This window comes from Phascolarctos cinereus, unplaced genomic scaffold (assembly GCF_003287225.1).
Source record: "Phascolarctos cinereus isolate Bilbo 61053 unplaced genomic scaffold, phaCin_HiC Scaffold_5;HRSCAF=322, whole genome shotgun sequence".
Taxonomy (NCBI): Eukaryota; Metazoa; Chordata; class Mammalia; order Diprotodontia; family Phascolarctidae; genus Phascolarctos; species Phascolarctos cinereus.
Window position 1 is genome coordinate 19,222,640 of NW_027555958.1, and position 110,481 is coordinate 19,333,120.

Sequence of the window (110,481 nt, forward strand, 5' to 3'; positions counted from 1 at the left end):
CCCACGATTGCCGAGTCAGAGTTAGAGGCTAGTCTGACTCCCAAGCCAGTCCTCACCCTCACCCCCCAGGACGGTACCATCAGTCTCTCGCCCCCATTAGTACGACCTCTCCACACTCTGATCAGTCTCTCTGTCAAGTGTACCACAAGGGGGTCCAGCACAAAGTTGAGCACACGTGATGTGGAAAACTCTTTGTACCAAGAAGCATCACAAGAAGAATCGAATAGAGGAAGTCAGCTTTCTCGGGAGCGGGTCAGCTCACGTCTGGAAGGCAAGCACTGTGCCCTCACCCCGAGTCCTACGTTCACGAAAGACCTGGGGTTGTGGGAGGGCAAGCCACACCCCTGAAGTATGTGTGTGCATAAGAAAGTAACCGAGCCACGTGCTTATAGGTATTTCGAGTTTATTGCAAGAAAAAAAAAAGTATAGAAATTCCTAAAACCAGCAGTGAGGTATGAAGGAAGAGCCGACCCAGAGCCCATCAAAATGGGTGGGCGAGGGGTCGTCCCCTCAAAGGACGCCAGGCTGGATCTGCAGGCACCACTGCTCCGGAGCCCGCCACAGCCAGCACACAGAACGGGCCTGGACTCATCGAGGTAGCTGCATCTTTTGGACCCGCCAGATGACTACCCAGGCTTCTGCCCTTTTCTGTGGACAGATCAAGCACAGTAAGTCAAGATGTGCAAACTAGGAAGAATTCCAGGCACCCAGTGTGACAAGATGCCCCGCGCGCACGGCATCGACATCTCGGAGGATTATTTTGACCTTAGATAAAAACGACCTCTCGACTGCTTGGTCAATGACCAGCCCCCAAATGCGTTATTGCTCCAAACAGGACGAGGGAGGAGATGGGGCCGTGAGGCGGTGCGAGTTAGAGGGTCCCTTGGGGCGGAGCCGGTGTCTCGGTCCTAGGGACTCCAGGACGTCACTCCTTGAGACAGTCTTCAGTCACTCCCTGCGCGGCCAGCTCGGCCAGCACATTGTCCAGGTAGTTGGGGTCAGGGTAGCCATGGCCGGTCACATTGTGACCCATCTCTGTCTTGTGGTGGATCTCATTCCACACCACCGTGTCCGCTTCACCCGTGGTGTTCGAGGTTCCAATCGTGAAGATCAGGCGCCTCTTCCAGGCCACCTTCAGGAGTTCCAAAACCTGGGCGGGAAGGAGGGGAAGGTGAACCAGCTGCCACAGAGCAAGCTGAGCCCTCTCTAGAGGCAGAAAAGGTCCCGGCCTTCAGAGTTTACTGGCAAGGACACTGCCCTTCAGGTGTGACTGCCTGAAGCCTCACAGAATCTTAGCTCCCAAGGGGTCTTTCAACATCCTAGCAAACTGCATAAGCCTCAGATTAAGGCAGGTGCTATCAGTATTCCTGTCTTACAGAGGAGGAAACTGAGGCGCAGAAACACTAAATGATTTGCCCAAGGTCGCAGAGCTAGTAAGTATCTGAAGTAGAATCTACAGTGGAGTATTAGCACCCACACATGTTTCTGCATGGGAAAGCTCAGTTTTCATTGGCAAAGAGCTGGTAAAATTTTCAATTAAGAGGAAAAAGAAGAAAGGGCCTCAGGGGGCTCTCATCAGGTAGCCGTAAGGCACTCCAGGTGGGAGGCTCAGGGAAATCTGAAGAGGGGCGCTGACTTCAGTTGCCCTTGGGGAAGCCAGGTACTGCAAGGGGCCAATGGCTGGGGAAATCACTGCAAGGCCACAGCGTGGCTTTTATCTAAAGCTTGTTATCTCCCCCAATGCCTGGTTCTACACACAGTAGGCGCTTTGTACATATTTGGTGAATGAGAGGCTCCGAATTTTCTCTGCAGCCTTCTTCCCTTCTGTCACCAATTCTCTCAAGCACAAGTTTTGTTTAAAGAGACACAGGATGAAACACTCTCTCTTTTCAAATGTGACTAACCATTCAAATGGGATTGAACCTGATAATTATGTGAAGTGTTTTACAAACCTTAAAACACGATATGGTGACCATCACTGTTACTGTTGTTCAGAAGTCATGCACCTGGCTCAATGACTGACCCTAAAACATCACCTCCAAAATGCCTGCTCTGAAGTGACACAAGGTCACAACTGTGCAGCTAGGTCTTCCAGGGGGCAAGGGGTGGGGGGTCAGGGCACAGGACATCCATGGCCCAGTGCAGAATGATCCATGCTAACCACCTGAATAGACCAATCTAGACTGCTTGTGACTAAAACCTGAGGAAGCCAAAAAACCAAAACCATCTTAAACCTTTGGAGGGAAAGAATAGAAATGAAATCTGTGGCAGAAAAGATTCACTGACATGGGCAGTGCAGGGCAGGGCCGGGGGTGGCCCTTGGCCCACGGTGGCCTTGCAGGCTCTGAGATGCCAGCAGGCTCTGCTGCTCCTTTCTGCACCTGGTTTCAGCCTGAGAGAACCCGGCACAAACAGAGCTCTGGGCCTCCCTGGATTCTCTTCAGCAATAGGGCTTCCTCTGATTAAGGGGAGAGTCCCCAGGCTGGAGCGAGAAGGCAGCACAAGGCAGCAGCCTCCTTCTCCTACCAGGCAGATAATGCAGGTAAATTCTTTACTCCACCGGAATCACAGTCAAGGAATCGGAATGGGACAAGAGACACTAGCTAGTGCAAGCTCCTCGTGTTACTGACGGGGAGCCCGAGGGCCAGTGAGGTCAAAATGAGACAACAGGTGAGCACCAAAGCCAGTGTCTGCATTTGAGGGGCTCGATCCCTGGATCTGTGGTATTTGCATCCCACCATTCCTGTTCCACATCTTCAGAAATTACAACTAAAAATTACAAACTAAGTCAAGAACAGAACGCCTTTCTTTACCTTTCTACCCTGGGCATTGTCAGGGAGATAGCAGTGACGGGGAAACCCCCTGGCTGTGAATGGCTTTCCTGGGTTCGGATGCTCAGGACCCTGCAACAGGAAAACACAGACATGGAGACTGCGCCCCTCAGATGTCAAGGCAAATGAAGCAGGTGCAGTTGTAGTATTTGAATCCCATATCCGAGGGTGCCCCTGACCGTACCCCCCCCCGGGCTCTGGGCACTGTGGCTTTGGTTTCCAGGCCGGGGCTGCCTGACCTCTCTACCACTTCACCTTTCACCTGCCAGCACAGGATCAAAGAACCCCCCCCCCCCAATTCTACACACCCTTTCTGACACTTCTGTGACTGCTCATGCCAATTCCTTTTCAATTCCACAAACGTTAACCACCAACTGTACGCAAAGGACTCTAGCTCCAAAAGCGCTCTAAGACACAGTCCCTCCTGCCACAGGGACTCGCGGCCTCCGAAGCCTCAGTGCCTCTACTACTTAAAAGGAGACTCCAGACCCTTTACCCCAGAGCCAGCCTTGTTCTCAACCCGCCTTCTCCAGGCGTCCGGGCCTGTCCCACAGCTAAGTGCTTCTCCCAGCCAACGACTCGCCCCATTTCCTGGTTTCCCTTCAAGCACCTTCGGGGAGGATTTGCTGAATTCAGCCAGAAACCTTCTCTCTGGTCTAGGGCAATATGCACGGCGAAGTCAGGGTGACGTGAGTCTGAGCACGTCAGAACAAAATGGAACCAGAGGCACGTGGGGGGACACACTCTGGCTGGTCAGTCCCAGGTGCCCTGCCTGGAAGCCCGAGGGGCAGGTGAAGGGGCAGGACGTTTCAACAAAAACCACCAGAGCAGGGGACTCTCTCCCATGCTGGCTGCCTCCCCCCCTCCCCCGCCTCACTTCCGAGCAAGCAGTGAAGGCCCCGCCCAGCCGGTGCACGAGGGGGCCAGAAGGAGCAGCAGCACAGCGTGTGAGGACCCCAGGGACACACAAAGCCCGAGCCACGCTACCTGAATTCCTCGAGGGATGTTATAAATGATCTCTATCGTCCCGCAGTCTTCGTGGCCAGGGAGGGAGGCCTTGAACACAGCAAACTCCATCTTTCCTTTGGGCTGAGTTCCAGTTTTCTCCCCATAGATAGTTTTACAGGAAGGGCACTGAAGGCTTCCGTCCTATGGCAAATCAGTCAGACAGGGCTGTCATTACTCACTGAATCACAGAGGTAAAGAGCGTGAATTTGGCCCACACGGCACCCTTGGAGGCATGGGAACAACCATCCCATTTCACAGGGGAGAAGACAGAGGCTACTTGCCCACGACCTCACCCAGCCAGGAAGTGTCAAGGAGGGATTCGAACCCAGGTCTTTATGGTCACCTCGGGTCTCTCGCCCGGGTGTACCTGGGAATGAAGCCAATTGCCTTAACTTGCAATCCTGAGACCTTTCTAGTACAAATAAGAGAGACAACAGCCCCCTCAACCTTCAGGGGTAGGGGGTGGGGAGGCCTCAGGCGGAGCACAGTCAGCAGGACGAGCCGGCAGTGCCCGTGCCCACCTTGTTCCCAGTCCGGTACATGGCCAGCACGCAGAGCAGATGAAAGGCATGGCCGCATTTGGTGAGCCGCCCCACCACGTCGGGACCGATTTTCTTGCTCTCTATCACATCACTGTAGCCAGAGGAGGCGGACAACTTCTCCATGCAGATGATACAATCCTGCAGACGGACCGAGAAAGGAGAGGAGAGGAAAGGCAATGAGGGAGGTCTACCCAAAGAGCACTGAACTTTTAGGGGAAAGAAGCAAGTACCGGGAAAAAGGAAACCAGTGCGAATTCAGTTAGAGGCAGAAAAATCAAACTCCCGGGTCATATGCTGATGTCAACATGCCTCTTTGCTGCCTCAGATTCTAGATGGTGCTGATAAGCAGCACTTAGCACGGTACCTGGCATGCACTGGGCTATTCAGCCCTGTCTGACTCTGTGACCATTTGTTTTCTTGGCAGAAATACTGCAGCGGTTGGCCATTTCCTTCTCCAGCTCATTTGACAGATGAGAAAACTGAGGCAAATGGGCTTAAGTGACTTGCCCAGGGTCACACAGCTAGTAGGTGTCTGAGGCCACATTTGAACTCGGGATGATGAGTCTTCCCGCCTCCAGGCCCAGCGCTCGTGCACTCTGGCGCCCCCTGGCTGCCAACACACCTGCCTGGCATCAGCAGGTGCTCAATAAATGTCTGACTGATAGACTGTTCACAAGGATGGCGACTCTGACCTGCAGCTGGTGCTCCCTTCACGTTGCCTCCCAGGAAGGCTTCCAGCCAGGGGCGGCACAAGTGAGCAGGGAAGCCTCTGCTCCCACAGTCCTGGCAGGGCACCTAGCCCACAGTAAGCACCCAAACGCTCGCTGACCTGCCTTGCTAGCTGGGCTGTCCCAAGGACAGCCAGCATGTTCCTCCTTCCGTTCGGGTGCACAGCTGCCGTCTAGGCAACGGAAGGCAGTGACAGCAGGCGGGAAGAAAGCATTCCAGCCACGTGGTCGCAGAGCCCACGTCTTCCTCTAGGGGAACACCCCGTTTGGAAGCGGCGCGTGCTCAGCCAGAGAGGAGGGGTGAGCGCGTGACTGCAAAGCCGCTGCAAACACACATGCCCTCCTAACGCCGATTGTGTGGCTCACCTCATCAGGGGGGGTCTTCAGCTCTTCAGAGTAGCTTTTAAGCACCTGCTCAGGCTCCTGCGATGTTGTATCTGAAAAACAAAAGGCCCGAGAGAGGAAGAGCACAGTGTTCTCTGAGGTACACGGACAAGGGGAAACACTGAGGCCAGAGGGAGAAAGAGCAAGTGAGAGAGGTCCAAGCTGCCAGGGGAAAAAAATGAGTGAAGAGGCTAAGACTGGAGAAGGTTAATGGACTAGAGAGAGGAGGCACATCCCGAGAGGCCGCACAGCTGTTCTTTCCATGCACAAGGCCTTGTCCACGACCATTTTCTGGTCAAACCCTCAGTGAGCGAGAAGGGAAGGCAGCAAGAGCTGAGAGCAGCCCCACGCCCGTGCCACCCGCTCAGCTGCACCCTACACCTGGCCTCTGCCGGGGGCATCAGAGGACACCACAATCCTGACTCTAGAACTTGAGCACAGGCTGATGTCACTGCTCGCATGTGCTGAAGCCCCTGATTCCAACTGCTGTGACTTGAGACTCAAAAGTGAGGGCCTCTGAGGGAACTGAGTGCCCCCTGGGACCCTTCCTGGACCAGGATGCCATCGCGGCCGGCTCTAATACAGCTGCCACTCCCATCGCTGAAGCTGCCCTTCAAACATGGCAAGTGCCCGTGCTTCTGCATGGACTAGAGGACCTGCGCACAACGTGCCATTTATTTTGAAGTCAAGTAACTTTTATCCATTCCTGCTGGTCCAGTCCCCTGGGGTCAAGCAGAGCAAACCTAATCCCTCTTCCATTAGGCAGTCATTCAGTGACACAGATCCAGAGCTTCTCCCTCCCTCTGTCAGCCTCTCCTCCCTGGGCTAAAATTCCTAGTGGCTTTGAGGGATTGTTCCAACATGAGACCGAGTCTCTTCCCCATCCTAGTTACTGCTCTGCTATAGCTGTGCAACAAGTAATGGATGGCCTTCCTAAAATGCAGCGTCCAGAACAAAGCAGGGGCAGGTGATTGTAAACAAAGGCTATACGGGAGAGAGCCAGAGTAGGGGGCTCAGACTGAACTGAGAGCCTGCTCCTGCCTCTCTAGCCCGTGCTTCAGATCCACCCAAATGGGGCCACGGCCAGCCCTATCTCTCGGGGTTCTCATGATGTGTAACTAAAAGGATGGACAGAAGAGAGCTCTGTAAAGTGAGGTATAAGTCAGGGGCCTTCATTACTGGGATGAACAAGAAACTCTGAAGCCTTCAGAATGCTGATCAATGAAATGCTCAAAGACAATTCCATCGCACGAGCCAGCTAACATGCTACTGCCTCCCCTCAGTGAGGGGCTGGGCTCAGCATGCAGGACAAGACAGCTATTTTTGGTCATGGCCAGTCTGGGAATTGGTCTGGCAAACTTTGCACATTTGTCACAAGGGTTTTTAATTTCTTCAGCTGGGGAGTGAGAAAATAAGTGTGTGTTAATTGAAAATAAAATTGTAAAAAGTTAAAAGAAACTGACCAGAAAATAAATGAGTGGACTGGAAAGTGGGTCATTAGGGTAGAAAGAGTAAGGCCCGATGGCCCCTCTGTACAGAAGCTGAGGCCCTAGAGGGAAGCAGGAGAGCCTGAGGGCCTAAAGACAGAGCAAAGCGCAGAAATGAGCCCCCCCGCCCCAGAAGATAATCCCAGAGCTGGGAATGGAGGAATGAAAGCCAAAAGACCTAAGAGGCTTATATTTTAATGAAACTTAATTGCAACTGAATACAAGAATGGACTGGTGCACAGGTGTTCATAAAATGGCTAGAGGGAGTGAACGCCAGGACCATCGATTTAGAGTTAGAGGGGACTTGGGGTCCTCTAATCCAAACCCCTCACTTACCCAATGAGGAAAGTGGGGCCCTAAGAGGTGAATAATTCCCCTCATTTTGAATTCAGAACCTCTAACTCTCCAGCTAGCCATCCACACTGACCTTGGCAGCTGAGACCCCTCCCTCAATGCAGGGCAGCTCCTGGGGAGAAGCCACTGGTGGAGGTGGGTAGGAAGAATTAAAAACACAAATCCTGAGACTCCCTCACAGGCAAAAAGCAATCTCCTAAGGTACACTTTTCTCTATCCCGGGGCAGGTGGATTTCCTGCCCTAGGGAAGATGTATTTTGAAAAACAAAGTCTTCCAGGTTCTTTAATCCCTAGAGGGAATCAGAACAAGTCTTCCACCATGATCACTCAGCAGACTTCCTAGGCTTGAGCCAACAGGGAAGGAAACCTTCCTGGAATCAATTACCAAATGACAACATTGGCTCTGCCCCATCGACAATGGTGCCTCAAAAAGTCACCAGTATTTATACTCCTTATTACGAGACTTGTGTTCATCCTGGGCAGGGAGGAAACAAGGTTTCAAGGAGTACCAGTGGAATGGAAGCTCCTGGAAGCTGGATCTCTTAATTTCGGTCTCTGCATCCCTGGTGTCTAGAGCAGGCCCTAAAGAAATAACTATTGGGAAAAGAAAACGAAACTGAATTCTGTGGAATTATGACCATGTTCGGCCCAAGAGAGCTCTAGGAATGTTCTTCCCTCCCTCCCCACTTAGCAAAGAGAGGTAATCAAGGGTGGAAAACTGCACATTGTGGGTTCTATTAATGTGTTGGCTACTTTTAAGGTTTTTTTCTTATTCATTGTTATAAGAGATAATTCTCTGTGACAGGGAGGGATATATGACAGGAGTAGATGATGGAAAGACGAAAGATCTATAAAAATGGCAGGCTTTTTGTTTGTTTGTTTCTGAGCTCAGGTTCCTAAAAATGGCAGTTTTAAAAATACTGGGAGATCTGCTCCTAGATTCACGGGGGACTCCGGGGCCTTTACCTCATTAGGTAAGGGTAGATGCTGAGGCAGGCTCACCAGGCTCCCTGCTATAGAATAAAGCCAACAATGACTTGGCCACCTGGGAGACAACTTAACTCCATTCATCTGATGGCATCGTGGGCTTGGCCCAGCCTCCTCTTAGAGGCAGGACACTGAGACCTAGGTATGCTATGTGACTTGTCCAAGGTGTCTCAGATCCCTCTGACTACAAAGCTTGCACTTTGCCCACTGTCCCTCATCTGGTTCTTTACTATAATCTAGTTGATTATAAATGGATGATGCTGAGCAGTCTAATCAGCCTTAATTTGGGGGCACTCCAATTGCCCCGAAGCCAATATCTCCGACAGATGACCGATGTAGTAAAGCAAGCCAGGAGAACGAAGCTCCAGAGCCCCACACGCAGCCTAGGGGCTGCCACTCTTCTCCTGAATTCTACACTGCCTCACAACTGTCCCTGGCATTTCTAAGAACGGCTGTCCTACATGCAAGGCTCGAGTTGAGACTGCCAATGCTACTCTCCTTCCCCGGCTGCTCTTTTCAGGACAAGTGAAGGGAAGAGGGGGTGGGCTGGGAGACAAGTTTGGCCAAGGGCCTCCTGTAAGATCCACTCCACGCTGGGCCAGATCAAACCTCCCAGCAAGGTCTATAAAATGGTGGAAAGCACAAGGTCGGACAGATGCTCTGTGGGGGTAGGAGTCTTCGTCCTCAGCCAAAAAGCTGATGAGGAAACCGAGGCCCAGAGAGGTGAGTAGCTCAAGGATACGTTGTTAGGGGTAAGAGGTGTATTCTGAACCCCAGGATTTTAATGAATGAAACCGGGAAACTGGAGGGAAGTGCCCACATGCACGCGGAGTGGTTTCTGAGGCTCCTTCCAGCTGATGGCCATTCCAATGGCCAGGCTGTGCCTCCGGTAGACAGCACTCTTTCCCCATTCAAAGCTCTGAAGTGCACAGTTTTTCTCTGATGGAGAGGTGGGATAATTGTATCAATTGCTCCACTACAGCAAGCATTTTACACATTCTCTGCACTTATTTATGGGCTCCCATGAGTTCTCTCTGCCTTCTGCATTTTCTGTGGGGTGAAACAAAGGCTGTCCCATACGCAGTATGCATTTGCTACCTACCTTATGTGCTTGTACAGGAAAAGGCTGGAAGCCCTGTTGCTGCCTACGTTAATGGCAATCTAAACACGAACGATACATAAGATACACTATTTTCCTTGAGTATCTTCTAGGTAGTAGCAGACATACAGATATTTTAGGACCACCACCAAGACTGAACCTCAGTCTGTGTGAATCAGAGCTTGCAGGGTTTAGTAAAAAAGCATTTATTAAGCACTTTTCAGGCACTGTGCTAAGCTCTGGGGACACAAGGAAGGGCACATGCCATCATCTGTGCGCCCTCAGGGAGCTCATCCTAACAGGGGCGACAATATGCAAAATCTGGACGCCTCGGATACATAACTGTGTGTAAAAAGGAGGTGCCCGAGAGGGACGGTACTCGCAGCTGGTGGACCAAAAGACAGGGCACAAGGTGGGAGCTGGGCTCAGTCCTTTGATCAGATTAATTCTGAAAGACCAGCAGGACGCCCCAGTGTCCCAGAGGTCTTGGGCCAGGACTAGCCTGTGCTCAGAGGTCACCTGGCCCCATACTCCAAACATCTGTCTCCCCAGCTCATCTCAGACCCATCCAGACTGCTCTAAGTCCTCTGGGTCCCAGGACAGAGCGAGGTCTCCTGGGAGACAGGCGAGGCTCACTAGCCAAGAGAATTCAGGCGGCAGAAGGTCAAGTTCCTCACTGCCTTCTGGCTGAGGCTCCCTGGAAGGTCAGTCAGCTGCCACCTAGGGCACAACTCTTCTACGGCGAACCCAAACACAACGGGAAACTGTTGGCATGCTATGCCACCGGGATCCGTGTCCAAAGGGCAATGCCAAGTCAGCAAGTCACACTTATAGCTGACTGCTTAACAAAATTTGGTTTTTTTCCTATGGAAAAATGACAGTGCAAATGGGGTCTAAGACTTTATAGCTCGATGCTATGGCTAGTATATTAGACTTCGGGTCACAAAGACCTGGGTTCAAATCCTGCCTGACAGCTCCTAGCTGTGTGACCCCGGGCAAGTCACTTCACCTCTGTGCCTGTTTCATCTCTAAATGAGAACTCTATTTATAGCACCTTAAAAACTTTGCAGGGTATTATGCGCCAGTTACTATTCTTACAATTATCATCACCACAATCAATTTTACCTTCCAAGTTTTTTTCTTCAAAGGACAGTGGCAGACCCACTTAAGATCTTAAGTCTAGGGCTAGGAGGGACCTCAGAGCACCTAGCCCAGCCCCTGCATACTACACAGGCAGAAACCCAGGCCCAGAGACAGGACGCCTGGCTGAGGTCACAGAGGCCTTGGACGGCGGGGCTGGCACTGGCTGACTCTCGACTGTTTCTTTCCAGCGAGCCACGGGGTACTTGAGAATGGCTCTCAGATTTAAGGCGAGACATCTCTAGGGAAGTTTGGGTGAATGCCTCATTCCACGGGTACTGCCCTCAAGTGCAACATAAATATGAGTGACGATTGTTCACGTCAACAACGCAGGACGGACGTGCGTGTGCCCCGTGCCATCTCTCGTGCTGTGCAGGAGGTTTACCAAAGGGGTGAACAGGAAAGGAGTTTTAGCTCAGGTGTCCTTGTTCACATTCCCCATAGAAACTTCCGCCTTAATCAAAGACACGTGACATAAAGCAAGAGGGGCACACCTATCTTTGAACAGGGCAAGATCACCCAGCTCAAGGGATCTGTCTCACTGCCTAAACGGTCACTACGGCCCATGAAAACAGCAAGGCCTCACTATCCAGACCTCCCCTAGAAAAAGCTCTGAAACTAGGGCGTCACAGTACAATACGGCAGCTGACATCAGTGCCCTAACTGCTGACAACACAGAGGAGAGAGCGCCGGCCTCTCACTGCTAAACCCAAAGAAGCGGAGAAAGGGAGGGCACAAGAGGCTGCGTGGAAGTGAGAGAAGAACACTGCGTAAGCAACGACAGGAGGAGACCAGAGAGCATCGTGAACAGCAACTACCTTTCACGGACATTTTCCTCAGTCTCTTGACTGAGCTGTGATTTTTAGTGGGCATACAGGAGGCAGGAGGGCTGGCAGGCTGTGGTGCACGGGTAAGACACACAGGGAGTCCGATGGCTGACATCAGAATACTCGTCATGCCTATACGGGGTGGGGGTGGGGGGTGAAGGCAAACATGCAGACAGGGAGGAATGGGGGAGAAACAATAAAAGGAATCAATTAAGCAAGTCAAAAGTAAAACAAGTCCAAAAACCCCAAATCCAATCCAAGTCAAAGCCAGTGACATCTGGGAACCAAAACCCAAACTACCCAATGGGTCTGGGGCAGAGATGCCCAGCAGAGCCCACAAGCATTCCAGGTGAACAGAGCTCAAGTCTGGGGAGAGTGGAGGCGTCTCCAGGTTCCCGGGGGACACCATCTAACAGCTACCAGATCATTTGAGGCCCATCCCCATCTAGAGCTCACTGTGTGCAGCTGAGGCCACAGCCCTGAGGCAGAAGCACCCGTGTCCCTGCCCAGCCCGGGCCTGGGCTACGTGTCTTCAGAGAAGTTTCTGCAGCCGACTGGTGGCATGCTTCACTGAAGACGGGACAATCAGACAGACAACAGAAAGGAGACATGTTAGAAGCAGGAACTACAGTGACCCTGGCTGGGGCCGGACAGGGCTAACTGGAGAAGTCAGGACTGTCTTACCTGAGGCTTCCCAACACCCCCAACCACATTCTGCTCTTCCACAGCACCCCTGGCACTGCTAGTGCAAACTCAAACTAGGTATGGTGACTTTCTACAAGGAGATCGAAGCTCCCAGAGCCTGGCACAAACATGAGGCATCACAACATAAGGGAAGTCTGTGCAGAGTAGCTGCGCCTCCCCATGCCTCCAAGTACTTCACAGCCTCCGATAACACTGAACGATCGTGTCTGTGAAGGGGAGGGCGCCCAAAGAGGCCTGTGGATTAACGGGCATTCTCCCCTTCCTCTCACTCCTGGGTGACCAGAGAGCTGCTCGTGGATTAAGCTCACGTTAAAGCACTGATTTTTCCAGGCCCAGCCTTCTGGTGATTCTGGGTTAAATGTGTAGAAATGGAATTTTGCGCCTGCGCCAGCCATCCTTTCCCTCTTTCAAAAAGAAAATGGAGGCAGCCATGAGTTGGTGTGACCAAAGGGACCAAAGACCAGGGTCTCTCCACATCCGCTGATTCAAGCAGGGCTTCTTTGCTTTAACGTAATGACAGCTAATGAATGAAGAAAGCTCTCATTGAGGCAGATGGAGGAGCACAGGAAAGAGTCAAAGAGACTAAAATGACGCCACAGTACAGGGGATAAAGGACCAAGAGTTTTCAAGTACCCAGAGTCACAAGAACCAAATTTGGGGATTACTGAATAAGTGGATACCCCAACCCCCATTTGTGGATTAATTAATTCTTTCCCTCAACCCCAGGCCTCTTCCAAGCTTCTCTATTTCTACCACCTTCCCATGCAGCTCTGAAAACCTGAGTTGCCCCCACCCTTGATTCTACTTCAGCTGCATGTTATAAATCTGGCCCCCTTCTCTTCACCCACAGAGCCTCCACTCATCTTGGATTATGGAAAAAGCCAAAGAACCCAACTGGTCACCCAGCCTCCAGTCTCTCCCCACTCCCACAGCTGCCAAAAGCATCTTCCCATGGTCAGACTGCGCCACGCCCCTGCTCAAACAATTCAAGTCTAGGACTCAGTTAAGTGTGCCTGTTTCCTGGATCACCTTTTCAATGAAAATTCTCAACAATCCCTGATATAGTAAAACTGGTCACAAACTTTTATTTTTTTCTTAAAACATACAACTCAGACACAGGCATCCTCCACAAGGCCTCTCCCAAACTCAGAAAGTTTACTGTAGAGTAAGGACAATGGGCTGCTAGGTGGCGCCACGGTGCGCAGCGTGCTGGGCCTGGAGTCAGAAAAATTCTTCCCAAGTTCAAATCAGGCCTCAGACACTTACTAGCTGTGTGACCTTGGGCAAGTCACTTAGCCCTGTTTGCCTCAGTTTCCTCATCTGTCAAATGAGCTGGAGAAGGAAATGGTAAATCACTCTAGTACCTTTGCCAAGAAAACCCCAAATGGGGTCATGGAGAGTCGGACATGACTGAAAAATGACTAACAAGGACTCTCTACCGGTCCAAGCCCCAATAAAGTGTGTACTGCCTGCCTGTAAACCTTGAGCAGCTATCTACATGTGGGCTCTTCTTCTCTCAGAGGGGTGCCCCTGCCCCCAGCGACCTCTCCTCTGATCTAAGGATGGTCTGGTCCTACAATTCACCACTGACTGCCTCGTGTGAGCTTCGTGTCTTGTTTCCTCGTCCCAATCTACTGAACACCCACTACGGAATGACCCCCAAGGCACGGGCGGACGGTCAGGAAGGTCTAAATGCCCAATGGGCAGAGACTGTGGTCTGTAACTGACACAGCAGGCCAGTAAAGGGTGCAGAGCAAACACTCAGGAAAGCCTTGGTGAATGAGGGAAAAGCATGTTTCTGGGGAGACTCAGGAGCAAAGAACGCGAAGGAAACAGTCTTATTTTTAGGACATGATCGAAAGATGACAATGTCAGCCTCGAGGGTTGAGCCTTCCAGCTGGCTCACCTGTTCCACATTAGGCACTAACGAATGTGTACAGATGAAGGATGAGGGAGGACTCCAAAGACCTGTGTGTGGTTGTACTGGGAAGAACCCTTAGCGAGGGCTATCACAGGGATGGTGGGGCTGGATCTCCTTCCTGACCCCTCTCTTTGACTGCTTGGTCCCTCAATCCTGGGGCTTGGCATGGGGTGTCACTGCCTACAGCCTCTGCTTAGAAGACCTCTTTATAAAGCCTAGTGCGCTGGCAAGACATTATGATGGTGCAAATCTCCAAGGAATCTGGGAAGGGGAAAGAGCCCACACGTCTGGAAAGCATCAGAAGCGAGATTTGAATCTGGCTCTCCAGCCAGACAAGGAAGTGTCTAAGGGGTGGGTCATTAGGAGCAGTGGATAGTTAAGAATCTTTGCCCAAGGTCAAGTCTCATACTTTCTTTACCAAATCATTTGTGCTGAAATGGCATTCAATGAGGGTCTTTTGGTGATTTCACTGGTGATGGAACTCCCAGAGAGGCAACTTCCTCTACCAATGCAGAAAGGCATGGCAGCCTTAGAGAGCTGTGTCTGGGGCACACTGGTTGGTTAAGAGACTTGCCCAGAGTCACAAGCCAGGGGGGAAATTTAACTCGAACCCAGCTCCCAGCTCTCTATACAACAGCACACCACCCTCTCATTTCTCCCTTGACATTGGCAGTATCTTCCTTAAAAAGGAACTGGGGGGGGGGGGATTCCAAGACCATGTTGCCCCTTGTTAAATCCCTTAATCAGCTTTGCCAGCCCCCTACTTCAGCCAGACTGGCCTATTTGCTGTCCTCTGACTCTACCCCTCGCCTTTTCCTACCTCTGCATCTTTGTTCCCATCATTTCTTCCACTGCACAGAACATACCCCCCCACCAGTTGTGCGTCTTTCTAGGCCAGCTCAAATCTCAGCTCCACAAGAAGCCTCAGGTGGCCAGCAGCCATCTCACTGATGGGGTGTGGGCCCTGGAAACAACCTCCCCCACTTTGAACTTCCCCTGAACTTTCCCACCTGGCCCCAGCGTTTGCTTGAGGCTCAGCCCAGTATAATTCTTTCAACAGTCCAAGCCAACAGTCCACTGTGGCTTTGACCCGCCCCAGTCTCCAATTGTTACCTCTAACCTAGCCCAGCCCTTCCTAGTCTTACCTCCGATTGCCCCAGGCCACTTCCCACCCTTAATCCCACCTAGACCCCCTTCTCTGTTACTTTGGGGTCACCCTAGCCTACTGACCACTCCTCGATCCCATTGAAATCTTCCCACAAAAACTTTTTCCCTTATAAAAGAGGTCAATGTCATCTACTGCAGGCTTCTATTTGGAGAAACAATAAACCTTGTCTTTGACTGAAAGAAGGCTTGAGTCGAATTCTTTTGAGGAAGGACCCACACCTTTTTGACCTTGAATTTCAGAGTTTCCAGCACCCCTAGACTGCAACATCACCAGGTGTTCGGAGGAGATGTACTGCCGGCCTCACCTCCCTCCACTAGATGGTAAATTCCTAGGGGGCAGAGGTGACCTCAGACCTCTCAATCCCACCCAGAGCTTTCCTGCACACAGGAGGTATTTTGCAAAGATGTACAGAAAACAACAGAGGCTACAAAGACAGACTAATTAGAGGCTAGGAGGAGAGGCATGCTAGAGGGATTCCCTACCCTAGCAATCACAGGGAAATCTCTTCTTTTTCCTGTAGCTTGAGAAATGGGCCCAGGTTTGTGAATCACAAAACAGTGCCAATGACAGAGAACACTGGGTTCTTCTGGGCTGAGGACAAGGCTTCAGGGGGTTTAGATCAGACCTCCCTCAGCCTCCTCCTGATAGACATCACCTGGGAACATCACATGACTAGAAAGTGGAACCCTAGAAAAGAAACCCCGGGCCTCAGAGGCTCCCCCGGGCTACCTGCCATGATGTGCCCCTGAGTCCTTGGGATGCCCGCATGGCATCATTTGAGAACACACTGCCTGCTAATTACAAGACCCTTGTTAGGCTCCATGATGCCTGGATGCACTGACATATAATATGCAATTCATCTGGAAGTCCTTATGATGGAAAGAAGGGAAAATGTTCATGGAGAACACGGCCCCACTCAGACCTGGGCTTTTGTGTGGTGTTACAGCAATGTCACGTCATCTCACCACTGCCCTGACCCAATAGAGCAGACCTGAGTCACATGAAGATGCGGGGATTTATCCCACTTTATCCTACAGTAGCAGCACAGGTGGCCCGAGGTAAGGGGGAAGGGGGGACCCCTAGCTCCCAGTATGAAAGCCCTTCTGGCCACAATAAGACCAGTCCAAGACTTGAGGTCAACTCCAACTGCTCAATTTTCCAAAAAGGAATCTTTTGAATTATGAATTACCAAATCCCTCAGGAAGGAAGAAAAAAGCCAACCCTTGATCTGACTGGTGGAAGATCACCCAGGAACATGAACATGCAGGCTGAGGGGCCCCCAGAGGCCATACCATAATGAAAAATAGTTCAAATGCTCTTAGAAGGCTTTTGGATTTCGTCAGAAATTCCAAAGGTCAAGGCAAGGCCCACCCAGCCCTCCCCCCAAAAGAACCCTGCACACCCTAAAACCCTACCTGTGAGGGCCTGCTGGACCTTGCTCGGCTTCGGCATCTGCACAGGAACGCTGGGGACGCTAGCAGGGGCACTCACAGATGTAGTGTTGGGAACACTGGTGGGGACAGTCACAGGAAGGCCTGGGAAGGAGCTACTGGAAAAGGAAAAAAATAAAGAAAGATTTAGAGTGTGTCTTCAGTAATGCCGAAAGAAAGCAAGTCAGCCCCTGCTCCCATACGTCCCCTGTCTACTGGAAGGTTCCGGTACGTCTGGGCCACGTGGCTCATGCTTCAGCAGAGACCACTCTGACTTTCTGTGCCCACTGAGAAGCTCCAAGAGATAAGCTGAAAATAAATGGAAATCTGTCCTCATCAGAGACCTTTGGGACAAAAACAAAGTGCTGCCTTCCTCAACCAAAGGCAACCATGACCTGTATTACCTGCTTATGCGCTGGAGCTGACAAGGGAGAAGGTTGGGTCCATCAACAATGATGACTGATGGAGACAGGACCAGAATGAAGCATGGGAAGAATCTGCCGTGGCCATCTGGAGGTGCTCCAACAGCTGGGACTAAGTTTACTAAACATCTGACCCTCCATTAGCACCAAGCAGGGTCAGACACCACCTCGGACCAATCTACGATGGGATTGCAGTCTACGCTGGGAAGCCTTGGCATAGGTGCTAAAAAATCAATTTGACCGAGTAAATATTGATTAAGCACCTTTGTCTGGCGCTGGGTGGGGGTGGGGAACAGGAGAGAGAAAAGGTACCTATCCTCAGGACTTAGGCAACCAGGAGAAGAAATCAAGGAGCTATAACAGAAAACAACACCGAAAGGGGAAGTAAGAGGGGAGGCAGCTGAATTCAGGTTTAAAGGATGGGTGATGCCTTGGAATCCTTCAGTCGAGGCTGCTTCCTGCAAGATGCCACGGACCTCCAGGATCCTGGCTCAGGGTACAGATGGAGCAGCTCAGCCGAGCATGCTGGGAAGGGGCTGCATGAGAGCGGAGGTCAAGCTGGAGAGCTCAGCAATTCTGTTGCTATGGAAACATGAACAGGATACCTTTTCCTGGGTTGGGAGTTTTTCCCCTTTATTTTGGATTGCAGTATCTGTGACCCGCGAAGAATAATTTCTATTAATATTGACTCTGAAGTCATTTACTGATCTGAGATTGTGTTTGTTCATAATAAAAGTGAAGTGAATCTGAAAAAAATAAAGGATGGGTGATGAACAGCTAAATAGGGTGGTGAGAGACTGCAGGCCTGGGGAATGGAAAGACAGTCACTAGAGGTGGGGGTGGGCGTGGGTACCTGCAGCACAAGGGGGAAGTCCTAAGGGATGGCTGCAAAAGCAGGATTGTTCTGGGGCAACAGGAACCACTGAAGGGTTTGAGCAGATTTGTGCATCAGTGAAGAAGCAAAGAGTGGTACAGAGAGAAGAATGTTGGATCTGGAGTCAAGCGCCTGAGTTCAAATGCTCGCTCTGTCACTTTAGGCAAGTCCCTTCTCTATGTGGCTTTCATTTTGCCACGGGTAACATGAGAGAGTTGGACCTGAGGCCCCTGAGGGTCCCTGCCAACTCTAGAACTGTGATTCTCTAAGATGAAGCTCAAAATCTGCAGGGAGAAGAGGGCAGGAGGAAAAACTCACTAGAAAGCTACAGCCAAAGTCCAGGCAGCTCCTGATGAGAGACTGAGACGAGGGAGGAGAGGGACAGAGGGAGAACAATATGGGGGTCTGGTAACCGAACAGATAAGAAAGGTGAAGAGAGAGGGAAAGTCAAAGATCTTGCCAAATTCTTGAGAACTGCTTTATACTGCCATGGGGACTGCTATCACCCAGGGGTCCCAGGAGGTCTCCACTAAAATCTCAAGAGTTGCTTTTAGACCCTTGTTGCCCAAAGGGCCACAGCTGGGTACCAGGTCAGTGCACCTGGGGCAAAGTTAATTAAACTGGCCTGCTCCTTTGCTTCTGGGCTCACAACAGTCTGTGTGGCTCACAGTCCCACACTGTTACCGTGAATCTGGCACACTCATTCGCAGAGATGGAAGTCGGTCCAGTCTAGGCCCAGACTAAAGGTCTGTTCCCTGGTACCCATCGGCTCCCCTCCTTCTGCTGGAAGCCACTCTTCCCTCTTGGAACTGATGTGGCCGGCAGAGCTCTGGGTCTACCTTTCCCTAGGGCAGGTGCTTCTGTTCAATCCTGTCCAGGGATTTCTTTCCACTGGCGAAGCTTCCTCTCCAGGTGCCACTCAGGAACGAAGCCTTCTTTTGGAGGTGGAACGTTGGCTGTGCCAGCGCCCTGTGCTCCCAGCCTGGGTTCTGCTCTGGGCCTTCTCACTGATTGTAAGAGGCTGTGAGGGGAGAGCATTACAGGGATGGGGGATGGGGCACTGAGACAGGAACACACAGGACAAACAGCAAGGCTGGTTTGGCTGGCCACAGGAGAGTCATGTGTCCTGAGTTTGGAAAGGTAAATTGGAGCCAGGCTGTGAAAGGCTTTAGGAGGGAGCCACTGGGCTTTACTAAGCAGGGATGGAATAGTGAGCCCTATGCTTTAGAAAAAGTCATGGTAGCAGCTGTGAAGGACAGGCTGGAGAGAGAAGAGACTCAAAGCTAGGAGACCGATGAGGAGTCACTGCAGTGATGAACACAGCACTTCTGGAGTGCTTGCTCACCTCTGGGGTGCACAAACAGAAAAGATGCTCTCTGCTCTCCACAAGCTCAGCTTCTAATGGGGGAGACAACACACATCCCAGGGGCTTCTGCCACGAGTCAGATGGAAAGGTCTCCTGGTCTGCAGTGGACAGTGAATGGCAAAATGGATGCCTCTTCTTTGATGTTATTTCCACTGATAAACTCCTATCAATTCCTGGCATTTTACAGTGCCCAGGACTTTCTCTTCTGGGTCTTCAGTAACTGTGGCTGGAGCCCTGCATTGTTATGCCCAAGGCTCCTGGGGTCAGAGTTCTGGGCTGTCTCCATCAGGGTCTGAGGGGAGAGGCGGTGCTTTGAGTTACCTCCTACCACTTCCAACACAAGGTACCCTGCTTCAGCTAAGCTGGCTTGTCTGCCCCTTGGGTGGAAGATGGCAGAGACAGCATGCTGCTTTTCCACCAGCCTCTCCAAATAACCAAGGAGGGTCAGAGGTAGGACCGGTGGTGTAAGAGGTGCTACCACTCCAGGCGCCCTCTGCCTATCACCTGTGGGTGACAGCTGGTCAGCAAGAAGGCGGGTTCCTTCTCCACAATGATTTCCTGCCTCAATGATGGCTGCAGGGGCTGGAAGTAGGGCTGATGGTCTGGGGCACACTGCTATTCCCAAGGCTCTTGGGTTCGGGGGTTCTGGGCTGTCTCCAGCAAGGTCCAATGGGAGGGTGGTGGTGAAGGACTTGTCTGGCATGTGCTGTCTCCCATCTCCTTCTCAGGGGGCCCACAGGCTTGCCCTCAGCCACTCTAAACAAAAGCGATGGCTCTGAGAAGGACAATGAGAGACACTGTGGAGGAAGAAATAACAAGACCTGAAAAGTGGGGTGAAGGAGAGTGAAAAGCTGGGTATGACACCTGAGTTGCCAGGCTAGCTAACTGGAAGGATGGTGGGGAAGTTTGAGGGAGGGTCTGATAACAAGCTCCATTTGGGACAGGCTCTCCCTGAGATGCCTCCAGGCTCTAAGTCTGGCTAGCCCAGGTCTGCCGGAGTGAATCCCATCTCCACTCATTAAGTAATGCAAATCAAACCCCACTCCCGCAGTGGGGAGAGCCCTTTCACCAGACAAAACTACAAATTAACCCAGAATGAAAACCCTCCAGCAGGGCCTCACCCTTTGTTTCAGCAGCTGTGACCTTGTATACACAGAGAGGGGACTCCCCCCATACAACTTCTGTCCATTACTACCGATCAAAACAGAAGCGTGGGGCATCCTTGTCAGGAGCCTCCCTTCTGCCGAGCCCAGAATTCTTAGGGAGGGACCCAGTAAGCTCCACTTGGTTTGGCTCTGTTTCTCACCACTCCCCCATCTCCCTCTAGAGAACCAGTTTCTCTTGAAAATATCTCCTGAGGGGTGGGGAGGTGTGGATCTGTCTTGCAAGACGGAGCAGAGTTTTAAAAGACTTTTTTTATCCTTGTTTCTTAAAAACAACAGAGACATCAGAGCTTAGCATCGCTATTGATAGAAAATACACACACACATGGATATAACAACTGTCTATAGAACCAGGCCTCAAGCTATCTCACGCAGCAGCAGTCATCAAACATTTGGTGTAGGTTAACAAAGTGAGAAGCAGACCGTAGGAACAGAGTAAAACAAGGGCGAATCAGAAACAATGGAACTCAATAACCCAGAAAACACAAATTACTGAGGAAAGGACTCCTCACTTGATAAAAATGGCTGAAAAACTGGAAAGCACGGGCTTTGCCCAACCCCTTATACCACATTCCACAACATATTATCTAAATGGATACGTGACTTTAATATTAAAGACTGTACCACAAAGAAATCAGGAGAGAAACAGATCATCTAACTTTCATGGCTATAGGAGACTGATTCTTAATCAAATACGGGACAGAGGCACTTACAAAGATAAATAGATTTGATTACAGGAAACTAAAACAAAATTAAGGTACCAAGGATAAGGTTTCAAATGGGGGAAAAAATGTTTGCATTAAATTTCTCTGATAACAGTTTGGTATCCAAGATATATACATATACATACATACATACACACACACACACACACATATGTGTGTTTATATATAATAGACAGATAGATAACAGATACACGTGAGAACAAAAGCCATTCCCCTACAGATAAGTGGTCAAAGGATATAAAGAGTTCTCAAAAAAAGAACTGTTCAGCCACTGTTGTTTAGTTGTTTTTCGATCATGTATGACTCTTTTTGACCCCATTTGGGGTTTTTTTGGCAGACAGTGGACTAGTTTGCCATTTCTTTCTCCAGCTCATCTGACAGATGAGGAAACTGAGGCAAACAGGGTGAAGTGGCTTGCTCAGGATCACACAGATGATAAGTATCTGAGGTCAGACTGAATTCATCAAGATGAGTCTTACTGACTGCAGGCCCTGCACTCCATCCACTGCCCCCCAGCTGCAAACAATTAATAACCACACAAAAGAATGCTCCAAATCACTAACAAGGAAAACACACATCTCACCAAACCTAAGGTTTCACCTCATATCCTGCAAATCAGCAAAAACGATAAAAGACAAGAACGGTCAACGTTGAAGGACAGTAATGCATTGTTGGTGGAGCTGTGAACTGATATAATCATTTTGGAAAGTAATTTGGAATTATGCAAATACAGTGACTAAAACGCCCATATGGATTCCTCTGCTAAGCATACACTCCAAGGAAGTCATTGACAACATGCACATAGCAGCACTTTTTGTGTTACCAAAGAAGTGGACACAGAGGAGGTACCCATCATATGGGGAATGCCTAAACAAATTACGGCACATGAATGCAATGAAATACTATTGCGGTATAAGAAAAGGCAAAAACAAGTCATACGGAGAACCACAGAAATATTAACATGAACAGATGCAGAGAGAATTAAGCAGAGCCCGGAAAGCAATATATAACTACGACAACGTTAAAGGAAAATGTAACCACAAAACAATCAGAAGTGCGTGTTGCAAAGTTACAAAGATCACGTATGGCGTGAATGAAGAGATGAGAGAAGATACCCCCACCCCACTCCCTGGCAGAGGTAGGAGGGCCATGAATGAGATACACTGAGATGTAATGATCAGCTTTGCTGAGTTTTCTCACTCTTTTTCTGTATTTAAAAATACTACTTGCTATATGGAATGGCTTTTTGGGAAGGCAAGAGGAAAACTGGGAGGGGAAGGAATTCTGGTAATGTAAAACAACGGTGGATGGATCCCTGCTTGGGGCATGTGGACTTAGAAAACCACAAATTAACATTATTTATGTTGTGCTGCATTTTTATTAATTTTGTTAAACATTTCCCAACTACATTTTACTCTGGTTTGGTTGGAATGTTGTGGGGCAGAAAGACACCAATAAAAATTTATTTAAAAAAGACAAAAAGAAGTTAACGGTGTTCTTACTACTGGCTCTGGATGAGCTATGCCCTGCATCGCTCAGGTCAGATGGTCACTTCGCCCTCTCCCCCTCTACCGTCTTGTGCTGAGACAGGTGTGGAACGGGCAAAGTAAAACCTGCCACTGTGACCAAAACCACCTCAGTATGGAGTTGCTAAGTAGACAGAGCTTTGACAAAGTGTATGATCAGCCTTCTGTATTTCTTTTATATGGAATTCTTTTAAGGAGAAACAGAAACTACTTTTAGTAGATGACTAATGACTGTTTCTGTCAAATGTTCCAATAACCCCTTTGTTCCTGCTGCCCTTGGATTCCCACATGCCAGCTTGGTCTCTGCCTCCCGGGCTCCGCTAAGAGCCAGGCCTGAGCTCCAGCAGTCTACATCCGAGAGCAGATCTTTTCCTTCTTATATGCGGCCATCTGGGAAGCCCCTCTGCTGCCGCCATCACTACCATTGCTTCAGGGGGCTGGACGCCAACTCAGAAACCCCACGGGCAGGATAAGGGCATCTCACAAAACAGACCACTGTGTTCTTCACCTCAACACATGCAGCCTGGTTGTTTGGGACTGCAAATGTCCTTTAACAGAGTGGTGTGTGGTCTCTCCCAGTTCTCTGCTCTGTCTGCTGGCTTTCCAGCTGCCCACTTAGACTCTGAGGTCTAATCTAGTCCAAGCTTCTTCACTTTATAGAAAGAACACTGATGCCCAAGAGGGACGTGTCCGAGGTCACACAAGCCACGGGACTGGTATCCACGCCCCTTGACTCCAGTTTGCAGGCCGGGGGCTCTTTCCATGGTACCTATCTGCTGATAAACAGACAAGACAAGCTGATGACCTACCTGGCCCACAAGCCTTTGGGAGCTCTCAAGTTAAGTCACTTCCCAAATTACTTTCTAGTTGCTTACTTGTGCAAGTTTTGCAAGGACTAAACATAGGCTGTTAGAACCAAATTCCCTTCATCCCGAGGCTGGCTCTGCTCACAGCCCAAAGACGCATGTGTGAGCCAAGTTCAGCGTTGGAAAAAGTGGCCCCAAGTTTAAACACTCAGCCCCAATCACAGCCTCTCAAGAGAACTGGCTGCCCCCCTATTGGGGAGCTCATGGTAATAGTTTAAAAAAAAACAAAAAGAAAGAAAGGAAAAGGAACATCCCAGCTGTCGGCTGCCAAACAAAGAGAAAAACAAACCCGTGGGGGGCCTACGATGGCGAGGTGCACCAGGTGAAGAACCAGGCATTCATAGCTTGGCTCTACCTCTGCTCAGAACTGAGGTCATCAGCAGCTCAGGGTTACCTAATCCAGCGGGGGATCTCTTAACACCCTGAAATCTGGCTCCCTCAATCGTTAAATGCCACTTCCCAGGTACAGAGCCAGCATGAGACTCCGAGGCGCCCTCCTTTCCTACTTACTCCCTTGTGCACCCCAAGTCCGTTAAGCTAAAAGGATCTGTTACTTAGAGAAAGAAAAACAACAAACTATTCTAAACCCAAAGAATGCAGAGAATTCAAGAGGGGAGAATGGGAAAGCGGGCAAGCTCTCAGAGGAAATGAGGAGGGGACCAAAGGGCCCAAGGAAAGGGCCCTTCCTCAGACCCATGAGTGGTTCTTGAGAACCAAGTTACTGATGGTTTTTATTCCTTCTAAGAAGGAGGCATTACCTTACACGGCAGTTCAGAGTTTGGGGTCCTGTGGACCTCTGAGGTTTGTGGAATTAGAGAAGGTAAGAGCCTCTGACAACCTCTAACCTCTAAAGAGCCCTGGTTCAAACCTAGTCCTATGGGGAGTGGGGGGGATAATGAGGGGGCCAGGGGCCGGCTGCCTGCACCCCAAAAGTAACCTCCCCATGTTTACGATTCTGGATCCTCCAGCTCTCGGCAGTCATCTGGATGCAAAATATGACCAAATGTACTTTCTGAAGCACTATTCTTTTGAACCTGCCCAAGAAACTAAATTCAGCGAGGAGTTGAATAATTTACCAAGAAAAATGTGTTTGTTCATTGGGGATGAGGCAGGAGTAGAAGCTTGCATTTCTGGACCCCACCCCCCAAAGAAGCCTGGAAATGATTCCATCCACACCTCTGACCTCTCCCCCTGCTTCAATAAATGTTTACAGACTGAAGGCTGACTTTATAAAAGACACTCCTGGTGACTGAGGGGAATCCAGGCATCTTGGGGGAAGGAGAGAGGGTGAACAAGGGAGGCACACGCAGAGAGGCTGGAGAATCACTTCAGACTTGGGGGTGGGCAGAACACACACTGAGACACAATCAAAGGAGATGGGCACATTTCTACAGGAGCCTTTGAGTGAACCGAGGGAAAGCCTGAGACTTTGCAAAGGGAGTTCAGGAAATATCCGGGGCTATTTGCCAAACAACCCGAGACCTCTCGCTGGTTTTAACTACAGACATCTTAAAAGATGAAGAATGCAGATTCTCCAATCCTCCAATGTCTTCATAAAAAGGAAGAGGGCTCACTTGGCTACAGAAGCATTGACCCACTCTTTGCCCTCAAACCCGGGGCCTGCAGGTTCAGGTGTCCCTTCAAACAGCCCAGCCTCCAGGCCCAATCTCACCTCCCACAACTCATACCTCCATTCTCCTCAGCCACCTACAAGGAGAGTCAGACCTCTGCTCTCAACAGCACCCATAACTGGGCTTCCTTCCTGCTTCTCAAGTCCCCTTCTGGTTTCTTGTCCTTTCATCCCTCCCTAAGCCTGTTCTTCATCTTCCCTGTGACCTCTAGCCCCTCAATTGCTCTGTGTCCTCACCCCGACCCCTCTGCCATTCATGACGTGCCAATCATCAACTCGATTGTGAGGATTCAGAGCACCGTGGCAGTGAAGGCCACAACAAATTCATGCTCTCTAGTGGCACTGCTGAAGAACTCCGACTCTTCCTTGATTTGGATACTATAAGATTATATCATCCTTCACGGAGGAGCTGGTCCAAAATCCCCTTCTCAAGTCTACAAGGCCTGCCCCACCCCCTCTCAGCAGATGCCTTCCAATCCTGCCCTGATCTGCCTATACCCATCCTCTCCTCCACAAGGAGGACCCCCCTACTTCCACCCCATCTCCTCCAGGAGCTCACCCCACTGCTAACTTCTTCACTCACTCGTCTCCAATCTCTCCTTAATCTTCCCTCACATTATACATACGTGCTCAAGTCTACCCCATCCTTTAAAAAAAAGTGATTAAAAGCTCAACACTGACTGTCCACAGAACCAACTACACTTGCTCAGAACTGTTTACTCTTAAACTAACCTGCCAACAAAGAGTTGTCACTCCCTCCGGGTGCACAACGAAATTCCTCGTTCATTTGGTTCCCTTCTCCTCCTAGAGCGTCCAGGTCAGGGTTTGTCTCTAATGTTACCAAGCCCTGTCAGGGTGGTGCATTCGGGGCCCACTGTAACACCCCCTCCCCCAAACTCTGGGCTACTAGACGGCTCCCTCTCTCACTCTGGACTCAAACACAGTCGAGAGGGAATACGCCGTGGGACATTGTCAGAAATGACCAAAACGAGAGAATAGGCGCGGTTCCCGCGTCGTTCTGGGTCTCAGCAACTCCCGGTATCATGTTTCATTAAGGTGTTTGCAGGCTTCTTTGCACATCCCATAGAACACTAAGATGTCACCACACGTCCATTCAACCATTCCTCTACTGGTGGACATTACGGGGTGACGTGTGTGTGGTGCGTGCACCTGTGCGGGGAATGTGAGCAGGTGTAATGTGTGTGGGGGGAGTAAATGTGAGCACATGTGTATGAGTGTGAATGTGTAGTGTGTGTGTGTGTGTGTGTATGTGTGTGTTTTCAACTGCTGTTATGAGAATCCTTATAGACAGCTTTTTGTTTCTCATAACCCCTTCAGGGTATATTCTCCAAAATTATAGCAACAATAACAACAATAATAACGGCATTTACACGCAGCTCTTTAAAGTCTGCAAAACACTTTAACATGTTAATTCCTGTCACAGTACCACCCCTAGGACGTAGGTGCTTTTATTATCCCCATTTCAGAAGATAGGACAACTGAGATCCAGAGGCTAAGCGACTTGTTCAGGTAATACAGCTAATCCATGTCTGAGTCATTAATGAAAGGACACGATTTGGGGGTCACTTTTACCCTGTGCTTCTGGGCTGATCTCCAAAAGGATTCCGCAAGCTTTCAATTTCTCCAGTAAACAAGGAGAGGCCTAGCCCCTTCCCGCTCTGCCTGGCCCTGGTTTGCTTAGCTGGGCCCGTGTGACAGATGGAAGGTGGCACCGGCCCAGGCCGCTTGCATGGGGCACTCTTCCTAGGAGTGACCGCAAACAATCCACGTTTCCTCTTTTCAGAACTGCTGGCTCCCAGCTCCCACCATTTATCACTGTAGATTTAGAATGGCCTGGGCACTCAGTCACAGTTTCTTACATATCTGAGATGTCATGTTTGTATCTGCCACATTTGCCCTAAATTGTTTTTCAATTTATTATTCTTCTTTTCATATTGTTTTCTGTTGCACAGAAATGTTTTATTTTCATAGGGTCAAACACATCTATCGTCTCTAATAACTCTATTTATTGAATAAAAAAATTAATCCCCCTTCCACAAATGAGATATTTTACTGTTTTCTCCCATCTTTTTAATAATTATTTTAGTTGTTCAGCTGGAATTCACTAAGGTGTCTGGTGTGAGTCGTGTTTACAAATCTCCTTTTTAATTCTATCTTTGTCACACACAATGGATGAATCCCAGCTGGTGCATCCAGAACATTTCTGAATCTAGTTCTCTCTCTTTCCCTGTCCTCTCTCTCTTTCTCTCCCTCCCTTCTGTCTCTCTTTCCCTCCCCTTCTCTCTCCCCCCTTTATTTCTCTCTGTCTTTCTCTCCCTCCCTTCCATCTCTCTTTCCCTCCCCTTCTCTCTATCTTTATTTCTGTCTCTTTCTCTCCCTGTCTTCCCTCTTTCTCTCCTTTCCTTCTCTTTCCCTCCCCTTCTCTCTCTCTTTCTTTCCTCCCCTTCTGTCTCTGCCCCATCTTCATTTCTGTCTCTCCCTCCCTCCCTTCTCTCTCTCTTTCCCTCCCCTTCTCTCTTTGTCTCCCCACCTTTATTCTTCTCTCCCTCCCTTCTTTCCCTCCCCTCCTCTCTCTCCCCCCACCTTTATTTCTCTGTCTCTTTCTCTCCCTCCCTTCAGTCTCTTTCCCTACCTTCATTTCTGTCTCTCCCTCCCTCCTTTCTCTCTTTCCCTCCCCTTCTCTTTGTCTCCCCACCTTTATTTTTCTCTCCCTCCCTTCTTTCCCTCCCTCCTCTCTCTCCCCCCACCTTTATTTCTCTGTCTCTTTCTCTCCCTCCCTTCTCTCTGTCTCTTCCCTCCCCTTCTCTCTTTGTCTCCCCACCTTTATTTTTCTCTCCCTCCCTTCTCTCTCTTTCCCTTCCCTTCTCTGTCCCCTCACCTTTATTTCTCTGTCTCTTTCCCTCCCTTCTCTGTCTCTTTCCCTCCCCTTCTCTCTCTTTCCCTCTCCCTCCCACTTTCTCTCTCTCTCTCTCTGTATGTACCAGGTCAATCACAAGAGCACAGATTCAGAACTGGCTAAATGGGATCTGAGAAATCCGAGTCCAACACTTTCATTTTACAGATGAGAAAAATGAGTCCAAAAAAGTGAAAACATGGCTTTGTATGAGGTTTTAAGGTCCAAGGGTGCAAGAAGACCTCCAGCACTTTTCTCTTTGGTATGACTCACGACAATCTAAAGAATAGATTTTTATTGATAACTTGTTTTTATATTGCCTAGATTTCCCGTGTCCCTTCTCCTCCCTGGGAGCCATTCCTTATAACAAGGGACTTTTTTTTTAAAGAGGAAGAAAAGGTAAAAAAAATTCAGTAAAACTGATCAACACCCCCAAAACATCTAACACTCAGAGAAGGAGGGAGGGGTGACTTCTCATATCTCTCTCTTGGGGGCCCTCTGATACTCTCGTGCCTGCATGTCAACAACAACAACAATAATAATAGCTAACATTTATATGACGCCTATTGTATGCCAGGCACTGCACAAAGAGCTCTACTATTATTATCTCATTTGGTCTCCACAATAACCTCGTCAAGTTAGGGCTGTTACTATTCCTATCTTACAGATGAGGAAACTGAGGCAGAGAGAGGTCTAGTGACTTGCCCAAGTCATAGCTGGTAAACAGCTGAGGCTGGATGTGAACTCAGGTCTTCCAGATGCCGGGCACCATATTTCAAGCTTATTGATTTTGTCTGTTTCTCTAAAGAAGCTCTTTAACTCAGTTTCCCCCAAAATAATAACATTAGGAATAGTAACATTTGCTGGGTAACCTGTTCCACAGGTAAAAGGAGATGACGTGTGCTCTACAGCTCTGTGCCCAGAAGGAGGAGGGGCAGTTCGGGTGGGAAGCTTGGGCTGGCCTTTTAAGGAATGCCACCCCCATCACAGGCCAAGCCCACTGGCCTCCTCATGAAGTCATTCATGCCCTCTTCTTCTTCAGGGACCAAGGTAAGGTCCTTACCACGCTAGTGGTGGTTCTGGAAAGCTACCTGAGCAGCCCTCTCCCATCTCAGGGCCTTTGCACCAGCCATCCCGCACGCCAGGAATGCATTCCCTCAAGTCTGACTTTGAGAACACTCCTCTTCCTTCAAGACCCAGCTCTAGCAATACCTTCAGTAAGAAGCCTTTTTTCATCTCAGATGCTAGACTAGCATCTGAGATGAAAAAAGACTTCACACAGGTGGGGAATCTGCAACCTCGGGGCCACTCGTGGCCCTTTAGGTCCTCAAGCATGGCCCGTTGATGGCATCCAAACTTCACAGAACAAATCCCCTTAATAAAAGGATTTGTTCCATAAAATTTGGACTCAGTCAAAAGGCCACACCCAAGGACCTAGAAGGCCACATGTGGCCTCAAGGTTGTAGGTTCCCTCCCCCATCTTTGTGCTAGTGGCTTGCCCTCTCAAATTACCGTGTGTGTGTGTGTGTGTGTGTGTGTGTGTGTGTGTGTGTGTGTGGGCATGGACATAAATACACATAATATATATGCTGGCTCTTTCCCTCACTTACATATAGCTTCTTGTGAGGAGGAATTGATCTTATTTTTTGTTTATCTCCTCAGCCACTAGCACACAGCCTGGCACACAGCAAGTGCTTAATAAATGCTTATTGACTGAAATTAAGCAAGCATCCTATCTAATTTGCCAAAGTGTTAACTGCCATAGGGAGGCACAGGCTGACAGTTTTATTGCAAATGAATCACAGAAATACTCCAGCTTGAAAAACAACTCTAACAAACTTTCCTCCCACACAAGTGAATTGTAATCCACTCAGTTCCTAACACATTCGGTAGTCACATCCTTTTCTGAATGTCCCAAACAGACACATCCAGCGGCCAGGCTCACCTTCTGACTTAGCTAGCAGGCAAGCAACACCACACCCACTTGCCTGGCCACAGTAGGCCTCCTCTTGCTGCCAACATTTCAGGATCTACTGGCACTGACCTCTAGCCCCTCTGAGAACACAGCCACAGGCCCAGCTGTCAGAGCTCTGGGCGGAGAGCTTTCGTCCATGTGACTCTTCTGTCTGGGAGGGCCAGGCAAGACGACCTGAAATAATCTGGTCCGCCTCTGGCCCCAGCAAGGAGAAACTGGCAGAGAAGAGTCAGCAGGAACACTGAAGGGAGGCCCGGGCCCCAGCCACAAGAATCGTTTCTCAGGTGAGGTCCTGCTTTTCTGCAACCTGCACATGCCCACAAGCGGGAGATCATGGCGAGTTTTACTGAGCTTCCCAGCCAATGAAATCAGCCTGCTTCTGCTCATGACAAGAAAGGTCCAGTTATTTAAGGGCATGAAAGGCTTAGATACAGCAGCCCTAACCTCACTCTAACCTTACTAGACAATTCAATTCAAATTCCTTCTTAGTCAACTACACTGTCTAGCTGGAGTAACTGATTTAGTTAAGAGGGAAAATGGGCAGGAATTCCAATTTGGTTCCAAAGAGGAAACCGCACCTGTGGTCTCCGAGGTCTTGGAAGGCCAGGCCCGCCTGCGCCTGACCCCAACTCTCTGGCCTTGTACTCCCCCACTGCCTTTGGGAGTGGTCCCCATCCACACTGCCCCTGGCCCCACCTCCACCACACATGCACCTGACAAGACAGACCGTCCCTACGGTGGTCTGTCTTGGTTTCCCTCAGAGACTAACGGGTCCTGCGAGGCCAGGGCAATGGAAGGATAAGTACTGGATTAACCCTGTCACAGGGGTCTGAACATCAAGTAACAGGTCTGTATAGAGCTTCACCCGCCAGCAAGGCCTGCGAGCGGCCAGCCTTCTCAGCACGCGCTGAAGGAAGCATTCAGAGCCTCCCGTGGCCTGGAGAAACCATGCAATGTGGACAGGGCAAGAGCCGTGAAGTCTCTCAAGGCAACTTTACAGGGCTCAAGTGAGAACTGAGAGCCACCAAGAACTCTCTGATCCTGTACATCACACCTTGAGCCAGGGGCTCCTCTCTTCAGAGGCAGACACACGCAGGCATGACGGCTGCCCAATGTTACTTCTTTGCTGCAGGCCACTGTTTGCTAACCTCTGCTCTGCCATTCAGAGCCAGGGCCACCCAAGGGAGATGGGTTAAGGTATACTCCAGCTCTGTATTACAGTATTCAGAAGGTCTCAGCAGAGAATTACAAATGGTTTCACAGGGATTGACACTCGTCCACCCAAAGGTTACGCAGGCATCCAAGGCGAGCCCCTCACCAGCATGGTGGGGAGCAGTCTAACAACCCTTCGGGCCGGTCTCAGCCTCCCAACGGACAGACCCCCTTTGTGTGTGTGGCTGGGGGGGAGGTGCTGCTGGGTGGCACAGTGGGTAGAGTACTAGAACTGGAGTCAGGAAGATCTGAGTTCAAATCCAACCTCAGACACTTACTAGCTGTGTTGACTAGGAAAAGCTTTCTCACACTTTCCTCATCTGAAAAAGAAGGTATAGTAATAGCACCTCTGTATCACATATGAAGAGCTGTGTGACTCTGGAGAAGGAACAGAAATGCTGAGGGGTTTGGACAAATGCTGATGCTGGCTCCTCCAATACCCCGTGACCTTCTTTCCCCTTTCTGCAGGTCCCCTTAAATGCCTTCTTCATCTTTTCTACCCAACATCCCCCAAAGTCCTGTCTGACCCTTGCACTAACCATGCTTTGGAGAGTTTTTTACACTGTGGTATTATTTATTACCTTATTCGGTCTCCTAATGGCTCTGTGAGATGGGAAAGACAGGCATGATCACTGTCTTATTCATGTGGAAATAGATTGAGTTGTGAAATGATTCCATGAATTCCATGAATTCCAGAATTCCATGGCTAGGAAGGCCTGGACCAGGGCAAGAACTCAGGGGTCTAACTGTGCTACAGAGTGTTCTTTTCTTTGAACAATATTGCTGAAGGACACCATCACCTCACACCTGGATTACAATCGCCAGGTCTTCCGTGCTGGTCTATCCTACTTCCCATCTCATCTCCCCTCCATCTATTCTGCACGGGAGCCAGAGGAAGCTTCCCCAAACAGTCATCAGATGGCTTCCCAGCTCAAGAGCCTGCCTCGGCTCAGGTCACAAGCCCACCTTCCTCTGCTCATCTTTCGGGGTCCTCTGAACCTGGCCCCATGGAAAGACAGCACAGGAATGCACCATCGGCAGAGCCAAGAATTGGTTTAACCATTCCAGAACCACAAAGGTAATGTTACCAAGCCAGTCCTCCTCCGCGGACCCCAAAGCCTTGCCAACTGCCCCACCCCTGCACCCTCAGGAGGTCAGAATCTTTCCATCTTCTTGACAACTGAACTCTTCTATGGATTAGAGTGCGGGCTCTTTGAAAGCAGGAGCGGTCTGGCTTTTCCTATTTGTACCACCAGGGCTGTGCAGAGTGCTTAGCCCAGAGTGAGCGTTAGTGAATGCTTTTTATTCATTCAGTCAGTCATACTCTGACACAGCGATCCCACCACTGGATAAGTACTCCAAGTTGCCCAAAAACAGAAAAGGCATATATACACCCAAACGCTCCTTAGAAATTCTCATGGTAGCAAATAAATTGGAAAGAAAGTAGGTGACCAATGACTTGCAAACAAACTGTGGTCTATGAACATAATGGACGAGGACTGCTGCAAATGAGGAATTCAGAGAAGCACAGGAAGACTTGTATGAACTGATGCAGAGCAAAGAAAGCAGGGCCAGGAGAACAGGGCAAAGGCTACAGTCCTGTAAAGGAAGGTATCAGAAGATGGCCAAACTCAGATGACAGGCAATGGTCAGTACTGGCTCCAGAGAATGGATAAGAAACACCATCCTGTTCTCCAGAGAGGTAGGAAACTATAGGCATCGCTGCTATCAGCTGGTTGGCTTATTTTTCTTCATGACATAAAAGGGGTCCTTTTGTTTGTTTTAAGAGGGAAAACTGGGAAATAGCAATGAACAAAAATCTGGCTCCATGCTCCTTTCTCAACCTTATCTACCCTAAAACCAACCACTTCTACCAGCTGTACAAGTCGCTTCATTGGCTCCTGGCACCATGTTTATTCCTACCTCCTTGGCCTTTGTTTTGCTATTTTCATTAGGTAGAATGTCAGCCACTCTCCCCTCTTCATTCCTCTAAATCAGGAGTTCTTAACCTGGGCTCTGTGAATTTATTTTTAAAAATATTTTGATGCTCTATTTCAAAAAATTGGCTTCCTCTGTAATCCTCTGTATTTTACAAACATGACCCTGTGAAGTTCACCCAGAGGCTTCACTAGCCTGCTGCCAAAGGGTCCATGCCACAAAGACGGTGCTGCCGACCCTCTCCCAGGTCCCTCCAATCCCACGCCTTCTCAGGGAGAAGCCTCTTCTCTCACCGCCCCTTCTCCCTCCCCCTCTAACTGCACTGAGGCAGTACCATGGGGTTTGGCAGGTCATCGTACTCTGAAGACAGACCGCACTTCTCCGACCCTCCCCCCACACAATCTAGCCTATAATAAATCCAGAATGCAGCCCAATAATATTTCCCAGTGAATGCCACAGACTCTCGAAATGGGAAGTCAGAATTCATCTAATGTTGTCCTGAAAATCCTTTCTACAACATTCTTGAGAAATAGTCATTCAACCTTGGAAGGTCTCTAAAGTGAGAGAGAACCTACAATCCACTTCAGGTAAGCCATTAGCCTTTGCACACCTGTAACTCTATATAATTTTTAAGTAAATAATAACAACAACAATAATGATGATGATAATCAATAGCTAATATTTACCAGCACTTTAAGGTTACATATCTCATCTGATCTTCATAACAACCCTGAGAAGCAGGGACTATTTTTTTTTTCTGGTGAGGCAATTGGGGTTAAGTGACTTGCCCAGAGTCACACATCTAGTGAGTGTCATGTGCCCGAGGCCGGATTTGAACTCAGGTCCTCCTGACTCCAGGGCTGGTGCTCTATCCAGTAGGTGTTATTCTTATCCCCATCTTACAAAAGAGGAAACTGAGGCAGCCAGAGGTTAAGTGACCTAGGTGCCCAGGGTCACTGGGCTAAGAAGAATCTGAGAAAGGATTCAAGCACTGCTAATCCCTGACTCCAAGTCCAGGGCACTACCCATTGTGCCTCACCACCAAAACCTCCCTCCTTGCACTGCCTCCCCACTGCCTTCTGGACCCTCTTCCACATGACAGCCCTTTAAGCACAGGAAGTCAGCTGTCACATGCACCTCAAAGTCATCTTCTCTTGAGGCTAATGCGCCCCGCTTCCTTCGACTGACCCCTCTGACCTGGCATGACCCCAAGACCGTTCATGGTGCTGGCCAGTCTCTTCTTGATACTGTCCAGCCTGTCACACTCAGTACCCAGAACAGAACAGAAACCCTCCAAATGGGGTCTGATCAGCTCAGGGGACCCAGAGCAGGCCTCTGACCTTGCTGGGCCTGAACACAACGCTTCTCTGAAGGCACCTTAGGAAGTGCACAGGAGCCTTCTTCGACTGACATACCCTTAGCTCCTATGGTGTTTGCTAACTCTCCAGGGCCTACACTTGGGCCAAGATGCAAACTTGTCTCCCACCTATCCCTTCTATCTCCCCAGCCAGCCCAAGGGTAGGAGGGAAGCAGACTTGAGAATCTTCTGCGTGGGCTGGGCCCAGAAAAAGCTCTCCTTCTACACAAGTGTAGCTAGGTATGGCAAAAGCCTGGCTTCCGCTCTCTCTCCCAAGATCCCAAACAACTGGTCAGACTCCAACCTGGCAAGCACTTACCACGCACCTGCCAGGTGTGAGCAGGCATCGTGCCAGGCACTTAAGAAAGGCAGAATTCCCCTTGCCCCCCCGGGTCAGGACAAGGGACTGAACAGCGGAGCCAGCAGCCTGGGTGGCCAGGGCAGGACCATCAGGGTCCAGGGACCCCTCATTTTACAGAAAGGGGACACGAGCGGCAGAGAAAGGCTCCTCGGGTGCAGATGCTAGCGGCAAATGCAGCGCCCATTACCTAAAGTGTTCTGGCACAGGGCTAAGCCTCCCAAGACAGCTGATGGGCGATAGAGAATGGACAAGTGATAAAATGAAATACCTGATTTGAGCTGGAGCAGGTCCCGGGGGTGGGCGCTGAGGTGCTAGGTGCGGAAGGCTGGATGGGTAGACGGGGACCACTCCCATGACCGGGGCCACCATGCTCCAGGGGTTGGAAGCGTTGAGCCTCGGAGCAGACCTGGCCCCAGACAAGGAAGGCTTGCTGTAGGGCGCGTAGGCTGTGTAGACCCCTGCAGGGGCAGTCCGGTGGGCCGGCTGGGGCGCTACGTGCGTAGGGAGGCTCGTCACAGAGTGTCGGTAGCGGCTGCTGACGGGGCCAGACCCACTGTTTGCGAGGCACTGATGGCACGAGCAACCCGTCCCCACGTGGCCGGGCACGGCGATGACGGCCGTCACAGGGTACGTGGGGCCCTGGCGCCGCTGCACGCGGCGGCGATAACGTGACACCTTGTTGACCTGAGTGTAGGTGCCGCAGTCCACTTCGTAGCTGTAGCCCAGAGGGGACAGGTCGATGAGCTGGGCCCCCCTGGCCAGCTGCTGCTCCAGGTACTCGCAGACGTTCATCTCATAGGCCGCCCAAGCCCCGTCGTCATTCAGCCACTCCCAGACGATGCCCCTCCCCGCGGCAGACTGCTGAGGGTACAGATGGCGTCGCACTGAACGCATGGTCCCTGTTTCAGAAGAAATTGTACACAGGGGTGACGAGACGGTTTCAGGGGTCAGCCACGGCTGGCAATAACGGCTGGCGTTACAGACCGCCGTTCTTTTTTTAATAAGTCACACTTAAGGATGAAGTGAAAAAAGGAGATCCATCACTGGATGTTCTACACGATTCCCCACCGCGTGTCGTGGAGGAGCTCCTCAAACAGGGGCAGGGGGGGTGCCTAGGCTAGACACAGGCATCTCCCCCCGCCCCCCGGCAAAGGAAACAGGCTTAGCCCAGGCATGGTCCTTCTGAGATGGGCAGGAAGGAATTCCTATGCACATACCTTGGGGGTTATTCTGGGAGCAAAGGTAAGGCTAGAGAGATAAAGGGGAGGAAACGGATGGTACTTATGGGGGCAATCTAGACCAGGATGAGAGGTGGGCAGGGCAAAATACAAATTACTATTTTTTCTTCTGGATTTTGGTGGCCTTGAATCTTACTTACTGACATCACTGTCTCAAACTGGGAAAACAGTTCTTCCCATCTCTGGAAGGAGTAAAACTCCAATTCAGAAATGAAGATACCAAGTGGGGCCCAGGAAGGTGAAGTCACCTTGGTCCTAGGTGGCAGAGCCAGGCTTCAAACCCAGGTCCTGGGACCCCAAAGCTGAGGCTCCACCAACCATCCCACAGTGCCTTAAACACCCTCAGTACACCTCTGGGCCTTCATTTGTGAAACAAAGAGGTAGGAGAGATGATCTTTAATGGTTTTTTCAGTTCTGACACTGAACATCCATGATTCTTTAAAGTCAACTTCCAAGATCTCCAAGGACTTCACAAAAGTCCCTCTCTACCCAGCTGAAGGCTGCCTCTCAAGAACAGCTCGTGTCACTCAGAAAACCCCTACTGTCTTACATCAATCGCTACTTGAAAACAGGTAAAGGCAGCCAGACAGGCCAGACTTAGGCCTTACTAGCCCTTCTCACCTGACCTATCCCGACAGAGCTTCACCTCTCTGTCAACACTGCTTTCCACTCTAGCCATTCAGAATGATGCCAGGTCTTCTGAAAATGAGGGTGTTGGCAAGAGAGAGATGCAATAGAATAAAAAAAGCCCTGGAAAGAAGCTGTCCATTAACACTTTTCATCCCCCTGCCATAGCTGGAGGGCCTCAGAATACTGCCTCCCAATTCACCATTCTTTCCCCACTGTGATCATTCAGATTCAACATCAAAGGGAATCTTAGAGCCATAGAAGGCTGCATTAGAGGCTGCGCCCTTGATCCATTAGGTAAGAGAATGAAGGCTGGCAAATTTACTGAACTTAGCTGAGTAACCATCCCCAAAGGGAAAGAAATATCCACTATCCCTTGAGACACCCCCAAATTTAAAACACGATCCAAAGGAACTACCACAGCCCATTTCTAGGGCCTCATTCTTGGGACTCTCTGTCATGTTCTAGGTATGATATAAAGTATTCATTTTTGAAATGTTTTTCATTTCATCTGAACTAGTCAGGGAGAGGGCATATGGCTGTACAGCCCTGTCTACAGTGGCTCTGGGTAAGTGTCTATTAAATCCATAGATAAAGGGTAGCTTTGACATAGCTCAGAGACAGTCTCTCCTCTAGGAAGAAGAAAGTGAAAACAACTGGGGAAGTACTGTATCAGGCACCTCACACAAGCCAGAATGGCAAGCCCAGGACAAGCCCCGTGCAGGGTCATTAGGGTAAAAAAAAGGGAGTCATGAACAACGTGGGGTGCTTTCTGGAGTGCCAGGGTGGCTGTGAGAACATGGATAGAGGCCCATAAAAGTGAAGGGGGGACAGGGAAAACCTAAGCATTGGCTCACAAGGGCTTCAGACCCTAGAACACAGGCCACACAGTAAGGCTGCAGGGCAGGTCTACCACCCAGCCAGAGCCAAAGTCTCTCTCGTCCCTGGGAGGGAGTCAATGCTGTGGAGGGCAAGACCACATGCATCAGAGACCTTTGGAAGAAACTCTGTGTGGGGGGGACTAAGCTGGGAACAGGCAAGTCTGGCAAGAATCCTCAAGGCTTGTTCACGTACACCACCAACCAAAATGTGAGCTCCCTCAAAAGGGGGAGAGTCAGGGGGAAAAGAAACCTGCTGGACCCCGAAAGGGCTGCAAGGATCGATAATCTGTCAACCAATCAAGGGAGGGAGGACCAGATAACTCGGCAGACCCCCCCCCCCCCCCCCCCCCCGCTAGCTCCTTCCAGTTCATTTGGCCATGGCCTTGGAGCGCCAGCTCCGTCTGCAGCTGTCACTGGTCTTTAGAGATGGGGCTTGCACAGCTGAAAACACGGTTTCCTGTTATTCACAGTGTTTCCTTTCGAGAGACCCGAATGGAGTCAGGGCAGAGCAGATGCTGCCCTCTGGGGAGAATTCTCTTATGTTCTAATCCCAGCAAGAAGGGATTGGAGGTTTCTCTGCAGCCTCTGTTCAGCAGCAACAGGCCTGACCTAGCCCCACATGAGGAAGTTCCAAGGGGAAGGCTCAGAAATGTAGCCTGTGCCTCAAATTCCTCATCTGTCGAAGAGGGATAACATTACCACCACCCACCTCCAAGAGCTCCTAACCTTTAGCACCAGACAAACTTTAGCTTTCACCTCCCCACAGATTATGAAGTCCAATAAAGACAGGGGCTTTCCTGCATCCTCCACTGTACACAGCAAAATAATATGCACACAGTAGGTGCTCAATAAAGAATTCTGTTAAGTGAATAAACACAGGATCAGTCATCCAGTGAGGGAAAGGGAAAGACTGAGGAACTGGGAGAAAAGGATAAACAGAGGAAGAGCCCAGTGTCTGCCAGGGGTGGATGTAATTTCCAGGCTCCACTAGAGTCCACTCGTGGCTGATTCTTGGCTCACACGTGGTGCGTGAAAGTGTCTCTAACTACACTGGACAGCAGAATGAACCAGATGGCCCAACGAATTAGAATGCCTGGTGACAAGCTCTAGGCTCTGACTGAAAAATGCTCTCAGAAAAAAAAAATTTTTTTTTTTAAAATGCTCTCAGAAGTCTTTGGTCTTGAGGCTGAATTCCTGCAATTTTGGTTCTGAGAGTTCTGCCTGCCTAAAAATATCCAGGTCTTGAATAAAAACAAAATTTGAAACCACTAAAAACTGCCCACCGAGCTGGGGCCCCAGCAGGCGGACAGTTCAGTAAAACCAACTATCTTCTGAGGCCACCACTGAGAGGGCGTTGGCGGGGGGGGGGTGGAGAGAAAGGAAAAAGAAGGAAAGAAGAAGGGGGAAGAAGGAGAGGGAGAAAGAGGAAGGGGGGAGAGGGAGAGAGGAAGGGAAGAAGAAGAGGGAAAGAGGAAGGGGGAGAGGGAGAGAGGAAGGGAAGAAGAAGGAGAGGGAAAGAGGAAGGGGAGAGGGGGGGAGAGAGGGAGGGAAGAAGAAGGAGAGGCAAAGAGGAAGGGGGGAGAGGGAGAGAGGAAGGGAAGAAGAAGGAGAGGGAGAAAGAGGAGAGGGAGAGAGGAAGGGAAGAAGAAGGAGAGGGAAAGAGTGGGGAGGGAGAGAAAGCAAGTGTTGGGGGAAGGAAAGAGCGGGAAAATGTGAACACAGCTTACTCGATCTTGCCCTATACTAGTGTTTGATACAGGGAAGCCAGAAAGACAAGCTGCGCCACCCAAGTGTATTTTCCAAAGGATGCTCACTCTTCTCTCGGTCTTCCGGTCAGAAATCAGCCTGCAGCCTCTTGACTCGGCTAAAAGAACAAGCGTTCCCTAGGCGTCCCCTATGGGCCATTCAGGCCTGGCTGCCTGACTTCTTAGGGCCCTGTCAGACATCCTAAGCCTTTTGAACCATTTAGACAAAGCTCTTTCACTATGTTACTCAATGTCAAGCCATTGGACAGTTAGTTGTGTCTCTGTCATTCCAAAGCCTTGAAAATCCGAGCATTTTAGGAATGAGGGATGTTCCTGGCTTCTTTCCAACTCCCCCAGCCCATGGAACCAAGAGCAAATGTCATCTCACCTGTGTCTTGACGAAACTGGGTCCAGCTGGGGAGATCGATGATGTAGGGTGCCAGTGTGGGGTCAGCTTGGCCCAAGGGAATGCTATTGGCCAAGCTGCCCAATCCATATCGCTGGCCCTTCTGAGTCATGAACTGCTGTTCGATATAGCTACACACAGTGGCACTGTAGGGGTGCCAGGTGCCAACCTCATCCTGCCACTCCCACACAGCCACCACTATGGGGCTGGGGTACGAAGCCATCTTCTCAGGTGCCCGGCGTCACAGAAAGGCTTCAAGCTACAGCAGCTGGGGGGCTTCTCTGAAGCGCATTGCTCATCACTGCCTTCAGACCTGAAAAGTGGAATAACATAGCTCTTATCAACAAGAATGACCACATCTGGTGTGAAATGGCTGCCTCGGAGGGGTACGATGGAAGCTATCAGCAAAAAGGAGGTAGCAACTATATTCCTGGTGCCTGGGAATCATCCCTCAAGAAGCAAAGGAGTTACTTTGGAAAGACAATGAGAAAGATGAGTAGAGTAAGGACTCCTTGTTCAACAAGAGCTGTGGGAAAACTAGAAAGTAATTTAGAATAAAATAGTTAGAAACCTCTTAGGCTATCTAAATATAAAAGGTCACTGCATAAAGAAGAGAATGGAAGGATGCATCTTTCACAACTGGAACTGATCGTAGACATTTTTGATGACATAAAATAAAAAAGCTGTTACATGAACAAAAATCGATGTACTGAGAAAAAATAAAGATCTCTGATAAAGATCTGAAATCCAAGATACAGAGAATTAGAACAAAAGAACAAGAGGCAGGCCACACTAGATGGACAGAGGGCAGGAACAGCTTTCCAAAGGAGACGGACCAACTCAACAGCCATTTACAGAAAACTCCAAGTCACTAAGAAGAGAAATGCCAATAAAACAACTGAGGCTCCACCTGCTGCCCATTGTTAGATGCCCAGAGAGGACAGAAGACAAAGAAAGGAAGTGTCAGAGGGGCTCTGGGAGGCCAGGCGCACCGGGGACTGCTGGGAGATCTGTGCACTGGTCGTAAAGCTCTATGAAGACAATCACTAGCCCATACCTGCCCTTTGACCTAGCGATACATCGGCTGGGCACGTATCCTAAGGAGATCGAAGACGGAAGAAGAGGGAAGTGCACAAACACTGCTGAGTAACAAGCTCAGTGACCGAGCCTGGCTTCGGAAGACTGCGGGGAAAACACGCCTCCCGCCTCCCTCCTCCCAGTGAAGAAGGAGTCAAGGGACATCATCAGACAGAACTAAAGCACTGCTGGCCTTGTTTCGCTCAGCCTCCCAGCCTCTCTACAAGCCATCCTCCACACTGCGGTCAAAGTGATTTTCCTAAAGCACAGATATGACTGTCACTCTCCTTCTCAATAAACTCCAGTGGCTCCCTATTACCCCCTAGAATCAAAGAGAAACACTTCTGCTGGGCACTCACAGCCCTTCATACTCTGATCCCAACCTATCTTTCCCAAGGTATTATATGTATTTCCCTTCCTGCACTTTGTGAGTTGGCCAAACCTGTCTTCCGGCTGTTCCCCATTCAGGACAGTCTTCCATCTCCCATCTCTACGTCTTCACCTCCATGATCTCCAGGCCCCCTCCTCACCTCATCACTTAGAGTCTTTTGTCTGCTTCCAAACTCAGCTGGAGCATTTGGGTCTAGTGCCCAGCCCCTCCAAATCGTCTTATTTACTTTGCACATATTCTGCGCCTCCCCCGTAGATTGGAAGTTCCTCAAAGGCAGGGAGTTTCATTTTTGTCCAGTGCCTGGAAGGCGGCTGCCACTTAAACGCTTGTGAATTGATTGATTGGTTGTCAAGGAGAGTTCTCTGTGCTGGGGGTGGGGTTACTGGAGGAATCATGGAATTGGCAGCAATGTAAGAAAATAAATACTTGTTAAACAAAAGAAAATTTAAGTTTAAAAAAGGAACTGACCAAAAAAAGTTTAAAAGAAAAGTGGCGTGTGTAGTGAGAGAAACGCTGACTGGGGAGAAGGCTAGGCTCGATGGCACCTTGGGAACACGGAGGCCAGGAATGCTCAGTGACTCGGCCCAAGGCACAGGACCTGAGGAGCCCTGAGGAGGCAGGATTCAAAGACAAACTGAACAGTCAGTGATGGAGTTCCAACTCTCAGACTTACTAGACAACGAGTAACTGGGAAAGTCACTTGGCCTCTCTAAACTTCTGCTTCCTTATGCGTAAAATAGCACCGATGACCCCCCCTCTGAAAGGCAGACGCTAGACTCGGGAATGATGCCGCCTACGTCTATGGTGTCTCGCCACCAGAGTCGTTCACCCTGCCTCGGTTCTGCGCTTTCTAAGCAAACAGCTGAACAACCTAGACCATTCTTGGCATTAGCTTCTAAGTGCCCCTAAAACGGGCCTGATACTACAGAGCATCTCCTCACAGGGCAAGTGAGGCTGAGGCTGAGCTAAGAACCTGGAAAGGGAAGGAAAGGAAACTTGCAGAGATTCAATAAAGTCTTCACGGTTTCAAAGTAGAAGGCAAGGGCTCTTCGGGACAGCCATGCTCTAGGGAGAAGCCAGAGCTCAGAGTTGGGTGACCGCATTCAAAGGGCATCGCTGGCTCCAGCCTGAACACCAGCCTGAAGCAGACCTACCCCTCCTCGGGCCTCCTGGATCCCTCCGACAAAAGCAGGCACTGGGCCCCAAGAGTGACCCGGCCTGGGGGTAGCACCTCCACTCTATGCAAAGACAAATCCTAGGGTTAGTTTCAATTCCAGTGACTGTGAGCAGCTTGAGCTTCAGAACAGCCTTCTTAGGAGACAGAAGGAATGTCCCTTATTAACCAAGGCCTAGCAGAGCCCTCTGAAGATAGGGATGTGTCGCAGCTGTTGGTGGAACTGAATCATCCTGGATATTCTGAATTTCCCATTTTACTGGAATGGCAGACTGGAGTACGCTTTATAGCCGCACAACGCTTCCACACATACACAATTTCAAGGAGCTTCTGTTCTGGTGGGTCAAGCTGCCTAGAGACAAAGGACCTAACAGTTCCCAGATTCCTTTGATACCCCGAGAGTCTCTAAGGCATCTCCTTCCAATTGGCACAGGACCACCTAGTGCTTGGGGAGCTATATCTTTCACAGGAGGAAATGCCAGACCAGGTCCAGGAAGCTTGTCAGTGCCCTTGAAATGGGCACTGTGAGATAGGTAGGTAGGCAGGCCGGGCATCATTCCCATTTTACAGATGAGGAAAAGGAGGCTGCCTAAGCGTGAAGGTAGATCATGGCAGGATGGGGTCTTGTAGTCCTCCCACTACGCCAAAATGCATCTCTGCCTGCTCTTGGAAAGCTTTAAGAAAAGAGGCAAGAAAAACTCATGTGACAGAGCCAAAGGAAGCTAGTAAAGGTGAGTTAGAGGCGTTGGAGTTTCCACGGCTGGCTCCTGAAGCTCTTGGGGCTCACTGACCACGCTCTCCCAGTAGGCTCCTCAGTATTCAAGTCAGAGAGAGAATGGCAGGTTGGGATGATCAGGCCGGTGCTCCGGTCTGATTTACCAAGCACCTACTAAGAGCCAGGCACCATTCTAGGCAGTGGGGCTACAAAGACAAAAAACCAAACAGTGCTGGCCCTCAAGGAGCTTCTGTTCTGGTGGGTCAAGCTGCCTAGAGACAAAGGCCCTAACCGTTCCCAGATTCCTTTGATACCCCGAGAGTCTCTAAGGCATCTCCTTCCAATTGGCACAGAACCACCTAGTGCTTGGGGAGCTGTATCTTTCACAGGAGGAAATGCCAGACCCGGTCCAGGAAGCTTGTCAGTGCCATTGAAATGGGCCTGGCACGACAGGGCATCCATTCACAGGGGACAGGTCCAGCCTACACCCTGAGGGCAAGCTGAGAACTTGGAAAGGGAAGGAAACTCAATAAAGTCTTCACGGTTCTCAAAATGATCACCAGTCTTTTGAAAGCTGATGTGGTGGCGGAAGGAGGTGGGGTGCCGGAAGGGGGGGTGGTGCCAGAGACAGGGGGTAAGAGACAACTGAAGAGAACCAGAGGCATTCACTCAAGGTTAGGGTTAGAGTTGGAGTCAATGGGGGTTAAGGTTTAAAACGAATTTAGGGTTAGAATCAGAGGCATGAATTTTAGGTTAGGGTTAGAGTTGGAGGACCAGGCAGGAGAGGAAGGAGCAGAGAATGGGGCAGGTGATGGGCTGGGAGAACAGCTGAGAAAGAAGTGGAAGGGGCGGGGTGGGAAAACTGGACCAGGACGGCGGGGAGACAGGGCCATGATGGGGCAGGAGAAAAGGTGGGGAGAACAGGTGAAGAGAGTGGGAGAAAGAGGCAACACAGAGAACAGTGGAAAACTGGAGAATGGGTTGGGAGAATGGCAGAGAATGAAGAACAGCAGAGAAGGAGCAGGAGAACAGGGATCGGATGAGAAAGAGAGACAGAGGAAGGAGAGGGGCAAGCAGGTAGAGAGGGGAGAGTGTGGGGAGAGAGACACATAGAAAGAGAGGGAGGGAGAGAGAAGGAGGGGTGAGGGGGGAGACACATACACACACACACACACACACACACACACACACACACACACACACACACACACACGGCATGTCAGAAGATCAGACCCCCTGCTCAGGCTCCATTTGAATGGAATAATTATTCTCATTCCGGGATTCTATGAATATTAATGCCACAATCACTCTCCCATTAACTTCACTTATCATTAAATATCATTTCAAAAGCCCAATGAGTTTCAGACCCTAGTAATGGGGACTGTTGTTTTTAAAGAGAGAAAACCACTTTGAGAAAAAGGGACAGAGAGGGGGGCCAAGGTCTCCTTGTTTCCACCGCTAGCAGGCCGATTTCTTTTTTCCCAGCTTCTCACAAACAGCACGACAGAGCACACCGATGGGTACAGGAATGCCTCCATCCCACCTGAAAGGTATTGTCATTAGAAAGAAAATGTGGCAAAGCCCTTCTTGTCCTAGAAACCTTAAGGAAACCTTAAGGATCTCACAGACCCGTATACAGGTATACAGACCTCAGACCTGGGCACCTTTGAGAATACCCACATGCAGCCCAGGTTGGTCTTCCAAACCCCTACAGAAGGTCGATCTACCAAGAAGCATTTGGGGCAACAACAGTGACAAAGCTGTCGTCTGACACCAACCTCCAGGAGCCCCACAGAAGGACTCAGCAGCCTCTGTCACGTCCAACTCTTTGTAACCCGGGGGATCACAGCAGCCAATGCTGTTCTTCGTGTGTTCTCGGCAAAGACACTGGACTGGTTTGCCATTTCCTTCTCCAATGGATGAAGGCAAACAGAAGTTACGTAACTTGCCCAGTCACACAGCTAGGAAGTGTGTCAGGCTGGATTTGAACTCAGGTCTTCCTGACTCCAGACCCGGATCTATCCACTGAGCCACCCTACAGCAACCTTGACTACTGCACAATTTAGTTTTTCATTGACCTTCCATACATGGTTGCAACTCAAACTAAGCCCACTGTTCTGTCTTTCAAAGACGTGGAGAATACTTGGAGGTCAGCTTTCATCTTGCTCAGACCACTGGACATGAAGGCATGAGGCCAGAGCTCTAATCCTGGCTTTACCAGCTACCTGTGTAACCTTCCACTAAGTCACTAAACTTCTCTGGGCCTCAGTTTCCTCATCCGTAAGATGAAGGAGTTGACCTAGACGATCTCTAAGGTCCTTCCACCTTTGCTATTCTAAGATTCTATGGTTAGATACTTTAAATATTTAAGAACACATCATGTTTCCAGGAGAAAATCTCTCTTTAAAAATATGCCAACAATCACCAGTTGGGATGTATGTGTTAGCCCCACAGTAATGGCACTGGAAACAGATTTGCCAGAATTTACTCAGAACCTTCATTCACACAGCAGCTCCAGAAGGCATGCCAATGACTTAAATCAGATAGCTGAACATTGCTGAGAAGATGGGCCAGCTGCCTATGCCAAGCAAATGATCCTGGAAAACAGGAGGAAAGGGCTTAATCTTGGTGTCAAGCAACAGGATCTAGAAAAGAATCTAGCTAGTGCCACCCTGGCATTCTTGAAGAGTGAAACTAACAGGCTTGTCTGTTTTCCATGGCTCCTTCCCCTGAGAGGGGAGGGCTCAGCATGGGCTGTATCTTCCGGACACTTGGCTGTCAGAATTACATGTTGTGATTTGTGACTGGGATCTCAGCAGACCAAGTGAGTTCTCAGGAGATCAGGCAAAGAGAAACAGACTGTCAGAGCTTCAAGTAACCTTCAAGATGATCTCGGGGCAGGAGTTCTTAAAACCCTTTTGTGTCATGGACCCCTCTGGCAGGCCAATAAAGCCTACGGACCTCTTCTCAGAATAAGGTTTTTAAATGCATGAAAGAAAACCTGAGATTTCAAAGGAAACCAATAATATTGAAATAAAGATGTAATTATTTTCCCATTCAAGACCACTGATCCCCTAAAATCTATCCACAGATCCCTGGGTCTGTGATTTCTAGGAAAGAACCCCTCATCTAGTGCCATCCCTTCACAAAAAAGGAAACTGAGGCCCAGGGGAATTGACTTTTTCAAGGTCACACAGCTGGTTAGTAGCAGAGTTGAACTGGAACCCCCAGTCCTGTGTTCTTGACCTAAGCGACCTCGAGTCTTCTCTGTTTCACTCTAAGGATCAGTAAGCACCCTGCGCATCAGTCACTAGGGCCATAAGTGACACAAGGCCCCAAATGGCACCAGGAGCCCAATCTTCCCCTTACTCAGAATAATACCTCAGGGATGTGTGATTTGGGTGCAGGTGCCAATGCTAGGCCACAACCTCTCTATGACTTAGCAGACAGTCTCCAAGTGTTGCCAGGACAGAAAAATTCAACCTTCTTGGGTCAATCTGGCAATAAGGATCTCCCAACATAGCTAGGCTGGTCCCTGAACAACAGATGTACAGTCTAGGCAGATACACTCAAAAGCTCGTCTTCTGTTAGCAGAGTCTTTGAGAGCCCAGGGTGGCCTCTGGGCCATTAGGAGGCATCAGAGAGGATTTTAATGGAGAAGAAAAGAACTTTCATCTAAACCACGGACAGCCTAGGGTCCTCTGATTCACAGCCTGGTGCCTCAATCAAGGTCTCACCATCAGGACAACCACCAGGCTTCAGCCTTGCTCTTACATACTGTGCCACCTTAGGAATCAGGGCAGGACCCAGTAAGATTAAAGGCAACTCAACTTGATACAACATGTCACCAGGATGATTATATAAGGAAACCCAACAATGTAGCCTCTGGGCCTCACCAAGTGGCTTCAGGAGACTTCTTCTCTAATGCCCAGCATTTAGAGATACTTTGATTGTTCTAGACTGCACCAAAGCTACCAGAAGACAAAAAAAATTCATTTAAAAATCAAAATAACAAGTTTCCCTTCTAGACTTTCATGACAAGTGACCCTCATTTGAGGGAGCCCATCTCCGAGTGGGGAGAGCTGTAAAGGTAATCCTCAAAGACCAGTTCAACAACACAGCCACCTGGCAGAAAGCCACCCCCCAGCCCCCCCACATGCCCCCAATTTCCTTTGTCAAAGCCACTTTGGGAAGGCAAAATCAAAAGCTAAAGCGTCCTATCTGTTCTAAATCGTCGGTTCTCTCTGAAGAACTGGCACCAGCAATGCCGGAGACACGGAAGGGAAATTCTCGGTTTGATTTGCATTTTGATATAAAACATGAGCAACAGAAACCAGGCCAATCTCAAAGGCTTGCTGACTCAGCCCCACAAATTCCAAGGCCCATCTGTGTCTGTCTGCCAACCAACAAGGGAGATCAGATTTTAATTGAAAAACAGCAGTGATGGAAACGCAAAGCACAGCTGCTGAATGGCCTCCCTGCAGCTGTGGTACTAGTAACACGGGCAGATTCGTTTCCAAAGTCCAGCGGTTCACATACAAGGCACAGTGACCCTTCCCCTCTTCTCAGCAACAAACTGAGGGAATACTACAAATTCCCATCCTAGCCCTTGGATCTGAGCACCCACAACAAATCTCCTTTCCTCACAAGTCAGATGGGAAAAAGGGGGAATCACGAGCACAGCACTCAGCAAAGCAAAGAAAGGTGCTCAGGTCCTCGATTTTAAGCCACCAGGAATTCTAGAGTTGGGTGGCAAGCAGTGGCATTAGTATGGACTCACCCTGTTATTTTTCCTTAAAGAAAGAGTACAGGAGACCTGGACCTTGCCAATGCTTCCTGCATGAGTTGATCAGACAGTGCAGGTCTGATGGGAAGGACTGTTCCTCTTCGCCCCCCAAAAAATGTATGCCTGTAAGGGTGGTGGTGGGAAAATCTAATGGACTCTCTGAGGGCTTTATGTGTATTTGTTCTTGGGCTCTATAAGTCCTTTTGAGCTTGTACAACTTCTGTGTGAAATAGCAGTTGCCCCACACCCAACATGCTTTTAGGGAAGGGAAGGAAAAGCGCATTTATTTATTCATTGCTAACAATGTGCCAGGCACCGTGCTTTACAAATATTATCTCATTTAAACCTCATAATAATCCTGGGAGGTAGGTGCTATTATTATCCCTCTTTTATAGCAGAAGGCAGAGGTTAATCGACTTGCCCAGGGTCGAATAGCTAGTGTCTGAAGCTAGATGTGAACTTGGGTCTCACTCCAGGTCCAGTGCTCTCTACACTACTACACTAGGACACTGAGTGCCTAAGCAGGAGCTGGGGAGCCAGTGACATATTTGGAGAACCTCAGGTGTAGGCTATCTCTAAACTTCATTCTGGAGACCTCTCCTGGTTAAAAATTTTAAGATGAAGGTAACGAGCCAAAGAGGGAATACTCACCGTGTTGAGGTCAACTCGGTCTGGGAGAGTCTGGAGCCCTCAGTATGTTCCTGGCTAGACCCCCAAATTACTCTGCAGTTATTCCTTAAATATATTTCATTGCTTTGCCTCACTAGAATGTAAATTTCTTGAGGGCAAGGGCTGTTTCATTGTTTTCTTTGTATTCCCAGTGCCTAGGACAGCAGCACATCCTGGGTGCTTAATAAGTATCTGTTGTATTGGAAAATGTGCAAAATCAGCCTTCCCCCGAGCCGAGCATTTGCTCTCTGAGCTTAAGGAAGTCGAATCTACGATTCTGCAATGGAAGTTAGCCTACTCCCACCAAAAAAGGAGGAGTAAAAAGGGGAAACTTTAAAACCAGAAACTGAAATTTCCAGAAGCCTTAGCAAGTCCAGAGCTTTTCGACCCCAAATCAGAATCCCTCCCCAGGGAAAAGAAATTGGGGAGGAGACAAAACGGAGATGACTCACGAGCCTCCCGCATCCCAAAACTGCCGGGCAGTGACCCAGGAACTCTGACCCCAATCAGCCCAAGGAGGTGACCGTCAATCTCCCTCACCGGTCAGCAGCCCGATCTCGGGGATCCCTAGTCCCCCTGGATGGCGACTGGACAAGCCCCAATCCCTGTCCCAGCCCACGGCCCCAGGCACTCCCCAACCTCAGGACACCCCCCCGCTGCCCCGCCCCCTCCCCAGTCCCCTTCCTCACGTACCCCTCCCCACCCTGTTCCCTTCCCCCACTGCCCCGCCCCTTCGCAGTCCTCTTCAAGTCACCCCTCCATCGCTGTCCCTTCGCCCACCCGCCCCCTCTCAACCTTCCCCCTGGCTGCCCCTCCCCCAGTCTTCTCCCCCGTGTTCCTGCTCACGCCCCCCGCCCCTCGCTGCCCCGTCCTCACTCGATACTCTCCCTCACACCCCCTTCCCCTCATTGCCCCTTCCCCACACGGTCTCCCCTTCCCTGCCCCGTCCTCCTTCCCCACTTCTGTCCCTTGTTGCCCCCTCCCCACCCCGCCCCCGGCCCCGGGACAGGGCCTTTTCCTCCCGCGCCGGGCGCTTTCTTACCGGGGCTCAAAGCTGCTTTGAGGCCACTGGGCTTCAGGAGGCCTGGCCAGCAGCACAGGCCGGTCCGGTCCAGGCTGGGCTCAGCTCCGAGGCAGGGCCGAGGGACCGGACCGACACAGAGAGGGAGGGGAAGCAGCCACACTGAAACTCCAGCGTCGCTTCTCCGCAGGGTCCTCAATGCGCATGCCCCGGCGCGCGGCCCTCTGGGAATTGTAGTCCCGAGGGCGGGGCCGGCGGCCACCCTCACCTGTTTGGACCCTTCCGGGGGCAGAGCGGAGCCCCGAGCGCGCGTGTGCACTCCGGGCTCGTGTTCGGGAAGGCGGAGCTGACTCAGAAGAAGGAGGGCCCCGGAGGGCGGGGCCGAGAAACAAACCAGAAGCAGGTCTGGGAGGACGCGTGGTGCCTGGAGGCAGGAGCGTGGGCTTCCCGGCACCTCTTGCTGGCTCGGCTGTGCAGTTTACACTCGCTGCTTCCACTTCCTTTCTGCCAGCTTTGTCAACTCTCTGCAGCCTGGCTTCTGACCTCATGGTGTCCCCGAAACTGCCCTATCCAGAGTGCCCAGTGATCTCTCAATGCCCCTGTCCAGCGGCCTTTTCCCAGAGCTGTGCAGCCTTGGACGCTGTCCATCACTCTCTGCTCTTGATTCTCTCTTCCCGCTAGGCTTTCTGCACTGCCCCTTCCCTCTGGTTCTCCTCCTACTTCTCTGACCGCTCCTTCTCCGTCTCCTTTGCTGCATCCTCCTCCAGGTCGTGCCCCCTAATCACAGGTTCCCCCCGGAATCCTTCTTCTGTTCTCCCTCTCTGCTACATCACTTGGTGATGTCATCAGTACCCAGAGATTTAATTACCATCTCTATGCTGATGATTCTCAAATCTACTATCTGTCCTAACCTCCTGATCTGCAAGCTTACAGCTTCCTACTGGACATCTTCAAATCAGATGACCCATTAATATCTTAAACTCAACATGTCCAAAACCAAACTTTGTCTTTTCCTCCAAACCTATCCTACACGCTTCTGCCAGACAAATCTTTCCTAACCACAAATCTGGTTGTATCACTCCTATGATCAAAATCTTTCAGTAGCTCCCTATTACCTCTAGGGCACTGACAGCCTGGAACTTGAGACAGGTTCACAATCTGGCACCATCTTACCTTCTCTGCACATCATTTGCCTAAACACAGAGCTAAGCTCCAGCCAAACTGGTTTATTCCCAAATGCCCTTGTTCTCTACCTCTGTGTCTTGTTTCGTGGTATTCTCTATGCCTGGAATAGCACCCCAACTCTCCCTCTTAACTGGTGGACTCTGCTCTATTCTTTACTAAAAAGAATAAATGTTATCTGCATTTTTTGTTTTTATATCACCTACATTCCCCAATTCATCCCTCTTCCCTTCTCCAAGAATGTGATGTCTTAAAAATAATGAATAGAAAAGAAAAAAATCTGTAAAACTGACCAAAATATAAAAAAAAAAATCTGCCCCCTTGCACCCCACCTCTATAAAGAAGAGAAGGGAAGCCTCTCCTCCTAGCTCTTCTTTGGGAATAGAATCAATCATGATATCATAGCATTCAATTTTGGTTATGTTGTAATTCTTTTCCTTCACATTTCCATGACTATGGTATATGGTTTTTTTTTTCCTGGTTCTGCTTACATCACTCAGTATCAGTTCATAGAAGCCTTCTCATACTTCCCCATATTCATAGTTTCTCACAGCACAATAATATTCCATTACATTCCGGTACACCAACTTATTTAGCCATTTCCCAATCAATAGACATCTTCTTGCCTCACCCCAGGTTTTTTTTTTTTCTATGACAAGAAGTGCTATTACAAAGGTGTTGGGGGCATATAGGGCCTTTCTTTGTGTCTAAAGCTACTTTTGTCCTGGGCAGCTAGGTGGTGAAGAGGATAGAGCTCTGGGCCTGGAGTGGCCTCAGACACTTACTAGCTGTGTGACCCTGGGCAAGTCACTTAACCCTCTATGCCTCAATTTCATCTGGAAAATGAACTGGAGAAGGAAATGGCAAACTACTCCAGTATCTTTGCCAAGAAAACCCCAAGTGGGGTCGTGAAGAGTTGGATGTGATTGAAAAATGGCTGAACAACAGATATCACACAGGACTTTGTTTTGTTCCTCTCTGATGCTTCACTTCAACAAAAGTTTATTAAGCTCTATGAGAGGCAGTGTGGTCTAGTGGATAGATCCACCTTGGGTGTATACCAGTTGCGTGGTTCTTTGTGTTCTAAACTCTCTAAGACTGTTAATTGTAGAAAAGACATCAACCCGCATGGGTAGAGGCAGTTTACTCAAATGGGAGTTCCCTATGCCAATGAAATCATAGGTTTGGTCCCTGTCTTCCTATGTGGCAGGAACTGTGATAAGCCATGGAGATACAAAGAGAAAAATGAACAACCCCCTGCCCTCACAGAACTTATGTTCCCCTGGGGATAGGATACAACATGGCGCATATACATGTATGCAAAGTATGTACAAAATAATGGCGAGAGAGAGAGAGAGAGAGAGAGAGAGAGAGAGAGAGAGAGAGAGAAGAGAGAGAGAGAGAGAGAAAGAGTCCTAGGAATCCCAGGAGCATGGGGTCAGAAAGAGCCTTATGGAGGACATAGCAGTCAACTTTGAAGAAAGCTAGGGGTTTTACGGGGTAGAAATGAGAAGTGTTCTAGAGAAAGGCAATCGTCTGTTCCTAAAAGGAGGGGGATGACTGAGTAAACCAATCAAACCACCCTACCTCACTTATAGTAAGTGATAAAAAACTGAGGCAATTCTCCAAGCAATATAACAGTTTATTAATAGGGGACAGACCCTATTAATAAATGGAATCTCTGGCCTGCCTCCATTTGTGCCAAAGACCCCAAGCAGTGACAACAGGGTTTATAAACCTAGATGTATCTTCCTTCTGATTGGCATGATAGTACATCATTTGAACCTTCCTGGGTAAAGGCAAGCTAATATTGTTTGGTGGACATTTTAATGAGGTGGTGGGTTAATAGTTCTCAGCTCCTCCCTATTACTTCATTGCTTTTGTGGTGGGTGGGATGGAGGGGTAAGGGGGTGGTAGGGGGAAGAGGACCAGTCCTCAAGTGATAAAATTAGTTTGCAGCTGGGGAAAGTGGGCAGGACTGGATGTGGCAGATTATGTCCCTCTTTGATACTTAAGGAATGCTAGCTGCTTTATGAGACCCAGCTGTCCCTAGCAATCTTGGCTAGGAAAAAAAAAACAAATCAGGATCTCCCCAGCTTGGTCTCCCTCTAGTAGACCAGATCACCCCCATCTTTGATGGAGGAAAGGCAAGGACAAGGGACATATGCCCTGGAGAGAGCCTAGCTCTAGCAGGCTTCTGTTTATGGGTAAATAGAATCCAGGATCCTGGTTGGGAGGGGCCCAGCCCAAGCTAGTTCAGAGCAGATGCCTTGAGGGCTGGGATTGATCACGTTGCTTTAATTGTGACCTTCTGAAGTGGGGTCTGACAAAATAAGAAAAAAGATGGATCAGAAAGTGATATTGATTATTAAATAATTAAATAATACAGCATAATATTAATTTTCCTCAACTCTGCACCTCAGCCAGTTGAGAACACGTCTCAATCAACCAACCAGTTAGACTAAGTGATGAAAGAGTCCTTGATTAACTTGAGTAATATGCACAGAAAGTGTTCTTACTGGCTGAAGAAACTCTGCCATATCCTGTGAGGCATACGTAAAACCGGTTCAGAACCTGGGGACACAGATAAAATATTTTTTGAATCCCTATTATGTACCAAGCACTGGAGAGAGAGAGAGAGAGAGAAGAGAGAGAGAGAGAGAGAGAGAGAGAGAGAGAGAGAGAGAGGCTACCCTCAAGGAGTTTCTGTTCCAGTAAAATCATGCATAACCTATGTAGAGGTAAGGTAGAAAAGTCTGGAGGGTTAGGAAATGAGCCAGGAGAGAAGTGAGCATGGATGGCCCATGCACTAACTTAAGTGGTGGTTGTAATCAAGAACTCACTAATAGGAGAAGGGGGCTACCAGGGCAGAGGCATCTCCAGGATGAGTAGCCTGCCGGGGTTGAGATAGAAAAGTCCAGAGAATCAGGAGTGGACCACTGAGGGGGCAGCTAAATTCCTGAGGAAGAATTGGCTGCAGAGGAGGAGCAGAGCTCCAAGCCTTGGCCTCTCTCTCTCAGCGTCACCTACCCCTGCTTTACCAGAGGAGAACTTCAGGGATTTTGGAAATCTGGAGAACTTCCCAACTTCCCATGGCATCCTCGCAGCATCCTTGGATCAAATGATGGCTGAGTCTGCATCAGGCACCAAAGGCAGGGTGGATACCAATTCAAGGTGCTACCCAGAGCTCCGCAGACAAACTGCACCACACCTGAGAGGGACCATCTTGAAGATCCAGGGAAAGGACTCCCAGAGTTACCCCTTTGCTATATGTGTTCTCTAAAGCTGAGCCCACGTTCCCACTGATTCTGTGGATGCTTGTGGGAGAGTGTGCTGTGGACATTTTGGAGGGGACGAGGAGGAGGTTTGTATCAATTGCTCTTAAGATACTGTGAAAATTGGCTTGTTGCTAGGCTTAGCTGATGCCATATTTGACCACTGATTCACCTGCCTATGTTCTGAGAAGTTCCTTTGTACCTAGTAGCTGATTTAAGCCAGAGGTATCAGACTCATCCACCCTGGAGTAGAGGAACCAGATTAAAATGTAATTGGAAAATGTTTAAGAAAAAAATAAAAATACATATAACATAGATGATGTTAATCTGTGGTTTTCTAAGTCAAAATGGGGCATAAATTCATTTCCATTTGAGTTTGACACCCCTAGTTTGAACCAGCTTCATTTAGACTCTCTTAATTGTAAGCAATTTAGCAAACATCATCTAATCCCTTACTCAAGGTTAGCAAATGTTGTTAATCCCAATGTCCCTGGGGTTGCTAAGGGGCATTGTGGTCCTGGCCACTCACTGATTGATTGTCCCTAATATCCCTCCCTCATTGGGTCCCTGTGAATCTGCCCTACAACAGCAATCAGGTAGGAGGACAAAGACCCTGAGTTCTGGAGTCCAGACTGCATACAAGGCCCATCTTATGCCTGCACTGCTGGCGCCCATGTTTTCCTAGGAGACTAAAGGGCTGAGGACCAAAGTGCTTGCATTCCTCTGATTAATAACTGCATTGCTTGTGATTGGTGGGCACTTCTGATCTTTCTGGGGAATCTCCCAAGATCTCATCACAAATTGGCTGTTGCCCTTCATTCCTGAAGAGGACCCAAATGACATCACTGGTAGAGTCAAGTTACAGTGCGTCGACTGTGGCTGATCAGACCAATCTGAGCTCAGAATGTTCTACCACAGGTTGGGCACAAATAGTCCATGGGAACATTTGGGGTGGATTCTCTGCATCTCTGCGTCTCGTGTTTCTTTTGAGCTACTTCAATTCTGCTTTTCTCACAGAGCATGGCACCTTCTCTGATGTGGGCACACCATCCTGGGTGGTCCTGTGCCAGTGTCTCCCATGTCACACAATCAATTCCAAAGTTCTTGAGAGACCTTGAGAGTGTCCTTGTATTGCTTCTCCTGACCACCATGTGAATGCTTGCCATGTGTGAGTGCTTCATAAAATACTCTTTCTGGCAAGCATTCCAACAACATGACCAGCCCATTGGACTTGGGCTTTCTGCAGTAGAGTTTGAATGCTTGGCAGTTTAGTCCTAGAAAGGACCTCAGTGTCTGGTACCTTATCCTGCCAGGTGTTCTTCAGAATCTTCCTAAAACAATTCAAATGGATGTGATTCAGTTTCCTAGCATGGCACTGGTAGACTGTCCAGGTTTCACAGGCATACGACAATGAGGTCAGCACAACAGGAAGATTCATCTTCCTGAGCTCAAATCTAGCCTCAGACACTTCCTAGCTGTGTGACCTTGGGCAAGTCATTTCACTCTGTTTGCCTCAGTTTCCTCATCTATGAAATGAGCTGGAGAAGGAAATGGCAAACCACTCCAGTATCTCTGCCACAAAAACCCCAAAAGGGGTCATGAAGAGTCTAACATGACTGAACAACAATTCTATTACATTCCTTTGCTATAATTTGCTTGTCCGTTCACCAATTGATAGACACGTCCTCACAAATAATGCCTTAGTAAATAAATATCCCATCTTGTAAGTATAGCGGACTAATTGATGTCAGCTGATGATCATGTCGAGAAGCCCACCAGAATTGAGGTTTCAGGAAATATCTGTATGAGGAGCATCTTCTTAGGAGCTTCAGGAGGGCACACTTGATGTTACCTAATTTTTTTTTTCAGTGAGGCAATTGGGGTTAAGTGACTTTCCTGGAGCTAGTGAGCATCACATGTCTGAGGTTGTATTTGAACTCAAGTCCTCCTGACTTCAGGGCTGGTGCTGTATCCACTGTGCCACCTAGCTGCCCCTGTTACCTAAATTTTGCATCCTCCCTAGACACAGCATGGTGCTTTGCATACAGTAGATTGTTAAAAAAAAAAATGATTGTTGAATGAATGCATTCCACAGTCATCAGCTTAGAAAACAGGCCGTCAAGTGGCTTTAATGTTCCGGTGTGCCCTAGGAGGTAAATAAGAAGGGCCCCTGAAGTCAGGAAAACTTTGATCACAAAAGTGGGAGATGAGCTTGGCTTTGAAGAAATGTACAGAATTTGGAGGGGCCCGGAGGCAGCCAGAGGTCATTCCAAGCTAGATCAGAAATTAATTAGTTAATTCAAGATGAAAGAGGGAAGGGCCAAGAGAGCAGATTCTCAAATTCCTGAGGGGATAGATAAGTCATTTGCTTTCATAAGGGGTGGATCTCACAGAGGGTTTTTCTCTAAAACTAGCTTTATTCTGCACAGCATGGAGTCCATCTGTGTATCTATTTGGGCTGAGAGCAGCCTGAAGGGAGGTGGAAAGACTGGGAGACAGCTGGGAGGAACCCCGCCCCTCCTCCGCACTGTCGGTACTCGATTTCGCAGACTGTCAGATGCACCCCATTGGAGTGCCGGGGGGCTAGGGAGGGGGTGATCGGTTTTTCAAAGTGAGATGGAGTTTTTCTGGGCTTCTCACAGTTTTCTCATAAGCTGTCTGAGCACTGCAGTCTAATATGGGGTGAAAGGAACAGGCTATTGGGACAGAGACCAAGCGGTTATGGATGTTTTCAAAGGCCAGGGCATCCGAGGAGAATCATGTCACGGCAGAAGGAAAATCAGTTGCTGAGCCAAAGGACCAGGAATCAAGTCCTAGCTCTGAAACTGACTTTGGTCAAGTCACTGAACCTCCCAAATCCCTGGGCTTCAATTTCCCCCTCTGTAAAATGAGAGGGTTGGCCCCTGAGATCACTTACAGCTTTAGACTGATGGTCCTATGATCCTATGTTAGTGACCTCTCTGGGCCTCAATTTCCCCATCTGTAAAATGAGGGGGTTGGCCCCTGAGGGCACTTACAGCTTTAGACTGATGGTCCTATGATCCTATGTTAGTGACCTCTCTGGGCCTCAATTTCCCCATCTGTAAAATGAGAGGGTTGGCCCCTGAGGGCACTTACAGCTTTAGACTGATGGTCCTATGATCCTATGTTAGTGACCTCTCTGGGCCTCAGTTTCCCCATCTGTAAAACGAGGGGGCTGGCCTCGGAGGTCCCTTATGTCTCCAAATCTGAGCCTCTTCCCATTGCTCACACTCAATCAGTGGGTCGCTTGCAAACACTGACTGAGTTCTTGCTGTTTGTCATCTCGTCTCACTGGGGAGAGGTCTTGCAAAAATGCCATGTTACATTACTTCCTGTTTGATACCTGGCCATTGTGGTTTGTGGGCGGAGGTCAGTTCAAGAGAAGCCAGACCTCTAACTAGGGGGATTAGACCTCTAATTAGGGGGATTTAGGCTCCATTTTCTTTCACTCACAACTCCCCAACCCCTACTTCTCCAGGAAATGTTACTTATTATAGTAAAGGTCACAGTTATGAAAGTCTAAGGAATTCTTCAAAGGGGAAGTAAAAGAATTATTCAGTGTACAATATTAATTGGGTATAGATCAGGTAGTCTATGACTACCCAGAAAAAAAAAGGCTAAATATAGAATCACAGTGGATGTTACTTAACTATTTCAACAGGATTTAGTAACTTAATTGATAGCTACTGTTACAACCTTCTGGTGTGCTGGACATAAACTTCAGGATAGAAATGTTTTGAAAGGCTGCTAAGTTAGCCAAGCTCAATAGTCGTTGAAAAATATATATATTTTTAAATTTATTTCATTAGATATTTCTCAATTATATTAAAAATTTTAACATTCATTTTTTAAAATTTTGAGTTCCAAATTACATCCCTCCTCACCCCTTGAGAAGGCAAACAATATGATATCACACATGTGAAGTCATGCAAAATATTTCCATATTAGCCATGTTGCAAAAGAGAACACACACACACACACACACACACACACACACACACACACACACACAAAATAAAGTGAAAAAAGTATGCCTCAATCTGCACTCAGAGTTCATCAGTTCTCTCTCTGGAGGTGGATAGCATTTTTCACCTTGAGTCCTTTGGGACTGTCTTGGATCATCATCTTTCATGGTTGATCATTGTTACAATATTGCTGTTACTGTGTCAATGTTCTCCTGGTTCTGCTCACTTCACTTTGCATCAGTTCACATAAGTCTTTCCAGGTTTTTCTGAAAGTATCCTGCTCTTCATTTCTTTTAGTACAATAGTATTTCAACACAACCATATACCACAACTTGTTCAGCCATTCCCCACTTGAAGGGTGTCCCCTCAATGTCCAGTTCTTTGCCATCACAAAAAGCAACTCAAGAGTCTTGATGGTGCTCTCCGTCTCTCTCCAGTGGTGTGCTCCTGAGTGCTTAACAACTGGTTTCCCAAGAAAGAAAACAAACAACCCCATATAAAGGATACATTTTTATCCTTAATCTGTAATATTAAGATTTCCTCCATCACTTTCTGAAATCAGCCCTGATTTCTGAAGTGTGAATGTTCATATTGACATTTTAGCAATGGGCTCCCAGAGCCAGTTGGAGCAAACTTCAGCCCACCCCTTACCTCTATCTCCAAGGAAGATAATTCTAATTCCTGCTACTCCTGCAACCACAATCTCTCTGGAAGATGCTGCCCCTACCAGTCAGTCAGTTAGCGTTTATTAAGCACATACTGTGTGCCAGGCATTGTACCTCCAGACCTTCCAAGGTTACCTGTTCGAGGAAATGAGACACAAAAGAGGCAGGGAGTCTCAGTCCAGAGACTTAGGCAAAACTCCTCTAGTGGGGCCACAGCCAGAGGTGAGAAAACATCTTGTCACCTGGAGACCCACAGCAAAGAACCAGTTAGAATCTGACTCTTCTTTTGACAGATGCTGCCCTTGCCCCCTACAGCAGTCAGGGGATTGAGAGATGACTGAGGAATCACAGGATCTATCATGGCTTATTTTCAGTAGTGGGTCACTACATGGCTGGAAGCAGCCCCAGAGCTCCTGTTAACTCAGTTGCCTAGAACTCAGCAGGGATTATCTATCCATGCTCCAACGAGCTTCTATTATAGCCTCTTTTAGCCTTACTAAATACACAATATTGTACTAGATGGAGATAAGACCTGGCTGGGGATAAGTGCTTCGAGTGATGGAGAAACCTAGGTCGCTAATTCAGAGGAAAAGAAGAAGCACCACTAGGCAAGATGGTGCCGTTGAAGGACCGCTGAACTTGGAGTTTAGAAGAGCTGAGTTCAAATCCCACCTATAAAATTGACTGTTTATGTGACTGTAGGCAAGTCACTTAAATCTGTGGGCTTATTTTATCATCTATAAAGCGTGGAGTGGGACTAGATCAATAGTCTCCAAAGTAGGAGTCCCAGTCCCATAAGGAGCCAAAGCATGGCCTAAGGAGTGTGTGAGTAACCAATGGAAGGGTGGGAAGATGAATTATATCCCATGCTTCATGTAATAGCTAATTGTGGGGCTTGTCTCCAACATAGCCACACCTACCCTTTACACATTAACACCCAACACTACCTACTTTATCCTCTCATATTGCTGTGCAAACTCTTAACCTCTCTCCTTCTGGGTTGTCCCCTCAAGGTAGTTATAATTTATCCTTGATCTTGGCACCCAGAATAGCAGCTGGGCAGTTGCCACTGGGAAAATCCTTACTCCATCTCCTAGCATACACACCTCCTGCACCCAGATCTCCTCTGGGCTGTGGCACCCAACGTGCCCTCTTGGAGAGTGAGTTCTGTGTTTTGTCACAGCAATAACTGTGACAGTGAACTGTTTGTCCCACACCCTTACCCCGCAACATTTTGCATTTTATATGAGGATAGAATGAGTTGCATTGGAAGAGAGGAATAGATGGGCTGTGATGCGTATTTCTGTATTGCAGATCTCATTACATTATCTTAACTTCTCTATTTCTGTGGAGAGCACTGCCTTTCTCCAGGTCATCCAGGTTTGCAACCTTGACATCTTTCTAGATTCTAGATCGTAACCCCACATATCGAATGAGAAAATGTAAAATGCTTCACAAATATTAAAACACGATATAAATATTTGTTATTATTATCATTTAAGGAGTTCCTAGATTTTGTCATTTCCACTGCAATCTTTGGCATCTGACCCCTTCTTTTTATTTCTCTAACCCTTTCTCTCTAGTCACACAGCCACCACACCTCTGGACCAGACTTTTGCCACAGTCTTCTAATAGCCTGCCTCAGGGATCTCCACCCTCCAGGCCATCTACCACTCAGCTGCCACACGGACTTCCAGAAGCTCAGGTCTGACCTTGTCACTCCCCAACTCAATAAACGTTTGTGACTCCTGTGGAAGTAAAAATATTGATGTGCCGTACTCGGCATTTTGGGCTCAAGTCTGCCAGAAACTATTTTATTTAACATTAATATCCAAGACATTTTAAAAATTATTATTTAGAGAGGGCTGTCCAATTTGTCTGATGCAGCACCACACCAATACAGTTTCAGGTAACATTTCCAGGAATTTTCAACTAAGAAAATAACAATGTGTAAAAACACGATTCTGGGGTCAAAAATAGTTCAGAGCACCATCCCATTATTTTCCTTTTTAAAAAAAAAAATATATATATATATATTATATATTTGTTTTTCATTTTCAACATTCACTTCTATAAGATTTTGAGTTCTAAAATTTCTCCCTGTCTCTGCTCGCACTCCCAAAGACACCCCGCACTCTGACATCTCATTCCTGGAGCAAACAAAAGGCCCTCTTCCTTTCAATTAACCTTCAATCTTTTCTCCATGGAGGGTTGTTTTTAATGAATAAAGAATAGGAAACGCAAGACCCACTTTTAAGTGTAATCTGCATCATTAACATTTTCTCCATCATTTTCTGAAGTCTAGGTAATCAGCGAAACAATAAGCCCTGATTTGTAGCATTTGCTGATTTCTGAAATGCAAATGCTCACAGGGAAAATTTAACCCTCTGTTCTCCAGCACACCCCTATGAAAATTATAATCCTTCATCTATTTCCCTAAGGAAGGCTTAGCTTTTGTTCTACTCAGTTTCCTAAAGGTAAGAGACTGGAAGAGATATTAGGATAAGGAAAAGAAAATCACTTCATATTCCTAGAAAAATCAAAAAAAAGAGATATTTAATATACTCCCACATTCTCCATTGACTCAAGAATCAAATATAAGCTATTTTGTTTGGCATTTAAAGGTTGGCCACGGAGAAGAGATATGAGAAGATACTTCCCTCTGCTCCTTCCCAGAGATGGGTTTACAGGTGGGAAATTTTGCATGTAATATCAGACTTTTAAAGTAGTGAGTTCAAACTCAAATAGAAATGGGGACCACTAAATCTAAGATATGGATCCCTGCAGGCCACAGATTGATGCAGAAAACCACAAATTAAGGTTATCCAGGTTTTATTGTATTTTTATTTATTTTGTTAATTATTTTCCAATTTCATCTTAATCTGGTGGGTTGCATCTTGCAGCCCACAGGCATGCTTGACACCTCTGTTTCAGAATACCAATAGTCAAGTGAAAGTTTATTGAAAGCCTAAAAGCTATATACTTCTTGGCACTCTGTTTCCTTTCTCACTGCTTAGCTACCTTCACTACAGACCCAGAAGTTGTCTCTTATAGGACTGAGAACCATTTACATTTTTTCTTTGTTGCTCTGGAGAAAAGAAAATCATTACCTGGTGGTCAGGCTGCTGGAGATATGCCTCTTTGTAATTAGCTAGGTTGCTCCTGGGAAGGCAGATTGGGTCTGTTATTGCAGCCATACTCAAAAATATTTCTAGAATAATAGAACCTGACAGAGATTATACTCCCTAGGTATAGCCTTTGAGAAGCCAAAATCAATCAATCAACAAAGCTTTTATTAAGGAACTGCTGTGTGTGCCAGGCACTGTGCTAAGGGATGTGGATACAAAGACAAGCCAAGATAGTCTCTGACCTCAAGGAGCTTACATTCTCTTCTAGTCGTAGATCAACAATCTTAAGATCCCACTGACGATAAGTGGCAGAGGTTGGATTTGAACCCAGGACCAGTCCTCTTTTCATTATGCCTCCGCTTTATGTGACTGGCCCATCTGTATTTTTAGTCGTAAGTTCTCTGATGACTACCTTTCTACACCTCTCCATAAAACCATAAATATTTCTATTTATTTTTAACTTTGTTTTATTTTTAAAATTTATTTTAAAAAATTATTTTATTTTCAATTCATGGAACAAAACCAAGCATTTCCATAACACAGCACAATAAAAAAGATGATTGCACATGAAAGTGCAAATCTATCATGTTTAACTTGCTATTCCCTCCACATATACAGCAAAGTTATCATGTAAACTTCTTTTTTTCCCCCCCTTTTCTCGTCTTTCCTTCCCCCTCCTCCCTGGCCTAGAGACGGCTACCATGAGACACAAATAGGTGTATACACGTAAAATTATTCTATACATGCCTCTTTTTATCAGTTCTTTTTCTGGATGTAGATAGCATCTTTCTTCATGAATTTATTTTGAAGTGCATATTAACTTCTTTCTTTTTTTTCATTATTGTGAACTTAATTCTGAACTTAACAAACCCCAAATAAAACAGCCATTTCTACATGCATAGCACAACATAAACGAGAACAAAATTCTCTCATGAGATTCCATTTTAGAGCAGCAGTAACGTGGAAGGCACAGCTTCCTGGCATGGTGGATGGCCTATCCAAGGGTGGGGAACCTGCAGCCTTGAGGCCGAAAAATTGAAGTTTGGATTCAGTCCAAGGGCCGAACCTGAGGACCTAGAGGGCCACATGTGGCCTCGAGCCTGAAGGTTCCCCATCTGGGCCAAGTACAGAGGTGAGAGAGTACTAATGGATATCAGAGACTGCCTGCTCATTTAGGGTCAACTGGGTGGAACAGTGGATAGAACTCTAGGTCAGGGAGATCTGGGTTCACTTATTGGCTGTATGACCTTGGACAAGACATTTAACCACTGTTTGCCTCAGTTTCCTTATCTATAAAATGTGCATGATGATAGCACCCACCTCTTATTGTTGTGAGGGTCAGGTGAGACAATACCTGTAAAGCACTTAGGACTGCTAGTTATTGTGGTGGTGGTGGTTTGTCCCACAGGTCCTAGGGAGCTTTTGAAAGTTTTTCCACTGGGGAGGTGATTAGACCCCTGGGCATTAGGAAGATGACTTTGGTTGCTGGATATGCAGGTAGAAATATCCAGTGGATGTTGGAGATGCAGGATGCTAGCTCAGGAGAGAGATTAAGGCTGGATATTTAGATCTGAAGAGTAGAGAGTGGGAGAGAGGAGAAAATGCAGGCGAGGGGAGACCAGTTGGGAAGATAAACAATAGTCCAGGTGTCAGTAGAAGAGAAAAGGAGGAGGGATAGATGCCAGGTATTGCCAAAGTAGATTTAAAAAAAATTCTTGGCCACTGATGGGATGTAGGCGTAGGGTGGAGTAAGACTCAAAGATTGTGCTTCTAGAATCCCAACAGCTCTGGGGTAAAAGAGGGATTAGCCACGTTCTGCTTGGCCTCAGAGAGCAGAATTAGGAGGGAGCCTGAAGTTCAGGCAGGCAGATTTAGTCCGAACAATTAGCACCATCCCAAAGTGCAATGGGCTATTCCCCCTCCCTGGAAATCTCCAAGCACAATTTCCAGTGGCCCCTCTGATACCGAGTCCAATGGCCTTTTCTCCGTTTTTATTTTCCTGAACTTTTCTACAGACTCAGAAAAGACCATTGATTTTGGTCATTGAGGGGCCACTGGTGACTTCAGAGAGTTCTTTCAGTAGACTGGGGCAGGGATATGGGAAGAGAGTGGGTGGGGAGGAAGTAGACACAGCCAGTGTAAACTATCTTTGTAATAGTTTGGCAGTGAAGGGGGGAAGACAAACAGCATCGTGGCTTTGGGGGGAGGGAGAAAATGAAGGATAAAGAGGCTCTCTGAGGACTGGACAGTCTCAAGCTGTTCATGTGCAGAGAAAGAGATAGTAGGAAGGGACAGACTGAAGATTAAAAAAAAAAAGAGGTATGATCAGTGGAGCAAAGAGGGCCATGGAGGAGAGGAAGGAGCATGACATTTTGAGCCTGGCAACCAATATGGCAGAGTCAGTGGGGTCTAGAGGACAGCCAGACTTGAAATCAGGAAGACCTGGGTTCAGATCTGGCTTCTAATATCTACTGGCTATGTGACCCTGAGCAAATCACTTAACTTATCAGTGATGGAATCTCTTCTGTCAGACAAATAATGGTTCCAGGCCCTGTTTTGGGGAGAAATCTGGAGCAGGGAGAAGAGAAAGAGGGAGGGGGAGGGGAAAGAGAGAGAGAGGACTTTGAGAAGTGGCATAAGTGGAGCCAATATCATAACATATCCCCAATTCCCAGCTTGCTTCCCTTTGGGGAGATCAGGGACTCTCTCTCTCACATCTCACAGCAAGAGAGAGCTCATTCACTGTAAGTATTGTCTGGTATATTCTAATCTGAATAATTTATCTGACTTTTGTTTGTTATCTGTTTACATAAATGGGTTTATCCGCTAGTCACTATTGGTGATATTTTTGTTTGTTGCTGTAATTAACATTAAGCAGGAAAGGATAAAATCTGAAGATATAACTTTGTGGTATTCCTTCCCCTTTAAGGGATCTTGAACAGGAAAGTGGCTTGAACATGAGGACAAAATCATTTCCTTCAGATTAACAATATTTGGTGGGGGTGGGGTGAGATAGATATAATTCTAGTCCGGTAAACCTCTCTCTGCAAAGAGCTGAAACAGACAGCTCTATAGTCCCCCTCTTCTGCTCCTTCCCTGGAAGAAATCAAACCCCTCCTTGGAGAGAGGCAGATGAGACATTTTTTTTCACTCGTCTCTGTGAACCACATTTAGACAAACCCATGTGTACATACATGGGCAGCACACGCACATACACACTTTACATATGTAATCAGCCTGGAAAGACAGGCTGGAACCAGATTGTGAAGTGCTTTGAATATCAAACAGTAGCATTTTAATTTTATGCTAGAGGCAAAAAGGAGTCACTGAGACTTCATGAAAGGGAGTAACATGGTCACACCTGTCTTTTAGGAAGATATCTTTACTTTGGTGGCTGTGTGGAAGATTATTTGGAGAGGGCAGACATGTGAGGCAGAGAGGCCAGTTGGGAAGCTATTACAATCATCCAAGTGAGAGATGAAGAGGGTCTAGCCTAGGGTGAAAAGAAAGAGACTGATATGAAAGATGCTGAGGTGGACTTAGCAACTAATTGACTTTGGGGGGAAGGGAGGTGAATAAAAGTGAAGAACTGAGGAAACTGCTAGGTTACAAACCCAGTTGACTAGGAAAATGGCAAGGCCCTTATTTTTTAAAAAAATTAGGAGAGTTAGGAAGAAGGACTGATTTAGGGGAAAGAAAACGAGTTCCATCTTGGATATGTTGAGTTGGAAATGCCTGTGGATATTCAGGTAGGAATATCCAATGGATGTTGGAGATGCAGCATGCTGGCTCAGGAGAGAGATTAGGGCTGGATGTGTAGATCTGAAGAGTCATCTGTTAGGTAGTGCAGGGAGCAGAGCACTAGTCAGGAAGACCTGAGTTCATAGCCTTCAAAGATACTTATTAGACCTATGATACTGGGCGGCTCTGGGCCATCAGCTTCCTCCTCTGTGAAATGAGGGGGCTGAACTTGATGGACTCCAAGCTTCCTCTTGGTTCTAGCTCTGTGGTTCTAGGACCTCCTATGCTGAGAGACAATCGAATCCATGGGAGCCAATGAGAGGAGAGAGCCTAAGACAAAGCCTGGGGGTACATCCACACAAAGGCAGCTGGATGTAAATGATGAGCTTCTGTTATAAAGATGACCCCAGCCTCTGTTCCGAAGACTAGTGTTTCAAAGACTTTTTATTAAAGAGGTTGAAGTGCGCCACTTCGATTCTCTCGAGAAGCGGGCACATCTCCTTGGAAGGGGAGAAAATGCCAGCGGTAAAAGAAGGCAGGGCAAGCTTTATAGTTAGTAATTGCCTAACTCCTCCCTTCTGGATCAGGCTTGGTCCTAATCCTTCTGGGTTACAATCTTCCTTATATGCCCCACCCCTAACATACATTATGCGTCTAGAATTGTGTTATCACCCCCCCCCCCCCCCCCGTTCCCACAGTCGACCTAGAAGTTATCCTGTCTATGCTGATTTCTTATCTACTTACATGGAAACTTAGCTCTTTCATTTCTTACAGCCTCCAAGAGGCAATGAGAAGGGTCAGTAAAATGGATTGTGTTGGTCCTGCCCTTGACCTCTCCTTCCCTGGTCTAGAGTGCCTTTAGATGGAGCTTTGGGCTAAGGCAGCTCCTGGCTGCCACAGTCTGGCAATTCCAAACTCAGGTTTTACTCCCCTACAAGACAGAGACCCCAGCTCTACTGGCAGGCTCCTGCCAAGTGCCTCAACTGCCTGTATGTTGAGCCCAAAGTCCCAAGTGTCAAGGGCTCAGTATACGTAAAATGGCTTCCTGCACAGAAATCAGGATGTCTCAAGGGCAAGTGAAAGACAAAGGAACCCCAGACCTGTTCACCCACACACAGATCCAGTCACTCCCTGTGCTTTCTTTGTCCCAGCGAGGATTAAGGTAGCTTTAGTTCCTGTTATCTTGTTTCACAGTTCTATTTCTGCCTGTGGAAACCTCTAGAAGCCCCTACAGAATAGAAATGGGATGGAAGCAGGGTTCTTACCCTTGTTTGTGTGCTGGCTGCCTCTGGGCAGTTGGGATGGTGAACTCGAGGGACCCCTTCTCAGAAGCATGTCTATATATGCAGAAGATACACAGAATTACAAAGGAACCCAGTCATCCTGAAATATGGTGATCAAAATATAATTTTTTAAATTCATTGACCTCAGGTTTGACCTGAGGCTTATACCTGGATTAGAAGACCAAGGACCCCTGGACTAGAGAAACAATCTCAACATTGGCAAAGTGGAAGACAAGGCCAGCTACTGAGAGATGAAAGGTGGGAGAGGCATTCAAGCTTGAAAGAGATTTGGACCATGTACTGTGATGGTATATTTGGGAGTCAAGCTGGAGAACGGTAATTTAGGGCAGAGAGCAAGCTAACCTCAGAGCCAGGAAGCCCTGAATTCAAGTCCCATTTCAGATACATGCTTCTATGAGACTTTGGGGAAATTACTTAACCTTTCAGATGCCCTGGGCAACTCTCTAAGATGAGTTGTTCAAAAAGTTGGGAAATTGTCTATTCAGTAAAAGAGTTGGGATTTTAGTGTTCCATCTTGGGTGTTAGTTTCTGAGAACACCATTTTTTTAAAAGCCTCTGGGCTCCACACTCTTTTCTTCCCACCTGTAAAGACTCAGGCCACCAGGCCATTGGCCACACTCTGTCTAGAAGAGCTAGAAGCTACTCAGAAGGATGTCAATCACCCTAGAAGTTGTCTTGCCCATCTATAAATGTATCGCCAACTGCTTTGGGTGATCTGATCTTCTTTTTTGCTTTGAAAAAAAAAATCTCCAGAATGTGAGAGATCCTGATATTCCTAAATCGTGACTATGGGATTTCCAAATCTCTTTCCATTTGGGTTACTTTTTTCAATTTACTTTTTAGAAATTATCTTTCTACTTTCTCAGCTGCTATTCCTGTTTGTCTTCAACAGTATTAAGTTTGACACTGATTTTGTCTGTCATTGTTTTCATATTTCCTATCCTTTTTTCCATGTTGAACTTTTTTTGTTATTTCTTCCCGATTTTATAATTTTTATTTATTTAGCATTGGGAATTTCTAGTTTCATTTCCTCCTGGGATTTTTAAAACTCCAAATTCTTCTTTCATTTCCCCTTGTGATTTATTTTTTAAGAACAGGGGTGCAGTATGGATTGTTAAATTCTCATAAAGTGTTCTTTATGTGCTTGAGGGCATGTCTTGGGCTATCTTACCATGTTTCTTTTTCCATTCCAATCTCTTCTGATGCTTCCTGAAGATCTCCAAAATTTATTTTGAATGTATCTAGGCTCTTTCCCTTCATCAATTTCCTTTATCTTTTCTATTTTTCTTCAGAGATCTGTTTTCCTGTGTGCATTTCTTGCTATTTTGTTTCCTTTTGTATGTTTCCATTCTGATTTTAGAGAGTGACATCAGGAGGCTGGCCTGCCCCTTACAATATTTTACTATTTCTTACCTCAATTGCCTTTCAGGAAGCTGAGGTTTAGAGCCCTGGGGCAAAGTTCTCCCAAAGACACACTTTGCTGACTTTAATGAGCTCAAAGCCTGCCTTTCCTAAGTATCTGAAAGGCAGGAATGTGGCTAGGCTGGAGGAAGATAACTCCCTTGCCTCCTGGGCTTGACTTTGTCGCTGGGGCCTTTCTCCGCCCCAGGCTGAATAGAAAAGTATATAGGAAGAGTTTTAGAATTGAGAAACTGGGCTACCAGAAGCTCAGAGGCCTTGACCATTTGTTTTGGGAGAGTAGCTCCTAAATGGATGGTGACTACTCGAAGTCTGGCTGTTGGAGGTTGTAGCACTGACTACCCTTGTCCCAACTGCCTGAGAGGCAGATATGTTATATTTCAGCCCTCTTTCAGGGTTCTCTGGTATTCTTAAGGGAGCTTAAGTGTCCAGGCTCTCTGCAAATGACTGTTCCCTCCACTATTGGGGTGTGGCATGGTCCCTTCTGCCCCACTTCCATTTACTCTTAACAGCTTCAAAAGTTTAATCACAAATATGTAAATGCATCCCACAACATTTGGGAGGCATAATTCCCCCTACACCACCTCAGTTCCTGTGAAGGCTGGTAGTTGGTACAGTGGTTAGAATTCAGGAAGACAAATTTGAATCCCACTTCAGACACTTATTAGCTATAAGACCGTGGGGGAGCCCCTTATCTTTTTTTTTTTGCCTCAGTTTCTCCATCTGTGAAGTAAGGGGATTGGGCTGAAATGTGTCTTCCAGATCTAAATCCATGATCCTATACACGTAAATTCAAAATATAGATATAGCACCTGTGTTGCTATGGAGACACAATACCAGAGTTCATCAGTTGGAGATGTGTTTTAAACTTAGATTTCTGGGATTGTATTTTCTGTAGGGTTTAGGGGTGTGTGTGTGTGTGTGTGTGTGTGTGTGGAGGGGGCGGGGAGTGGGGAGAGAAGCCGGAAATTGTGATGAACAGTTATTCTTGTGGTCAGCTACCACATAATGAGGAAGGCAAAACAGGTCGAGTGTGGGCCAAAACAATCTGTGGCTGCTCGCTCCCCAACCCCTTCCATCAGCTTTGATGTGTGGACAGAAGGCATTGGACCAAGAAGAATAAAGATCGATTTGCTCCTTGAATCGATGAGCGTACATCAGTGGGATTGTAGTGCAGCTAAAGGAACTGTAACCCCTCCACTTGCTTAGTAGAGAGAAACTGGTTCAAGGCTCATGTCTCTGTTAAGATTTCCTGTCTCTCTGGGAGAAGGTAGAGATAAAGAGGGGTAGCTGATTCTGTCTCTGTAGTCAACAGCAAAAGCCTCTGGCTGCTTCCTATCCAAACAAACCGTTCTCCTATCATTGCTCATCTAAAAAGTTCATAGTTTCTGGGTAATCAATCATTTTATTAATAATGTTAGTGGATAATTAATAAAAGGGGTCAGTGACACTCTCAAATGCCAAAGAGGGGTCATGGTGACTTCTTGCCCCTTATATGTCCTTGGAAGAGTGGGTATTCCTGACAGGTGGCAATAAACTCTGATTGGTTAACAATTAATGAAAAGAATGACTATCATAATAAGAGGTGGGCCTATTCTAATGAGGGGCCATTCATGGACCAAGAGAGACTATCTCAAGCCAGACCACCCCCAGCCTTGACCAATCTAGACAAAGGATCTACCACATCTCCCACCCCCCAGGAAGCCTGCCTGAGTGGAACACAATAGGCCAGAATTCCCCTTCTAAGTTTCTGTGGTTGGGTGGGGATTTGGGCAATCTCATGCATTAGAGCTGAACAACCAACTGGTTTCTGGTTTCTGAATGAGGAAATAAGGGAAAACCTCAATCCTAACTTAATAATTGATTATTAACATGAGAGAAATAATCATTTTTTTCATCAGTCTCTGCTATTGTTTCACTTCTAGATAGACAGATAAAAAGGATAGAGAGGATAGAGAAAAAGGTGATAGAGATAGGTAGATGATGGATGGATGGATGGATGGATGGATAGATAGATAGATAGATAGATAGACAGACCGGAATCTGCTAATCCTTGTTGTGTGATTAATGCTGATGCGGTAGAGATTGGGGAAAGGTTTGGCTTTTTGGCAAGGGATAGTGAAGCTTCAGTGAAGGTGTGGTACAGGGGAGGAGGAGTGGACAATGACCCTCCTGGGAATCTGCAAACACAAGAGGCCCCTTGAAGTAGCACCCCTCAGCAAGCCCGTGTTCCATAAACAAGAGCATCTGTCAAGAGACAGAGATTAATAATGAATATAAATTTACCTCTAGAGCTGGTAGAAATAAGTCTCTGAGGCACAAGCAAGGTAAAACAGGGAAGGGAGATGTGTTCTTGCTCGAGGGCAGCTTCTCACTTTCGTTGTTGTCAAAATATTAGTAAAGCAGGATAGCTATTCCCTTGGTAGGGGCTGCTAGGTGGCTCAATGGATAAAGGGCTGGGTCTGGAGTCAGGAAGACCTGAGTTCAAATTTGGCCTCAGACACTTCCTAGCTATGTGACACTGGGCAAGTCACTTCACCTTGTTTGCCTCAGTTTCCCCACCTGTAAAATGAGCTGGAGAAGGAAATGGCAAACCACTCCAGTATCTTTACCAAAAACAAAAACAAAACAAAACAAAACAAAAAACACTTAACAAACCCTAGCACCCCAAATGGGGTCACAAAGAGTCAGACATGACTGAAATGACTGCATGAGAACATTCTCTTGGTAAAATGCTACACTGGAGGAGCTGCCTCTTGCTTCTTCCTATATCCTTTTTTTTTTGGCTTTTTTGGATGAGGCAATCAGGAGTTAAGTGACTTGTCCAGGGTCACACAGCTAGTAAGTGTCAAGTGTCTGACGCTGCATTTGAACTCATGTCCTCCTGACTCCAAGGCTGGAGCTCTATCCACTGTGCCACCTCTTATATTCTTTATAGGTATACGGGGGGAGGAGTATGAGTGTGGGGGAGCGTGAAGGAGCGTGAAGGATCTTCTGTATGAGCTGGCCCTTGTGCTGAGCTCTGAAGGAGGCACAGGTGGGGGGGGGGAGAGGGAGGGGAAGGGCATTCCAGGCAGGGGACACAGCCAGTACAGAGGCACAGAGGTGGCAAATGGAAGGTCACATATAAAGGGCACCAAGAATGCCGCTCTGCCTGGATTGTAGAGGGCATGAAGGGAAATTATGTGGCATGTCTGCTGGAGCCAGACTGTGAAGGGCTTTACATGAGGTATTTGTATTAGATCCTAGAGACTTCAAACGCAAATCCTTTGGTTACCAATCTGGGACAGGTTCCCCTCCCCTGGCTGCCTCTCTGTAAAATGGGGGAGTGGGGCTACGTGGCCTCCAAGCTCCCTTCAAACTCTAGATCTGGGATCTTGAGAATGCTAAAGGCAGCCAGGGTGCAGAGCAGTGAGAATGTACTTCCCGATCCAAAAGATCTGAGTTCTAATCCTTCAGATGCTTTCTATCTGTGCGACCCTAGGCAAGCCACTTAATAATAATAGCACCTACCTCCCAGGATTGCTGTGAGGAGGAAACAAAGCAACACATGTAAAGCACTTTGGAAACTTCAATGTCTAAATGTCAGCGATTTTTATTTTCGATGTTCCGTATTATAGCTCTTCAGGTCCTGTCTTACCCTTCTCTTAACTGCACTGCTCCATGATGGCAGGAGCTGGGCCTTTATCCAAACTTTGCATCTCCCCAGGCTCCTGCACAGTGCTCTGCAGACACTCCATATTCAATAAATATCTGTTGGGGTTGGGGTACCTGTAGCCCTGGAATCAAATCCCGCTCTTCATGTCTTTTATCCTGCACTGATTTCCTTGTTTATGCCAGGAGTTGAGCCAATAAAATAAAACGTTGAAAGCCTTTAGTGGCTGACATCCTTGATGAGTACAAGATGAGGCTTAGTCCAGAAATAGCCGTGTGAGTGTTCCTGTGTGTGTGTGTGTGTGTGTGTGTGCGTGCACGCGTGCGTGCATGTTTACTTCTCCCCACCAGTTTTAACCACCCTCTCTTTCCTTTGAATGACAACCACATGTTGTTGTTATTACTTGTATAGTTCCCCATTGTGAGTTTCTTAGTGTCACGGCTCTAGCATTAGGAAGAACCTCAAACTTCCTCATCTCTGTTGAGGGCATTGACGTCTTCCCAGCCACACAAGCTTTTAACCTTGGAGTCCTCTTTGGCTCTTCCTTCCACCTGGCACCATTTCCAATCAGTGGCCCAGGATTAGAGAGTCTCTGTCCATAGTACTCCGCAAGTCCGTCACTTTCTGTCTACACATCACCTTAGCTAGGACCCTATCACTTGCCTCAGAGCAATACCTTCTGAATTGGTCGCTCTGCCCCCAGCCTCTTCCCTTTTTAATTCATCCTTCCACCAGATGCCAAAGTAGTCCCCCTAAGGCACAGGCCTCATCCTCCTATGCCCCTTGCGAAACCATCAGTGAATCCCCGTTCTCTCTAGGATTAAATACAAGTTCCTCCTCCTGGCATTAAGGAGCTATACAATCTGGTACCAGCTTGATTTTATAGCCCCAGCCTTCACAAACTCTTTATGCCAGCACAACTCTCCTACTAGTTGTTTCCTGTGCCCCAATTGCCTTTATTAATGCTTTTTTTTTATCCCAGATCCAAGACATTTCCTGCCCCACCGCCTGCTGATTGGTACAGTGACTGCCTCTGACCATATACGCAGTAGTCTGTCCTTGTAGTCTTCCACCTCTCTTGGGTGAAGAGGGGGCATCTTTCATGAACAGCTCTCCAGGACTGGATTTATTGGTTTTTCAGGCGCTCAGAATTCAACTTCCCTCTAGTGATCTGTTGGTTTGTGGTCTACTGTTTCCTTAGTTCTGCTTACTTTACTCAGAATTTCCCATATTCATTGCTGACTGTGTATTTATATACAGTCCTACATTTATACACCAGGTTTTTATTTTTTTCCAAGCATTTCCCAGTTGATAAGCATTCACATCTTCTAGTTCTTTGCAACCACAGAGTCGTGCTATAAATATTTTAGCGTACTGGGAATCTATCTTTGGCTTTCTAGTGGCATATGCTCAGTGGGATTGCTGGGTCAAAGGGCATGGACAGTTCAGGCATTATTGTTTTTTTGAGGCACTTGGGGTTGAGTGACTTGTACTGGGTCATACAGCTAGTATCTGTGGGCAGATCTGAACTCAGGTCCCCCTGACTCCAGGGCAAGTGCTCTATCCACAGCTGCACCACCTTAGGATTTCAGATTGTTAGAACTGAGGGTTTGGGGTAGATCTTAGAGATGATCCAGATCATGAATTCTTAACCTTTTCCTGGTCATGGACCCCTTCGGTAAGTTGGTGAAGCCTGTAGACCCCTCCTCAGAAGGTTTCTAAATGCATTACATAAAATACATTGGATTATAAAGGAAACCAATTAAACTTAAATATGGTGATCAAAGTGCTTTTTTCTGAGTTTGTGGACACCAATTTATGAACCCCCTGGTCTAGAGGGAATGGAAGAACCAAAACTAGAACCTAGGTCTTCTGACACAACCCAATGACCTTTTACCCACATCATGCCAGATCCTGGGGCTGCCCCAGCACTGACTTGGCCCCATGGCCTTGAGCTGAAGGTTTTTTTCAGTCCATGAGAGAACAATCTTTAAGGGGAAAAATCCCGATAGGGTTGGTTCATTTCCCTTTTGGTTTGCTTGGTTGACTGGTAATACGGAAAGCATGTGACGGGAACAGTTGGAAGAAAATTGATTGGGTGACTGTAAAAGTCAGGGCCTCACCCTCATGCTACCTTCAATACTAACTAGGTATATGAATCTGCATAAGTCACTTAAATCTCTGTGCCTCGAGGGATGAGGGAGGGGGAGAGAGACATGGGAGAGGAGAGAAAAGAAAGATGGGGGAGAAAGGGGGGAAGGCAGGGGGAGAGAGAAAGAGAGAGAGAGAATGTGCTTCAAGCTTCACTCTGAATCCATCATCTCTACCTGGAGATGGATAGCGTATTTTATCATGAGTCCTTTGGAAACGTGGCTGGTCATTTTGTTGATCAGAGTTACTAAGTCTTTCAAAGTTGATTATCTTTACTGTATTGCTGTTACTGTATAAGTCATTCTCCTGGTTCTGCCCACTTTATTTTGGTATCATTTCGGATAAGTCTCCTCAGGTTTTTTTGAAACCACCTCCTTCATCATTTTTTTTTCTTTTTTGCTTTTTGGTGAGGCAATCAGGGTTAAGTGACTTGCTCAGGGTCACACAGCTAGTAAGTGTCAAGTGTCTGACGCTGCATTTGAACTCAGGTCTTCCTGACTCCAAGGCTGGAGCTCTATCCACTGCACCACCTAGCTGCCCCTCCTTCGGTATTCTATTATATTCACATCCTATAACTTGTGTCCAACCATTCTCCAATTAATGGGAATCCTCTCATTTCCAATTCTTTACCACCACCCCCTCCCCTCCAAAAGAGGGCTGCTATAAATGTTTGTCCGTGGGTCCTTTTCTTCTTCCTGTGATCTCTTTGGGGCATAAAACTCTGAGGTTTTGTTTTCCTAAACCATATAGCTAATAAGTTTCAGACTCGGAACTAGAAACCAACTCTTTCTTTTCCTATATTTTCTTTTTCATTTTTTTGTGAGACTAGGTCACCCTATCTCACCAGCATTGGAAGTATGGTGGCTACTCAGGAGTCCAATCCCATTGATCAGCTTGGAGACTGTGACTTTCTCCGTTTCCAACCTGGGCTGGCTCACCCCTCATGAGGAGGCCTGGTGGCTTCCTGCTCTGGAGGGCTGTTCTATCAGCTTTAGTCCTGCTGCAGCTCAGAACTGCAGACCACAAGTGATCTACCAGCCTCAGTTTCCCCCTGTAGCAGGGATTACAGGCCTATATCCTTCCCATACTCTGAGCCTCCAGTGCCCTTTCTACTGCAGCTTTAAGTAACAATGGCCAGTGGCATACAACTGTCTCCACAACTAGATTATAAGCCTCTTGAGGGCATAGGTTGATACAGATTTCCTTGGTAGCTTCCACAATGCACAGCACAGTAGATGTTCATGTCTTATGGTGTATCCTCCGTTTTCTACCAGGAAAGAGATCAACTACATGGAAGCAAGAATACCTGGGTTTGGGCTTCAGTGGTGCTACTTACTACCTTGGGCAAGTCATTTTACCTCCATGTGCCTCAGTTTCCCCCTAACTAAAATGAGGAGTTTGGACTCCATATCCTTTGAGGTAAACTTCTGGCTCTAAATCTATGATCCCAAGAACTGAAGTTATTTATAGATGAGTTGATAATTGACATCAGTATATGTATCTGAATGCCAGCTTGAAACTTCCTAGCCTTGTAACCCTGAACAAATGACTTTACTTCTTTGGGCCAAATTCCAACTCATCCCTTTGTAAAAGGGCAGTGCAGTGGGAGAAGAGAGTTGATCAGGAGAGTTTCCTAATCAAATTGACAAACATGTAAAATGGGGACCCTTTGCTTAAGACTTTGTGTCTTCCTAAAGAGGGCGTAGACAAGTCTCTTGGAGCATCATGGGTCTTGGGGATTGATGGTAGATAGATTGATGGGCAGACCATAGTAGAGGAGCCACTCCTTTGTGCCAATAAGAAGGAAGGTTCTAAAGACTCTGGGCCCAGGCACACTCAACATTCTAATGTTAGAAGACCAAGATGCTGCTACCACCTCTTGGGCAGGACCACCTCTACCCCAAGACCAGAGTTTTCTCTGAGGCCTCTCACCTGTGCTCAGAAAAGGTCAAGTGTCTGCTACCAAACTACCTTTTAATAGGACAATAGGAAAGGAAGAGCTCTCCCAGAACAATCCCAGGAAAATAATCCAACCCTGGTTACTGCAGGCTATACTCCATAGACCACCAAGGGCCATGCTTATACCTTATTTGGCAAGATACAAAGTCCCCAAGGTTCATCAGCCTCCCCATTCAGTCAAGGTGATTGGGGAAATACCTTGATGTACCTGCTACACTCATGAACCTTAGTATCAATTTTAAAGCTGAAAGAGATGGCCCTTTTAGGCCATTTGTTCCAACACTCATTTTTACAGATGAGGAACTGAGGCCCCGTGAGATCAAGTGATCTGCCCTAGTCCTGTAGGTAGGAAGTAACAAAGTGGGGATTGAACCAAGTCCTTCCAATTCCAAATCCAGCACCTTTTCCCTTATACCCTGTGGTCTTAGGTCACCATAGTGATGCCAGTCCCTGTTTTACAGAGGGAGAAATCAGGCTCAGATCTGTAAAGCTATTTGCCCAAGATCTCAGAGGGGGAGGGGAAGCTCAACTAGAACCCCATCCAGTGTTCTCAACACCATGCCAGCTGGCTCAAAATCATCATTTGTCTTTGCAGAAATCGGGTACTCAGCTCTAGATGACAAAGCTGCTATGTTTGAGCAGGAGAGAACTCTCAGGCCCCCAAGAAGAGGATCTGGTCTTAGTGGCCCTCTGTTTAATCTTTCCCTAATGATGCTTCCTTATCACAACTTCAGTCTGGGTACATCTAGTCAAGCCCCATTCTCCCAATGATGAGAAGAAAACAGAAGACCTCTCACCCCATCCTATCGGCAACTAGTCTGAAGCTAGTGGCAAATATACAGACCCCTGTGCCAGACATTAGTCCCTATGGCTGTTTGATGATACAGGTCTGCAAGATTAAGCCACAGATTGGCCAAATAACTGGCTAGTTGCAGAGTATGACTCAAGAAAGAATGAGATATCCTTCTTCAAAGGAGGATCCCAGGTACCTTCAAGAGGTCTATTTTAAAACAAAACCTGTAAGACATCAATGCATGGACAGGACACTGGATTTGGGTTCAAGAAGACCTGGGTTCAAATCCTGTCTTAGATACTTATCACTATATAACCCCAAGTAAGTTCTTCTATGGTCCTCAGTTTTCTTCTCTGGTAAAAAAAAAAAAAATCAAGCAGGTTACCCTCCCTGGAAGAGACTTAAAATCTTTCTACTTTTATATCTATGATCTCATGAAATGAATCCTTGTTCAAAGGGGCAGGAACAAAGCATCTTTCCCATGGCTATTACAATGATAAAGTAGTGAACTCTCTTTACCTAGAGGCATTGAAACCTCTCTGGACATTATATGGGGCATTCATGGTTCAGGCAGAAATGAGAATATGATCGAGTTTGCTCATTTGTGGATTAGCAAAGAAGGGTCCTATTCCTAGGACTAGGGCACAAATGAAATGTTTTCTACCCTGTCTCTCTACCTCCCCGCCACCCCAAATACATGATTTTATTTAAGATGGACTGGGAGTTGCTCTCCCTACTCTACTCAGATCAGCCCAGGGCAAATTTTAAGTGACCAACCTGAGAACGGAGCTCTGTAATCTCTAGACTGGCCCATTAATACCAATTCACTACACCAGTCAGACATTAAGAGTCTTTTTCTTTTTATTGGCTAGCAGACAAATCAAGAAGCACCATTGTGCTTCCTACAGAGGAGAATCAAGGCCATGATGACTAAGGTAAAAACCAAGACAGCAATCAGAGACAGGCCCAGGCTTAGGGCTGCGTACTTTTCCACGAAATCCGGGTTGGGCTCCCATGGGGTGTGGCGACTGACATTCCTTGCCAAGAACACAGGCCCAACTGTGATGTCTGCTTCTCTCACTGCGGGTGGAGAGAAAGAAAATAAGACCTCATGACTGGGCTTAGAGTAGGGCTTGGTGCCCTACTAGCCTTTGCCAAATTTAGACCGAGTAAGAATAACAGTTTCAGGGCTGGAGGAGAACCTGGAGGCTATCTATCCAGGCACCTCATTTTTACAGAGGAGTGAACAAAGGCCTGGGAAGTAGAAATTAAAGCAACCTGTCCAGGTAGTAACAGAATCAGAATTTGAACCCAGATCATCCTACTTTATTACCAGTGCTTGGTAATTATAAGCCATCTCACAAGAGATGGAGTCCTAGGAGTGCTGGCTCCACACTTGAGAACTATGTTTCTAGACCAGTCCTGGCATGGGTGGGATGAGCTAAGGATGAAGGATCTGGGGGCCCTTAACTATCTTCACATACACCTTACTTTGTTGCTGTTGGAACAGCTTTGCAGAGATAGGAAGTAGTCTCCTGGACTGGTTTGGGTTTCCACAGTCTTTAGTGTTGCAGCATCTGCAGATGTCAGGAGGTCCTTCTACTGGAAACCAGCTGGGGAAAGAGACGGGTGGAAATGAGGGGAGAAGAAAGGTTGTTTTTACTCCAAAAATTTATGGAGTGTTTACTGTGTGCTAGGGATACAGAAATGTAAAACAGTCCTTGTCTGTCCTCAAACATATCCTATTGGACAGAGATCATTGTTTTATGCAGATAAGGTAGTTGGGGGATGAGGAGCCCAATCAGACAAGGACTTATGAAGAAGGTTTCTAAGCTGAGTTTTGAAGGAAACCAGCAATTTAAAAAAAGTTGGAACTGCAAAGGGAAGTAGATGGGAGATGGCACACCGTGTGTGAAGAACATTAAGGCCATAGAATCTGTATGAAGGGGAGGAATGTATAAGGTGACTGAAAATATAGGTTGGGGCCAAGCTGTGAAGGGCTTTACATATCAGGCAGAGGAATATGGATTTGTTCCCAAGCAATGGGGAGCCATTGGAAGGACATGGTCAGTCTTGGGCTTTAGGAATATGGATTAGAGATCTAGGCCCCTCCCTGCTCCTACTCTCCAGACCTACTCACCTATTAGTAGACTTGTTGAAGGAACAGGCCTTGTTGATTTGGTCTGGGGCTTGGTCTTCAGCAGTGACCCTCAGGTGACATGTAATATATATCTAGGAGAAGAAGTCAGGTATTGGGGAAGAACAGAAGATATGACCACCTCGTTTACTCTCAGTATAGGAAAGTGTATTTACCAGTTTCCGAGAATCATTGACAAAGTGGAACACATCCACTGTGAACTGGAGAGTGTCTGGCTTAGGCCGGGGGGCTCTGAAGGCTGAAGAAGAGTCAGAAAGACCATCTACCAGACACCTAGAAGGACAAGAAGATGCTGAAGGAAACACTCTTCCAGAGGGATGTTCGAGCTTGAAGGAATGGGATACTTACCCGTGGTAATCCATGATTCCATAACGGGGCTCCGAGTTCTTGTCTGGGCTCAGTGTGGCCACACAGCTGTCAACAAAGAGCTTCAGGTCCATGTGGTTACCTTTGTGGACTTCAGCCTGAAGGTGGGCCGTGTCACCCAGGTGGAACTCAGCCGAGGTACTCTCTGCTGTCCAGTCATCTGGAAGGCAGGATGACCATATTATACACATACATTGAGAAAGCAGGGTCAACATTTAAGAAATTTTTTAATTTTTTTTTAAAAATTCTGAACTTGGATATAAAACAATGAACATTTTCACATACAAATTAGAACAGGATGAGAGGATTGTGTGTATGAGGTGGATAGAGTTCCTTTCCTCTCCTCTTATCCCCAACCCCTTCATCTTACCATTCATCAGGTGGAGAGAAAAGTTAAACTTGTTTTCTGAAGTTATGGTGGACCTGAAGGGCACCCACGTAGGCTGGATAGCTCTGCTACTTACATTGCTCCACCTGGAAGGAGACATAGCATATCTACCTAGCCCAACCCACACCATGGAGCTTACCTGGAGGATTGTGGAACATGCCCACCTCTCCCCACCCTCCAAAACCTTTCACTGGATCTATCTACTCCTGCTGGCCATTGTCCTAGCTCTCTCCTCTTAAAGCTGAACTCCTTGAGAAGGTCATCTACAATAGGTGCTTCTATTTCCTTTCTTCTCACTCTTAACTCTCTGCAATCGGCTTCTGTTCTCATTCAATTCTAACCCTCTTCTCCAAGTTACTATCAGCTAGGTGGTTCTGGACTTGGAGTCAGGAAGACCCAAGTTCAAATCCAGCCTCACTAATTGTGCTATCCTGGACAAGTCACTTAAACCTCAGTTTGCCTCAGTTTCCTCAGTTGTAAATTGTAATAACAACACCTACCTCTAAGAGCTGTTGCAAGGTTCAAATAAAATTCGTAAAGCACTTAGCACAGTGTAGGTTCTACATAAACGCTTCGTCTCCCCGCCCCTTTAATTGTTCCAACAACCTTTTCTCAGACCTCATCCTTCAACACTGTCCATCCCCCTCTTCTCTCTAGGTTCTTGTGAGACTGCTCTCTCTCCTGGCTCTCCTCCTACATGTTTAACTGCTCCTTCTCAGTCTTTTGCTGGGATCTTCATCCAGGTTATATCTGGTGATCATAACCTGGGGCCTGTGAATTTGGATTTTTAAAAAAATATTTTGTTAGTCTATTTCAATAGAAGTTGTCTAGACCTCAGACTACCAAAGGGATCTATGACTACAACAAGGTTAAGAACTCTTCAATTAGACATCTCACTTTGGGTTTCTTCTCAACTCTGCCTCTAACCTTCAGCAAGCTACTCAATAGCTCATTTCAACAAAGCCCTTTGGGTGGCACCATAGAGCACTGGGCTTGGAATCAGGAAGGTTCATCTTCTCAAGTTCAAACCTGTCTTCAGACATTAGCTATTGATCCTAGGCAACTCACTTAACCCTGTTTGCCTCAGTTTCCTCATCTGTCAAATGATCTGGAGAAAGAAATGGCAAGCTACTTTAGTATCTTTGCCAAGAAAACCCCAAAATGGGGTCACAAAGAGTTGGACACAACTGAACATAAACTCCTTTAGGCCATATAAAATATAATAACCTGCAACAACCGTGTTTGGCAGATTATTCACCATTTTATTAATGAGGAAACTGAGGCTCATCAGAGCAAAGTAACTTGCCTTTGGTCACACAGAGCAACAGTGCCAAGACTCAAATACCGATTTTAAATCGGTAGTTTTTTCTTCTCTCCCAGGCTACCTTGTGGGTCTCTGCTTAGATATTCCCATTTTTCAGATGGAAAAAAAACCTCATAATGGATAAAATTTTTAAATAAAAAGAAGTATGAATATATCAGTAGGGAAGACACACTAACAATCCTTGCAAGGCCTATTTTCTGAAAAACAAAACAACCCTGATTGATATGCCACCCTCTTGCCATAACTACAGTATGGATCATGGTTAAGAAGTTATCGGAGTTTCAGTACTCACATGCCCTTCAGCCTGGGACCAGAACATTTCCCCCACCTTCCATTCAGGGGTTGGGTCCTCTTAAGCATTTTCAACCACTTAAAAGAAATCTGAGAACAATTCTAGGCTCCTTAGGTACCTTTGCTTCCCCTCCATCTTCTCAGAGGGTAGGGAAGAGTCTTGGTGGGCGACTCTGCCCTCAGCAGGGCCTCCAGGAACACTCCCCTGGCTGGTACCATGGCTGATACTGGGCAAGCAACTTCACGGTGTGAAGCTAACTTTACAAAGTCAAAATGGAGCTGGCCAGTCAGGTAAATCTGTGCTCAAGGCCCACCTTTGAGACTTTGGACAAGTCTTGACCTCTCTGAACTTCAGTTTCCTTATTTGTAAGGGGAAGGGATTGGACTAGATAGGCCCAAGATCTTCTCCTGATTCTACAAAAGTTGTGGATTATTTTTTGGTAATAGGACCAGGAGAGGGAAGCCAAGTTCCGGTTCTATCATCTGGTGGCAGAACCTTGAACAACACTTCTGTGTCTTAACAGGGGGACTCCTAGTTAAGGTAAGTATAGAGTTACCCAAGGACAGGGATGGGGGACCTGTGGCCTGGAGGTCCCAGCCCTTTGACTGAATCTAACAGGATTTGTTCTATGAAGTTTGGATTCATGTTTTTTGGCGTTTTTTTTTGGTGAGGCAATTGGGGTTAAGTGACTTGCCCAGGGTCACACAGCTAGTGAGTATTATGCGTCTGAGGTCAGATTTGAACTCAGGTCCTCCTGACTTCAGGGCCAGTGCTCTATCCACCGCACCACCAGCTGCCCTGAAGTTTGGATTCAAAGGGCTGCACTTGAAGACCTAGAAGGCCACATGTTCCCTACTCCCGGCCGAGGACAATAAGCAAGGGTGGTAAAAAGGAGTAGGGAAATTGGCAGCAAGGTCTTAGGGAACTAGACCATGTGATAGGTAGCTATGGAAAAAACAAAGAAAAAAAGTATAGGAAGGAGGGAGGACACTAGATAAGGTTGGTTTTTTGTTTGTTTTCTTTACTCTGTTTTGCTGAGGGGCACACTTAGGAATTTCAAGATTTGAGTAGCTGAGATTTAGAGAGAGAAGAGTCAGTCTGCCTAGTGAGCTCTGTCTTTAGAAAGAGAAAAAGCAAGCTGGCTGCCGTCTGATACAGACCTAGGATAGTGACATTCAATGGGAACTTCTGCCTGATTAGTCCTTAAGATGGTAAAATTTCCAACTGGGCGTGGGCGGTAGAACAAGCTTGTGCTGTATATCAGTCCATCTGGAGTTACCTGGAAGAAGAAACAGTGAAGAGCCTTAATTAACCTTTATCTTAGCTGGTTCCATTATAGAAAGTTAGATGTTCAGTTGAATGTGGTTTTTACTTTAAGATTCTGAGTACTTATCACGTATGAGGTCCCCTAAATACCCTCCCTCCAAACAAGCCTTAACCCATACCATAGCCCTGGATTTCCTTTGAACCTGGTGAGAGAATTAACATGGTAGCAGTCAAGTAGCTAGCTGGCTAAGGAGTGAAGATTTGGTATTCTTCCCTCCAGGGGCACTTGAGAAATACTTTGTGGGACACCCCCTTTATAGGGTTGCTACATGTGAGTGTAGCATAGCCAAAAGTTCTATTACATGTAGTTATTCATCCTCATTACATACAAGCCAAAATTTGACAGTGCTCTAAGTCTTACAACACTCATTCGTCACACCAAACCCGTGAGACCCATTTCATTTATTTTGCAAATGAGAAAACAGGATCTGAGATGTTGTAACTCTCTGATAATTGCATCAATCAATCGACATTTATTAATCTCACAAAAGTGCCAGGCACTTTGCTGAGAGCTGGGGCTACAAATAAAAAAAAGTCCCTGACCTCAAAAGCTTACAATCTAATAGAAGCCAACAAGCAAAAGAAAGCTGAAGTGGGGGGTGGGGACAGAAGGTGCTGGGGGGAGGGGGGCACTACAGAAAAATCAGAGAAGTTCCAAAGTAGCACAACCAAGTGAAAAAATAAGGAAATGCTCCGAGTCAAGCTCGCTCCTTAAATGGGGTTTTGGAGTCAGCTCTAGTCAGAGAAGCAGAGGGTAGCAATGAGGTAGAACTCCAAGGCTGAAGAGGTTTCTCCGATAATTAGCTTCTTGGGGCTGGGAAGTCAGAAAAGTCCCAGAGAAGCACAATTAGGTGAGAAAGGAGGCTAATACATGTGTAAGAATGGGCAGAGGCAGTCCAAAGGGCTGTAGTCTAATAGCCCAGAGAAGTTGTGGACAGTATGAAGAAGCAATGGTGCAGGGTCAGAGTTATGTCCTGTTTGGAAGTCAGGAAGGAGAAGGGTTCAAATCCGGCCTCTGAACCTTCTTAGCTTTGTAACCATGGTCAAATCATTAAATCTCAGTCTCTTCATCTGAGGTCTGACCCTCAACCTCCCAGCAGGTGCTGATCTGCAGTGATCGAGGCAGCTAGTTAGGTGACAGCCAAAGGCTGAGCCTGGAGTCAAGAATATTGGAGCTCAAATCATGCCTCAGGTACTTACTACATGTATGACCCTGGACAAGTCACTTAACTTTTCTCAGCCTTGCTTTTCTCATCTATAAAACTGAGGCTAAATTAGTAGCATCTCCTTCGTGAGGTTTTTATGAAGATGAAATGAGGTAAGGCATTTTTTCAAATCTTAAAGTGCTTCGTTGTTTTATTATTTTTCTGGCATGTCTGATTCTTCCTGCTGCCACTTGGGGTTTTCTTGGCAAAGATACTGGAGGAGTTTGCCATTTCTTTCTCCTGCTCATTTTACAGGTGAGAAAACTGGGGCAAACAGGGTGAAGTGACTTGCCCAGGGTCACACAGCAAGTGTCTGAGGTCAAATTTGAATTCAGGTCTTCCTGACTCCAGGCATGGTGCTCTATTCACTGGATCTCTTGAGCTGGGGTGTTTCAAGCTCCTGTAAGGAGAAACTGATGGGGTGTCTATACTAGGTCAAGGTAAGTCCCTGGAGTAGAAGGCTACCAGGATGCCTAAGGAGGGGCAAACTGGCCCAGGTAGGAAACAAAAAAAGAGTCAAAGTTTCTGTTTCAAACTGTCTTTAAACTTTGAACTTCCAGCCTCGGCTAGATAGGGTCACCAAGTTTCTCCTCCCTTCCCCCCCCCATCCTCTTAAAAAAAATGTAATTTGGAAAAAATATTAAGGGGAAAAAGACATGTAAAAACAATTAACTTTTTTTTCAAATTTTGAGTTCCAATTTCTCACTCCCCTACCCCCCTCATTGAGGGGTCAAGCAAAAAAAAAAAATCTTTAAAAACCCTAACAAAACACTTGAAACTGCATGTTTCACAACTATGACCAAATTTGACCCCAGAGAAGAGTTGAGAAAATGCACCTCCTCTCTTTCCAGAGGTGGGGGACTACAGATGTGAAATATTACCCATACTCAGATATCATTTATGTGCTTGGTTGATTTTTTTTCTCCCCTCCACTGCCCCTCCACCACTTTCTTTACATTCTGAGTAGCAGAAAGTCGTTTCCAGAAATAAAGCCAGTGTAAAAAATGTTAAAGGTATCACTAAATAAGACATTAAGTGCCAGTTATATGGCAAACGCTGAGCTCAATTCTGGGGACTCAGAGGAAAGCAGAGTCCCTGCCCTCCAGAGGTTTTCATTCTTCTGAATGTGGTGGGGAGAAGGGAACCTGCCCAGATGACTAGAAGCAAAGTCATCACCGAAGAAAGTTCCTGAGCTCAGCCTTGGAGAAAACCTGGATTCTTTGGAGGCAGCGCTGAGGTGGAAACATATTCCAGAGGACGGGTGAAGGTATGACTCCACGGAAATAGGAGGTAGAATGCAGACTTGAGGGGAGCTCTAACAGTTGTTTGGCTTAAAAAGTAGATTGGATTGTGGATTGGGTTTTAGATGGCAGGCTGAGAGTTTGTGTTTTATTCTAGAGGCAATGGGTAGCCTTGGAAGGTTGGAGAAAGGGAGCTGGAAGGTCAGAGCCTTAGAAAGGTGATTTTTAACAGCTGTGCAAAACAGATTGCAGAGGGAAGAGACTGTAAGCAAAGCTAATTGAGAGATGCTCTCAGAAGAGTCACAGCGCGATGTAAAGAGGGCATGAATGAGAAGCACTCTACCGCTGCTCTACTTTTCATTTTACTTTTTTTTTTTTAAGGCAATGAGGATGAAGTGACTTGCCCAGAGTCACGCAGCTAACCTTGTCTGAGGCCAGATTTGAGCCCAGGTCCTCCTGACTCCAGGGCTGGGGCTCTATCTGCTGCTCCACCCAGCTGCCCCGAGTGCCCCATTTTCCTCCAAGTAGTCTTTCCACACTCCTGTCCATGGCCCAGACTTTAGACCGATAATTACCATCTCCCCTCCCCAACACAACAGAAATCGAGCCTGCCATAGGCATCCCTTCCTCCAGGTCTTGGCCGACATTGGCCTCTCTAAATGGGAGCCCTTCCTTCACCTGCCCAGATTCTTCTCATCCCTTCCAGCCCGGCTCTAGGCTCAAGCCTTCCCCGAGCTCACTTAGGGTAATCTACACAGCTTAGTAATTAGCTCAGGTCTTTGCATATTTCCTTCTGGTCTCCCCAATTAGACTCCAATCCCCTTGAAGGCAGGACCACCACCTTTTCCTTTTCAAATGGAGGAGATAGTGTAGGCCTGTAGAATGGCAGTGCTAAGAGACTGGAGTGAGCTCATCCAAAACCCAGTTTTTGCAGCTGAGAAAACCAAGGCCCAGAAGGAATTGACTTGTCACACTATTGATAACACTCTTCTACTTAAGCACTGCACCTGGCTCCCCATTTCCTACCAAATAAAGGTTAGACTTTTGATATGGACATTGGGGGGAGCTTCAAAGTCTGTTCCTTTCCCAGTTTTCCCATACCATTTCTTTCCCCACACTCACTCACTGGCTGTGTGACCCTGAACAAGTCAGTTAACCCACCTGCCTCAGTTTTCTTCTCTGTGAAATGGGAATAAAAGAAGAGTGCCTCCCTTCCAGGATTTTTGTGAAGATCAGATGAGATCGTAATTGTGAAGTGCTTGGCACATTTGTTGTTCAGTTGTGTCTGACTCTTTGTGATCCCATTTAGGGGTTTTTTGGGCAAAAGATTGGTTTGCTATTTCCTTCTCCAGCTCATTTTAAGATGAGGAAACTGAGGCAAACAGAGTGAAATGACTTGCCCAGGGTCACACAGTTACTAAGTGTCTGAGGCCAGATTTGAACTCAGGAAGATGAGTCATCTTGACTCCAGGCCTGATGCTATATCAACTGCACCACCTAGCCCCCTTATATAACTATTAGCTATTATTATTGTTGTTCCCTTTCTCACTCACTCCCTAGCTGAGTGACCCTGGGTAAGTCACTTTACTCCTCTGAGCCTCAGCTGTGTCATCTGTAAAAGGAAGGGATCTGGATGACCACTAAGGTTGTTTCCAGTTCTAGAGCTCTGACCTTTTCACCCAAAGTCACCACTCTGGGCCTCAGTTTCCTCATCTGTAAAGTGGGGGTGTTTGGATGGATGTCCTCTAAGTCTATGATTCTGTGATCACTCCAGAAAGTGGGAGTCTGGCTGAAGTCTTTCCCCAGATCTGGGGCAGGCCCTAGGAGGCTCTAGGAGGCTATCTCTGGTGCTCCCAAGCATGAGACAGGCAGTTCATAGCAGTTGATTGAGCAGTGTTGGTACCTAGGGGAACACGCACACATTTCCCTAAGGGAGAGGGATGTAGACTTACCTGCACAACATTGCCACACTTATGGAGGCCAACCTCAAAGGTGATCACTTGGGCATCTTCTGGCAAAGTTGCAGGCTTGCAGCCCTCTGCACCCAGGCTGAGGTCCATTGCTTTGACCAGCTTCCCAGTGCCAAACAGATCTCTTTGAACAGTGACCACCATAATGGACTCCAGGCACTGTACCTGCACAGGCTGGTGAAAACGGGGAGCCTGCCAGGAAGCCCCAGGAAGCATCAGGAGCAGAAGAAGAGGGAAAGGGAGAAGGCTGGAGCACCCACGAGTCATAGCACTCCGGAGAGTGGGCCACAGACAGCCTCTCTCAGCCATATGCTAAAGCAGGAGCCAAAACCACCAGCCACAGCCTGGGCTCATCCGGCGTCCAGGTTTTCCCTTCGGAAAAGGGCCTGTTTATACCCATAGGGGAGGGGGGGCACAGACTGCTCACACCTGTGGGAGCACACAGCCCAGCCCTTCCCACTCTGAGGCATCCCTCTTTCACCTGCCTCTCTCAATCAAGTTAACAGCCAATCCATTAATGATTCTTTACTGGGAAATGAACCTGTGACCAGCCTATGCTGCTGGTGAGACAGCACCTCGTCTTCATCCTGAGGAGCTCCAGTAGTCTTGGTTGGTGATGTTAAGACTCACACCTATGGAACAATGGACACAGGAAGTGCCCAGATGAGGGGTCTTCTCTGGCACCTTCCACCAGGTGAAAAGATTCGCTATTTTTTCAGCCCCTCCTTTCCTCTGACCCTGACAAGCTATGAAAACTTCAACCCCCATCTTCCAATGCTGTTCATCCCCCACAGGCTCAGGATTTCACTGGAGACAAGAACTGGAGTGAAGGCCAGTAAAAAAAAAAAGTCCATGCTGTCGATAAAGTCTATCAATGCACAAAATCTGGACAATTAACAAAGCCAACTAGAGGTGATGTGTGTGTATGTGTGTGTGTGTGTATTTCATGAAATATTTCCCAATTAAATTAAAAAAAATTAACAATCACTTTTTAACATTTTGAGTTCTGATGCTTTCCCTCCCTCCTGCTCCCCACCCCATGAGAAGATAAACGATATGATATCAATTATACATATGAAATCTTTCAAAACATATTTCCATATTAGACATGTTGCAAAGGAAAACATACACACAAACCCCAAGAAAAAGTAAGAAAGTTTAAAAAAAAAGGCTGCTTCAATTTCATTCAGAATTAATGAGCTTTCTCTCTAGAGGGAGAAATAAATGGAGTCCTTCGAAATGGTCTTGGATCATTGTCTTGAACAGAGTAGTTAAGTCTCTCACAGTTGATCATCATTACAATATTGCTGTAACAATGTACAGTGTTCTGGTTCTGCCCACTTCATTCTGCATTAGTTCGTATCAGTCTCCCTAGGTTTTTCTGAAACCATCCTGCTCCTTATTTCTTATAGCACGATAGTATTCCACCACAATTATATACCACAACTTGTTCAGCCACTCCCCAATTAATGAACATCCCCTTCATTTCCAATTCTTTGCCATCACAAAAAGAGCTGCGATATATTTGTACAAACGGATTATTTTCCATTTTTAATGACCTTTTTGGGATAGTAGTATAGTAGTGGTATTACTGGGTCAAAGGGTATGCACAATTTTATAGTCCTTTGGATATAGTTCCAAATTGATCTCCAGAATGGTTTAGCCAGTTTACAACTCCACCAACAATGTATCTTTTTTTTTCCATATCCTCTCCAGCATTTGCCATTTCCCTTTTTTGTCGTGTTACTCAATCTGATAGATGTGAGGTGGTATCTCAGAGTTGTTTTCATTTTCATTTCTCTAATCAATAATGATTTGAAACATTTTTAATGTAACTATTGATAGGTTTGATTTCTTCTGAAAACTGCTCTTATTTTATAAATTTGGCTCAGTTCTCTAAATATTTGAGAAATGAGGCCTTTATCAGAGAAACTTGCTGTAAAATTTTTTTCCTCCAGTTTCCTGCTACCCATCTAATTGTGGCTGTTTTAGGGGGTTTTTTTTCTGTGCAAACACTTTTTAATTTAATCAAAATTATCCATTTTACCTACCATGATCCTCTCCTTCTCTTGTTTGGTCATAGACTCTTCCCTTATCCATAGATCTGAAAAGTACATTTTCCCATGCTCCTGTAATATACTTGCAATATCACCCTTTATATTGAAGTTTATGCATTTTGACCCAATTTTGGTATACAGTGCGAGATGTTGAACTGTGCCTAGTTTTTGCCAAACTGCTTTCCAGTTTTCCCAGCAATTTTTGTCCAATGGGGAGTTCTTGCCCCCCAAAGCTTGGCTCTTTGGGTTTATCAGATACTAGATTATTAGAGTCTTTTATGACTGTGTGTTACATACCCTATCTATTCCACTGATTCACTGCTCTATTTCTTAGCCAGCACCAGATTGTTTTGATGATTAATTCTTTATAACATAGTTTGAAATCTGGTGCTACTAAGCCACCTTCTTTCATGTTTTTTTTTCATTGATTCCCTTGATATCCTTGACCTTTTGTTCTTCCAGATGAATTTTGTTATTATTTTTTCTAGCTCTTTAAAATAATTCCTTGATAACTTGATTGGTATGGCACTGAATAAGTAAATTAACTTAGGTAGAATTGTCATTTGTATTATTTTATTATTCATTTTATTATTATGTTGGCTCAACTGATCTATGCATAAGCAATTCATATTTCTCCGATTGTTTAGATCTGACTTTATCTGTATGAAAAGTGTTTTGTAATTGTGTTCATACAGCCCCTGGGTTTGCCTTGGCAGGTAGATTCTTGTTTTTGTTTTCGTTTTTTTTTTTTGGCTTGGCATTGGGTTTAAGTGACTTGCCCAGGGTCACACAGCTAGTAAGTGTTATATGTCTGAGGCCAGATTTGAGCTCAGGTCCTCCTGAATCCAGGGCTGGTGCTTTATCCACTGTGCCACCTAGCTGCCCTCACATAGACTCTCAAGTATTGTATTTTGTCTGCAGTTATTTTAAATGGAATTTCCATTTGTTCTTACTGGATTTTGTTGCTAATACATAGAAATTCTGATTATTTATGTGGGTTTATTTTATATCTTGCAACTTTGCTAAAGTTGTTCATTGTTTCAACTAGTTTTTTAGTTGATTCTCTAAGTATGCTGTTATATCATATGCAAAGAGTGATAGCTTCCTTTCCTCATTGCCTATTTTGATACCTGCAATTTCTTTTTCTTCTTTTATTGCTATAGATAGCATTTCTAATACAATATTGAATAGTAGGGGTGATAATAGATCCTTGCTTCACCCTGATCTTACTGGGAAGGCTCCAAGTTTATTCTTGTTACAGATAATGCTGGCTTTCAGGTTTTGAATAGATACTACTTACCATTTTAAGAAAGGCTCTATTTACTCTGTGCTTTCTAGTTCGTTTTTTTTTTGTTAAAGGAATGGGTATTATATTTTGTGAAAAGCTTGCTCAACTTTTTTTTTTCTAAGATAGGGTTATTTAAGTATTCTATTTCCTCTCCTATTATACTGGGCAATTTATATTTTTATAAATATTCATCCATTTCACTTAGATTGTTGGTTTTACTGGCATATGATTGGGCAAAATAACTCCTCATAATTGAATTTCATCATCATTGGTGGTACATTCACTCTTTCTATTTTTTGAATCAAATTAAAGTTGTGGGAAAGATTAGAAGTTAGGCTTCCACAACAGAACACAGGAATTCTGAGAAGGACTTCCAAGATCTTGTGGATAGCCCCTCAACCAATCAGAAAGTGCCCCAAACATTCTGCAAAACAGCTAGTTCCTTAAGAAAGAGCCCTGGAGGCTAAATTGGTTGCAACCTATGGGAGCAAACTGGCAAAGGCTTTTCTCCCCTGTGCTTGTTTAATAAGCTTATTGAATATTAGCTGACTCAGCTCAAGGGCAGAGATAGCCGCCATTTTTGAACATGAGACTCACGAACCAGAAGGGATTAACATGACAAGGAGTAACATGGGACGGGCTGTTCAGGAAGAGCATAACCTAAATCAGTGGGTCCAATCCCAGCTCAAATGGGAGGAGAATGGATTTTGCTAACCATTTAAAAGTTGACTCTACTTCTGTACCACCGCACACGTGCCACTAGAGTACGGTGTGCACACTTCCTTCAAGAAGCATAATAAAGGCTTTCCTTCACATACTCTTGCAGTAGATTTTTGTTTCAGATTTCTCTAACACAATGGTTTATCTGTTTTATTGGTTTTTCCCCAAAAAAAGCTAGCTCCTAGTTTTATTTATTAGTCCAATGGTTTAAAAACAACAACAACAAACCTTCCCATTTTATTAATCTCTCCTTTGATTTCTAGGATTTCCATTTTGGTGTTTAATTGAGAATTTTTAATTTATTCATTTTCTATTTTCTTTAGTTGCATGCTTAATTCATTGATCTATTTTTTTCTCTTTCATTTTTTTCTTATTTTTAATTTATTTTTAAAAATTAATTCATTTTGATTTGTCAACAATCACTTCCATAAGCTTTTGAGTTTTAAATTTTTTTTCCTCTCCCTTTTCACCTCCCTCCCCAAGATGGCACACAATCTGATATAGGCTCTACATATACATTCCTATTAAACATATTTTCACATTTGTGATGTTGTAAGGAAGAATTAGAACCAATAGGAGGAGCCACAAGAAAGAAAAAACAAAACAAAACAGAAGAAAAAAATAGCAAATAGTATACTTTGATCTGCATTCAAACTCCACAGATCTTTCTTTGGATGTGGATGGCATTTTCCATCATGAGACCTTTGGAGATGTCTTAGATCCTTGTATTGCTGAGAAGGGCTAAGTCTATCAATGTTAGTCATCACACAATGTGGTTGTTAATGTGGACAACGTTCTCCTGGTTCTGCTCACTTCACTCAGCATCAGACCATACAAGTCTTTTCAGGTTTTTCTGAAGTCAGCCTGTTTATCATTTCTTACAGCACAATAGTATTCCATTACACTCATATACCACAACTTGTTCAGCCATTCCCCAATTGATGGGCATCCTCTCAATTTCTAATTCTTTGCCACCACAAAAAGAGCTGCTATAAATATTTTTGTACATGTGGGTCCTTTTCCCATTTGTATGATCTGTTTGATATACACAGCCCTAGAAGTGCTATTGCTGGGTCAAAGAGTATGCATATTTTTATAGCCCTTTGGCCATAGCTCCAAATTGTTCTCCAAAATAGGTGGATCATTTCACAACTCTATCAACAATGCATTAATGTTTCAATTTTCCCACATCTTCTCCAACATCTATCATTTTCCTATTTTTTCATGTTGGCCAATCTGATGGGTGTGATGTGGTACCTCAGAGTTGTTTTGATTTACATTTCTTTAATCAATAGTGATTTAGAGCATTTTTTCATATGACTATAGATGGCTTTAATATCTTCATCTGAAAACTGCCTGTTCATATCCTTTGACCATTTATCAATTGGGGAATGACTTGTATTCTTATAAATTTGACTTAATTTCTCTGTATGTTTTTAGAAATGAGGCCCTTATCAGAGAGACTAGTTGTAAAAATTCTTTCCCAATTTTCTACTTTCCTTCTAATCTTGGTTGTATTGGCTTTGTGCAAAAACTTTTCAATTTAATATAATCAGTTATCAATTTTGCATTTTATGATCTTTATTTCCTGTTCGGTCATGAATTCTTCTCCACAAATCTGATAGGTAAATTATCCCTTACTCTCCCACTTTGCTTATGGTATCAGCCTTTATATCTAAATCATGAATGCATTTTGACTTTATTTTGGTACATGGTGTAAGATGTTGGTCTATGCCTAGTTTCTGCCATACTCTTTTCCAGTTTTTCCCAGCAAATAGTGAGTTCTTATCCTAGAAGCTGGAGTCTTTGGATTTATCAAATAGTAGATTACTATAGTCATTGACTACTGTGTCTTGCACACTTAACCTGTTCTACTGATCCCCCACTCTATTTCTTAGCCAATACCATGTAGTTTCGATGATTGCTGCTTTATAATACAATTTAAGATCTGGAATGGCTAGACCACCTTCCCTTGCATTTCTTTTCACCAGTTCCCTTGATATTCTGAAACCTTTTGTTATTCCAAGTGAATCTTGTTATTATTTTTTCTAGCTCTATAAAATAACTTTTTGGTAGTTTGATTGGTATGGCACTGAATAAGTAAATTAGCTGAGGTAGAATTGTCATTTTTATTCTATTAGCTCAGCCTACCCATGAGCAACTGATGATTTTCCAATCGTTTAGATCTGACTTTATTTGTGTGAAAAGTGTTTTGTAATTGTGTTCATATAGTTCCTGGCTTTGTTTAGGTAAGTAGACTCCTAAATATTTTATAATGTCTACAGTAACTTTAAATGGAATTTCTCTTTCTATCTCTTGCTGTTGGGATTTGTTGGTACTATATAGAAATGCCGATGATTTATGTGGGCTTTTCCCCTCTTTTATTGATGTATGCTTTTAGAGATATAAAATTTCCCCTAACTTTTCCTTGAATCCCACATATTTTAGTACATTGTCTCACTGCTGTCATTCTCTTTGGATTATTTCTGTGATTTGTTCTTTGACCCACTCATTCTTTAGGATTAGATTATTTAGTTTCCAATTAATTTTTAATCTATACTTCCATGCCCAGCTAGAAATCTTAATGGGAGAGAATAACTATGTTCTTATAGGTATAGCAGGGAGACTTGGTGGGATATAACTGTTGTCTAGATGTCTAGACTATTGCAGTGGAAGACATCAGATTATTTTTTTTTAAAGGACATTGGAGTAGACCTCCCCCCCCACCCAATGATAATCAAACAATCAATTGTTGTCAATCTACATGGAGGTCTCTAGTAGAAAACCCCAGGGCTCTTTTCTTGGTCTTATTCTGTTTGCTGTTTCCCCCAGTAACTTAATCAAAGACCAACATAGATAGCACACATCAAATTTTCAGAAGGCGCAAAGCTGGGAGACCTAATGTCATGGATGATTGAGTCAGGAGCCAAATAAGGGGGTTACCAGGCTAGGTGGTACAATGGATAGAGCACTGGGCCTAGAGTTAGGAAGAACTAAGTTCAAATCCAGCCTCAGATACTTACTAGCTGTGTGACCTTGAGCAAGTCATTTAACCTCTGTCTGCCTCAATTTCCTCAACTATAAAATGGGGATAAAAATAGCACTTCCCCCCCATTGTGGTAACCACCTACCTACAATAGGTGCTAAATAAATGCTTGTTCCTTTCCCCCTAGAATGGTGGGCTTAATCTAAGGGCATAAAATTTAATAGGAATAAATGTAAAGTCTTCTACTTGGGCTCAGTAGGTCAACAGTACCTGTAGGAATGATTGAAACCCTGTGAAGGGGAAGAACAATAATAAAATTATTATCTGTAATTAGAAAACAACATCTAAGAAGGCACCTCATTCCCTTCTTGGAAGAGGTGTAGGGGCGGGGGACTATGGGTGTGGAATGCAGCATATACTGTGGTATTTGGCTATTTTTGCTCGACTGCTATTTAAGAATTCTTTGTAATAAGGAATAACCAAGGGGAAATGAGGGTACCTTGGTGGCTTAGTGGATGGAACACTGAACTTGGAATCAGGAAGACTCAACTGTGAAGTTGTGAACGAGTTCAAATCTGGCCTCAGACACTTACTAGCTGGGTGACCCTGGGCAAGTCATTTAGCCCTGTTTGCCTCAGTTTCCTCATCTATAAAATAAGCTGGGGAAGGAAATGGGAAACCACTCCAGTATCTTTGCCAGGAAAATTCTAAAATGGAGTCATGAAGGGTTGGATATAACTGAAACAGCCAAACAACAACAAAGGGGAAATGAAGGAGATGAAAAAGCACCATATATCAATTTAAAAACTTTACACCAGTAGAGGATGGAGAAGGTATTGATAGATAACATATTTTAAAAGTCTATATTTTTAAGGGCAGCTAGGTGGCACAGTGCATAGAGCACTAGCCCTGAAGTCAGAAGGACCTGAGTTCAAATCTGACCTCAAAAACTTTTACTAGCTGTAGGAGCCTGGCCAAATCACATAATCCTGATTGTCTCCCCCTCAAAAAAAGTCTATATATTTTAAAAAGATCTGAGGGTCTTAATGGTCAGGGTCAACACTCCGTTCTTGCCACACTGTCCAGTCCTGCTCCCCCGTGGAGTATGCTGTAATGAGTAGAGTGACCGTCTGGTCAAAGTATTTATTTCCCACAGCCTTCCCATTTATATGATTTTTGTCAGATGCGGACTCTGTCACTGAAGCATTTCTCACACTCAATACATTTGTAGGTTCCTCACCAGAGTGGATTCTGTAACAGGCATGAAATTTCAAATTCATATTCAAGTATTTGCCAGGCTCCACAAATGTTCAGATTGCTTCCTTGAGGCTATTTTGTGAGGCACAGAACACACTGATATTTTAAGGAAGCAAAGTCCACGTTCTTCTCTTTTATGGGTATTCTGGCTCCACTTAAATTGGATTCATTAAAATCTTGAGCTCTAAATGAATTCATAGCCAAACAGCATTTTTCATGCTTTTTTCTTGAATGATTTCTTTTATGTGTATGAATAGTGAAACTCTAACAAAGAGACTTTTCATTTCAGTAAAATTTATGAGAGTTCTGACATGGTGGTCCTCAGTTCAATTGTGAGTTGGTATTTTCTTAAAAAAAAGTAACAATAGTGTAGTGGATGGAATGTTGACCTTTGAGTCCCCAAACAAACAAACAGATACCCAGGTTCTGTCTCTGGTTGCCTGATTTTGGGCAGAGCCCCAGGAAGTGACTGGCTTGATCCTGTCCAGCAACAGATCAACTCCAAGGAGCCTTGTCTTAGCTGTGGCCAAGGAGTAACTTGTATAGCAGGTGTGCCTGAGCTGGAAGTGACCTGGATGGGGCAAATGCCTTATGTTAATTGTTTTAAGTTTGATCCCACTTCCCTCCAGGGGTTCAAAGTGGTGGTAGCAGGGGTGCTGGTGGGGAAATGTGTCCCTGGTTTGGGAGGAAAGATTTTGTAATTTTGGTTTTTGCTATATCTTCCATGAAAACATTCCTTTGTCAAAACTAGTTGTTAGAATTGCTTTGTGATGACATCCAGGAAATGTCACTGAGTGAAATGATACTGAGGCACTGACCATTGGTGATGTTGAAATAAACACCCCACCTGTAGCACTAGATGGGGGTTCAGACTCATAGGATTAGAAGAGCCCCATGGCCTCCAGGGATGCCCCCAGAATCCTGAGGGGGAGTTGTAGTTAGCCAGGCTCGAAGGACTCAACCTGCTTGTGCACGTGTGGATTGGGAGAGAAAGTCTAGAGAGTGTCACTTAACTAGAGAGAAAGACTGTATGCTTACTCTGTTTGGCAGAAAGGAATTACATCCTGCCCTTCAAGGTGGGAGATCGGAAGACAGGAATGAAATTCGGTGCATGCTGTTTGAGTTGGTGTGTCTAAGAGGCAGAGAAGAGGTCTGGTATGGCCCAGCTACTCCACACCCTCCCCTTCTGCTTAAGGACTCAGTTTTTGGAGGTGTGTCCCAATGACCTTGATCTCTACGGCCCCTGTGCCCTCCCTGCGCAGGGCCCATTCTCTTCACATCCCCCTTCCCAACTTACCCTTCCTGGGTCTCTTCCTGCAGATTCATGGAAGCCAACATTTGGAAGGGCCTTCAGAGGTCATCTGGTCCAACCCCCCTCTGACGCAGGAATCCTTTCTGTCTCATCCTTTCCAAGTGGGTATTTAGCCTCTGCTTGAAAGCTCTCCTAGTCACTAGCTTCTCTCAGAGGCCATCCATTTCACTGGTGTATGGTTCTAACTATTCTTCCTTGGGTGGAGCAGTAATCTGCTGAGCGTTGGGGCCACCTACTGCTTTGAGGTCTGGCCTCTAGGTCCACACATATCTATGCTGTTGGAGGCAACTCTCTGGCTCAGCTAAGAGAGGAAAGCCCTGGACTTGTACTCCGGAAGACCTGAGTTTGAATCCTGCCTCAGACACTGTGAGGGCTTTGGGACTCAGGGCAGTCAGGCTCAGTTTCCTCATCTGTAAAAGGTGATAATAATAGCACTTACCTCACAGGGTTATAGTGAAGATTAACTGAGGCGATCTTAAAGTGCTTCGTAAATGCTAGCTATTAATATGCCCAATGACAGACCCTCAAATTCATAATTTCCTTTCCCTGGATAGAAAGTCTTGCTGTTCAGTTGTGTCCAACTCTTCATGATCCCATTTGGGATTTTCTTGGCAAAAGATACCAGAGTGCTTTGCCATTTCCTTCTCCAGCTCATTTTACAGATGAGGAAACTGAGGTAAACAGGGTTGAGTGACTTTCCCAAGGTCACACAGCTAGTAAGTGTCTGAGGTCAGATTTGAATTCAGGAAGACGAATCTTCCTGACTCCAGGTCTAGAGCTCTATCCTCTGTACCTAGCTGCCCTGATAGAATGTCAACCTCCTTCCTTTCTGCCTCTCCAAATCTTTCCTATCCTTCAAAGCCCAGCTCCAATCCCATCTCCACCATGTAGCCTTGCTGGACTAATCAGCTCCCTGCTATCTCTCTCCCTCTCTGACCTCTAACCCAGTGCTCAACCCCATACAACCCAGTACAACACCATAAGGCACAGTTAATATGATATTTTAATTTAGCTTTCACGGGGTTTGGGCTTCTTTCTCCAATGAGGTGTTGTTTGTCCTTCATTCTTGAAAAGGATCGTGACATCAGGGAGGTGATGCTGTTGAGGTTTAGGGGTGCTGGGAACCCCAAAATACGACACGCAGGTCCTGGCTGAATGAATTCAACCAAAGCCTTCTTTCAGCCAAAGACATCCGCCATATTGTAAACAGCAAAAAGTCTTACCATGAAGCCATGGTTTGAACCAGGAAGAACTTTTTATTAATGACCTGGGCAGACCTGGCCAGACTGGGTGTTCCATGTGTGGACCCACAGGTCCTTTTTATTCCCTATTCCGGATTGGAATTTCCCTCCCCTGTTTCCCCATTGGCTGGGTACTGCAAGAGGTTACAGCCTCTCTGAAGTACCTAATTTCCCCAAGTGAGCCTCTGCCCCTAATTACATCTCCTACTCCCCACAGTTTGGCTGCAACCCAGGCCTGCATCTACTTTTGCTCTTATTTGGGTGTGGCAACACCTCCCTTGCTTGGGATGTGGATATGTTAATCTATACCTAGTCTCAGAACACCCAGTTAGTCTATCCCTCAATAGTGTTTTCTTATTCTAATTTATGGCTTCCTTTGTTTCACTTAACCCTGAGATTGCATTTCTTAGGTTTCAGGTGACTTTTGTGGAAATGAAAACTAGCTATTTTGCACATCCCTCCTCTTCTTTCATCCATAATTTTTATTTCCACATCCTCCTCAAATTTGATTCTTACGTTGTGCAGACATTTGTTTGGTAATGGCAGTTTCTATTAACTTCTACACTAGTCCTCAAACACAGGGTATTATACAACTTCCAACCCCTGTTAACACCTCAGCCATTACTAAAAATAGATGCTGCCACTCCTTCCCATTTCCCAAACCGTGACTGTAACCATCCAGTCAATGAATTATCTGTCCCAGAGTTCTCTGCCAATTCTTCAACTAATGTGGTTAGACTTTGCAATGCCTTAGTCCATTTAAGGCATCTCATGCAGCTGTCTGGTTGGTGTTCTGGACATCATCTGGTGAAGTTTTCTGGTCTAAGTGCTGTTCAAGCAGTGTCCAGTGGATTCTCTTCTTGTAGAGATCTTCTTTGTGTCCACTCTCCTACAAGATTGATCTTAACACAATTTTAAATTATCTTGCCAATAACCAGGTCAAATAATGAAAATTAACTCAACCCTTATGTCTCCATTATTACACTTTCTGATTTATATTCTTCTATCAGGAGGATGAGATTCCACTAAGAAATTAATAACAGACTCCAATTCATACAATAAATACATTGAGTAATCAATTTAAAAACAGTGCATATCGAGTAATAAGACAATTCCAACTTCTGGTCATGTATAAACAAATAACCCTTAACTGAAGTGGAAGCTTCTTTTAAGGCATTTACAAGATAGACCACAAGCCATTCTTTTAATATAAACTAATTGTAACAAACTGAGACAACTTTGATATTAGCTAAGTAACAGAATAATATCCTGGTTTCACAAGCCCTTGGCCTAATTATCCCCATACTGTTATGAGGAATTAAAGGATTCTAACTTATACAGGAATATACTAGTAACATATGTCAAGGCTGAATACTTAATTCTAAAATTCTAGGCCAAATAGCTCAATCTTATACTTGCATCTTACTATAATAACCTCAGATGTTTCAGCATCAATCTATTATTTAATAGATTTGATATTGTGCTTACAAAACTTATGATTATAGACATTTCCTATGAAAGAATAGGAACATAACTAAAGTAAGGGAATGATGCTTCTCTAACTTCATGTCAGTTCCAGGCAGAAGTTATATAATGGCCAACTGCGTTGAGCCAGTCTTAAAGTCTGCCAGGTGTCATAGTGGGGAAATTGAGTCAGGAGAATCCTACCTCAGCCCGCCCGTGCAGAATAATCGTTCTCCTGACCTTCCCATGAGAATACCCTCTGCAGTTCTTAGATGTGGTTCATAGACACCCCCTGCCCCCCAGGGTTGTTGGCATTGTGGGTCAGTAGATCAATCAGTTCCTTGATAACCACCTGGAGTTAGACTCAGAATAATAGTTCATTAACAGCTCCTAAGATCTTGATAGCAAATTCCCATCATCATGGTTTGAGATGTTACTATAATCTCACATTAGTTAGGAACATCTCTAAAGTGAGTCCTAAGTAGTTTACATGCATTCCTACACATGTTCCAGTTACTCATTAAATAACATCCGGAGTAAAATCAAGTTTCCATTAAGATCATAAGTGACTATTCTAATAGATTTGCATCTTTGTTTCTCAAGCTCATTTATCCTTCTCTAACCATACTTAATCTGAAAGAATGAGGCGCTTTCAGGAATTCAATCTTACACATGTGAGAAGTTCAAACACTAATTCTAACCCTTGCTAGGCCATGAAATGAATTCAGATCAAAGCAGCAAGATCTTCTCCACTTACAACTCATTACAGTAATTGCTTTAGTATTAACACCTCTGACGCTGCTCCCACGGAGCTGCTGACCCTGACTCTGTTTCTCAGAAAGCACCATTAAGGCTAGTCTGGGAACACAACAAACCTAAGAAATTTAAGCCCAGGAAAACAAACCCAAAATTCACAGTAGGTTTGGACATAATTGTCACCAATATAAAATTATTATTGCAACAAAATTAGCTTGCAAATGGAAACTTAGTAGGCCTTCTAACATCACACAAAAGATTTCGCAAAACATTTCTTCATAAAAGTATTTCTCTTCCTTAAAAATAGCTTACAATTTATCCTGTTATTATGACAAACTAAATTAATTACAAGGAGATTTTACAGCCCTTTCTTTGTACAATTACCAAGTTTCCTTTCACAAAGATACTTTACGAATACTTGATTTAAACAATAACTCCCAATAGCTTAGTTAACAATCTTAAATTTCATAAGTGAGAACCAAATAATTTTTGCTGAAACTTCACTTTAAATATAGACAAAACTTGGAAATTTTATGATTTCTTAAATTACAGTACTTCAAAATATTATGACATATGGTCAGATGGCGTGACCTAACAGCTTCTTAACCCATTTATTTTCTCTTTCTCTGACAGTACAATTCTTAATCTAACAACATCTAGATTATAAGAGAAATCACTTTTCTAACATAATAGGTGATACAATTATTTATCAAATTGTACAGTTTATATAGCGATGCCTTACACATTATAATGTATTTAAAATTTGAAATAACTCATTACCAATGTAAGATTTTTTCTAATTCTGTAACAATGCAATTTCTATTCCATTCAAGTAAATTCTACCCCAAAGTTGCTGTTGCCCCACAGTCACTCAAGTGTTGTAAGACAGCTAGTGATTGCGTAGAAACAAACAATATTCTTTTGTGGCCGATTTTTAAGCATTTCCAGAAGAAGACTGGATGAAAAACTACGTTTCCTTGCCTCCTGAGATTGGAACTTTTAGCTTTATTTAAACTTAATAATCTGAACATTTCTATAAATGTGGCTTTCATAAAGATTTCTTGCAGGCAATTAGCAAGCATGGGCTATAAAGGTATGATTTTTCTAGCTTTAACTTTTCTTCCATAATTCAACTGATGAAGTATGGGCCCAGGCTGAGACCTTTGCTCCTCACCTCCCAAAAAAAAAGAATTTGGCTTATCAACTGGCCTTTCCTTATCACCTATGCCCAATCTCCCAGTTCTTTGTTGTCCTAATTGTGAACCTAGACTTCTATTGTCTTACCTCAGGTGGCCCCAATTACTTCCCATCCTTGATCTTATCTAGATCCCATTCAACCTTCCAGTCACTCCGTCAAGATTCTCCCTGGACCCTTCCCCAGTCACACCAGCTCACTCTGTAACTTGATAGGGGTCCCAAAGTCCTTTCCCCTTATCTTGAATCTGTACCAAAAGAATTGCCTATGTGTTCCCCATCCTATGTTACCCCTGTGCTTCAACTTTCAACCTGTGCCTTCATAACCCTGTCCCCTAAATCCTTAAATCATAAAGAATTCTCTTTGTACTCTTTATCCTATGTCATAAAATCCTTCCTTGACCTGTTTCTAATCTTTAACCCCCATAAAAACTTCTAAAACTGCATCATCCTTCTGAAACTTCTATATAAGCATAACTCCCCCAAATACTGGGATTTTTAAAGTTTTTACAATCCAAGAGAATTTTAGAAATACAATACAATAAACAAAATGGCACCAACTGCATTTGCAGATTATCACATATAGAAATTATTGATCTTATTACTTTTAGGACTTTTAACAATTACGTTAAATTAGAGAAATAATAATAATGTTGTGTCTAGTATATACCAGTCATTTTACAATCATGTGATCCTTACAACACACCCTGGGAAATGGGCTCCACTATTATCCCTTCTATAGAACAGTAAATTGAGGTAAACAAACTTAAATCAAATCAAATCTGGAAACATTTAAAAACATTTTGTTTTAAAATCCAATACTTTTGCCCTTTAAAAGGAAATATTCTCCACAAATTCATATATTCCCTTAAAAAGACACGTGATGACAGCTCCTGGCTCTGAACAACTTACTTCCTTCAGAGAGCTGAAAAGTCTCCCCCTTGAGGCCTATCATATAAAAAACTACCCTAAGTATTCCCCTCAGGCAGAAAACCTCTAGAGTTCTAATAATTAATTGAACAGCATAGGGACACATTTTAAGATTTTACATAACAATCCCAAATCGCAATAACCAATATCTTTACCATAGACAAAATTTATACAAGGTCAGATTTAATAAAGCCTTCCTACAGGTTTATCCTGAAAGGTGGGTGGTCTTCTGACCCTTTATAACTTTATTGGTTTTCAAATCAAGCTACAAAATTTTCATTTTCAATGTTTTCTACCCAAAACAAAATCAAACTTCCTCACATCTTTTTTTAAAAATTAATTTATTTTGAATTATCAACAATCATTTCCATAAGCTTTTGAGTTTTAAATTTTTCTCCTCTTCCCTCCCCACCTCCCTCCCCAAGATGGCACACAATCTGATATAGGCTATACATATACATTCCTATTAAACATATTTTCACATTAGTCATGTTGTAAGTAAGAATTAGAACCAATAGGAGGAACCACAAGAAAGAAAAAACAAAATACAACAGGAGAAAAAAAATAACATAGTATGCTTTGATTTGCATTCAAACTCCATAGTTCTTTTCTTCTTTGTGGATAGCATTTTCCATCATGAGGCCTTTGGAGATGTCTTAGATCCTTGTATTGCTGAGAAAGGTTAAGTCTACCAATATTAGTCATCGTACAACATAGCTGTTACTGTGTACAACATTCTCCTGTTCTGCTCACTTCACTCAGCATCAGACCATACAAGTCTTTCCAGGTTTTTCTGAAGTCAGCCTGTTCATCATTTCTTATAGCACAATAGTATTCCATTACATTCATATACCACAACTTGTTCAGCCATTCCCCAATTGATGGGCATCCTTTCAATTTCCAATTCTTTTTTTTTTCTTTTGGCTAGGCAGTGGGGTTAAGTGACTTGCCCAGGGTCACACAGCTAGTATGTGTTATGTGTCTGAGGCCACATTTGAACTCAGGTACTCCTGAATCCAGGGCCAGTGCTCTATCCACTGCGCCATCTAGCTGCCCCTCAATTTTCAATTCTTTGCCACTACAAAAAGAGCTGCTATAAATATTTTTGTACATGTGGGTCCTTTCCCCATTTTTATGATCTCTTTGGGATACAGCCCTAGAAATGCTATTGCTGGGTCAAAGGGTATGCACATTTTTATAGCCCTTTGGGCATAGTTTCAAATTGCTCTCCAAAATAGTTGGATCATTTCACAACTCTACCAACAATGCATTAGTGTTCCACTTTTCCCACATCTTCTACAACATTTATCATTTTCCTGTTTGTCACGTTGGCCAATCTGATGGATGTGATGTGGTACCTCAGAGTTGTTTTGATTTGTATTTCTCTAATTGATAGTGATTTAGAGTGTTTTTTCATATGACTATAGATGGCCTTAATTTCTTCTTTTGAGAACTGCCTGTTCATGTCCTTTGACCATTTATCAATTGGGGAATGACTTGTATACACCTTCTTAACATATTTAAGCTATCTGAAGTTGGCATAAAGGCACCCAGAACAGCCATCCAGGGATGGGGAATGTAGAGCACCTGTGTCCGCTGCAGACCACCCCACCCCCATCTACTCCCAAACCATATTTTTCCTTACCCATCATATTTTTGCTCAAACCTTTATTCCTCTTTCCTAATTTTTCAAACCCATTACCCAGACTACCTCCACCTTCCTTAACATTACAAATTTTAAAAAATTATACTCGCTCCACTTTCAGTCCTGCTTCTCTTCACCCTGTTAGAATCTGGAGGAAGTTAATGCCTAACAATTTACAGATCAAGAGAGTTGTATTTTCCCCACATTCCTCACAAACAGCTTTTATACTGTTGATGCTTAGAAGACAGGAAAACCCCCACCTTTGCAGCTCCATACACATTGCCATGATATCAGACACACTGGCAGAAGGGGTGCAAAGACATTTTTCTAGATTTAATTTAAACATAAAGTACAAACTCTAGCTTTGAGATCTGATTAAACGTGAATTCAAACCCCTTAGCTTTCTCCCTCTTTCAACCTTTACTCTAGATCCTTATCATAAAGGCTGCTGGTTGCACCTTCCACTAACTTCTGAGAGAGTCTCTTCCTGCTTTTTCTTTTTTTTAGGCAGTTGGGGTTAAGTGACTTGCCCAGGGTCACACAGCTAGTAAGTATCAAGTGTTTGGTCTGAGTCTGGATTTGAACTCAGGTCCTTCTGACTTCAGGGCCAGTACTCTATCCACTGCATCACCTAGCTACCCCTCTTCCTGCTTTTTCATTACTCATTATCTAACTTGATTCTGGAATCCCAACTTGGCCAGTGTTGGGCACCCCAAAAAAATCTTAATCTCCCACTGAAAACCTAAGGTGGGAGTTCTTTCACAGCAAAAAGTCTTATCACGAATTCCACAAAGTCATGGTTTGATCCAAGAAGAAGTTTTATTAACAACCTGGCCAGACTAGGTGTTCCACGTATGGACACACATGTGTGGGACAGATACACAGCTTTTTATTCCCTGTTCCTGATTTGAATTTCCCTCCCTGTTTCCCCATTGGCTGGGTACTACAGAGGTTATAGCCTATCTGAAGTTCCTAATTTCTCCACTTGAGTATCCACCCCTAATTATAATTCCCACTCCCCACAATTCAGAGGCGACCCACACCCACATTCACTTTTGCTTTTATTCAGGTGTTTCCACACCTCTCTTGCTTGGGTATATGGATATGTTAATCTATACCTAACCTCAGCTGGTTAGTCTATTCACCCACCAATAGTGTTTTCTTATTCTAATTTATGGCTTCCTTTGTTTAACTCCCACCTAACCCTGAGATTGCATTTCTTGAATTTCAGGAGACTTTTGTGGAAATGAAAACTAGCTATTTCTCACAATATTGGCCAGACTCTTAAGGAATCTAAGCATTTGTATCACTAATGCAAGGGAGTCAGATCTTAAGAATATGAGCACCGTAATGGAGATAAGATGAATCTTATATACAGAAAGACTGTGGGAGAGATCCAGGAGTGGCCAAGTCATCTGGGGTGACTGGAGGAGGGGTCTAAGGAGGATCTGGATGGGAGTGGCCAGTAAGCTGGGGTGAACAGAATGCCAGGGACCTGGACCATGTGTGGCCAAGGGAGAACAAAGTCTAGATAGGTTTAATGGTGGGAAGTGGCCAGGGGTTATGGGGAGGTAACAGAACAGAATTGGGAGATTGGGTGTAGCCACAATGAAAGGCCAGTTGAGAGGATTATAGCCTCAAGCAAAGGCCAGAGATTTGGGAAAAGTTCAGGGATTTTCTTTTTTGGGGTCCAGATCCCAAAGACATGGTCTTTTCCTTTTAGGGGTTCAGATCCCATCCCCATCAATGCCAGGACATGCAAGTGAATGGATTAAGCAAGGGAGGCTGTGCAAAGTCACCAGCTTCACGATGGTCACTTCTTGGGGCAGGGGCAAGGGCCAGAGTCTTTTTACCCCTACATCCCCCACAACATAGCTAAGCACAGAGATCTACACATGGAGGCTTAGTAATTATCTGTTACTTTTCATTGAAATGAACTAAACAGAAATGAGCAAGCTAAGGTTGACATAGCCTCTTTTAAAAGCAGGTGGATGTAAACCCAGGGCACCAGACGTGGGAGGTGGATGCAAACCCTGACTGCTCCCACCTCTCCAGGAAAGAGCTGACGCTGTAGCACCCTTGCCAGATTCTTTGTGGCAGAGGGCCTGCAGCCCCTTGGGGAGAAGACCCAGCCGATTATCTGTTAGGGGTAAAGGAATAACCACCAGTACTCTACTAACTACAAACCCAAGGCATATTTCTTATTGATCCAGACAGCTGGCTGTATGGGAGAGACTCAACACAGAGGCGGCAAGAGGGTCTGGCCAGCAAGGATGACTCAAAAGACAGTTCAGCCAAGCAAAGATTGTTATAATCTTGAGAAAACAATCAAAGAATGGGAAGGGCAGAATTCAGAGATGGGAGATACCATAGAGAGGCGGCAAAGGAAGCAAAGATTGATGACTGAGACCTGATTAATGAATTAACGGACAAGTTCAAAGAATGTCAAACTGCTCTGGCCTCTCAAGCTCTGTGGTAGCCTCCAGACAAAGAAGAAGAGGCTGAGATCAGTCTGTAATCCCACTCTGTTCCCTGCCCAGCTTCTCTCCTCTTCTGGAAGCTGCAGACTGGGTTTGGGTCTCTGCTTGAGTCTCTCTGTCCTTCTTGTTTTGAGGGGGGGAACAAAGTCTCGATGGGGAGTGCATCATTTATTTATCCATTTACCCTTCAGACATTTACTGTCTGCTCTGCCCCTGGCCCTGCTTTAGGCCCTGTGGGGAGATACAAAGGAGGGTAGGGCCCAGCTTGCCCTCAAGAAGCTTATAGTTTAGCATAGGAAGAACAAATCACAGGCCTCCATCATATAAGGTACAATGGGATCAGTATATTAAGAGAGATACAGTCAAGTGCCATAGGAACCCAGGGAGGGGGGAGGGGGATCAGCTTGGGCTGGAGACTCAGAGCAGGTTTCTTTTTCTCCTTTATTTTATTTTTTCCAATTACATGTAAAGATAGTTTTCAACATTCACTTTTATAAGATTTTGAGTTCCATTTTTTCCCCCTACTTCCTCCCCTCCCTCCTCCCCATATGGCAAAAAGTCTGATATAGGCTATACATGTACAATCATATTAAACATATTTCCACATTAGTCATGTTGCGAAAGAAGAATCAGAACAAAAGGGAAAACCCACGAGAAAGAAAAAAAGAGAGAGAAAACAGTCTGCTTTGATCTGCATTCAGACTCCATAGCTCTTTCTCTGGATGTGGATAGCATTTTCCATCATGGAGTCTTTTGGAGTTGTGTCCGATCATTGCATTGCTGAAAAGAGCCAAGTCTAACAAAGTCAGTCATTGCACAATGTTACTGTTACTCTGTACGATGTTCCCCTGGTTCTGTCAGAGCAGGGAAGGACTTTGAGTGGGTAACTGAAAGGAATTTAAGTACAATCAGTCCCCTGCAGGAAAATCTAGCTCTTTATCCCTCGCCTCTGGTATCTCTACCCCACCCTTCCCAGTCTTTCCCATCCTCCAACAAGTTTCTTCTCTCTTCTCTTTGACTTCCTCATCTTCATAAAAGAGAAACAGAGTTAGCCTGCACATTTATGACTGGTTGTGGGAAAGACATGTAAAGAAGAAAATTTCAAAGTTCCATGTCTTGTCTAAGAGTGATGTTAGACATCAGCTCTAGACTTGAGCCAGTCACTTCAATACCAATGGAACACCAGAGCTGAACAGGCCTGAGAGATCATGTAGATCAGTGACTTCCAAAGTAGCTAGGTAGCACAGTGGATAGAGCACCAGCTCTGGATTCAGGAGGACCTGAGTTCAAATCTGACCTCAGACACATACTAGCTGTGTGACCTTAGGCAAGTCACTTAACCCCATTGCCTAACTTAAAAAAAAAAAAAGATCAGTGACTTCCAATCCAGCCATAGCCTCTGGATTTATGACAAAGAGGGTCTGTGAATATAAATAAATCCATATATATTCTGCAGGCTGAGCAAATAATATTTTTTTTATTCATTTATTTTTAGTTTTCAATAATCACTTCCATACACTTTTGAATTTAAAATTTTTCACCTCCTCCTTCCCCACCTCCCTCTCCAAGATGGCATGAAATCTGAAATAGGTTCTACATATACATTCCTATTAAACATATTTTTACATTAGTCATATTGCAAGGAAGAATTAGGCCCAATAGGAGGAACCACAAGAAAGAGGAAACAAATAATATTTAGAGAGAGCAGAGACTTCATTACTAGCAGGATGATATTTTTAAAAATATGTGTTTGTTGAGTAAAATTCCTAAGGTGTTTAGGCAATTAACTGGCATAGTGGATAGAGCACTGGATTTGGGATTGGGGACTCCCCAGTTCTAATCAGACACTTTTGAGCCTCTTTCAACCTCTGTTTCCTCATTTGGACGTTCTCACCTGGACTATTGCAGTAGCCTTTTGGATGGCCTCCCTCTCTCTGATCTCTTTCCACATGGCTGCCAAAGTGACCTTTCTAAAGCCCAGGTCTGACCATGTTACTCACCTTCTCAATAAACTTCAATGGCTCCTTACTACCTCTAGGATCAAGTATAAAATCCCGTTTGGCTTCTAAATACCTTCACTGTCTGTCCCCTTTCTACTTTTTAATTTTTATTGTGCTTTACTCCCTTCTATATATATCCAGTGACAACACATTGTATCTCCCAGCTCTGCCTTTTCTCATGGCTGTCTACCATGTTTAGAATGCTCTTCCTCCTGCTCTCTGACTTCCTCCAAATTTCACCTCAAATCCTGCTTCTCCACATCCTTCCCCCTAACCCTTCCCATCCTACCCCCCAGCTGCCAGTGCCTGTTTGATTAGACATTTCCTGAGACTGTCCTCTAAAAGAGATAAATGATGCCTCTCTACTCAATAGAGAAGTTGCAAAGCAGCTACAGTTTTGAAGAAGACCAGCAGATGGCAGCAGAGGACAGGCAAAAAGAGATATGCTCAAGGATATGCCAGTCTAAAGGTGGAGACAATATGCAAAGAAGAGATATAGACAGGATCATTTGGAGATAATCAACCGAGGAAAGGTACCAGAATTAAGAGGGATAAGGAAAGGCTTCTTGTAGAAGGTGGGGTTTTATCTGGGATTTGAAGGAAGCCCAGAGATAGAGATGAAGGAAAGCTTTCTAGGCATGGGGGACAACCAGTGAAAATGTCTGGAGTCAGGAGATGGAGTATCTAGTGGGAGAACCAGCAAGGGACCAATATCATTAGATCTCAAGAGTATGTGGTAGGATATAAAGTGTAAGGAGACTGGAAAGATGGAGGGAGGACCATATGAAGGGTTTTGAATGCCAAACAAAGGAGTTTATATTCAATCAGGAAGGTAAATCTCTCTCTCTCTCTCCAGTGCTTGGTACATAATAGGGATTCAAAAAATATTTTATCTGTGTCCCCCATATCTGGGATTCTCTCCCTCCTTATTTCCTCTTCCTGGTTTCCCCGGCTTCTTTCAACTCCCAGCTAAAATCTCACCTTCTACAAGGAGCCTTTCCCAACCTCCCTTAATGCTAGTACCATCTCTCCACTGAGTATTTCCAATCCATAGCTTGTATATAATTGTTTCCACATTATCTCCCCCATCAGTCTGTGAACCCCTTGAGAGAAGGTATCAGGCTTTTTGTTTTTCTTTTCATTTTCCTTTTCCCTTTCTTCAGCTCCCCAGCACTTACCATAGTACTAAGCACATAATAAGAAATTAATCAATGCTTATTGACTTATTGAGTCTCTGCAGTCTGGCTTCTGACCTTGTCATTTGGTTTGAAACTTCTTTTCCCAAAGTAACCAAAGACTGCTTAATGGCCAAATTCAATGACCATTTTCTCAGTCTTCATCCTTCTTGACCTCTCTGCAACCTTTAACTCTGTTGAGATTGTCCTCTCTTCTCTCTAGGTTTTCATAACATGCTCTTTTCTGGTTCTCCTATCTTTCTCACTAGTCCTTCTCTGTCTGCTTTGCCATCTGGGCAGCCCTGGCTAACCTTGAGTGTCCCTCTTATCTTCTCCTTTTCTACTATTTCACTTGGTGATCTCTTCAGCTCCCATGGATTCAGCGATCACTTCTATGCAGATGACTCTCTAGCTCTATTCATTCAGCATTAATCTCTCCCCTGACCTCCAGTCTTATATCTCCAGCTGCCTTTTGGATATCTTGAACTGTATATCCTGTAAATGATGACTCAGCGTGTCTAAATCTGAACTCATTATCTTTCCCCCCTAAAACTCCTTTTCTTAATCTCCTTACTATTAAAGGTACCACCATTCTCCCATTCACCAAGCTTGCAACCTGAGTGTCATACTCCATGCATCACTCTTTCACCCCTCATATCCAATCTGTTGCCAAGACCTGTCAATATTACCTTTGCAACATCTCTGGCATATACCTCCTCTCCTATGATACTGCTACCACCCTAGTGGAGAACCATATCACCTCACACTGATATTCTTG

At 45.9% G+C, this 110,481-nt stretch overlaps 2 protein-coding genes across 4 annotated transcripts; both read right to left on the minus strand.

Annotated features, from left to right (window-relative positions):
- Positions 1-386: 386 nt before the first annotated feature.
- Positions 387-49,891, minus strand: DTX2 (deltex E3 ubiquitin ligase 2). Of its 3 annotated transcripts, none has more exons than XM_021005673.2 (10): positions 49,692-49,891; positions 39,820-40,150; positions 35,209-35,839; positions 16,597-16,727; positions 11,379-11,519; positions 5,476-5,546; positions 4,361-4,519; positions 3,819-3,980; positions 2,814-2,903; positions 387-1,150 (listed from the first exon to the last, which is right to left on the minus strand). In XM_021005673.2, the coding sequence occupies exons 2-10, from the start codon at positions 40,058-40,060 to the stop codon at positions 926-928; spliced, it is 1,851 nt and encodes a 616-aa protein (XP_020861332.1). In that variant the 5' UTR covers positions 40,061-40,150; positions 49,692-49,891; the 3' UTR covers positions 387-925. The 3 variants fall into 3 exon arrangements, with proteins under 3 accessions (XP_020861332.1, XP_020861331.1, XP_020861333.1); XM_021005672.1 differs by having other exon boundaries at positions 16,597-16,730; XM_021005674.2 differs by lacking the exon at positions 11,379-11,519 and having other exon boundaries at positions 16,597-16,730.
- A 27,910-nt stretch (positions 49,892-77,801) lies between these two features.
- ZP3 (zona pellucida glycoprotein 3) lies at positions 77,802-87,507 on the minus strand. Its single transcript, XM_021005844.2, has 8 exons — positions 87,181-87,507; positions 82,617-82,735; positions 79,823-79,926; positions 79,435-79,612; positions 79,242-79,359; positions 79,069-79,160; positions 78,420-78,541; positions 77,802-78,008 (listed from the first exon to the last, which is right to left on the minus strand). The coding sequence occupies exons 1-8, from the start codon at positions 87,505-87,507 to the stop codon at positions 77,809-77,811; spliced, it is 1,260 nt and encodes a 419-aa protein (XP_020861503.1). The 3' UTR covers positions 77,802-77,808.
- Between the last annotated feature and the right edge of the window lie 22,974 nt (positions 87,508-110,481).

Coding starts and splice junctions, on each gene's coding strand:
- ZP3 (XM_021005844.2), bottom strand. CDS start 87,507: ATGGCTGAGAGAGGCTGTCTGTGGCCCACTCTCCGGAGTGCTATGACT. Junction 79,927..82,616: donor ATTGAATGTCACTATCCTAG/GTCTGTATCAGA, acceptor GTCTCCTTCCAG/GTGGAGCAATGTAAGTAGCA. Junction 79,161..79,241: donor TCAATGATTCTCGGAAACTG/GTAAATACACTT, acceptor TTCTTCTCCTAG/ATATATATTACATGTCACCT.
- DTX2 (XM_021005672.1), bottom strand. CDS start 40,060: ATGGCTTCGTACCCCAGCCCCATAGTGGTGGCTGTGTGGGAGTGGCAG. Junction 2,904..3,818: donor ACATCCCTCGAGGAATTCAG/GTAGCGTGGCTC, acceptor TTCCTGTTGCAG/GGTCCTGAGCATCCGAACCC. Junction 1,151..2,813: donor ACAATGCCCAGGGTAGAAAG/GTAAAGAAAGGC, acceptor CTTCCCGCCCAG/GTTTTGGAACTCCTGAAGGT.